This window comes from Ranitomeya imitator, chromosome 8 (genome assembly GCF_032444005.1).
Source record: "Ranitomeya imitator isolate aRanImi1 chromosome 8, aRanImi1.pri, whole genome shotgun sequence".
Taxonomy (NCBI): domain Eukaryota; kingdom Metazoa; phylum Chordata; class Amphibia; order Anura; family Dendrobatidae; genus Ranitomeya; species Ranitomeya imitator.
This window is the reverse complement of record NC_091289.1, coordinates 165278358-165400943: the sequence shown is the minus strand read 5'-3', so window position 1 is coordinate 165400943 and position 122586 is coordinate 165278358. Positions and strand designations below refer to the sequence as shown.

At 44.5% G+C, this 122586-nt stretch overlaps 1 protein-coding gene across 1 annotated transcript; it reads right to left on the bottom strand.

Moving 5' to 3' along the window:
- Positions 1-23694: 23694 nt before the first annotated feature.
- LAMC1 (laminin subunit gamma 1) lies at positions 23695-120137 on the bottom strand. The gene is made up of 28 exons (XM_069737746.1): positions 119454-120137; positions 64402-64706; positions 63542-63672; positions 58684-58850; positions 56554-56742; positions 54510-54627; positions 54319-54417; positions 53686-53822; positions 53051-53173; positions 50134-50323; positions 47829-47941; positions 46773-46994; positions 45115-45303; positions 44349-44594; positions 44088-44241; positions 42280-42422; positions 41935-42113; positions 40902-41058; positions 40607-40812; positions 40377-40456; positions 39036-39173; positions 38802-38946; positions 37706-37855; positions 33537-33651; positions 33217-33416; positions 26167-26325; positions 25976-26075; positions 23695-24095 (listed from the first exon to the last, which is right to left on the bottom strand). Exons 1-28 carry the CDS (start codon positions 119815-119817, stop codon positions 23839-23841), a joined length of 4776 nt encoding a protein of 1591 aa, XP_069593847.1. The 5' UTR covers positions 119818-120137; the 3' UTR covers positions 23695-23838.
- Between the last annotated feature and the right edge of the window lie 2449 nt (positions 120138-122586).

Here is a 122586-nt window from a genome sequence, read left to right as displayed (position 1 = left end):
CAGTCCTTCTTTATATGCTCATTGGACAGGAGTTTTCATTAAATCATGTCTACTTTGGACAGTTAAATGCAGATTTTTGAAAGAAAAAAAAAAAAAAAAAAAAGTAAAACGAACCCCAATTAAACAAGAGAAACATAATATACATATCACGTGAGAACATGACGTTATAGTAGTGTGTATATATATACATATAAAATAAAAAAGAGAAAACTATATCAGTAATGGTAAGGAATCTGTGAGGATAGCCAAATTCGTTACAGAGACTAATTTGTATTTAAAGGGAACCTGTCCGCAGGATTGTGCTCAGTAAACTACAGACACTGTCAGGTTGGTGCCGTTATACTGATTACAATGATATCTGGTGATGAAATCCATCTTGTGGTTGTTGTTTAATCTTTATTTTCAGTTTTCAGTTACTGAGATGCTCGTGCTCCGGGGCGGCCTGTGGAGGTCTTCATGTGGTGCTCTGCTTACATATTCATCCTTATAGCTTATGACAGATCACTGATCCCACACTGACCTGCCCCCTATTTTACATACTGTATATCTTATTGTTTAGGGAAAAAAACTACATTCATCATGCAGGTGGTGCCAGGGGTGTAGAATGAGTCAGATCTATAACATTCATATATTTATTTTATTTAGTAATATAAATTTCTTGAGAAAACAAATATATCTTCCTCAAAATGGCGCCAGCGCAGTAGCATAATTCGAAACGCAATAGATGCTACTGCACAGGTACCACCGCCGGCGCCATTTTACTAGAGGAAAAAACAAATTGTCTCCACCAAGATGGTGCTTGCGCAGTAGTATCTATTGGCGTTCCAAATTATGCCGGAGCCATTTTGAGGGAGAAATTTTTTTTTCTCAACAAATTTATATAACTAAATAAAATTAATATATGGATGCTATAGATCGGATCATGCTACAGCGCCGAAACCTGCATGATGAATGTAATTTTTTTCTCCCCAAACAATCAGATATACAGTATGTAAAATAAGGGACAGGTCACTGAGGGATCAGTGATCTGTCATAAGCCATAAGGATGAATATGTAACTAGAGCACCACATAAAGCCCCGCCCCAGAGCACGAGAATCTTATTAATCTCATTAACTAAAAACTGCAAATAAAGATTGAACCACAAATAAAGATTGAACCACAACCACATGATTGTGGCTAAACAAAGAAGTAAGACAGGCAATTAACAGTAAAAAGAAAGCATTTGCACTACTAAAGCAGGATGGCACCATTGAAGCTCTAAAAAACTATAGGGAGAAAAATACTTTATCTAAAAAACTAATTAAAGCTGGCAAAAAGGAAACAGAGAAGCACATTGCTAAGGAGAGTAAAACTAATCCCAAACTGTTCTTCAACTATATCAATAGTAAAAGAATAAAAACTGAAAATGTAGGCCCCTTAAAAAATAGTGAGGAAAGAATGGTTGTAGATGACGAGGAAAAAGCTAACATATTAAACACCTTCTTCTCCACGGTATTCACGGTGGAAAATGAAATGCTAGGTGAAATCCCAAGAAACAATGAAAACCCTATATTAAGGGTCACCAATCTAACCCAAGAAGAGGTGCGGAACCGGCTAAATAGGATTAAAATAGATAAATCTCCGGGTCCGGATGGCATACACCCACGAGTACTAAGAGAACTAAGTAATGTAATAGATAAACCATTATTTCTTATTTTTAGGGACTCTATAGCGACAGGGTCTGTTCCGCAGGACTGGCGCATAGCAAATGTGGTGCCAATATTCAAAAAGGGCTCTAAAAGTGAACCTGGAAATTATAGGCCAGTAAGTCTAACCTCTATTGTTGGTAAAATATTTGAAGGGTTTCTGAAGGATGTTATTCTGGATTATCTCAATGAGAATAACTGTTTAACTCCATATCAGCATGGGTTTATGAGAAATCGCTCCTGTCAAACCAATCTAATCAGTTTTTATGAAGAGGTAAGCCATAGGCTGGACCACGGTGAGTCATTGGACGTGGTATATCTCGATTTTTCCAAAGCGTTTGATACCGTGCCGCACAAGAGGTTGGTACACAAAATGAGAATGCTTGGTCTGGGGGAAAATGTGTGTAAATGGGTTAGTAACTGGCTTAGTGATAGAAAGCAGAGGGTGGTTATAGATGGTATAGTCTCAAACTGGGTCGCTGTGACCAGTGGGGTACCGCAGGGGTCAGTATTGGGACCTGTTCTCTTCAACATATTCATTAATGATCTGGTAGAAGGTTTACACAGTAAAATATCGATATTTGCAGATGATACAAAACTATGTAAAGCAGTTAATACAAGAGAAGATAGTATTCTGCTACAGATGGATCTGGATAAGTTGGAAACGTGGGCTGAAAGGTGGCAGATGAGGTTTAACAATGATAAATGTAAGGTTATACACATGGGAAGAAGGAATCAATGTCACCATTACACACTGAACGGGAAACCACTGGGTAAATCTGACAGGGAGAAGGACTTGGGGATCCTAGTTAATGATAAACTTACCTGGAGCAGCCAGTGCCAGGCAGCAGCTGCCAAGGCAAACAGGATCATGGGGTGCATTAAAAGAGGTCTGGATACACATGATGAGAGCATTATACTGCCTCTGTACAAATCCCTAGTTAGACCGCACATGGAGTACTGTGTCCAGTTTTGGGCATCGGTGCTCAGGAAGGATATAATGGAACTAGAGAGAGTACAAAGGAGGGCAACAAAATTAATAAAGGGGATGGGAGAACTACAATACCTAGATAGATTAGCGAAATTAGGATTATTTAGTCTAGAAAAAAGACGACTGAGGGGCGATCTAATAACCATGTATAAGTATATAAGGGGACAATACAAATATCTCGATGAGGATCTGTTTATACCACGGAAGGTGACGGGCACAAGGGGGCATTCTTTGCGTCTGGAGGAGAGAAGGTTTTTCCACCAACATAGAAGAGGATTCTTTACTGTTAGGGCAGTGAGAATCTGGAATTGCTTGCCTGAGGAGGTGGTGATGGCGAACTCAGTCGGGGGGTTCAAGAGAGGCCTGGATGTCTTCCTGGAGCAGAACAATATTGTATCATACAATTAGGTTCTGTAGAAGGACGTAGATCTGGGGATTTATTATGATGGAATATAGGCTGAACTGGATGGACAAATGTCTTTTTTCGGCCTTACTAATTATGTTACTATGTTACTATGATGGATTTCGTCAACCAAGGCATCATTGTAATCAGTATAACGGCGCCAACCTGACACTGTCTGTAGGTTACTCAGCACAATCCTGCTGACAGGTTCACTTTAACCCCTCTCTGACCTTAGACGTACTATCCCGTCGAGGTGCCCTGGGCCTATCTGACCCTCAACGGGATAGTACGTCATAGCGATCGGCCGCGCTCACGGGGGAGCGCGGCCGATCGCGGCCAGGTGTCAGCTGCCTATCGCAGCTGACATCCGGCACAATGTGCCAGGAGCGGTCACGGACCGCCCCCGGCACATTAACTCCCGGCACACCGCGATCAAACATGATCGCGATGTGCCGGCGGTGCAGGGAAGCGTCGCGCAGGGAGGGTCTCCTTGCGGGCTTCCCTGAGCCCCCCGCAGCAACGCGATGTGATCGCGTTGCTGCGAGGGTCTCCTACCTCCTTCCTCACTGCAGGCCCCGGATCCAAGATGGCCGCGGCATCCGGGTCCTGCAGGGAGGGAGGTGGCTTCACAGAGCCTGCTCAGAGCAGGCGCTTGTGGTAAGCCTGCAGTGCTCTGAGACAGATCGGTGATCTGACAGAGCGCTGTGCAAACTGACAGATCACCGATCTGTGATGTTCTCCCCCCCCCCCCCCCCCCCCGGGACAAAGTAAAAAAGTAAAAAAAATTTTCCAAATGTGTAAAAAAAAAAAAAAAAAAAAAATACTAAATAATGAAAAAAAATATATATATATATTATTCCCATAAATACATTTCTTTATCTAAATAAAAAAAAACAAAACAATATAAGTACACATATTTAGTATCGCCGCGTCCATAACGACGCAACCTATAAAACTGGCCCACTAGTTAACCCCTTCAGTAAACACCGTAAGAAAAAAAAAAAACGAGGCAAAAAACAACGCTTTATTATCATACCGCCGAACAAAAAGTGGAATAACACGCGATCAAAAAGGCAGATATAAATAACCATGGTACCGCTGAAAACGTCATCTTGTCCCGCAAAAAGCGAGCTGCCATACAGCATGATCACCAAAAAAATAAAAAAGTTATAGTCCTCAGAATAAAGCGATGCCAAAATAATTATTTTTTCTATAAAATAGTTTTTATCGTATAAAAGCGCCAAAACATAAAAAAATAATATAAATGAGGTGTCGCTGTAATCGTACTGACCCGAAGAATAAAACTGCTTTATCCATTTTACCAAACGCGGAACGGTATAAACGCCTCCCCCAAAAGAAATTAATGAATAGCTGGTTTTTGGTCATTCTGCCTCACAAAAATCGGAATAAAACGCGATCAAAAAATGTCACGTGCCCGCAAATGTCACCAATAAAAACGTCAACTCGTCCCGCAAAAAACAAGACCTCACATGACTCTGTGGACTCAAATATGGAAAAATTATAGCTCTCAAAATGTGGTAACGCAAAAAATATTTTTTGCAATAAAAAGAGTCTTTCAGTGTGTGATGGCTGCCAATCATAAAAATCCGCTAAATAACCCGCTATAAAATTAAATCAAACCCCCCTTCATCACCCCCTTAGTTAGGGAAAAATTAAAAAAATGTATTTATTTCCATTTTCCCATTAGGGCTAGGGTTAGGGCTAGGTGTTGTGAATTCAGCTTTTGGGCTCCCTCCGGTGGTTGTAGAGGGTAATGCAGTTGTGCCTGGACTGCAGGAGTGGACATGTGTATCTACTAATTGCAAAACTGACTGGGGTATATAGCTTTGCAGGACTCTTTAGTCAGTGCCAGTTGTTCATTGTTTTTGCAGGATTCACTTCCCTGCTGGTCTCTCCAGTTTGCTATGCTTTTCTACAAAGATAAGTCCTGGCTTTGTTTTTGCTGTCCACTTGCTGTAGACCTTATAGTTCTGTGCATATTCATGTTTTTGTCTTGTCCAGTTTTGTCTGTGAAGGATTTTTGCAGCCTAGCTATTTCTCTGGAAATGCAGATATACCCCCCATGTCTTTAGTCAGATGTGGTGATTCGTATCTTCTGTGGTGGATATTTTCTAGTGTTTTTATACTGACCGCATAGTGCTCTGTTCTGTTCTTTCTTTTTTAGCTAATATGGCCTCCTATGCTAAAATCTGATTTCATATCTGCGTATGTTATTTCCCTCTCCTCTCACAGTCAATATTTGTGGGGGGCTATCTATTGTTTGGGGATTTTCTCGGAGGCAAGATAGGTTTCCTGTTTCTGTCTTTAGGGGTAGTTAGATCTTAGGCTGTGCCGAGGGGTCTAGGGAGTGTTAGGTACCCCCCACGGCTACTTCTAGTTGCGCTGCTAGTTTCAGGGTCTGCGGTCAGTACAGGGACCACCTTCTCCAGAGTCCGTTTCATGCTGCTCCTAGGCCACCAGATCATACAGTACTGGTGTATATGGGGTCACTTGTGGGGAGGTTTCTACTGTTTAGGTACATTAGGGGCTCTGCAAACGCAATGTGACGCCTGCAGACCAATCCATCTAAGTCTGCATTCCAAATGATGCTCCTTCCCTTCCGAGCCCTCCCATGCGCCCAAACGGTGGTTCCCCCCCACATATCGGGTATCAGCGTACTCAGGACAAATTGGACAACAACATTTAGGATCCAATTTCTCCTGTTACCATTGGAAAAATACAAAACTGGGGGCTAAAATATAATTTTTGTGGAAAAAAAATATTTTTTATTTTCACGGCTCTGCGTTATAAACTGTAGTGAAATACTTGGGGGTTTAAAGCTCTCACAACACATCTAGATGAGTTCCTTAAGGGGTCTACTTTCCAAAATGGTGTCACTTGTGGGGGGTTTCTACTGTTTAGGTACATTAGGGGTTCTGCAAACGCAATGTGACGCCTGCAGACCATTCCATCTAAGTCTGCATTCCAAATGGCGCTCCTTCCCTCCCATGCACCCAAACGGTGGTTCCCCCCCACATATGGGGTATCAGCGTACTCAGGACAAATTGGACAACAACTTTTGGTGTCCAATTTCTCCTGTTACCCTAGGGAAAATACAAAACTGGGGGCTAAAAAAGAATTTTTGTGGGAAAAATATTTTGTTTTATTTTTATGGCTCTGCATTATAAACTTCTGTGAAGCCCTTGGTGGGTCAAAGTGCTCACCACACATCCAGATAAGTTCCTTAGGGAGTCTACTTTCCAAAATGGTGTCACTTGTGGGGAGTTTCAATGTTTAGGCACATCAGTGGCTCTCCAAACGCAACATGGCATCCCATCTCAATTCCTGTCAATTTTGCATTGAAAAGTCAAACGGCGCTCCTTCCCTTCCGAGCTCTACCATGTGCCCAAACAGTGGTTTACCCCCACATATGGGGTATCAACGTACTCAGGACAAATTGTAAAACAACTTTTGGGGTCCAATTTCTTCTCTTACCCTTCGGAAAATAAAAAATTGAGGGCGAAAACATAATTTGTGAAAAAATATGATTTTTTATTTTTACAGTTCTGCATTATAAACTTCTGTGAAGCACTTGGGTCAAAGTGCTCACCACAACTCTAGATAAGTTCCTTAGGGGGTCCACTTTCCAAAATGGTGTCACTTGTGGGGGGTTTCAATATTTAGGCACATCAGTGGCTCTCCAAACGCAACATGGCGTCCCATCTCAATTCCTGTCAATTTTGCATTGAAAAGTCAAATTGCCCTCCTTTGCTTCCGAGCTCTGTCATGCGCCCAAACAGTGGTTTACCCCCACATATGGGGTATCGGCGTACTCAGGACAAATTGTACAACAACTTTTGGGATCCATTTTCTCCTGTTACCCTTGGTAAAATAAAACAAATTGGAGCTGAAGTAAATTTTTGTTTGAAAAAAATTTAAATGTTGATTTTTATTTAAACATTCCAAAAATTCCTGTGAAACACCTGAATGGTTAATAAACTTCTTGAATGTGGTTTGAGCACCTTGAGGGGTGCAGTTTTTAGAATGGTGTCACACTTGGGTATTTTCTATCATATAGACCCCTCAAAATGACTTCAAATGAGATGTGGTCCCTAAAAAAAATGGTGTTGTAAAAATGAGAAATTGCTGGTCAACTTTTAACCCTTATAACTCCCTAACAAAAAAAAATTTTGGTTACAAAATTGTGCTGATGTAAAGTAGACATGTGGGAAATGTTACTTATTAAGTATTTTGTGTGACATATCTCTGTGATTTAATTGCATAAAAATTCAAAGTTGGAAAATTGCAAAATTTTCAAAATTTTCGCCAATTTCCGTTTTTTTTTTTCACGAGAAAATGTCAGAATCACCAGCATCCGTTGAAGTGTTCCAGAGTTATAACCTCATAAAGGGACAGTGGTCAGAATTGTAAAAATTGGCCTGGTCATTGACGTGCAAACCACCCTTGGGGGTAAAGGGGTTAAACATCTGTAACGTTGGCCATAGACATAACATTAATGTCAACTGAACCTACCTGTTTTGGTGGGATCATCAGACTGACCGGTTAGTGTGTATGAGGTGTCTTGACTTCCTTTCCCCAACAACAGACATTGAGGAAAAGAAGAATTCAGCTATGGGATTCAACTTGTCCAATCCTTTTATTATTTGGGTCGATAAGTCCAGCAACTTATTCCCCTCTCTCCATACAGAATACATGCTTCCTCGGCCAAATGGAGTGTGCACGTGGATGTGGCAATTGGGAGGGTTAATAATAATAATAATAATAATAATAATAATAATGATTTTAGAAAATACTTATTGTTACACAAAATATTTTTAGTCTCCGTGTTATGGTAAAACCTATGAAATGTCCCAGAACATACAGTATAGTCCTCAAGAGCCACCAACAGGTGGTGTTTTCAGGATTTCCTTAGTATTGCCCAGGTGAGAATTCCATCATCTAGACAGGCAACAATTCCATCACCTGGGCCATACTAAGGAAATCCTGAAAACATGACCTGTTGGTGGCTCTATGGGACTGGAGTTGGGGAGTGCACTGTCGCACTGTGACCATTTAATAGACAGAATCAAATATAAAAACAGAATGAGCAAATACCCCGCAGTAAGTAAATAAATAGTAATAGTGCATGGAAATAATATAGGATTTAATTAACACTATTTTGATAATGGAAAAAAAAAGTGTAAAATCCATCCCACCGCGACAAGGTGTACGTGATCGGGAGGGACGCTAACTCTAGTAGTCACCTCGGTATGTGTCAGCAGACCTCAAAACAGACAGGGGCAGAGAAGGACCCAGACCTGACTGCTCATACACTTATAGTAAAGAGAAAGCCAGCTCACCTAGTACTTGAAGTCCAGCTTGCACGGAACCAGGTGGATCCACACCAAATAATATACTCAAGGAAAAAAAAAAAAGTTGTTGTTCCAGCTTCTGGTAAAATAGTTTTTTCTTTATCTTAAGTCCATTAAAAATTTGCAAAAATTACAATGGTTGCCTATACAGGGCAAGGGAGCAAGACGCGTTTCGAATGCTCACTTGCATTATCACAACTGTGATAAACAGCGCAAGTGAACGTTCGAAACGCGTCTTGCTCCCTTGTCCTGTCTAGGCAACCATTGTAATTTTTGCAAATTTTTAATGGACTTAAGATAAAGAAAAAACTATTTTACCAGAAGCTGGAACAACTTTTTTTTCCTTGCTCATACACCTGCCTCCGGTAATCTGAGCAAAATGCCGAGCCCAAAAATGGGGACACCTGTATGTACAAAGTACAAAAAACTACCGTAGAAATAAAAGTTTACCGAGTCCCCTATGTTATTTACATGTACTATTACTACTTTTTTTGTTTTTTTTATTGCGGGGTATGCTCATTAAGGTTCTATCCATGCTATGGAAGTTAATAGAGCTGGAGAACGGACCATAATTAACCAGGATCAGTGTACGTCTCACATCAGCGGAGTGCAGGCTGCTGTTTATGCCAACCTGCAATCTGTCATTGGACTGAGCCCCCTGGCGGGGCCGCTTTAGGATATTCCCATCTATCCATGCATTATGGAAATATGATGGCCGGTCATACAATAATCCGGGGCATCACCATGTGATACTGAACGACCTCCACTATATGAGGTGGAGATCTGTGGGCTGCAGACAGGAAGCAGTGAGTGAATCAGACACTTAGGTAATGATTGCTGCAGCGGTCAGAGCAATGACACCCAGCTGAGAACAAGCCTGCAGGGAAGGCAGACAAGGCTGCGGTGAGGCGCTCCCTCTGCACAGACTACATGCCCTGCGGATACACAAAGTAAACAGCAAAATGGGAGGGAAACTTCCGAAAGTATTCTCCTGTCGCCAGCAGACACTACGAATAATACGGGCAACAATGTATCACTGCACGACAGATTAGGAAAGCATAGGGCCAATGCACCCGGCCATATTATAAGGCCTCCATCACATGTCCCTGTTTCAGGTACGTGGGGCATCTGCTTATTTATTATGCTTTGCTTATACAGCGCCATCATATTCCGCAGCACTTTACAGACATTATCACTGTCCCCGATGGGGCTCACAATCTAAATTTCCTATCAGTATGTCTTTGGAATGTGGGAAGAAACCGGAGAACCCGGAGGAAACCCACGCAAACACAGGGAGACCAAACTCCTTGCAGATATTGTCCTTGGTGGGATTTGAACCCTGGACCCCAGTGCCAACAGCTGAGCCACCGTACAGTGCTAACCACTGAGCTGCCCGGATATCACACGTATCCATTATAATCTATGGTGCTACACAAGTCAAAGTTTTTATGGATGACAAGAACAATACAAGTCTACAGGTCCTTGCAATACAAATGGATGGCATCTGTCTGTGTTGTACGCGTCCAACATTGCATGGTATAAAAGAAGCTTTGGAATTGATTTTTTCTTAAGCCATACGAGATAAACACGGACGACACACTGATCCAAAACACTGATGACGTCAGTACCATTTTTTGCCAGTGCCGTTATTATATGGAAGTGTGAAGGGGGCCTAATCTGTTTTGTATAAATCCATAAAGCCCCCCACAGATCTCTACAGACCATATTATTGTTCCTTCCATTATATGCACTTCATGCTGAATTACGTAGTATTGCTACAGAGGAAGAATACAGCATCATTTATAGGGGACCTAGATCTATGGTGAAAACACTAAGGAGACGATTCATCAGGTCTGGAGTAGTGAATGCCCGTTCTTTGCCCGCCATGCTGGAGTACAAGCCACCAAATTGGTAACGAGACGCGTGCCATTTAATGAATTTGTTGCATTTTTCTGAGTGGTGGGCGCCTTGGCCTACCGGACCAGAAACGTTCAGTCCAGTAATCAATGAGGTTGTCACGCTCGAGTTGGAAGACCTGCCGCCAACCAGTCTGTGCATCGCGGTCCGATTGATCCAACCACCTGACCGCACCTTAACTTCACTCGTCTATTTAAAACAAATCAGTAGCAGCGGCTTCATTATTGAGATCATTAGAGAGGCTGTCACACTTTTCTTATTTGATCAGTTCTTTAATTCTTAGTAATACTGTTTTTGATCAAAAATAGCATAAAAGCCATCCCACAGACAGCAAGGTGACCCTTATCGGGACCATCCTATGTGGCACCCCAGGAATTCAGGTACCACAGTAATGCTGCCTTCCTCTCAGGGAGAGTAGTGCTATGCCTGGAGACAAGTGAGATTCCCTTTGGCAGGTTATCACACACAACACCTTCCAAATCCAGGCCAGGAGGGGGAGCTCAAAACCCTGTTTTTGGGCAGCTTCCCTGGATAAAGATCCTGGTTTGGAGGAGGAGTCAGGTTAGTCTGTATAGACAGTCTGTGAGTGAGGACAGAGAGGAAGGGAGCAGAGAGGAGATACAGGACTCCAGGAGGCCACGAGTAGGCCTCCAGGGAGTCAGTGCGCAGAAACCAGGTACCGGGAGCCCGAGGCCTTTGTGGAACTATAAGACAAAGCAGAACTGGAGGGCAGAGGATTACATGGACTTTGCCCATATTCACCTGTGGTACAGCAGCACCTTGGAGCCTGGAGTTGCTGTGAAAAGACCCCAGTAAGCACGGCTCAAGCTACCTGCCATACAGGTACCTGTCCCTGGACAGGAGAACGAATTAGGACTTTGCTGGGAACACTTAGTGGCAGCAGGGACCTCAGTTACAGCAAGCGCAGAGCGGAAGGCTCCTACCTGACCTGCCAAGGGGATTCCATTTGTCTCTGGACTCCTAATTCACCTGTTGCCAGTGCCCTGGACTGTCACCCATAGTAAACCAGGTAAAGACTTACAGATTGTCTCCTCCATTTATTTACCGGCTATACCATCCACGCCCTACATCATAGGATCCCTGGGGACCCCGCTTCACCTGTGGGAAGTGTAACATCTGTGCTGCCGCAACATTCCCCAGGGGACCCCTTCAATTCATCGTCGGTCCTACTACTGACCGAACTCCACAGGTGGCGACACGACAAACATTGAACATTTTCCCCTTTAACGTTGAGCCCCAGGCTGGACTGGGTCGCAGCTACCGTGACATCCCCTTGCGACCGGACCAGTACCGAGTACCCCACTGCCCCGTTGGCGACTCACCTACATGGTCTAATATTAAAAACAGACAAAGGACCTGAGCTGGAAATTATATTTAAAGACTTCCCCAGACTGGTGTCCACAGGTCGGGACCCAGTCCTTTTGTCTGCCCTTATTCACACACTGAGGTCAACTCTGACACATGGTTAGGTTTTTAGTATTAGACAGTGTAGGACCGTCCCCGATCAGGGTCACCTTGTCGTGGTGGGATGGCTTTTATGCCATTTTTGATCAAAACAGTATTACTGGGGGCGCATGCGCGGGATTTGGCCGGGTCGGACATGACCGGCTGAGCTCCGCAACCCAACAAGCCAAGCTAACCCCTTTAAGCACCGGGACCGCGGCGAAAATTACAGCCGCAGCGAGGACTCACCACCGGGCGCCGCTGGAGCGACTATGCCGAAGAAAGGGAGCGCAGGTCAGTCGGCAAGCCGCACAATAGAAGAGCTCCTCATGAGCAGCAGCGTGGGCAAGATGGTCGCCGCAGCAGCTCCTTCTCCAGCCTCCCTCACAGCGGTAAGCAGCGACGCTGACAGAGAGGAGCCCAGCACAGCAGGGGAGACAGTGGTTCCCACAGCAGCACTAATTAAAACACTGCAAGAGACATTCCGCTCAGAGCTGAAATCAGCTATGAGTAATGTTACCTCACAGATCCAAGAGATCATGCAGCGCACCTCCAACCTGGAGGATAAGATGGAGGCGGCAGTGGGGGCTCTGGAGGAGGATCAGGAGATTATCAAGGTCCACACAGAGCGTATTCTGGAAATGGAGCTAAAATGTGAGGACTTTGAGAACAGATCCCGTAGAGGAAATATACGTATCAGAGGCCTCCCAGAGTCAGTGATAGCTCTTAAAGATACGGCTGCAGCGCTGTTTAAAGCACTACTCCCAGAAGTAGATCCCTCATTGCTGCACATTACTAGAATCCACAGAGCCTTGGGCAGACCGAGAACATCAGATCTCCCTAGGGATGTTGTGCTTAAAATGCACTATGAGGAGTCGAGAGACCAAATTCTGTCAGCAGCAAGAGACATGCCGTCCCTACCTGGGCTGCCAAACCCAGTGCGTCTTTTTGCTGATATATCACCCTCCACACTTGCGAGGAGAAGGTCACTGAAACCAGTTACAGCAGCCCTCCAGGCAGTAAATATCAAGTACCGATGGGGGTTTCCGTTTGCGCTAATATTTGCTCATGGAGGAGAATCGTTTATTAGTCGGTCCTTGGAGGAAGGCATAAAAGCACTTGAAAGAGCGGGAATACCAATTTTGGAAGCCTTGCCTCCTCAAGCAAGACGAAAATCGAGACCACAAAGAGAATGGACACAGACCCCCAGAACCAGGAGCCAGAATGCTAGGGTCACTTGATTTTCTCCTGAGACCACATGGTGAACTCTGACATGAACGGAGCAATTGTGATATAGCTCCGGTGCCTTAGCTCCATAATAGGCCCCCTTGGGCAGTTGATAACTGAGCTGAGCTGTTGTGGCTGAAAGTTAAAACTACTGTTGGTTGCCTCAATAAGTTGTAACTCATGTTTAAAATATAACTCATCCCTTTTTTCATCTTAATTTGCAAGGGTTAGGCTGTTGGGCCAAAGTACATGCTGTCTGACTAGGTTGACTTCTGGGAACACCTTTGCTATGGGTCCCCGGAATAAGGCCTCAAATGGGTATTTTACCCAAACGTTAATTCATTATTTGTCTAATGTCTTTGTCTCCCCTTGTGTTGTCTTCTCCCTTTTGTTTCTCTACAGAAGTGAACAAATTCCACTGTTATATCTCACAATGATGCAACTCCTTGGTGAGTCAATGAGAACGGACAGTAGTCATTGGTAGATCGTCAGCGGTAACAAATATCGCATTTATGTGTAAAGTATTGTCACATAATGTTCATGGGTTTAACTCGCCCCTGAAGCGTAAAAAGGCATTTCTAGACTATCACAAACACAAACCAGATGTCATATGCTTACAGGAAACCCACTTCTCTAAAAATTCTAGCCCTAAATACTTTGACTCCAATTATTCCCGCTTCTATTTGGCGGCATGGGAGCGCAAGACTAGGGGCGTAGCCATACTATTCAAAAATAGTTTGCCATTCCAGATAGAGAACACTATTGAGGACCCGGAGGGCAGATTTATCATCATACATGGTAATTTACAAGGACAGAATATCTGCATAATAAACAGCTACATGCCCACTGCAACCCAGACGTTAGTGTTTAAATCAATACTATCTAAAGTATCGGCGCTCTCCTATCAGCATTTGATTTGGTGCGGCGACTTTAATTTTACTTTGAACCCCGCTCTTGACTGCACTGCAGCAAAGAGATCAGATATATCTAAGAGGGACAGACGAAAAATAATTAAGTTAATGGGCGATTATGGACTAGTCGATGTATGGAGAGAGACTAATGGTCCCATAAAAGGATATACCTTTTTATCCAAGGTACACAAAACCTACTCAAGGATAGACTTGCACATAACAACAGCAAACACCTTGCCTGGGGTTCTGTTCTCTCGCCATGTCCCATCCTCCTGGTCGGATCACGACGCGGTACTCTCAGAGTTTACGTTTAATGTAAGCGCATCTAAACTGTTCAGGTGGCGGTTAAATAGCTCTCTATTGACAGACCCAGAAATAGCGGCAACTATTAACAATGACCTTAAACTATATTTTCAAACGAACGTTAGTGAAGAGTCATCCCCGGGTAACATATGGATGGCACATAAGAAATTTATCACAGGAACCATCATTAAACTGGCATCAACCAGGAAAAAAAACAGATCGGAATTACAAACCAAACTAGAAAATAAACTATTTAACTTAGAACAAGCCAACCAACAATCATCCTCACGGTACCTAATCAAACAGATACGAGACGTTAAACACCAATTGAATACTGTCCTCACACATAAAACAGAACGTGCCCTAACATGGACAAAGGCCTCCTTTTACAGGCTGGCAAACAAGCCTAGCAAACTATTAGCACGGCAACTGCGCCAAAAAGAGTTATTGAACACCATCCACTCAATTAAAAAAAGTAACGGCCATGTCACAGCCCACCCTGAAGAAATTTACAAAGAATTCCATAGCTTTTACCAAAATCTATATTCTCCACCTAAGGCCCCCCCTTCGCATTCACTTCAAAACTTTTTACAACATCTATCGCTCCCTAAACTTAATGAATCATCCTCCCAAATAATGCAGGCTGAAATAACAAACGAAGATGTACAATTAACAATCCAAAAACTGAAAACTGATAAAGCCCCCGGACCCGATGGTCTTTCAGCGCCATATTATAAAAAGTTTAAAGAAATTCTCACGCCACACATTACAAAAATCTGCAATGCACTTCTAAACGGCAACCAAATGCCCCCCGAATTTTATATTGCCCACGTTGCAGTAATTCCCAAACCCAAAAAAGATCATCAGTTAACGAAAAATTACCGGCCTATCTCACTACTTAATGTAGACTTAAAAATATTCACATCCATTATTACAGAAAGAATCAACAGAGTGCTCCCCTCTCTGGTACATAGGGATCAAGTGGGATTTATACCGCGGAGACAAGGACCGGACAATATAAGACACAATCTAGATATAATAAACCCAGCAAACAATTCACAAAGACCTACTATGCTCTTAGCCTTAGACATTGAGAAGGCATTCGACTCAGTGTCATGGCCATATCTCTTCAAAGTACTATCCTTGTTTGGACTACCCCACAAATTAATCAACTGCTTAACACTATTATATGATAACCCAACAGCATACCTCAAACTCCCAACATTGCAACCTACCCCGATAAACATAAAGAGAGGTACTAGACAGGGATGCCCACTTTCGCCAGCGCTGTTTGCCTTGGCAATGGAGCCGCTAGCCGAAGCCATAAGGACAAACCCTGACATCTTGGGACCCCCCGATCTAGGGGAGCAATATAAAGTAAGTCTGTTTGCTGACGACCTGCTCCTGACCCTCTCTAACCCACATACCACTCTTCCAAATTTATTCTCGCTATTACATGACTTTGAGTTAGTATCAGGACTTAAAATAAATATAGACAAGTCGGAGGCCCTCTTCTTGAATACGCCTGAAAGAGATCAAGCACATCTAGTGTCGCATTTTGGTTTTGAAAAAAAAGAGCACTACCTAACTTATCTAGGGATTAACCTTACGTCTAACCGATCTAATCTATATAAATGGAACTACATCCCCCTTATAAAAAATTTCCAACGGGATCTGACTAAATGGTCGTCGCTGACTCTTTCATGGCTAGGTAGAATAAACGCTATAAAAATGGTCTCTCTCCCTAGGTTTTTATACCTTTTCCGCTCCCTTCCCATTCCGGTCCCCCTGAGAGTAATACGAGAAATACACACAATGGTCTCCAAATTTATATGGCTAGGGAAAAAAGCTAGAATAAAACAGACAATGTTTATCCACCGGAAAAAAGGAGGATTCTCCTTACCTAATTTTATAAACTATTATAAAGCGGCCCAAATTGCCCAACTAACTAGAATATGCACAACTGTAGACAAACCTAGATGGGTCCAACTGGAGTCATTTTTGTTAAAACCCTATTCCCTGATAGGTCTGCTGTGGACAGAGGCTAAACTCCCTAAACACGTCGCTGACATCTCACCTCTCGCGGCCCAGTCACTGCTCCTCTGGAGGAAAGAGAGGTTTAAGATTGAGCTGCAGACTAGAAATACGCCATTAAACTCGCTATTTGGTAACCCAATATTTCCCCCGGGTCTCAATTCTCAATCCTTCTCATGGTGGATCCTGAGAGGAATAACCACTATAAAACATCTCTGCTCCCCGTTTAACATAATCCTTTCTAAACAGGAGTTTATTCAAAAATACGAACCGCCAGTCCGAGAGGCATTTCGTATTAATCAAGTCTTTGATTTAGCAAGAAAGAGTGCAACGAATGGGAGGTCTTTCCGAGTAACTGGGTTCGAGCAGAAGTGCTTAACCGACCCACTGGGAGGAGGGGTCATTTCTTATTTATACTCATCCTTCACCAATACAAAGGAGGAAAAGAAACATAGATTTATGCAACAATGGGAGGAGGACCTGGGGTTTAATATCTCACTGGAAGAATGGCAAAACTGTTGTGGTGCTTTATCGAGAGGGTCCCACCAGGTATCCCTGGTTGAGACTTCCCTCAAGGTCTTACATAGAACATACTTGGTCCCTACGAAACTGCATACCATATATGCTCAGGTTTCTGATAAATGTTTTAGAGGCTGTGATGCACCAGGAGATATGGGTCATATATGGTGGTCCTGCCCAGCGGCGACCGATCTGTGGGGAGAGGTAAAGCTTCTGGTAGAAAGGATGCATGGAAAAGAGATATCAATGAGCCCAATGACTTTCCTGCTGGGCTTAAAACCAAAGGGACTGCCCAAAAACCTATATAAACTGGTGGTCATGCTGGGAATGGCGACCAAAATACACATTGCGTCAAGGTGGAAGTCTCCTTTGCTCTCGATCTCTCAGGTTAAAGATAGGATGAACACCATCATGATTTACGAGCGCATTCAAGCGACAAGGACAGATAACTGGAACTCCTTTTTCCAAATTTGGTCACCATGGCTGGAACTATACCCGGATGATCAAGTGAGGAGGGCTCTCACCCTATCTCCATGACGAGTTGCCTCTTTTCGAACTTTGTGGCGGTATGGGGGCACCAGGGGGGCCGGTGCTGGGGCTGGACCAACATTTGTTGTCACAGGGAAAAAAACAAAACAAAACAAAACTCTTTTCTCATCTTCAATTTTGTAAAATTGTGGAACAGTTTTATATCACTCATGATTCTGTACCTAATCCCCCTTGTTTCTGTCTTGTCTTTGTCTTGTCTTAAACGTATCAACATTTATAACTCCCTCACATAATATTAAGGTGCTGTTGATATTTTTGTATTTACTGTAAAACCAGAACTCCCATGTTGGGAGAACTTTGTGTTATTTTTCAAATAATAAAAACTTATTGAAACAAAAAAAAACAGTATTACTAAGAATCCTGTGTTATTTAAATGCACTTTTGCTTTTTACTTATTTAGCTACAGCAGGTTTTTTGGCTTTATGGCCAATGTGAACATGCGTTTATGTGCTGCATGTATACCAACTTAATCCAAGCTCATTATTTTATTTTTTTGTGATTTGGAAAACTGCAGCATATCACTTCTTTCTGTGTTTTTTTTCACCCATAGAAAGTAATGGTTAAGTGCAAAAAGCAGGAAAAAATGCATTTATCAGGTCTTGCTGTGTTCTGGTGCAAAAGCCTTAAGCTGCGTTTTGATTTTTTTTTTTCACTAATGCAGATGCATTTCTAAGTGCTGAATCCCAATATTTCTGCATTATGAAATAACTTCATTATAATCTGCTCAAAAAATAGCTAAAAACAAAAAGCAAAAAATACAGAATGCCATTATTTTCCAAAAAAGTAGCAGCGTTTTTGTACTTGGGAACATGACCTTTAGTGACTCAAAAGAACAGTCCACAATTCTAGGAGTTGTCTGAACCCGATATGTTACACAGCCCCGTGTACAAGAGCACATTCATTACTCAACATCATTGTGGCCAAGATGAGCTCACAGTCTAACAACCTCTATCAAAGGAAGAGGGACTCATCAATATAAAAAAAAAAGCCAAAAAAATAAGCAAATATTCTGATCTGAGTGACGATGATTTAACATCAGTCATATAATGTACAGTTAATCGGGAAACACCCTGCTCCTATGCCAGGCGAGATGTGTCTTAACCTGCTTGCCATTACTACGTAAAGAACGCTGGATCTGCCTCCAGTTCTTCCCCTCGGGCAGATTTTTAAAATAGGACCCACACCCATTAATCCTTGCCGAAATATATGAAAATATACTGTACTTGGGACATGTTCAGCTTTGCACCCCGAGCATAGGAGAGGTAGATTGCACAAAGTGTCCCATTATGAAATTATTTATAAATGTGGAGTCCCCTGAACTCTCATCTTTTATAAAGAGGGGCTATTAGGAGGGGGTCTCCTGGAGTTCATGGCCCTTCGTGGCATCATATGAAAAGCATATTGAGTTTACCTAAATCTCTCCAAGCTAAATGTAAAAATCAAAACTAATCTGTCACCAGATTTCACAATATAAAACAGTATACCTTATTACATTAATCTATGAGACCTGAACTGACTGGTGTACTTACCTTGAAAATACACATCAGAATGGCTGTATAATCCGTTTTGAAAGTTTATACTTAATTTACATCCAACCTAGTCTCGTTGACGACTCCTCAGTGTACCTCCTCCCTGCTGAGATCTCACACTGCTCAGTACAAGCTGCAGCTATCAAATCAGGCTGGGTGGGAGAAGACTGAATACATTTGGACCCTCTTGAGGACTCACTCTAGATACATTCTTCTCTCCAACAAAGAAAACCAGAATATCGCTGACGTTGTGACCGAGGGCTCATTTATGTTCCTCAGAAAAGTTATACATCACTCATAGCAATTAATGGGCTGAAACTGGGCCAATGCTAAACCCTAGAGAAAGATCATATTCTTTAACATTATTATGGTGCATGTGTGCGCCTTCTCTGAAGGCTTTACTGGATGGTAGGTAACACTATACAGTCATGGCCAAAAGTAAATAGCACCATTGAAGTTGTTCCAAAAAAATGAAGTATTTCTCCCCAAAAATTATTATAATTAAACGTGTTTGTAACAAAACAAGTGTATTTCTTTTGTGCTTATTGGAATAAAGCATGGAAAAAATTGCAAATTGGACAGGATTTCACACAAAACCCCCAAAACGGGTCGGACAAAATTGTGGGTAAACAACTTTGTTTAAAGCATGTGATGCTCGTTCAAACTTACCTGTGGCAAATGACCAGTGTGGGCAACATGAAAATCACACTTGAAACTGGATACAAAAGGGAAGACGTTAACTCAATATGTATTGTTGGGTGTGGAGCATGGAGAACAGAAAGAGAAGAGAACTGTATGAGGACTTGAGAACCAAAATTGTTGAGAGACTAAATCTCAAGGTTACAAGTCCATCTCCACAGATCTTGATGTTCCTTTGTCCACGGTGTGCAACAGAATCAAGACATTTACAACCCATGGCACTGTAGATAAATCTCCCTGGATGTGGATGACAGAGGAAAAATTGATGAAAAGTTGCAACAAAGGATAGTCTCAATAGTGAATAAGCAGCCCCAATAAAGTTCCAAAGAAATTCAAGCGGTCCTGCAGGCTCAGGGTGCATCAGTGTTAACTGTCGACATGTGAATGAAACACTATGGCAGGAGACCCAGGAGGACCCAACTGCTGACAGCAAAACATAACAAAAGCTAGACTGTAATCTGCCAAAATGTACATGAGTAAGCCAAAATCCTTCTGGGAAAGTGTCATGTAGACACATGAGACCAAGATAGAGCTTTTTGGTAAAGCACATCATTCTGTTTACCAAAAAAGGAATGAGGACTACATCTCAAGTGCCAGCTAGTCAGGCTAAACTGTGTAACCCCGCCCCCAACCACTGATTGGCTGCATGCTGACAATTCAGTGTACACAGGGGTGGGGCCGGGTTATACACAGCCCAGAAGTCTTCGCTCTGCTACATCTACATCAGTCAAAACAGGGTTTCTATCAAAACTATATTAAGCAGCCCTGTAAGTGATACATCTCTGGAATCAGACTCGCTCTCTCTCTCCACAATATGCTGCTATCAGATTACACAAAAAAAAAACCTGCTGACAAATTCCCTTTAACCAGAGGCCATAAACGTTATGTGAGCAGACCCTTAAAAAAATCCTAATACTGGAACAGAATGAGGAAAGAATGCACAACTTGAGTATGATAAGGGGTTACAAATATTCAATTTATTATAAATAAGAAATACTGTTTTATACATAAAAAATGCGTTGTGTTCTGTTGAACCCCTTTCTTCCCTGGACAAAAAAAAAAAAAAAAAGTTGACCACAGATGACCCAGTCTCCCCTTCTGAACAGTCTGTAGTACGTTATGTGTCTATGGACACATCTAACGGAGAGAGCAAACCGGGCACAAAGCTTTGTGGCCAGAGGAGCGGGCGTAACAGTGAAATGGTTGTTTCTCTTTTCGGGAAGGGTCCTTTGATGAAGGATGACACACGAGGAGGTAAAAACAGAAGAAACACTGACACGAGTTCGGGTCTACGAGGAGTTTCAGTGAGGAGTAAAATTTAGCTTTGTGCTGTAACCCTACACAAGTGTCTGTGCTTCTATGGGGGGAGCGATACATAATGTTTCAGAGAGACTTGTCGGGTGGAGAACATGGAGAACAGGAGGAGAGGGAGAAGGGATCGGGGGGCACACCTTAGCTACGAATGACCACCACCTTCCTCTCCTCCTAACGCCATCTCCTTCCAGCCAGAAACATATTTACAGAAATAAAAGATTAAAAACTGGAACAAATAGACATTCAACTTGAGTTATAATCTGGATACAAAAAAATAAAAACACTCACAGGAATCAAGCAAAGTCAAAAATCATTTATAGCACCAGTGTAATTTAAAATAAAAAAAGAAAAAGGGGTTACCCTCCGAGAGAGCCCCCCAATACATAGCTGGGGAGCAGGGATGGAGAGCGTCCTTCAGATGAGTGATTGCTGTATAGAAAGACCAGGTGTAACAGATGTATGGTTCTCAGAACTGTAAAGCTAATGTCGGACAGAAGCCGTTACTTTTGCAGTCATTCGGAACTTTATAGGGCGAGTATGTAGTTCGTTCCGATATACATATGTGTAAAGATCATGGAATCCTACACTAAAGTCAGCACCAAAATTTACGTGGATATCCTCACGCAATGGGTCGTGGCATTGGTTTAGCGCTAGGTTTTAAGTTTTTCCTGCACAGAGGCAATCCTGACCACACAACTGTGCAGGGAGTCCGCAGCCGGGTACATTTAGGGCTTGGTAAAACTCCGGTCCGAGCATGGACTGTTCGACAGCCTCACGGTCCTACAGGAAGCGGTCAAGCTTGGTCAGGATACCCGGAGACAGTCCGTGCTCCGACTGATTTTTATCGATGCCTACATCGGTCCTTAATTGAAAGGAGTGGCGCTACATTTCCCCATATACACAAGATCAGCGGTGCTTTCAGAGGTAGGACGCCCACCAATCATTAAAGGGATACATAGGAATCACCCCTTTATGTCAGGTTCTACTTTTAAACACCAAGGCTGACAAATGACATGGGTACCAGCCTTCCATTACCGGGGTATGCTCAACCAAAGCCAGTGCAATACAACTAATGTTACCTAGAAGGGACAGATATTGTGTGACATTAGCCGGAGGGACATTAGTTACAAATATATGTTAAATATTGTTCATTTGTTCTCACAATCTCTTGGCAACTTATTATCAAAGGGGAAAAATAAATTAATAATAAAAATGCCCCAAAAGTTACAAGTGGAAATTTAAGATCATGAAAATCACAATCGTGTTTGATGAGATGCTTGAAATCACTGATTTTTTTTTTTGCACATTATTCCCTCTGAAAATTTATTTTTTCATTTTTAATACAAACAGGATATTTTAGTAGAATTTTATAAAATAACTCAGAGGGGAAACAGATCTATACTTCTATATTTATACAGAAGTGCGGAGTCTAAATTAAAAAATGGGTTCCCCGATTTGGAAAATGAGGGTCTTTTTTCCAGAAAGCGCACCATTTCTGTGAATGGGCTGCACCTGATATTACGGTTCAGTCCCATTCACTTCACTGGGGCGGTGCTGCAATACCAAACACAGGCCAATGACCGTTATACAGATATTTTTGGAAAGCCGACCCCTTTTTCTATTCCCCATTATCCCCTCGGAGTTGTGTGCATGCCGGCTGGTGTATCCCTGTAGTGGCTGTTGTGGAATTTTTCACATATGTGACTAGTAAGATTCCTTCCTTTGTTCTGAACAGCAAGTGGCCATATAATAATAATAATAATAAAATAATAATAATATTCTACTATACTACAGAGTGCAGAAATCTCAAATATATAGCTATGGACTGGATATAAACACCTCCTCTGATACTGCCAACATATAAACTATAGTAAAGGTATATACAAAGTATGGCATCTAAATAACAAGATTCCAGTGGATTGTTTTTTTTCCTTTTCAAAATGGGAGGAAGAAAAATGTTTTAGGCCGTTTGCTACTGGAAATAATGACTTAATTCTAAATTATGGCTAGATGTAGATCAAAGCTTTAGTGTGCACGTGACATATGTGGCCTCTGCGCCATTTGCTGGCTGGTTTGGGGGAGTAGATCTCTCGGTGCACAGTTCGGAGATGCCAGGACAATCATCCACACCGTTACGTGATCCGTATACCTTCTGCTAGCCCCACATTTGCCACAACGCTCTAGTCGGGTACATATGACAGACTAGCTGAATGACGAGGAGGGAAAGCTTTTATATTTTCCCCAGGACCCTTCTATACAGCAAAAGATTATATTTCTGCGCCGTCAGGGATAATACTGGCTGTGTGGCTACATGACAGGGCAGGAGGCCAGGCAGTAGGTTAGTCTAAGGCAGAACAAAAGGTAGAATTGAGTGTAGACGAGGAACGTGTGTACGTCCTAAAGGATACGCGGGTGCAACAGGCCCAAGTTTTCTAGAAGGCTGAGAGTATAGCTTTTGTAACCACTTCTGGTGCTGCAAAGCGATTGAGGACCGCAGCCATCACTGAAGAGGTTAACCCCTGCAAGAAACAGTCCCTTTGCTAATTACTGCACAGGCCACTCAATGGCACCGCGGCGTTACTAAGCCGCACGGAGAGGCCTGAGCATCTGTGTTTCTCTCACCATTACAGCAAACCTCTCTCTCTCTCTGTAGTAGCAAGAAAAAAAAAAACTGAAATAGATGAGTCTTGCAAACAGAGTAGGGTGGTACAGTTCACGTGAAATAATACAGTTTCAAATACTGTCCCCCCTTTAAAAAGTTCAATATGTGGAGGGTATGGAGTGATCATTGTGTAGGGCAGACAGTCTGGGGTGGGTGAGTAATAAGGCACTTCACAGCCAAACATGGAGGTTGGTGAGGAAGGAAGTGTGGCTGAAGTCCTTCCTTGCTGCATTTTTTTTTTTTTTTTTGGCCAAGCATTTAGGGCTTCTCGATAATGGGGGTGTTGTAGCAGCCAGGAGGCAGAGTGTTTTTAATGTCTTCTAGATTATCAATGTCTTTAAGGATCTGGTCAATTTCCCGTTGATATGAGAGGAGGGCTTCATCCTGCTGTTTGGCCGATAACTCCAGCCCTGCCACCTTCTTGTCCAGATCGCTTTCGTTCAGCTGGGTCTTTGCATTGTCTAGTGTCCTTTCAAGCTCGTTGAGTTTACCTACATCTACAGAATCCAGTTTACCTGTTGCAGAAAGAAAAGACAACGATTAGTTTGCAGTTCCATCATTTACTTTCTATAGAGACTTACAAACAGGTTTTACACACCCAATTGCCTGAACGATGTAATCTACCAGAAAATTGTTTAGCATGTTAAAGCCCCCCAGGGATCCATGACAGCAACTTGTGGTGGAAAACATTCAGAACATTATACAAGTATTGGCAAAACACAAGACTAATGCATTTGGACGAAAATGAACATAATCTGGTGTTCATGGTTCGTAAACATGCGATATATATTCTCACCGGACACTTCACAGCCTCTGGACATGTATGTGATCTAAGGGGTTTGTAAGAGATTTCTACAGCTAGGATTACATGGCTTCAGATTTAATGCCCCCAGACACATTAGATAAAAGTTGCGGGATCCGCCAACCATTTAATGTGTAAAGGAGCCTCCTGAATCTGCACAGACAGATTGTGTTGGGGAAAGGAAAGATCCGGCATGCCCAATCCTTCTGTCCTCCAGTAGATAAGAGTGGTCTGTCAGTGGCAAGGCTGTGGAGTCAGAGTCGGAGTCGTGGAGTCAGAGCTCATTTTCGTGGAGTCTGAGTCGGTGTCATGGAAATTGAGGAGTTGGAGATTTGGCTTACTGACTCCACAGCCCTGGTCAGTGGCGCTCTCATATAGAGCACATGGGAGTCTCCTGTACATGGGGGCTAGTACACAGAGAAAGCTGTCGACACAACAATTGTTTGCTGGACGCTATCAAATATTTATGTGTATGGCCAGAATTTTAACGGAACCAAAATCATCAATGTTCACAGAGTAAGGGTACCGTCACACTAACGATGTCGATCGCTGCAGCGTCGCTGTTTGGTCGCTGGAGAGCTTTCACACAGGACTTCAGATTACGATGACGTATCGTAATCTATCACCTGGACACGTTGAAGCACAAGTCGTGCGAAACAGCCGTCGTCCACACTCCATCCCCGCACCCTCCTGAAGTCCTGATGTCTATATGGATGTATTAATTTTTGTTCAATAAAGAGCACGATTACACAGCTACGACAAGGGTGAGTGCCGCATTTATGCTTTTTCCTCTGCTACGCTGACAATACAGCTATATGCTTCTTATGCAGAGCACCAGACCCAGAGCTTTCGTGACATCTGCGATTCGGTTGCTCATTAGTGAGCTTCAGTCCAGTGGAGCTTGTTCTGCTCTAGTGCCGTCCTCTACTCTCATTTTTGTTGGAGCTTTCACACAGACAGCTCTCCAGCGACCAACGATGCCGGTAACCAGGGCAAACATCGTGTTACTAAGCGCAGGGCCGCGCTTAGAAACCCGATGTTTGCCCTGGTTACCAGCGTAAAAGTAAAAAAAAACAACCACTACATACTTACATTCCGCTGTCTGTCCCCCGGCGTTCTGCTTTCCTGCACTGTGTAAGCACAGCGGCCGGAAAGCAGAGCGGTGACGTCACCGCTGTGCTCTGCTTTCCAGCTGGCCGGCGCTCACAGTGCAGAGAAGCACAGCGGGGGACAGACAGCTGAATGTAAGTATGTAGTGGTTGTTTTTTTTTTACTTTTACGCTGGTAACCAGGGTAAACATCGGGTTACTAAGCGCGGCCCTGTGCTTAGTAACCCGATGTTTACCCTGGTTACCAGTGAAGACATCGCTGAATCGGCGTCACACACGCCGATTCAGCGATGTCTGCAGGGAGTCCAGCGACGAAACAAAGTGCTGGACTTTCTGCAGCGACCAACGACATCACAGCAGGATCCTGATCGCTGCTGCCTGTCAAACTGAATGATATCGCTAGCCAGGACGCTGCAACGTCACGGATCGCTAGCGATATCGTTCAGTGTGACGGTACCTTTATAAACCTCAATACATTTCTTACCAAGCTGTCCTAGCAACTCATTAATAATTGCAAGGACATTATTGACGGAGTTCTTTGCCTTTTTGGCATTATCTTCTGCTTCTTGTGCTGCTTGTGTGGCCTGGGGGAAGAAAAAAAGTGGGTTCTAAATTCCTGTAGACGCCCAGCATGGGACACACACACACTTCCTATCGGTGGCTCCTTTTACATACCATGCTTGCCATCATCATGTCTTGGTCTGCTTCCGACTGCTTCTTAGTCAACTGGTTCTCTGCATCTTGCAGCTGGCGCAACATATCTTGTAATTCTCCATCTAAAGCTGTAACGTCCTTGAAAGTCTGGTCAGCGTCCACTTTGGCTGCGGCAGCATTCTGGACGGAAAGAGAAAGAGAGAAATGTATCAATACTAAAACTTAAATGGTTCCTAAAAAAAGGACTGTAGTCAAAAACAAAAAAACCCAAAGACAGAACAAAACTTTTGCATAGGACTTTTAATACCCAGCAGTCTGAATTTTCATTGCACCCATCTTACTGCGTCAATACCATAGAGGCAGTATGCATGCTCTACCATCGGTCCATTAAACACGGATCAGTCGGACCACAGCGATCAGCAAGTTATTACCCATCTCGTATATATAGGTGATAGCTTACAATACTGATAAAACCTCTATGAATAAAATGAATGTCTAATATTGTAGAATATGCATCTGACGGAATCGGTCATTCTTTTCTCAAATGACCAGATACGTTCCATGTAATTTAGGATCCTGATACAAGTAACCATTACGGTCTTCTGCTGTATCTGTGTAATTTTGTTTGCAATTAGGCAAATTATGTTTTTAGCTCTTGCCAAGCAGACATCTCTCCTAAGCGGATAATTACAAAATTGCATGAAGAAGAATGCGTGTAGTGAAAAAAAACAAAACAAAAAAAAAAAACAGAGCAAGCGGCATCATTAAAAGGTTCTCCTAAAATTGCAAATAATCCTTGTCCATTGAATATGGGATAACTTCGTACCAATCTACAGTCTCCAGAAAGGACCTCTATACAGCTCAGTCTTCAGTGGGGCAGAGATGCGCAAGTTCCATTCATTGTCTATGGTAATCAATAATGTCCAATTGATAATGCATTATAAAGCACAGCACTTCCACAGAACATGGAAACACTAAATACTGTGATAAGAATATGATCATAGAGAACTGAAGAGAACTGTTACAATCTTTTTTTTTTTTTTTATTTAAATAGATTTTTATTAACAATATAAAAAAAAGAGAACAACAGAATGCCATTTACATTGCATTATATCAGATACACATTTTCTTACTTTAATAAACCCCAACCTTACCCCAACTACCCCCCTCCCCCATAAGACAGCTCAGTCTCAATCTCCACCCCACCGAGGCATTATCTGCCTCTTGTAATTTATCCTCTTCCAGGTCTTAGGAAACACGACGCCTATACTCCTCAATCCAAATCAAGCCAAGGAGACCATATTTTATTAAAGAGTTCTATTTTCCCCCTTTTACTGTACACCCCCTTTTCCAATTTTAGACCATGTTGAACATATTGGAGAAATTCCCTTCTCACAGGTGGTTCCGCGTTTATCCAGTTTCGTGCTATTACTTTCCTGGCCATGTAGAGTAGCCTAGCGATTGCAATCTTCCAAGTATTGTCAACTCCAATTTCTTCCACATATCCCAGCACACATACTATCGGGTCTCTAACAACTCTGCACTTATATGCTGCTTCAACCCGGCTCAAAACCACCACCCAAAAGGCAGCCAGTCTCGGACACGTCCACATCATGTGATATATTCCTGCCTTCTCACTCGCACACCTCGGACACTCAGAATTGGCACGCAATCCCGCTTTGTATAGCACTTCCGGAGATTTATATACCCTATGCAGAATGTATAGCTGCGAGAGCCTATATGGTTCACTCAAGGATAGTCGCGGAACCCACTCCATCACCGATTCCCAGGTTTCATTTTCCATCGGCCCCACTTCTCTCTCCCACTTAGCTCTCGCCTTTATAGGGAAATCTAGCAGAAATGTGTGCATAAGGTCCTTATACAGAGTGGAAATAACTCCCCTTGTAGTACCCTCACCACACACATACTCCAACACTATATCATCTTGAACCCTGATATCAGCCTTCTTATTCTGAGCTCTAAAGGCATGTCTCATCTGCGCATACTGATATTCCCCTGTGGATCGCAAACCAAATTCTTCCTGCAATTGGGAAAAGGACTTCAGCTCCTGCTGCTGGATTATCTGGTGAACAAAGCAAATTCCCTTATTCTGCCATTCCATCAATCCTCCCAGGGCCTCAAAATCCTTTAAGTTGTGGTTAGACCATATCGGTGTGAATTTAGTCAACCCTGTAACCCCACGAATCTGCCTTAGTCTATTCCATAATTTACGAATCAGGAACAGGGTTGGGTATATTTTCCCCAGCGCGCCCAATGAGCCATCCTCCAAACACCTGGCCATCGGTCGTCGGTCCGTCACCTCTTCCAATAGCTGTTGTACTGCGCTGGATGACGCCCCTCGCGCCCAGCCCTTCAAATGCTGGCTCTGGGCCGCAAGGAAGTATATTTCCGGGTTGGGCAAAGCCAAACCACCATCTTCCTTGGGTCGTTGAAGCGTCTCCAAGCTAATACGTGGATATTGTCTACCCCATATCAAACTTCTAAAGAGGGCATTAATCTGCCTGAACTTCCCCCGAGGGATCCAAATTGGTGCGTTATGCATAACATAAAGAATTTTAGGCATAAGGACCATTTTAATAAGGTTTACCCTACCGACGACCGATAGATGTAGCTTATTCCAGGCGTCTACCTTTGCCTTGAGTACCCCCATAACAGGAGTCAAATTTCTTTGCAGAAACTCCGCCACCGGCACCGAGATCCATATTCCAAGATATTTAAATTGGGAAACCACCTTCAGCCTCTCATCCCCAACATCCTCACTCACATTCTCTCCTACGTCATCCACTCTAAAAAGAACCGTCTTATCCCAATTAATTGTTAGTCCCGACACAGTACCAAATCTCTCAACAATTTCAACGGCCCCTCTTAGTGAATTGTCTGGATCCTCCAGGAACAGCAAAACATCATCCGCATATAACGCTATTTTTTCCTCTACTTTGCCATACCTAAACCCAGGGACCCCATCCGACTGCCGAATCTTAGCAGCAAGAGGTTCTACAGCCAACGCGAACAGGAGGGGTGACAGCGGGCATCCCTGCCTAGTACCCCTAGCCAGCCCTATAGGACGAGATAGCTCCCCATTTACTCTAATTCTGGCGGATGGTAATGAGTACAACAGCTGTATCCAGGCCACAAACTGCGGGCCAAACCCCATACATTCCAGCACCTGCCAGAGGTACCCCCATTCGACGCTGTCAAACGCCTTGTGTGCATCTAGCGATACAATCACTCTTCGACCACAGTTATCAGACTCTACCTGCAAATTTACATATAACCTCCGCAAATTGATCGCCGTTGATCTATCCGGCATAAAGCCAGATTGGTCCGAATGCACCAGACTCGCAATAACACTAGAGAGGCGGAGAGCCAACACCTTGGCCAGAAGCTTGACATCAATTGTTAGTAAAGAAATTGGGCGGTACGACTCCGGTTTCCCCAAGTCCTTATCCTCCTTTGGAATGACCACTATTATGGCCTCTCTCATAGAGGCTGGCAAGCGCCCACAAGACCTAGCTTCCTCCAATACCATTTTTAATCTAGGAATCAACACTTCTGCCAACCCTTTATAGATCTCAGCGGGTAACCCATCGACCCCAGGCGCCTTCCCATTGGCCATAGACATCAATGCCCGACTCAATTCCTCCTCAGTGATAGGGGCCTCAAGGCTCTCCCTATCTGCCTCACTCAGTCTCGGCAAATCCAGACCTTCCAAGAAAGTCAGTGCATCCTCGACCGATTCACCAACCCGAGAGGAATACAAATCTGCATAGAAGTCCGCAAAGGCTCTCAAAATTTCAGGTGTTTCCGTTATTTTACCTCCACTAGCAGATTCCAAAGAGTGTATATATGAAGAACCTCTCTGAGCAGCAGCCACTACCGACAGCATATGTCCCACTGTTTCTCCCTCCTGATAGAACAATACCCTTTGGAAATCTCGTTTCCTCTCAGCTTTGCCTAGCAGAATTTTTTCCAAATGATTTTGTGCGTTTTTCATTCTTCTCTCTGCCTCAGGGGTTCCCAGTGTGGCCATCCCATCCTCTGCTTCCTTCAACTCCTCAACTGCCGCTTTTTCTACTTCTCTCGTCCTCCGCTTACACCTACTAATGTCCCTAAACAGTAGTCCCCTCAGGTACGCCTTCATTGCATCCCAAATTGTAAGAGCGTCGGCGCTTCCATCATTTAAGAGAAAGAATTCCGCCACCTCCCGTCCTATACTTTCCAACTCAATACTCTGTAACCAATTAGGATGAATCTTCCATTCTCTCCCACTTAGCGAGCGAGCCCCCTCCAATCTAACCTCTACTTCAATTGGACTATGGTCCGACAAGGCCCTTGGCAGATATCTCACCTCCCCAACCAGTGTGTCCAAAATCCTGTTACCCAGAGCCATATCAATTCTAGAGAGTGTGGCATGTGCCGGTGAATAACATGAGTACCCTCTCTCCCCCACATGTCTAACCCTCCACAGATCAATCAAACCTATCTCCTGTATATAGGTGCCAAATGTTGTTATGTGTCCCTCCGACCTATTCTGAGTATTTTTATCCCAATATTCATCACAGATGTTATTTAGATCTCCGATAATTATTAACGGTGTCGGTCCCCATTTTTCCACTCGCTCCATTACTTCTCTAATCTTCCTGCTAGAGTAGGGAGGCGGAATATACATCACGGCAACACACAGCATCACTCCATACAGTATACACCGTAATAGTACATACTGTCCCTCCACGTCCACATATACCTTCACCTCCTCATACTGAACTCCCGCTGGAACCAAGATTGAGACTCCTCTTGCATACGTGGAGAAGGTAGAATGATATCCCTTCTGGATCCATCGTCTATTCAAAACATCCACTTTTTCCCTTACCAAATGCGTCTCCAGCAAGCATATCATTGAGGCCCTTTGGTCTCTTGCATATTGCAAACACGCAGCACGTCTAGATTTCTCCCCTAGGCCTCTCACATTCCAGCACAAAATCTTAAAACGGGTCCCCATCACTTGGCTCATCTTCACTATAAGTATCGTCAATTTTGAGCTCAGGCTGTCTAACTACCCTCCCCCCCTCCCCCCTCCCAACTCCCCCTCCCACCCTTCCCCCCTCACATCTAACCATTCCACCTCTTTCCAAGAGTGGGGCATCATCGCCCATAGCGAACACTCCGTTTGGCATTACCATCCCAACCCTCCTCCCACCACTGTACATAACAGGATTTCAGACATTTTGAAAAATAACGTTCTCAAAACATTTTAACTTAGAATTATTTGCACACGCAAGAAGCCTGCATACACTTAAAATATGTCGCAAACCCTTCCTCCCCCTTTCCCAGCAACCATTACATCATCCCTTTAACTTTAACTGGATATAATCCAGCTCCCTTCTTCCCCCCCCATACCCCTTGGCTTGTCAATCACATGACTCTTTTCCAACTGACAGATAAGTAAACAACTTCAGACTCTTCCCACAGTTTCAGTCTCCTTTTCCTTTAAGCTTTTTAGCATTAATATCGATCCACTGGGTAGCGTCCTCCGGCTTCTGGAAAAAATGAATTTTATCAAACGCCACCACCCTCAGTCTTGCTGGGAACATCATGGAATACTGCACACCCAATTCCCTCAGCCGTCTCTTGATACCCGTGAACATCATCCGTTGTTTCTGCACCAGAGTAGAATAGTCTGGGTATATAGCAATCTTTTGACCTTCAACTGTCAGATCCGTCATGTCTCTGGCCTTCCTCAGGATAATGTCTCTGTCTCTATATCTGTTACAATCTTTAAAAGATTTTATTAATACATTTAAAAAAATATACAAATAACAAAACAAGGTATACCTCAAACTGAGGGACACTTAAAATACCTAGACTAGATACAAAGTGAATGCAAGACCTGAAGCATAACTATGAAGGCTAGAGGTATGATACAAGGTCAGTGTCAATAGATCAGAAAAATCATAGTGGTTTATAAAATGTCAATATGGGCATCCACAGAAGAAGTGCGGCAAAACGCGCGTTGGGGTGGAGAGACACGGAGCCTGACATTCTCTATAGCAGTGACTTCACTACTAAAGGGATTGACATTTTACAGATCACTACATTTTTTCTGAAGTCACTGCGATAGAGGACACGTGAGGCTCAGTGTCCCTCCATCCCAACACGCGTTTCGCCTTGCTTCTTCTGGGGGTGTGCGTATTGACATTTTATACATCACGACGGTTTAAAGTTTTGCTAGGCTGCTTGAGGTTACAAAAAGCATACAAGTACATAGGCATATACATATTGTGGATAGGGAGTTTTTCAGATCTATTGGCACTGACATTGCATCATATCCCCATTGTTGATAGTTAGGCATCAGTTCTTACATTTACTTTGTATCTAGTCCAGGTATTTTAAGTGTCCCTTAATTTAAGGTATTCCCCATTTTGTTACCTGTATGATTGTTAACATGTATTAATAAATAATATATTTTACAGATTACATTATAGTTCTATCACCATACTTGTATCACAGTATTTGGTGATTTCATCGTCTGTGGTAATTCTGTAAACAGCGGAGCGCTGTACTTTGCCCTCTGGCAGTCCCATAGATGAATCGTGCATGCGCACCTTAACTCCGTCCAAGACCGGGCTCTACCTCGCCCCCATCCTGGGGAGTCCCGGGGGTGAATTATTCTCTATGGACAGCAAACAACTTGCTATTTTATGGAACCTGCTTTACCTTGCCTGTTCATTATGTGCACGTTTTTAATGAAGTTGTTGAATACCAGTCTGTCTTGAGCGGGGGACTTGAGAAATGCAAGACTGGTTTGCTAAAAATTTCCCTTGATGATCAGATTTCTAGTAAGATGACGGAAGGCATGGCACTGTGCTAATAGCGGAGATGGGGAAACCAGTGCGGCAACAGGTAAGCCATCGTATTCCCTTACTGCACGCCTGACCCATATTTCCCTCAATCTCTGCAGTCAGCGGGGACCCCATACACACTAGATTGGTGGCAGATATAGTTAATGTATATAGCTATATAACTATAGCCTGATGACGCTGATGTGCGCACCTTTTGGACAGTATTGGCAATTTTCTCCGCTTCCTCCGCTTTGCTCTTTGCTCCTCTGGCATCAGCATTGGCATTGCCCAGGGCACTTTCAGCTTGGCGAGTCTTGTTATTGGCTTCAGCAATAATCTGGGTGATGGAGGGGATTCGCCTTAAAGCGGCTTCTGCTGCGGTTTTATTGTCGTTAACTCGTTTGTCAAAATCTGCAATGGATATGAGAAAGGTCACAGCCTATTAAGACCCCGTGTTTTTCCATTTTCTTTATTGGTGAATGCGGAGACGATCACATTCATCAATTCTGCGGTATGTGAAGGCTTACTAACCTCTCAAATTGGTCAATATGTCGTTGGCCTCTTCTAGGGTAGCACGACCCTTCTTGGCAGCCTCTTCGGCTTGTGCCTTTGCTGCATCGGCCCGGGCCAGCAACTGGTCAGCAGTCTAAAGAGACATCGTAACGTTAGGAAGAGGTAAAATACATGGACAAATTAAAAGAAAAAAACAACATGTCAACCTCGCATTTCGATTTAACAAGACTTTCACGCACAACCCCCCCAGACATTCCTTATTATGATATGAGCGATCCGTGACACGCAGAATTTCGTAGGTGGAAAGGCCTTCAGGAAATGTCATTTGTGAAGGGTGGAGAACAGGCTGAGAGCGCTGTGATATCAATACTCACTACCTCGGCACGCAGCAATTACAAGGATAAATATTTTGCAAGATGAAAAATGTAGAATCCAGTTTGGCGATCTTTCACTAATACAGCTTCTGTATACAGAAATATTACTGTACGGCTGACTATGGACAAGCCAGGCACATAGAGATAAAAGAGAATCAAAATGTTGCTTTACTCACCCTCCTCTGTTCCGGCGCTGAGTCTCCACCGCTGCTCTGGGTGTCTTATTGTCTGCACCGCCGATGATCTCAAACTGACAGCGCTGCAGCCAATCAGTGAGCTCAGCAGCTTGCGCCGTCAACTTGGGCACAGCCAATGAGTTGCTCTGATGACGCAACGTTAGCATTGCAGACATATAAGACATTTGGAGCAATAGGAGTGACGCAGAGTTGGACCTGGGGAGGGTGAGTGAGGAACAACTTATCTAGAACAGCCAGAATACTGACATTGTGAAACCAGAAGAAAAATGCTTTAAGGTTTATTTTTTCCTGTAATCCCAACTTTTTGCTACAGGGAATAAATGTATGATCACTGAGAGTCCTACCACTTGAACCCTCACAGATAACGGGGATCCTGCATCCCCAAGTATGATGCACTCATACAATCGACCTATTCAGTGTCTATGGGACTAAAGGAGATAGTCGAGTAAATCTCTTGGATATCTCTAGACATAGCTTTTGCCTGGAGTGTGCGTGAGCGACCATTGCGCCATTCGAAAGAGACATGAGACCCCTTACTCTTGTAATTATTAGGGGTCAGTATGCCATCACCCATCCTTCAGATACATCCAATCACTGGCTCGCTTTTCTTATCTGCATCTCAAAAACATTTCTAGAATTTGCACTTTTCTTACTTTTGACTCTGCAAAAACTCTCACTGTTTCACTCATTCATTCTCGTCTGGACTATTGTAACTCTCTCAATCAGCCTCTCTCAAACTCTCCCCGCTCCAATCTGTCCTGAATGCTGCTGCCAGGATCATATTCCTCACCCACCGTTACACCGATGCCTCTACCCTGTGCCAGTCATTACACTGGTTACCCATCCACTCCAGAATCCAGTACAAAACTACTACCCTCATCCACAAAGCTCTCCATGGCTCAGCACCACCCTATATCTCCTCCCTGGTCTCAGCCTACCACCCTACCCGTGCCCTCCTTTCTGCTAATGACCTAAGGTTAACGTCCTCAATAATCAGAACCTCCCACTCATGTCTCCAAGACTTTTCACATGCTTCGCCAATTCTTTTGAATGCACTACCCAGGTTAATACAATTAATTCTCAATCCCCACAGTTTTAAGCGTACCCTAAAAACACATTTGTTCAGATTGGCCTACCGCCTCAACGCATTAACCTAACTATCCCTGTGTGGCCCATTCAAAAAACTTAAACCATAATCAGGTTCCTCGCATCATGTTCTCATACATTTCATGCAGTTAATAGCCCTCTGTGTCTGTACTGTTACATACTTAGGCTGATAACTGGTTCATGCAGCTTTACATGAACACCTGAGCCTTACACTATGGCCGGTCCGAACAACGAAAGCAATTGTTACCATCCACCTCTCGTGTCTCCCTTTTTCCTCATAGTTTATAAGCTTGCGAGCAGGGCCCTCACTCCTCTTGGTATCTGTTTTGAATGGATTTTTGTTATGCTGTAATGTCTATTGTCTGTACAAATCCCCTCTATAATTTGTAAAGCGCTGTGGAATATGTTGGCGCTAAATAAATTATTAAATTATTGTTTATGCCCAACCCTTTTACTATGGCCATATACAGTACAGACCAAAAGTTTGGACATATCTTCTCATTTAAAGATTTTTCTGTATTTTCATGACTATGTAAATTGTACATTCATCAAACCTATGAATTAACACATGTGGAATTGTATACTTCCAAAAAAAGTGTGAAACAACTGAAATTATGTCTTATATTCTAGGTTCTTCAAAGTAGCCACCTTTTGCTTTGATGACTGATTTGCACACTCTTGGCATTCTCTTGATGAGCTTCAAGAGGTAGTCATAAGGAATGGTTTTCACTTCACAGGTGTGCCCTGTCAGGTTTAATAAGTGTGATTTCTTGCCTTATAAATGGGGTTGGGACCATCAGTTGTGTTGTGTAGAAGTCTGGTGGATACACAGCTGATAGTCATACTGAATAGCCTGTTAGAATTTGTATTATGGCAAGAAAAAAGCAGTTAAGTAAAGAAAAACAAGTTGCCATCATTACTTTAAGAAATGAAGGTCAGTCAGTCCAAAAAATTGGGAAAACTTTGAAAGTGTCCCCAAGTGCAGTGGCAAAAACCATCAAGCGCTACAAAGAAACTGGCTCACATGAGGACCGCCCTAGAAAAGGAAGACCAAGAGTCTCCTCTGCTTCTGAGGATAAGTTTATCCGAGTCACCAGCCTCAGAAATCGCAGGTTAACAGCAGCTCAGATTAGAGACGAGGGCAATGCCACACAGAGTTCTAGCAGCAGACACATCTCTACAACAACTGTTAAGAGGAGACTTTGTGCAGCAGGCCTTCATGGTAAAATAGCTGCTAGGAAACCACTGCTAAGGACAGGCAACAAGCAGAAGAGACTTGTTTGGGCTAAAGAACACAAGGAATGGACATTAGACCAGTGGAAATCTGTGCTTTGGTCTGATGAGTCCAAATTTGAGATCTTTGGTTCCAACCACCGTGTCTTTGTGCAACACAGAAAAGGTGAACGGATGGACTCTACATGCCTGGTTCCCACCGTGAAGCATGGAGAAGGAGGTGTGATGGTGTGGGGGTGCTTTGCTGGTGACACTGTTGGGGATTTATTCAAAATTGAAGGCATACTGAACTAGCATGGCTACCACTGCATCTTGCAGAGGCATGCTATTCCACCTGGTTTGCGTTTAGTTAGACCATCATTTATTTTTCAACAGGACAATGACCCCAAACACACCTCCAGGCTGTGTAAGGGCTATTTGACCAAGAAGGAGAGTGATAAGGTGCTACGCCAGATGACCTGAACCCAATCGAGATGGTTTGGGGTGAACTGGACCGCAGAGTGAAGGCAAAAGGGCCAACAAGTGCTAAGCATCTCTGGGAACTGCTTCAAGATTGTTGGAAGACCATTCCCTGTGACTACCTGTTGAAGCGCATCAAGAGAATGCCAAGAGTGTGCAAAGCAGTCATCAAAGCAAAAGGTGGCTACTTTGAAGAACCTAGAATATAAGACATAATTTCAGTTGTTTCACACTTTTTTGTTAAGTATATAATTCCACATGTGTTAATTCATAGTTTTGATGCCTTCAGTGTGAATTTACATAGTCATGAAAATACAGAAAAATCTTTAAATGATAAGGTGTGTCCAAACTTTTGGTCTGTACTGTATCTTCAAACGCTATCTGCATTCCTCATGACCTGGCCCATACATATGTACGCTCAGTTCTACCGAGTGTACATGTGCTCACAGTGGAATGAGGGCAATAAGGAGATTTGTAGAATTTGGTGAGAGGCCTGTTAAATAATATCTAGAAAGCCTGAATATTCAGATACACACAGGACACCCCGGAACATGCATTTCTGGCTACGTTAGGATGTAAGACATTACAAAGTTTAGGAAAATCAATTTGCAGGACCCTGATGCAGCGGCGACATCGATACTCCATGATTGTCATGATGTCGCGGGAACCTGCTGATCAGAAGCGGTGCCCGGGACGTTGCAGTAGTAGGGAGTTCACACGTCTCTGGTCCGAATCCCATGGAGTGCCGGAGTGGCCTCTGGGCGAGGGTTTTGTTAACCATTTTGCTCATCTCTACAAAACACAAGTATACACTCACCTGTTGTTCGCTTTTGCCTTTGTCAAGCAGACGTTTAACCTCCATCTCCCGATTTCTCATGTCTTCACGTAGATCCTCATAATCTTTCAGCTTTTGGTCAATCAGAAGATCTAGGTCTTGTGCCTCTTTCTGGATCTTTCCAGCCTCGTTCTGGACAATAAAAAAAAATAAAGTTTACTAGTCACACTAGCATCAGTTTATGACAAATTAATAATTATCCCGCACCCATTTTCAAATGGACCCTAGTAAATTGGACTAATGATGAGCGAACGTGTTCGGATAAGGTGTTATCTGAGCATGCTCAGGTGCCAACCGAGTGTCTTCGACGTGCTCAAAAAATATGTTTGAGTCCCTGTGGCTGCATGTCTCGCGGCTGTTCGACAGCCACAACACATGCAGGGATTACCCAACAAGCAGGCAATCCATGATTTTGTTGCGGCTGTCATACAGCCGCGCAATATGCAGCTGCGGGGACTCAAACATATTTTTGAGCACGCCGAAGACACTCGGTTAGCACCCGAGCATGATCACATGATCACAATATCCACGCACATTCGCTCATCACTATTAAATACTAAGACAGTCTCTCAATCTGCAAAACATTGCACAAGCTGTGAAATCTTAAAGGGATCTGTCAAACTACGTCTCTCGTTTCCCCTTGATTCTTGTGCCAAAAACTGAATACTGCAGTGAAATCGTTCAGATTTCGCCAGCAGGTTTATAAATGCACTGGAGGGAATTGCTGTACACAAAAGGGGGAAGGAGAAAATGATGGCTGTAATGAAAATAATAAATGTAACTGGTCGTATCTGTATTACACATCTGCACTTTTTGTGCACGTAAATCTTGCATTTCAAAGGCTGGCGGCCTTTATCAATCAAATCCTGCGTCTGGAGAACATCTGTGCAGCGGCACGCGTTACTCACTGGACTTAAAGGTTTTCTAGCATAAAGGAGTATTTTTTTTCCAGATGTGTAATCAGAATCTGATAACTGGTCTATATAAAGCTTCTCAAGATGAAATGGCATCAAAAAGGACGCCCTGTGCACAGATTCCCAAGGCTCGGGGAGGAATACTTCTTATTTCCAGATCTTACCTGTAAAGCGGTCGTGTCGATGGGTGGGATGCTGGTGAGGTTGGCATAGATCTGCAGGGCCCGGTTTCCTGCCTCCTCGGCCTCTGCGTGCACCTTGCTTGCCTGTTTCTCCAGCTCCCGCGAGAGATCCTTAGCTTGGTTATATCTGATGGACAAAGCAAAACACAAATTAGTTCTCTTTAGCTAAGGTATAAAGCCGTGAACAGCTGCCCATATACAAGGTGGATTTCTTACTTCTTATTCAGTTCCTCAATATCGGACGCAGTCTGGTTTTCAGCTGCAAGAGTCTTCAGCAGCAGGCGGTAGGCTTCATTTGCCGTGTCGTTGGCCTCCTTAGCCATTTTCTCAATCTCACGAGCTTCCTGGGTATGCCTGAATGCAACATTTATGTAGTGAATGTGTGCAGGAAAGTAGCAGTAAAATATAAGATACGTGTCGCCACAGTAAAAAACAGCAGGCATGTAAAATAAAAAAATAAAATAAAATTCCAGTCTCCATCACATTTGGCACTCCATTGAAATTGAGACCAGCCACATTTGGATCCATTCAAAATAAATAAAAAAAAAAAAAATGTATGAAGCAACTTTGCACTATTAAGTATTTTAAGTAAAAGGATGGAAAGGAGCAGAACAGCTGGGTCAGACTACACAAGGTTTGTTGTAGTCTGTTACCAAGGAGACACATAACTTTGCACAAGAGCTGAATATTTTGGAGACAATCTGCAAAGCAGCCACGTTTACCTTTCTAAATAATTATGGTACATTTGAGCCAAACACAAATGGTTGAAGAAATGGACAAAGCCATTTTATGTTCTTTAAAGTTCTACATTTAACCATGGGCTTAAGGAGAAATTCACGGTTTCTCAACCAGTCTTTCAACACCCCATAGTCAAGACAGAATACAGGATGCTGTAGAATATACATTTTGCTCCATCTTAATGCTGTTCAGCATGGATCCAAGACGTGCCTAGTAAGGTGGGCTTGCTCGGTGACTCCCATTTCCTGCTGCGTTGTGGACTGACTGTATCACAGCATCACTACTGTTTCAACTTCTTGCCTTTACAATCTCATCTCCTTCCTTTATCTGGCTTCTCTAGGAAAGTATTAATATGGGAAAACACCAAGTCTATCTGAAGTGACGTGTATACAGTAACTAACTGTGGTCTAGTTGGTGCGAATAGTTCTGCACGTTCCAGTCCATTGGCCTCTACGGTGGTCTGCGGCTGCAGGATGAGAGCCTCTTTTCTTTAGCGCAATGTTACATGGGCCACGATGATTATGTCGTGCTAGGCCAGCTAATAGACATAATTGCCGTGGAAGGCATCAGGTAAGAGGCGGCTCTCGAGCTCCAGTCCTGCAGACACAGACTACTGTCGTTGCTGATGGACTGGGACATGCGAATCGATTCGCACCAACTCTACTGTAGAATGTTCTTTAGGAACAGATTTCAACAGATCAGATTGTTATATATTCTATTCTCTGGAAGCCCCTCCATCGTGCACCTGTTGGCAAAGACTGCAATTAACCACGTGTATTGTCTATGATGGGGTCTGTGATTGGCCACAAGTGCACTCACCTTTCAGCTAGTTTCCTTGCCTCTTCTGCCAGCAATGTCATATTGTTAGGATCTCCGGCAGTCTCGGGTGGGGTGATTGACTGCAAAACAAAGGGACACATAATAGCGCTATTGCAATGAAGACTTTTTTGCTTTAATTTACTGTAGCTGGACTGAATCTGCAGATCTCCAGATGGTTATTATGCTTTGCATGATCCGTCCATCCTTCATCGTGCCGCATCAGTGCTTACCACATTAGCGATGGCCACTTTGGCTCTCTCCAGTTGCGCTCTTGCAGACTCAATGATCAGTTCTGTGCTTTCCACACGGTCCCGAGCGTCCTGTGCCTGTTTGTCGGTGTCTCGGACCATATTCCGGATGTTCTGCAGACGCTGCAGTTGAGAACTTAGCGTGGCATTTATCTCCCCAAGGCGATCCAGCATCCCCTGATCTATATCTGAGAGCAACAAGCCACATGATCAGTGACCAGTGATAAAACCATTTTTTTCAGCTTTCATACAAGGCAAAAGCTGTAAGTTACTGCACCTTTGCTGCCCTGGGCATCCAGTAGGAGGTCACTGACCGCCTTCTCGGCATCTCGCAGCCGCTCTTCAAAGTCCTGGTCGGTTATAGCGTCATCGCCTGTTCCCAGGTTCTTCAGGAGCTCTTCCAGTTCCTGCAGTTTCTCTCTTTGCTCAATTACCTAAAAACGGTAAAAAAGAATTACTGGATATGTTATATCAGTATCTATAATAGTTCAGAGGGATTGATCATAGCACCATTCACAGTCTCACACCCAGGGGGGTGCAAAAGGGTTTAGCAAGTACTGGTTGTCTCAGTGCTACCCCTGTAAATCAGTACTTTACAGTACGGCTACTAACATCCATAAGATGTGCAGAGTCAGGAAGTCTGTGATTAAATCACATGAAAGAATTGTATTAATGCAATCTGTGCAACTGCTAAAATCCCAGCATGGTCTCAAACATAGACCACCCACAGATCCACGGTCAGACATCGGCACATGTGCGAAGCAGTGGTGTCTTCCTATAAATTATTATATTATCATATTATTATCCTATAAATTACTGCAAGAAGCCCGGTGTCATATGGATCCCAGAATAAACACCGTTATCTGCAGCTTCATTTACCAGAATATTGGGCTTCCTAATCTTACAAATCGACAATCACTTCTGTGCAGTATTAAAGGGGTTGTCCTAAGATGGCTTCTCAGTATTAGATCGATGGTGGTCCGACACCTGACAGCCCCACTGATCAGCAGGTCCGTGAAGTACAGAGGTCATTGTATAGTGGTTGTTCTCGTGTACTGCAGATTGGCTCCTTTTGAAGTGAATAGGAACAGCATAACCGATCAGCTGTTACCAGATCCTATGTACTTACACGGACCATGGGATCTGCTCACAGCTGATCACTGGAGTGCCAAATACCTGAGGATGACCTTTCCTAAGGACAACCCCTTTAAGTAAGTTAGTACAAGTGCCATCTGCTGGTAAGATTTAGAGAAAAAAAAAAAAAGATCATAAAATGCTTCAATATATAAACTGCACCGAAGCCGACTCACCTTATCCTTTACCAGTCTGTAGCAGGCCGGACACTCTTGGCAGCCGGGTCCTGAGCGGTTATAGAAGTAGTTCTCCTCGCACTGGTCACAGCGGTTTCCCACAAAGCCATCTTTACACTCACAGCGTCCATCTTCCTTGCACTGTAACCTGAGGGAGCCCTCGGGATCACAGTCACAGGCTGCAAGACACAAGAAATGAACAGTCTCTTGGTAAACAATGAAGGCAAAAAATATATTACATTTCTGATATTTCCATTCCTTAGTTGCAGCTTTTCTCATGGTGGAGCTTTAGCATTATATTTTGCCGAATATAATGGTGAAATACTGGTGCATTCAGCCACTTACGTTTACAGCCTTCAGGCCCAAAGCCAAAGTGGTTGGGCTCACATTGCTGACAGCGGAGACCACTGATCCCTGGCTGGCATTCACACTGCCCAGTGCGAATATCACACTGACCATTGGTAGATCCCAAGGGATGACACTCACATCTATTAAAGGAAAATATATACATATGTTTTGTTTTATTATTTAAAGGCTAGATAACGCTTTAAGAAATGAAAAAAAAAAAAATGACAGATGCGTTAACCCCTTACCGGCATCGGACGTACTATACCGTCCGATGCCGGCTCCCCTGCTTTGATGCAGGGTTCCGCGGTGAGCCCGCACCAAAGCCGGGACATGTCAGCTGTTTTGAACAGCTGACATGTGCCCGTAATAGGCGCGGGCAGAATCGCGATCTGCCCGCACCTATTAACTAGTTAAATGCCGCTGTCAAACGCAGACAGCGGCATTTAACTACCGCTTCCGGCCGTGCGGCCGGAAATGACGTCATCGCCGACCCCCGTCACATGATCGGGGGTCGGCGATGCTTGTGAATGGTAACCATAGAGGTCCTTGAGACCTCTATGGTTACTGATTGCCCGTCGCTGTGAGCGCCACCCTGTGGTCGGCGCTCACAGCACACGTGCAATTCTGCTACATAGCAGCGATCAGCAGATCGCTGCTATGTAGCAGAGCCGATCGGGTTGTGCCTGCTTCTAGCCTCTCATGGAGGCTATTGAAGCATGGCAAAAGTTAAAAAAAAAAGTTTAAAAAAATGTGAAAAAAATAAAAAAAACATAAAAGTTTAAATCACCCCCCTTTCGCCCCAATCAAAATAAATCAATAAAAAAAAATATCAAATCTACGCATATTTGGTATCGCCGCGCTCAGAATCGCCCGATCTATCAATTAAAAAAAAGTATTAACCTGATCGCTAAACAGCGTAGCGGGAAAAAAACTCGAAACGCCAGAATTACGTTTTTTTGGTCGCCGCGACATTGCATTAAAATGCAATAACGGGCGATCAAAAGAACGTATCTGCACCGAAATGCTATCATTAAAAACGTCATCTCGGCACGCAAAAAATAAGCCCTCAACCGACCCCAATGGAAAATGGCGCAATTTTTTTTTTTTTAGCAAAGTTTGGAATTTTTTTCACCACTTAGATAAAAAATAACCTAGTCATGTTTGGTGTCTATGAACTCGTAATGACCTGGAGAATCATAATGGCAGGTCAGTTTTAGCATTTAGTGAACCTAGCAAAAAAGCCAAACAAAAAACCAATGTGGGATTGCACTTTTTTTGCAATTTCACCGCACTTGGAATTTTTTTCCCGTTTTCTAGTACACGACATGCTAAAACCAATGATGTCGTTCAAAAGTACAACTCGTCCCGCAAAAAATAAGCCCTCACATGGCCAAATTGACGGAAAAATAAAAAAGTTATGGCTCTGGGAAGGAGGGGAGCGAAAAACGAACACGGAAAAACGAAAAATCCCCCGGTCATGCCATTAGTCAATAAATTTGCACAAAGCAACAGTCTGCAATATTAATTTTTGATCCAAGTTTCAGACATGTCTTGTAGGCTGGATGTGAATCTACAGTGCTGCTTTCTTAACCGCTCATATCCGCACAGCTTCTATCATGCTATTATTTCCTTTCCTTGTCTATAGCCAGATATCTCTGCCCTCCCTGACACAGAATGCTTTCCTTCTTTCCACAGATTTCCCAAGAATACAGACAGGAATCAATATTGCCAGCACACGAGATTTCTACTGAAAATATGTTTTCCACAATAACTTGTATGAGAGAAGTAAATTGGAAGATCCTTACCGCTCGCATCCTTTACCACTCAGTAGGTTGAAGAATCCAGGCTCGCAGGCGGAGCAGTCCCTCTCGGTAACATGTGGCAGACACTCGCATTGGCCAGTCACCTGATTACAATTGCTCTGACTTTTTACGGTCCCATACGAGTTGCAACCGCAGGCTGAAAAGGGACAATTCCAAGGTCACATCCATAGTCACCGATTGTAGACAAAGGCGCTCAAACATTCTTGCATTAAACACTTGCAATTGAGATAAAGCATAGGGTACCTTTGCATTTTTGGTCCGGTGTAGCCCCCAGAGGGTTTCCGTAGAAGCCATCTCGGCAGCGGTCGCAGTAAAATCCAGCCGTGTTATAGATGCACTTCAGACACTCGCCGGTCAGGCGATCGCAGTTCCCCACAGCGTTGGGATCGATATTGCTGTTACACTCGCAGGAGCGACAGGGGCGGGGGGCACCATTCTGACCAAGTGGGTCCCCAAAATATCCATCGTCACAAAGCTCGCATCTTTTTCCTATTGTTATAATAAATTCAGAAAACAAAATTGAAACTCAAAATGACATGAAACGCCGATTTGCCAAATTCTAATTTTGCAGGATCAAATCAAACACGGGCGGGAAGTTTGATCTGCATCAAATTTATTTAATGCAAATCGAACATGCTCCATTTGCTGTTCAAAAAGCAGTTTAGTATGAGCGGAGTCTCTTGGACCCCCCAGCGCATAATACAGAATTCATTTTGTTGGATTTGTGCAAATTATTTGCAGAAAGGTAGAGTTCAATTAATTTAGAACAATTTGCTCATTCTTATTTAAACCAATAAGGTTCGTTAGACAATCCCTGCATGTGTTGCGGCTGTCAAACTGCCAAGAGACATGCAATCGCGGGGACTCGAACAGAGTATTGCAGCATCCGAAGACACTCAGTTAGCACCCGAGCATGCTCAGATAACAACTTATCCCAGCACTTTCACTCATCACTAGTAAAAACCAATAGAAAATTATTCGGAAAGACAAACCAGTGGATCCTTCTCACCTGTGGTCCCGAGTGGACAGTTGGTACACACCACTTCCTTAGTGCGAGGTACAACAGCACAGCTGGAGCCTCCAGGGCATGGGCACGGCTGGCAGTCTGAGTTGGTACCTGCAGTGCTGTCACCATAGAAGCCCTCGCTGCACCGCTCACAGTGGGGGCCCGCAGTATTGTGCTGGCAGTTACATACTCCTACAGAATAGGGGAAAACAGGTTGTCAAAGCAGTCGCTCATCTACAGGTCATATAGACATAATGCACCAGCAACCATCATAGTTACGGTTTAATAAAACTGTTGACATGTCATAAACCTTAATCTGTGAGGATCTGGGGGCAGAAAACTCATCATTCGCGAAAAGAAAAGAATAAATGTTCAACTGAGGGCTGTGCCCTTTGGGCTTTAATCAGCTTTGCATGTAGTTTATGGACTCATTCTTACTATAGATCTGTCCACAGGACAATTGACAATAGAAATTAGCAAAGCTGAAGGTGCGCCTGACCCCACCAAGCACGGCCGAAGGGACACGCGGCACCGCCGAAGGGGCGCCTGACCCCGCCGAGCACGGCCTAATGGACGCCAAGCACTAATGCCCCTTTAGTGATAGGTGTATATCTTAGCACCCGGATCAAAATGTTTGATATTTCCTTATGACAATGTTGAGGCAGTAACCCCAGTTACAGCTGTTTGTTCTCCCCAGAAAGCGCACAGAGGCCATGAGGGGATGTTATAGTCACAGGTGTAGTTGTGATTACAATTGTTAAAAGCCCTGTAGTATAGAGAGGTTTGAGAGTTGAGTCTGAAGAGTCTCAGGTGTGTCAGGGCCAGAGTGAGGCATGACAACCCAACAGCATACACAGTGCAGCTGCTGTCCATGACTGGTCATGGATGTGGACAGATCTTATGCCCGGAGGTAGACTGTCCTGTGCTCGAAGGAAGGACTAGCTGTTTCACAGCTGCAGACAGGACGTCATGGTCTGTGTACAGCTGTGAGTTGAGACTGTGATACAGCGGTGCAGGAAACCCATGGAACTAGTCACAGAAGGACTAGCCTGTGTAGTGACTGCAATCTAAAGGATGCTGTTATAAACTGGTGTGAATTGAACACTGATAATATGCAATGAAGTTATGTGCTTGGAACCTTTTCTGTGTGAAGATAACGCATTAAAGAGACTTCTGTTTGAACTTTGTGGGTCACTTCCTCTTCACTGCTACCGTGCACTACACATGTCAAAGGATTTATGAAATGTGAAGCTTTTAAAAGTGAAGCAAAGAAATGTCAGTGTCTTAATGAAACATCAGTGTATCAATTGGTATGACCCCGGCCCAGCAGTCAGGTCAGCAGACATCGCCAGCTCCTCTTTTAAGTAGCCATCCTAGCGCAATGTTATAGTTGCGGCAGTGTGCACACAAGACAATGCACCAGGTCGGCTAATCAGAAGTGGATCCATGGGTGCATAGAGGTAGTAAGCACTTTCCAGGGCTCCCAACCCGGCTGCTGTACTATGGTCCTGAAAATGTATTGGCTCAACTCTATCCCTAATATATAATAATATACACTATATTACAGCTGCCTCGTCTATATGTTTAACTCCTAAGTAACAAGGGGGAAGGCTTCATTTCTTAGCATGTTCAATACAAAGCAGCCGCCGACCGGAACTCACCCGTCTCAGGGTCGCAAGACTCACTGTGACCATTACAAGTGCACAGCACACACGGGCTGTAGGGTCCTAGGCTGGGGTTCTCTCTGCGGTATCCAGGGGCACAGCTTTCACAGTACTGCCCAATATACCCTACAGGACAGCTGCACACCTCTACCCACGGGGCAGGATTGCCAACTCCAACTTGGGCGGTCACTAAAGTAACCTCTTCCAGAAAGCCAGCACCTGGAAAGAAAAGACCTGGGATTACACATCAAATTACATTTCACTGCTAAATACAAAATACTGAAGTACGAGAGAAAACAAAAAAAAAAAATATAGAAACCAAAGTAGAAAAGTGAAGATAACGCTCATCTCCCACAATAGCTGGAGACCTGGCGGCCGCTCGCCTCTGTATTAGTGTCCTTGAAATCCATTTTGGACGGCTGTCCATTCCAGTAAGGGATGCACCGGCCACATAATAAAGTGCATGAAAGGGGATTTAAGCCACTTTCTGAAAAATGCTTTACCACATATGATGGGGACAGGGAAGAGGGAAAAAAAAAAAAAAAAAAGGATCATTGCATGAAGACAGCAACCCAACATTGATGCATCAACTCTTCACTAACACCTCGGGTGTCGGTGAAACCAAGAGGGCTGTGATTTTATTATTAGGTACCTTGAAATGTTGCAGAGACAATATATTAATCCTGAATCCCCTCCCAACACTGCTAAAATCTCACCGGGACGTCAGATCCTGACCCCAGACCATAAGGTCTGGCCATATTCTGTATAATGGGCTATATAACGGTGGTACAATACAGCACTGTATATGGACGACCATTATAATGCACCTTTACAGTCGCTCTCATTATAATGGCACACACATAATGAAATAGTGCTGAGAAGCCAGAACTTCATCAAAAGCCGCATCTATAGCAACCGCAGCCCCGACATGGGAATGGCGAGGATCATTCAGCGGCAGCGCTCCGTGGCGGCCCATGGTTATTAGGTGAGGATTACATACACTACGATGGTGGTGGGAACGGCACAGTGACGGGCTGCAGCCGCACAACTCACTTCTTTCGCTGTATGTGCCTCGGATTTTGATTGCAGTGAGATTTTGGAGCATTTTCTGGAATTCAAAGGGCGATACTGACGGCCTCCATGGATAATCAGTAGCCTCGTGCAGCCTGCAGGAACAGAGAACATCATTTACATCTCCAGGGGAACAGATTTGCTCTATTCTGTCGTTAAAATGGGACCTGGATTGGGTTATCATAAAGTCAAAAGACACATGCTAGATTTATTAGTACAGTATATGCCATCAGTTAAAAGGTGCTTTTCTCAACAATTAACATTTGCAATTTACTGGTTATTAAAAATCCCCTCTGTTCTGAAGAATGGAGTTTGTTTGTTTACTGGCTACCTCTGCAGTTCATCAGCGGTGGTCGGTCTCCTAGGCAAGGAGCTCAGCACTCACAAGCTTTACTGGAAAGAGCTTGTAAGTCCTGTTTCTGACGTTCGCTGGATCGGTCCAACCTCAGCGAAGTTGAACTCCTCCGTCAATCAGTCACGCAATGTTCAGACAACCGGCTCAATGGTGCCGCTAGTCAGAACTGTCAATCATCAGACTAATGACCCTAAAGGTTAATAATCACAACAATCCTTTAATAATTGTTGGTGGTCTAAGCTCTGGGACCCCACACCAGGCTAGAAAATAAAGTGCAGCGAAGCCTCGCCTTCAGAGCAGCGCTCCTGGTCACTGACTTTTTTGAGAACTGTAGCCGACCCCATTCACTTCTAGGCCCTTTATTTTCTGAGCCCCACCAGAGCGATTACGGATTAATGGCATATCCTACCGATACTGACACCCCTTTAAAAGAAGAGAAGTTCAGATTTGTAAAAATTTCCCACAAACGCACAAACTGTCTTGAAACTCAGCCGTCTCTTGTGCAACATCTGGAAATCTTCCATTACATAAACAAGGAGGAAGATTTTAAATGTGATTATATGTCTAAAAATCATCTGCAGCCGCCCTTTCCCCCCCTTTAAAACAAAAGCAGATGTCTACTAAACAAATAATGCAGAACATCAGTGAAGATGAAAAGAAGCAGAAGTAAGGCGCAGCTCAATCCTCTGTATGGATCGTACACACTGGTATAAGGCCTAAAACAAAATCTACTGCAAAATACATATAGAAAATCAACGTTAGATGTGGACGGCACTACAGATCAAACATGAAGCATCAATAGAAACATGCAGTCTGAGAGAAATATGGTGGTGGTCTCAGGTGCCCACTAGCGATGTGTGAACGTACTCGGAAAAGGTGTTATCTGAGCATGCTCGGGTGCTAATGGAGTGTATTCGGCGTGCTCGAATAAGATGCTTGAATAAGAAGTCCGAGTCTATTTGACAGCCACAACACACGCAGGGGATTTGCCTGTCTAACAGCCAGAACACATGGTGCGGGGATTTAACCACATTATTCGAGCATGCCAAAGACACTCCATTAGCACTCGAGCATGCTCAGTTAACACATTATCTCAGCACGTCCGCTCATCACTATTTCCCACTACTCTGGAGAATGAAGGTGCTCCTCACCTGAATGGAGCACATTACATAGGGCTCCATAGAACATTAAAGGGCTTTTACAGTGAAAACAAGTTAGCACCTACCCAGAAGGGTCATGACGTATACACTGGTGGGGGTCCAACTGCTGGGTGCCACAATGATTGACAGAAAGGGCACTTACCTCCCTGTTAGAATGGATCATCAGTGCGACCGCTGCTCCATTCATTCCTTATGGAGCTACACTTGGATTTTTCAGGCAGTCTCAAAATTAATCAAGCTGTGGTCGGACGAATGGGGAAAAAAAGTGCCCTGTTCCCACAATCAGTGTGGGTGGCAGCGGTCGGATCCCACCGATCAAGTGTTCTCACCTATCCTTAATCCCCTTTAAGGTTGTGCAATTGACGAAAGGAAACATAAAATTAATGTCTTTGGTGATATATTTAGTGGTAACCCTTTCCTTCCCTCGGATCGGCCTGTCTCCACTTGCATGCAGGAGGTATGCAGCAAATTCCTGACATTTTGCTTGACTGACAAAAGCCCGATCCATCCTAGAGACTGGCAGAGGACTAACACGTGTCCCTCGGCTTTACAACCATGCATCTGCACACATTGCTCATCTTATCGGCTGCTGGCCACATGTGCATTACTCAACCTGCTGGCCCCAGACCCCTAGAAAGGAATGTGTTAATATCCCTCCTGTCACTGGAATATAAACAGGCTCCTGCTATAGATCAGAGGAGCTAAGTGCTCCATTCATCTCCGGGCCCAGGGCCATGCACCGAGCGCCATCCACCGAGCACACATCACTTACCTGAATACATATTGCAAAGAGGATTCACTGGGGTAGGAATTTCCCTGCGCGATCAGAGGCACCGACACCCGAAGCCCGGCCCCTTCCAAGACTAGATCTTCTGCAGAAAGACGAGTATCCCGCCGCTCCACCCGGAAACTGAAGGTCAAATTCTGTCCATAGCTTAGACCCTGATTACCAAGGAACTTGGCTGCAAGAAAGGAGAGAAAAAAAATCATAAGGAGGGTTCTAGGGTCTTATAAGGGAGTTATGACGTCTCATCTGAAAGGAGAGGGTTGTGTATGTGTGACCACCACTCAATTCAGCCGTATGGGTTTGATGATGTACATCTGTGACCACCTTCCCCCATAAACCGTGAATGGAGGAGCAGTCATGCATGTACGCTACAGACAGTGAATGGAGGAGCAGTCATGCATGCACGCTACAGACAGTGAATGGAGGAGCAGTCATGCATGCACACTACAGACAGTGAATGGAGGAGCAGTCATGCATGTACGCTACAGACAGTGAACGGAGGAGCAGTCATGCATGCATGCTATAGACAATAAATGGAGGAGCAGTCATGTATGCACACTACAGACAGTGAATGGAGGAGCAGTCATGCATGCTACAGACAATAAATGGAGGAGCAGTCATGTATGCATGCTACAGAGAGTGAATGGAGGAGCTTGTCATGCACGCACGCTATAAGACAGGGAATGGAGGAGTAGTCATGCATGCACGCTACAGACAGTGAATGGAGGAGCAGTCATGTATGCATGCTATAGACAATAAATGGAGGAGCAGTCATGTATGCATGCTATAGACAATAAATGGAGGAGCAGTCATGTATGCATGCTACAGAGAGTGAATGGAGGAGCTTGTCATGCACGCATGCTACAGACAGTGAATGGAGGAGCAGTCATGATTGCACACTACGGCTCCCCTTAGGGTACCGTCACACTAAAACGACGCTGCAGCGATACGACAGACAGCTCTCCAGCGACCAACGATCCTGAAGTCCCCTGGTAACCAGGGTAAACATCAGGTTACTAAGCGCAGGGCCGCGCTTAGTAACCCGATGTTTACCCTGGTTACCAGCGTAAACGTAAAAAAACCAAACACTACATACTTACATTCCTGTCGCGTCCCTCGGTGCTGTGCTTCTCTGCACTGACAGTGAGCGCCAGACAGCCGGAAAGCACAGCGGTGACGTCACCGCTGTACTTTACGGCTGGCCGGCGCTCACCAGTCAGTGCGGGAAGCTGAAGGCGAGGGACATGACCAGACACCGGGAATGTAAGTATGTAGTGTTTTTTTTTTTTTTTTTTTACATTTACACTGGTAACCAGGGTAAATATCGGGTTACTAAGCGCGGCCCTGCGCTTAGTAACCCGATGTTTACCCTGGTTACCAGTGAAGACATCGCTGAATCGGTGTCACACACGCCGATTCAGCGAGGTCAGCGGGAGATCAGCGACCAAAATAAAGTTTCAAACGATCTGCTACGACGTACGATTCTCAGCGGGGTCCCTGATCGCAGTAGCGTGTCAGACACAGCGAGATCGTAAGGATATCGCTGGAACGTCACGGATCGTGCCGTCCTAGCGATCAAAGTGCCACTGTGTGACGGTACCCTTAGCCCTTATAGTCCGAGAAGACCACCATAGATTGTACACTTATCTATCTTGTGGACAGGAGATAATTGTTGGTGGGATAAACCTTTTAATTAATAAGCCAATAATCCCCATTAGCTGTAGCGCTGCAGTGGAGCCACTAGATGTCAGAGCAGATAGGGAGCGGGTCTGAGCGGTGACATTGAGGGTCTGACCTCCCGCAGACCGCATTTCTAAATTAAACCACATCCTGGGCCACAGACGGCCTTTCCCGTCGCTTAATATAACATTTTGTCTGCCAGCTACAAAGAACATGTCACTAGAGTGCAGAAGATGACGGCTGCGATAAGAGAGTTCATCACTTATTAATTTCCGCAGAAAATCTTCTGTAAGCCTTCACACACAGCAGGAACTGGATGTCCCAAAATTATAATATAGAGCAAATACTCGCTGGGAAACGAGGCTCTGGAAATAATGGGAAACACAAAGCTCGTATTGTTCACAAAAATAACGACTGAGCCACATATGACGACCAACAGGACCCAGCTGAATGCCAGGCAAGTGTTCGATGCCTAGCAGATATTGTGCAGAGGAGTTTTCCACCAACTCTCCGGCGCTGCTGCTCCTGGCGTCTGCTATTGTCTGCAGCGCGGGCAGCACGTTCACAGTGCTGCAAACAATCAGTAAGATCAGCGTAAACTCGGCCAGATCCTCTTATCTCCGTTATCAAAGTGATTTCAGCACTGCAGACACTGAACGTAGCAATGGAGACTCAGCGCGGGACGTGGGGAAGGAGTGTAAAGTGCAGGCATTTTTTTTAATTAAAAAATAAAAATAATAAATAAAACTGCATCCAGACTAAAGGTGTTTCCCTAAAACCACTTTAGCCATCCATGAACATGTGCACGATATTCGCCGGGTAAGAAACGATTGCATGGGCAACCACAACCCTCATCTCACATCTTGGCGCAGCAGTTTTTTTTCTCATGTCCAATAACAAATTGGGCAAAGCATAACCCCTTTAAGAATCATGTTTTATTTTTCCATCGTTTCTGGAACATAACTGCTTGCATGGTATTGTTCGATTGAAGACAAGACCCCGATGTAGAGCAGAATACAAAGATGGTGCCGCGTCCGCTACGCCACAGTGTACGATGGGGCTGCTCTGTTCGGTCTAATGAGACTAAGATTTAATACCAGGATACAGATGAGGCCCAGTGACTGTGTAACCAATTAAAGGGATGTGACGATTGCACATATGTGCGTATAATTATTAATTGTGTAGGAGCTAGTAGGCAAGGATCTCTCTTTTATAGACTTACCTGGTGCAATGAAGTAGATGGGGAAGTAGCTCTCAGAGGTGACCGATAACGAGCTGCTTTCAGAAACCCACGTTAAGGGGTATTCTCCGCCATCCCTCTGCTGTGCCAACCAATCATCCGTACCTAAAAGACACAGAACAGGCATCTAAATGCACATTACAGTGGCGAGAATCCATCATGCTTCTCCTTCCTTTGTATAAGTAAAGAAAAAATACAAAAACAGACCTTTACACAGCGAACAACCTACCCCGGGGAACAACCTACCCCTGTGCCAGCAGGACGAAACTGGAAAAGTCATGCAGCAAAATATCATAATGTGAGCACTTAAACCCACTCACAAAAGGGGGTCGCGCAATTGTTCTTCAAAAGATGACGTCCTCATTAACGTCCATTCTGTTTGTGCGCCATTCATGTCAAATGAACTTGTCACCCGTAACATCATCAGTGTGCAAATATCTAATGGCATCATATCTCATGCCAACCAACAACTAATCAGCCAGTAATAACATGTTAGGATGTGGCCGGTATTAATGTGAAACAGCAGCCGCTGCAGTTCCAAGAGGGTTATTAACTTTTTTCCTATTTTAAGACACAGCGGAGGGTGACAAAAATTCCCAACCCTAGAAGATAATTACCGATCTCAAATGTGGAGACGATCTTTGACAGGGTGAAGCCTTCAGCACTACTGCACACTGAGGAATGGCCGTAACAGAAGCAGGGGGTGCAGCCACGAGGATTAGCCACATCCATGTGAAAGAAACCAGGTTTACATCTAAAAAACAAAAAGGGAGGGAGAGGAGCGACATGGCTTTTATCACAGCATACAAATGGATTAACGGATGAGGGCTGGAAGGTCATATTCCTTTCCATTTGCAAATTCCATTCCATTCTTGCAAAAAATGGAGATGGCAAACAAAACCCATCTTGGAAATGTGTTTCTGTCCTCATTATACCTGTTTGGATCTTTGTGTAGAGAAAGTCAGCCAGAGAGCAACGGCTTCATCTATTGTTTACACAGGCGGGCGAACAATGACAGAGACAGAGTGAATGTTCATACGATCGTTCTGTCCCCATACAGCATCACGTTATCGGCAGCACATCCTGCTTGGACTGGATGATGTGCTGCTGATAACCATAATTTTTATGCCATCATAAATTATCCAATCACTCGACGCACAAGCATTTTTGCCTGTTCTTCGGATTATTTCCAACCCGGGCCGAATCGTTAATGAATGCTCACGCTGGTTTCCATATTGCACGCATCTTACCTTTCACAGTTGAATCCTTCTACGTTATCTTTACAGCTACAGCGACCGGTCTCCATGTTGCAGTCATCTGTACTACCGGCGGCGTTGCATGCGCAGGGCCTAAAAAATAAAATAGTTTAATTGCTATTGAATACAATATTCATCGATATAAGAGGAATGGCCCTGGAATAAATCTGTAATTAGGGAGTTACCTGCAGCCAGCCTCAGTAAGTGAATGGAAGCCCGGCTGGCATCGGTCACACTTCTCTCCCATAACCCCGGGTTTACAGCTGCAGCGGCCATAGTTATCGCACTGGGTGCTAAGAGAACCTGCGAGGTATCAGAATAGTAATAGAAGATTAAGACAAGTCAGGATTTAAAGAGGACTTACTGTACAAGATTTCCCAACATCAGTGCAACATATTTTCTTGGAACTAAGGTGTTCTGATGTTTCTACGTTACTCCTCCTGGAAATTGATTATTTCATTCTTTGGGAGAAAAAGGCGCCGCCATAGGAGTCTGGCAGCAGCTTTCTCATAGGGAACCCAGCACTCCTGTGTATTGGGGGGGGGGGGGGGGGGAACGTTCTATTAGGAAGTTTCAGCAGATTATGTACAAAACAGTAATAAAAACAAAATCGACCTCTGTCAATCGCACAGTGTATGAACAGCTGGAAATTGTTAAGTAAAAAATAATAAAGATGGAAAAACAAAGAATGAGACTCTGGATCCATTTTTCTGGATAACAGTTCTTTATAGATCTCGGCTTATTTTAAGATCTGAGGATGTATAATTCACAGATAAAAGAATATATCCAGAGTTATCTGGTACTTCTATTCCTCCAGTATGGAGCCGGCGTACGATCTCCGGTCCGGCGGGGGCCTGGAATGCAGGGCCAGAGCTCAGATAATCAGTGTGAGGTCTCCTTTGTTTGGAGGACAGCGTGATGCTTATTTACACTGGACGCAATGCTGGACACCGTCAGCTCCAGGCCCATGTGTTTAGAGAACCATTTGTTGTTTGTTTCAGACCCAGGAGAGATTTTCCAGCAAAGGATGTGAAGATAAGCATCCCCGAACTGAGGCAGACATCCAAGATGGTAGATGGCAGAAAATGTATGTTCTGTGCACTACATAAAAGAGGATGACCCCCAAAGTGACCTCTTCAGTATCAATGTATACAGTGAAGCCCACCCCATAAGGACCAGATTTTACGGTAAAAGATTTATGGCCACTGTGCACATTAGGTGGGATTAGCCAACGTTAATCTGTTTTGGCGGGACTGATGGACGGACCATCTTAGAGCCTCCTGTCCATCAAGTGCATGGGTGGAAAGAGACCGCCATTAGCATGCATCAGTCTGACTACTATCTAGCAGTGCACATGCCCGACCACCGCTCCATTTCTGAGTGCCAAGTGCTGCATTCGGCATTTTGCAGCAAACAGAATGACTAGAGCAGCGGCTAGGCGACCATTCTGCACCTGATGATCAGAGCAGCTCCAAACATTTGGAACCCCACCGATCAGAAACTTATCACCAATGCCTTGGATTTCAAGTCTACTTGGTCCAACTTGAACCCCCCCTCCCGCCCAATTTAACAGGGATTTTTTCTAGGACCCCCTTTATAAAGAAAGCGTGTCATGTGGTTATGTGTTTGAACCCTTTTTCTGCTGCTTTGTCCCCTTGAGATTACATTCAGCATGGCAAGCAGCGGATAGGAGGGAGCTGCCCAGTTTTCGATCTCTTCCCTTGTGTTGGCAGGTCAAGAAGTAACATGAAGCTGACGTGTCATTAATTGAGACTCTCTAACAGGGCCCCCAACTATCATGGGTGATTAAGTAGTAGTGGTCCTCTGACTGGGGCCAAATTGACTTTTTCATGTCCCCTATGCTCTGTGGCCCTAGTCGGACTGCAACCCCTGCCCTCACTGTAGTTACGCTCCTGAGTGCAGGAGAGCAATGTGCCTCTGACTGCAGGGAAGGAGGAACCTGCAAGAGCCCAGCATTCTGCTACATGTAATCGAAGCTCTCAACGCTTTTTGTGCAGTTTTTGGAATTTTTTTCCAAAGCAGTTTTAATGCATAAAAAAATCATCATTAAGATTATAAAGAAAAAAAATTAGGGAACAAGGCCACCAAATGCTGCATACGTGCGAGTTGTCCCAAAACTTTTCTGCGCTTCTGCATAGCAAATCTACTCCATAGAAATTAATCAAGAAGCTTCTATGGAGGATCTAATGAGTAGATAGAAATACGTACCAACAGGGTTACAATTGCAAGCCAAGCAAGGTTCGTCATCGTTCTGCCGATAGTAGTTTTCTTTACAACGCTCGCAGTTTGGGCCGTCTGTATTGCCTGAACACCCCGTACAATGGCCGCCGTGACCAGTAGACCGATACAGCTCTGGATCAAAGTAACACTCCTGAGAGCGGCCATTACAACTGCAGGCTGGAAAAAGGAAGTAAAAAAAAAAAATATGAAAAAAAATAAGCAAAACAAAACGCAAAGACCCATAATGTACAACATCTGTAAATGATTAGCGATCACAATGCAGGCTCAATTCAGAACGGCCATCATTTGTTGCAGCAGTTATGGCCGGCAGCATCATGATGGCTGCAATAGCAAAGCAGAGTCTAATGGCACATCACGCCTAAAGAGACGACACTAATGCCCCCCATATACAATCAGATTAAAAAGGATTATACACCAGCAAAAGGGATGGGGATGCTGGTTCTTCAATTTTGCCAATATATATACAGTGGGGCAAAAAAGTATTTAGTCAGTCAGCAATAGTGCAAGTTCCACCACTTAAAAAGATGAGAGGCGTCTGTAATTTACATCATAGGTAGGCCTCAACTATGGGAGACAAACTGAGAAAAAAAAATCCAGAAAATCACATTGTCTGTTTTTTTAACAATTTATTTGCATATTATGGTGGAAAATAAGTATTTGGTCAGAAACAAACAATCAAGATTTCTGGCTCTCACAGACCTATAACTTCTTCTTTAAGAGTCTCCTCTTTCCTCCACTCATTACCTGTAGTAATGGCACCTGTTTAAACTTGTTATCAGTATAAAAAGACACCTGTGCACACCCTCAAACAGTCTGACTCCAAACTCCACTATGGTGAAGACCAAAGAGCTGTCAAAGGACACCAGAAACAAAATTGTAGCCCTGCACCAGGCTGGGAAGACTGAATCTGCAATAGCCAAGCAGCTTGGAGTGAAGAAATCAACAGTGGGAGCAATAATTAGAAAATGGAAGACATACAAGACCACTGATAATCTCCCTCGATCTGGGGCTCCACGCAAAATCCCACCCCATGGGGTCAGAATGATCACAAGAACGGTGAGCAAAAATCCCAGAACCACGCGGGGGGACCTAGTGAATGGATTGCAGAGAGCTGGGACCAATGTAACAAGGCCTACTATAAGTAACACACTACGCCACCATGGACTCAGATCCTGCAGTACCAGACGTGTCCCACTGCTTAAGCCAGTACATGTCCGGGCCCGTCTGAAGTTTGCTAGAGAGCATTTGGATGATCCAGAGGAGTTTTGGGAGAATGTCCTATGGTCTGATGAAACCAAACTGGAACAGTTTGGTAGAAACACAACTTGTCGTGTTTGGAGGAAAAAGAATACTGAGTTGCATCCATCAAACACCATACCTACTGTAAAGCATGGTGGTGGAAACATCATGCTTTGGGGCTGTTTCTCTGCAAAGGGGCCAGGACGACTGATCCGGGTACATGAAAGAATGAATGGGGCCATGTATCGTGAGATTTTGAGTGCAAACCTCCTTCCATCAGCAAGGGCATTGAAGATGAAACGTGGCTGGGTCTTTCAACATGACAATGATCCAAAGCACACCGCCAGGGCAACGAAGGAGTGGCTTCGTAAGAAGCATTTCAAGGTCCTGGAGTGGCCTAGCCAGTCTCCAGATCTCAACCCTATAGAAAACCTTTGGAGGGAGTTGAAAGTCCGTGTTCCCAAGCGAAAAGCCAAAAACATCACTGCTCTAGAGGAGATCTGCATGGAGGAATGGGCCAACATACCAACAACAGTGTGTGGCAACCTTGTGAAGACTTACAGAAAACGTTTGACCTCTGTCATTGCCAACAAAGGATATATTACAAAGTATTGAGATGAAATTTTGTTTCTGACCAAATACTTATTTTCCACCATAATATGCAAATAAAATGTTAAAAAAACAGACAATGTGATTTTCTGGATTTTTTTTTCTCAGTTTGTCTCCCATAGTTGAGGTCTACCTATGATGTAAATTACAGACGCCTCTCATCTTTTTAAGTGGTGGAACTTGCACTATTGCTGACTAAATACTTTTTTGCCCCACTGTATATATATTTAAAAAAAAAAAAAGACTCACGCAAACACTCGTTGGCGCTCTCTGATGTCGCCCTTCTCCAGGGCCGATCGTTGAAGAAGGGTAAGCATTTCTCGCAGTCCACACCGAACGTGTTGTGCTTGCAGTTACACACCAGCTTGCTGTACTCGTCGTGCACACATTCGCTGGCGTGGCCGTTACATTTGCACCTGAAAACGAGAGATAGATTCTGGATGATATAAGCAAATTATACTCAAAGAAGCAGAAAAGAAACTACACCCTACAAATCTTGGCTCGTCGGCCAGTGTCCTAACACTAATAACAAGGCTGCGCTCACAATTTACTATCCAGAAGGTGGATGTACAATAGAATGAAGCTGGAACAAGCGCGGTAACTCCGCGCACATGTCAGGAGGCTCGAGCGTACGAACGGACATTAGTTAATGGATCATAGAATAATAAGAAAATCGTAAGAAAATTGAGGCCTCCGCAATAGAAGATATTCTGAGGCCAGACACCATTGCCTGTATACTGGATGAATTCATGCATCCCAGGGTCATTTTAGTGTGACGAGTTTAATCTGGTGCAGGAGAACAGCCGCATATGACACAGCCCGACCCCATACAGCCGCAGATTACACGGCCCGACCCCATACAGCCGCAGATAACACGGCCCGACCCCATACAGCTGCAAATAATACGGCCCGACCCCATACAGCCACAGATCACACGACACAGCCCGACCCCATACAGCTGCAGATCACACGGCCCAACCCCATACAGCCGCAGATAATACGGCCCCACCCCATACAGCCGCAGACAATACGGCCCCACCCCATACAACCGCAGACAATACGGCCCCACCCCATACAACCGCAGATCACACGGCCCCACCCCATACAGCCGCAGATCACACGGCCCCACCCCATACAGCCGCAGATCACACGGCCCCACCCCATACAGCCGCAGATAATACGGCCCCACCCCATACAGCCGCAGACAATACGGCCCCACCCCATACAACCGCAGATCACACGGCCCCACCCCATACAGCCGCAGATCACACGGCCCCACCCCATACAGCCGCAGATCACACGGCCCCACCCCATACAGCCGCAGATAATACGGCCCCACCCCATACAGCCGCAGATCACACGGCCCCACCCCATACAGCCGCAGATCACACGGCCTGACCCCATACAGCCGCAGATGACACAGCCGGACCCCATACAGCCGCAGATCACACAGCCCCACCCCATACAGCCGCAGATAATACGGCCCCACCCCATACAGCCGCAGATAATACGGCCCCACCCCATACAGCCGCAGATCACACGGCCCGACTCATACAACCACAGATAACACGGCCCAACCCCATACAGCCGCAGATAATACGGCCCGACCCCATACAGCCGCAGATCACACGGCCCGACCCATACAGCCACAGATCACACGGCCCGACCCCATACAGCCGCAGATAATACGGCCCGACCCCATACAGCCGCAGATCACACGGCCCGACCCATACAGCCACATATCACACGGCCCGACCCCATACAGCCGCAGATAACACGGCCCAACCCCATACAGCCGCAGATCACACAGCCCCACCCCATACAGCCGCAGATAATACGGCCCCACCCCATACAGCCGCAGATCACACGACACAGCCCGACCCCATACAGCCGCAGATCACACGGCCCGACCCATACAGCCACAGATCACACGGCCCGACCCCATACAGCCGCAGATAACACGGCCCAACCCCATACAGCCGCAGATAATACGGCCCGACCCCATACAGCCGCAGATCACACAGCCCCACCCCATACAGCCGCAGATCACACGGCCCAACCCCATACAGCCGCAGATCACATGGCCCGACCCCATACAGCTGCAGATCACACGACACAGCCCGACACCATACAGCCGCAGATCACACGGCCCGACCCCATACAGCCACAGATCACACGGCCCGACCCCATACAGCCACAGATCACACGGCCCGACCCCATACAGCCGCAGATCACACAGCCCCACCCCATACAGCCGCAGATAATACGGCCCCACCCCATACAGCCGCAGATAATACGGCCCCACCCCATACAGCCGCAGATCACACGACACAGCCCGACCCCATACAGCCGCAGATAATACGGCCCGACCCCATACAGCCGCAGATCACACGGCCCGACCCATACAGCCACAGATCACACGGCCCGACCCCATACAGCCGCAGATAACACGGCCCAACCCCATACAGCCGCAGATCACACAGCCCCACCCCATACAGCCGCAGATAATATGGCCCCACCCCATACAGCCGCAGATCACACGATACAGCCCGACCCCATACAGCCGCAGATCACACGGCCCGACCCCATACAGCCACAGATCACACGGCCTGACCCCATACAGCCGCAGATGACACAGCCCGACCCCATACAGCCGCAGATCACACGGCCCGACCCCATACAGCCGCAGATAACACGGCCCAACCCCATACAGCCGCAGATAATACGGCCCGACCCCATACAGCCGCGGATCACACGACCCCACCCCATACAGCCGCAGATCACACGGCCCGACCCCATACAGCCGCAGATAATACGGCCCGACCCCATACAGCCGCAGATCACACGGCCCCACCCCATACAGCCACAGATCACACGGCCCCACCCCATACAGCCGCAGATCACACGGCCCAACCCCATACAGCCGCAGATCACACGGCCCCACCCCATACAGCCGCAGATAATATGGCCCCACCCCATACAGCCGCAGATCACACGACACAGCCCGACCCCATACAGCCGCAGATCACACGGCCCGACCCATACAGCCACAGATCACACGGCCCCACCCCATACAGCCGCAGATAATACGGCCCGACCCTATACAGCCGCAGATCACACAGCCCCACCCCATACAGCCGCAGATCACACGGCCCAACCCCATACAGCCGCAGATCACATGGCCCGACCCCATACAGCTGCAGATCACACGACACAGCCCGACACCATACAGCCGCAGATCACACGACACAGCCCGACACCATACAGCCGCAGATCACACGGCCCGACCCCATACAGCCACAGATCACACGGCCCGACCCCATACAGCCACAGATAATACGGCCCGACCCCATACAGCCGCAGATCACACGACACAGCCTGACCCCATACAGCCGCAGATCACACGGCCCGACCCCATACAGCCACAGATCACACGGCCTGACCCCATACAGCCGCAGATGACACAGCCCGACCCCATACAGCCGCAGATCACACGGCCCGACCCCATACAGCCGCAGATAACACGGCCCAACCCCATACAGCCGCAGATAATACGGCCCGACCCCATACAGCCGCGGATCACACGACCCCACCCCATACAGCCGCAGATCACACGGCCCGACCCCATACAGCCGCAGATAATACGGCCCCACCCCATACAGCCGCAGATCACACGACCCCACCCCATACAGCCGCAGATCACACGGCCCCACCCCATACAGCCACAGATCACACGGCCCCACCCCATACAGCCGCAGATCACACGGCCCGACCCCATACAGCCGCAGATCACACGGCCCGACCCCATAAAGCCGCAGATCACACGGCCCGACCCCATACAGCCGCAGATAATACGGCCCGACCCCATACAGCCGCAGATCACACGGCCCCACCCCATACAGCCACAGATCACACGGCCCCACCCCATACAGCCGCACATCTCATACATCCAGGGTCTGATAAACGGCCTAAAGAAGACCACAAGCAATCAAGATGGTGTAAACGTTATAAAAAATAAAACAATGTAATTTTTTTTTTTTTTTTTTTTTTTTTAAATCACTATTTTGCCATTCCTCTGTAATTCCTCCTGGAAAATCGTCACTATGGTGTGTCTGCACAGTAGAACACTGATGGCATTGGATGGATTGTGCAGGGCCCGCCCCATTGACAACTTAATAGTAACATCTAATTGTCAATTTAAGCCTATATTTAACCAAAAACTGGGCCAAGGCGGACGTCAAAGTGATGGCAATCCAGAATTTCTATTTTACAAGCACTAAAGGGAATCGGTCAGAAGTTTTTTTTGCTATGTAATCTGACAGCAGCATGATGTAGTGATAGAGAACCCGATTTCCGCGATGTATCACTTAGTTTACTGTGTACAGCAGTTGTGATAGGATCTCACTTTCCTCTGCTGCAGATCTTGCAAAGCTCGGAATACTGAGCCCTGTATAACCCTGCCCACACCACTGATTGGCAGATTTCTGTGCAAAATGTATATTCATGGAAATCTGCCAATCAGTGGTGGGGGCGTGGTTGGACCAGGAGGCATGAGACACAGTACTCTAGTGATAATCTCCTGCTGACAAAACATTGCCAAGTAGGTGACATCGCTGCAATCAGGGTCTCTGTCCCTGGTGGTGCTCTCATATTACATAGCAAAATCCTCCTGCCAGGTTAATAAATAATAATGTCAGTGGAGTAGGTGGCTCATTTTAAGGTTGCCTTTTCACTAGTGATGAGCGAGTATACTCGTTGCTCGGGTGGTCTCCGAGTATTTGTGACTGCTCGGAGATTTAGTTTTTGTTGACACAGCTGTATGATTTACAGCTACTAGCCAGCCTGAGTACATGTGAGGGTTGCCTAGTTGCTAGTGAATCTCCACATGTAATCAAGCAGACTAGTAGAAGCAAATCATCTAGCTGGGGCAAGGAAAACGATCTCTGAGCAGTCACAAATACTTGGACATCACCCAAACAACGAGTACACTCGCTCATCACCACTTTTCACCAATATGTCTCACTCTTACTGTATGTAATCCATAATCATTTCAGCAGAATATCAGGTGACTAAAGCATAAATTCACGAACAGTGAATGGAAACTCACCTGCCTCCTACTGCAAAATCAGAAATAGCATAGTAATAGGACTTCAGCACCTTTGGGTCACTGAACACCTCGTCCCCAAAAGTATTCAGTCTGTTCAGTGTCACGCGGATATCTGTGGCCGTCACCCAATCCTGCGGGAAAAGAGGAGTCAACGACAGTGAGGAGTCATCACCATGCACGCTTAGTCCTCACTACTATATGTAGACAGTTTTCCAGGTTATGATAACACATCTCATGCTCGTCTACGGCAAATCCAAGAGGACGCGCTGCAGAAATCCCATGCAGATTCCCTTTCTACCGTAGACGTGCAGTTTGATAGATCCCAGTCCCATCGGATGAAGGTATTTAAAGCATCACAAAAATAAATATGCGCATACATTTTCTGCTTTGTTTGAACGGGTTTGTGAAAACTATCCACCACCACTGCAGGATCCAAGTTCGATAATCGATCAATGGGAAATGTAAATTTAAATGGTGGCCATACAAATAGATGACCATCTGTCTAAAGGCAATCCTACAGATCAGACGGCTGTCGGACGCACTACCATTAGGCTGACACATATCTCAGTCTATTCTCCCACACACAGGAGAGCTCCTGTTGCCGGCTGACACGTAGGCGGGCGGCTCATCTCCGGGAGAACAATGCAATCGAAGGTCCGAAATCGGACGTGCTGATCTACATCTCTCCCAATCAGGATGCTGGCACCCCCATACATATAACATGGCTACCGGTGGGTTCGGCGGACAATCTAATGTGTATGGGGGGAGACTTCAGACATGGGCACCCTGAGCAGCCATATCGAGAGAACACTAGTGCTTGCATGTACGCCCGGAGGACGCCAGCGGTCTGGCTCATGTACCTGCAAAACGGGACTGTTGTCAAAGTTGTAAGCGCTCGGTCTGCCCTCGAGAGTAGAGAAAGCGACATTGCCGCCCGTCAACGGCGAGATATCGCTGAATTCATCGGTGCACTGAGCCTGCTGCTCGTCTTCTCCGGTGCGGATGAAGCCTCGGTTGATTTTATGGTACGTGTTCTCACAGGAGCCGCTGTAGTACTGGTAGGGGATCCACGGACCGTCTTCTTGCGTCCGCTTGTATAGCGCAAAGCTCTCTGGGCGGCTGGTATGAAACTTTAATCGCACGTAAGTGATATCAAAGGCCTTCCCTATAAGAAAAAGGAGAGATAACGATGATTGGTGATGGGTGGGGAGGGAAGGAAAGTGGTCAGATAGGTAAAATTCCAACAATGCAAATCATATATCAATTATATAATCCAGCGGATGACATAATAAAAGGTGCTACAAAACGCAAGACATGGCGGATACTGAAGAGCAGCCCCGAGAGGATCAAGGATGCGAACGACAGATAGGACAGAAGTCAGGAAAATGAGTAAAGGAAGAAGAATGCATCTGAAGGACGCATGAAATAAAAGAAGCGAGGGGAACAAATGAAAGATGAGCGATGCAGACAGAGTGTCAGTGAGAAAAGCAGCCGTCCCCCACGCAATTATTTCACAGAACATCTGGAACAACTGTCCGGCACGAAGGTTCCCAGGGTGAGGAGCACAGCTGCAAACCAGCTGCTCCATTGTTAGTTTACGGGAGGCACAGAGCGCGCGTCAGGGTCTCCTGCCAATCACACTTACCAGGCACGGCCTTGGTTGGTCACCTTTGGGGACAACTTTTTTTTTATTTTACTGAAATGCATGAACTTTTGTCTATATAAAAGAAAATAAAAACCTTCTGTAATCTGGCTTCATTAAAAATGTTGCGCCGTTTGCCTTCTGTAGCCTCTGTGTTGCGCTGTCTACTGCTGGCTGCAGAATGAGCTAAATGAGAATCTGTCAGTGAGTTAGTTTGTAACTCCTTTAGCCTTTATTTTTAGCCCCTCTCAGCTGATTTAGGACCTACAGACCACATCAAAGTTGAATGTGGAGTGTAAAAAAAAAGTCTGTAAAAGCCAAATTGTGCACTTTTATTGTGCAATAAGGCAATTTTAGCCCCAAATTCATGCATTTAAGCAAAATAAATAGTCTCCAGAAGTGGACAACCTGATAAAACCTACAAAGTATATGTAATAAAAAACAAAACACACGTTGAACAATATACAAATGGACACCAATCATGGTTCTTGTTGTTTTATAGTTGTGTCCGCTTTGTAATGGTGTCTGTCGTGTTTTAATTTACTGCTAAATGCAACTAAATCTGCGTTATTTTTTTTTTCACATTAGATTATGCCTAGAAAAAGTAGCACAGAACCTGATGGCTTTGATGAATTTGGGTAAAGAAAAAAAAACAAAAACCTGCCATGCATTTTTAAAGCATTTTGATATGGTCCCTTGACTTTTTTTTTGCAGTTGGACACTCGCTCCCCGCAGGTATGGTGCCGCATCTCCTGGCGCCTCCGACAGACACAGATGCTTGCAGGAAACCATCTCTCCGCTCCAGGATGTGTGTGAGATCTAAACAAAATTCCATACACTCCACTGAGCGAGGGGGAGAGAAGGAATGAAACAGGTGCAGAAAGGCTGAGAAAGTGGCAGGGATGGAAGGGCGGACTGTGGGAAAATCTATACCGTGAAGTGCTCACCGCAAGGGAATAAATAGGATGCAACTGCTTAAAAAAAAAAAAAAAAAATTTCTCAATGTCCGTACGCCTCCATGATTCTTCTATCTGCATGGAAACCAAGTGGTTCTATATACACAAGGCACCGAATACGCGGAGCTGGTAGGGTCTTGGATTTTACCATTTTCAGATCAGGACTGGAGACATAACTGCATCCTGGCAGCACAGTAGCAGAGATTTTAATAAATCTTATGCACAGGTGAAAGAGTAATTGTTCACCGACACTGCTCCGCCAGGCAGGTAGAAAAGGAAAACCGGGCAGTGGCGCTCAGCTCTTAGTGACAACTAGCTCGTCATCCAGGTAAGAAAAAAAATAGCCGCACTCAAAAACAAATAAAGCTCTGACATTTGATTTAAGCATAAAATTGCTGAGCCGGGCAGATGACAGCTCAGTCGGCCAACATCGTTTCGCATGAACACACGCTTTCTCAAGGGCTCCTAGAAAATTTTCTTAAGCGCTTTCACAAGTTCTCCAGGCCGATTTGGGTGTTCTTATGCTCTGCTGTGCTATTATATGCGACTGTGCCACTCAGTCAAAATAACGTGAATGGTGCCGGGCCCAAAATACGCACAGGGATGTATAAAGCGCTTAGAGAACAGCCCACCATGTGTCCTGGTCAAGGGTAAAGGTCACAAGGGCTGGACCCAATCCCGATCACATCCACATTACCTGTCCATAAGCCATGATTAGGTTTCCCTGAAAAGTATTTTCCACAACGTGTGAAAAGTGATCTCATCAATATCAAATGAGTTAGGCAATTTTCTCCCGAAATAATTAAAGTTTAAAAGGTTTTACTCCTTCAGAGATTTAAAAAAAAAAAAAAAAAATTACCGTATTTTCTTACTAAAATGTAAAAAAGGTAAGGAACTTTCTAAACAGTTTTCATTAAAAAAAAATTTTTTTGCATTTTGCTGCAGTACAGTGTCTGCAAGTCCTTTATCTAGCAGAATGATATACAAAAAAAGATGTTATAAATTCATCTGCTACTGGATCTGATGGCTCTCTGCTCCCCCCATCCCTTCTCTATGTTAAAAGAGTAGCAGGAAGGTGGTAGGGGATTTTCACAATGAGTACAGGGAGGAAAGTACGGTATGTCACGGAGGGAAGAAAAAAAAACAACAGGTTGTAGACAGGGAGGAAATAATACATAGAAAGGAAATAAGTGCAGGATAGAAGCTGTGCTGATATGTGAGCAGTGAAAACAGCAGGCAGTACTCTGAATACGCACAGATGTCACATCCAACCTGTATTACTGGGAGAGAAATCTGAAACTTGGGTCAGGCTGCAAATAGCATATCAACGGGGGGTGGGAGAACTTAATGAAGATCTAAACATTGCAGACAGAAAATTCATGGTTTCCCAAGTTAAAAAAAATAAAAAATGAAATTGCATTAGTACGCAGAAAAAATATTTTTCTCCCATACGACTATAGCCTTTACAGCTGCTCAGATTTTAGGGATTGTACACACTGTATGGCAATAAACGCTTCTGGTAGGCATACTATGCCCCTTTATAACATGGACACAATCGTCCTCCTGTCCACGTGATGTATTTTACTTTGGACCATTTATTTCCATCCAACTACATTACCCTAATTAGCCGCTTTCCGTACAATATAAAATAAATAAGTCTCCGGGGACTATTCACGATGCTCAACTGCAAAGCGCAAGACAGGAACAGTCTATAGCTTTCATGTATGTTCCTTCTAAAAGGAGTATTGCTGTTCCAGGAGATGAAGAGATGACCCACAATTATCTGCCTTCAGTAATGTGAATGTCAGATCGAGCGGCGGTCTGCAGGGCACTGCACATAATATGGCAGGAATCTCAGGAAGGAGGTGGTCAGTCCGGTCACATTGCGCAGGTTGTCTGGGCTGGACGCTGTGTGTAGACATAGCCAGCACCTCATTAGGAGACACTCGTCTCAGAATGTGCTATTTGCAGGATCTGACAACAGCCGGCTCCTCACATCTACATCATGGCCCATATGCCCCAAAGCAGTCTATTTTCTGAAGCTCGCGGCTTGTAAAGTCCTGAGCCACAGAAGAAACAGCCCTACGGAAGATATCCTGCTGCCATATGGCTCAAAGTATAGAGAAGTGCCCAAGTAATATTAGTCCCAAGCACCGGAATCCATACATTAGATGAAATAAGAATCCGCTGTGCTCATACCATATTCACGACAAACAGGATATATTTGCACCGTATGACCATGTTCACACATTACAGAAGATCATTTTCTGAGCTGTTCTGTCGATGGGCTGCGACTGCTGGTGTCATGCTGATTGACAGCCGACTCCTAACTGTGGGTCAGTCAGTCAATCAGCATGATGTCGGCAGTCACGCTCCATTAACAGAGCAGAGCGGAGCAGAAGAGAAGCCGCTTCTATGTCGATTGACGTCAGAGGAAGCAGCAGAATCTCAGGCAGGAGCGCCCAACTCCAGCATGCCCCCTCATCAAACCCAGTGTGACTATCGCCAGTCCTGATAAATCAGGATCTTAGATTAGACCAAAGCATGTCAAACTATGGCCCACGGGCCAAAATATGACCCACAGGGTGGGTATATTTGTCACTCAACGCCAGGCGGGTCCCCAGAGTATAATTGTCCGACGGCCCCGGGCGTGTCCTAGGCAGGTCTCCAGCCTGACATCTCACTTTCAGCATCCTGAATGAGATACAGTTGAAAGCCATGATGGAGGTAGCGTCAGCTCGCTCCCTCTCCCCTCATTCCCCTTGTGCGTCTGATGTCTCAGTGCAGCAAGCATGATGATGTAACTACAATGCACCTGCTGTACCGAGATGTGCAAAGGATCTGAAGACACTGAGGAGATCGGATCAGCAGGGGAACGGGCAGAGATGAGATTTATTTATTTTTAATATGGGGCTCATTACACTGTATGGAGCAGCTCCAAGTGGGGGCCCATTACACTGTATGGAGCAGCACCATGCGGGAGCTCATTACACTGTATGGAGCAGCACCATGTGGGGGCCCATTACACTGTATGGAGCAGCTCCATGTGGGGGCCCAGTACACTGTATGGAGCAGCTCCATGTGGGGGCCCATTACACTGTATGGAGCAGCTCCATGTGGGGGCCCATTACACTGTATGGATCAGCTCCATGTGGGAGCCCATGACACTGTATGGAGCAGCTCCATGTGGGGGCCCATTACACTGTATGGAGCAGCTCCATGTGGGGGCCCATTACACTGCATGGAGCAGCTCCATGTGGGGGCCCATTACACTGCATGGAGCAGGACCATGTGGGGGCCCATTACACTGTATGGAGCAGCTCCATGTGGGGGCCCATTACACTGTATGGAGCAGCTCCATGTGGGGGCCCATTACACTGTATGGAGCAGCTCCATGTGGGGGCCCATTACACTGTATGGAGCAGCTCCATGTGGGGGCCCATTACACTGTATGGATCAGCTCCATGTGGGAGCCCATGACACTGTATGGAGCAGCTCCATGTGGGGGCCCATTACACTGTATGGAGCAGCTCCATGTGGGGGCCCATTACACTGCATGGAGCAGCTCCATGTGGGGGCCCATTACACTGCATGGAGCAGGACCATGTGGGGGCCCATTACACTGTATGGAGCAGCTCCATGTGGGGGCCCATTACACTGTATGGAGCAGCTCCATGTGGGGGCCCATTACACTGTATGGAGCAGCTCCATGTGGGGGCCCATTACACTGTATGGAGCAGCACCATGTGGGGGCCCATTACACTGTATGGAGCAGCTCCATGTGGGGGCTCATTACACTGTATGGAGCAGCTCCATGTGGGGGCCCATTACACTGTATTGAGCAGCACCATGTGGGGGCCCATTACACTGTATGGAGCAGCACTATGTTGGGCCTCATTATACTTTATGGTGCAACTTTTTTGTGGCCATTGCCCTGTATGGAGGGCTGTGTGGGGAGTACAGTTGGAGAATTACACTGTGATGGGGGTCACCAAACTGTGCGTGTGGAGGGTATTAAATAAATTCACTGTGGGGTGAATTCACTGTGTTTGGGGAGCACCTTTGTTGACATCATTCTTTATTATTTGTATTATTCAAGTTTTTTGTCCTTTGTTATTTAAACAAGGCCATTGGACCTATCTATCTAAGATCTATTACGGTAATTAAAATGTACTGTGGGACAACAACTTTAACTTTGTTTCCATATCAAAAGTTTACCATTATATTTGATGCGGAAAAACTTCCTCAATTGTAATTTTTTTTTTAAAAGAAATATCCCAGTTGGTCCGTGACTTTGCCAAAGATTTTAAGTTTAGCCCTCTGTGTATTGGAGTTTGACATACCTGGAGTTGACTGTTTGAAATTAGATTTATCAGACAGCATGATCCACAATGATAAGTTTGGCGCATTTTTATTAGTCTACTCGAAGTTTGCTCAGTCTAAGAATTAGACGATGTTGATAAATTTGCCCCATTATAACCACAATCAATTTTGCAAACGCTTGCTACGGTTTTGTGATGCTGTAATTGGCTGCATTTTTTTGTGTGTGAAACATTACTTCTTCATGTTTCACTTGTAAAAATTAGGCATCCAATAAGTGCACTACAAAAATCACGTGAGCTTTTCACACGCGGGCATCAGTGGAATGCAGATTATTAGTAAGTGCAACCTGCACTATCTGAACATTTAGGGTATGTGCACATGTTGCGGATTCTCTGCGGATCCGCAGCGCTTTTTGAGGCGCAGAAACGCTGCAGATCCGCAACTGATTTACAGTACAATGTAAATCAATGAGAAAAAAAAAATGCTGTGCACACTTTGTGGAAAATCCGCAAAAAAGAAGCAGCATGTCACTTCTTTTTTGTGAATCTGCAGCATTTTTGTACCCATTCCATTATAGAAAACCGCAGGGGTAAAAAACCACAGCAAATCCGCAAGAAAACCGCAGAAAAAACGCACAAAAAACGTGACAAATCCGCAGGTGCGTTTTCTGCCAGAAGAGGCAGAATCCGCACCAGAAATTCCTAAGCCTAATCCGCAACGTGTGCACATAGCCTTAGGGTTAAAGAAATCTGTAGTTCCAAACTTGTCATCATCTATCTCCGCCCTCCTCTGCCTCCAGAGCTGTCAATCAAGGAAGAGAGGTGGAGATAGATGGAAAACGGGTAGGTGTGAATGTGGTCTGAACTGTCTGGCCACCCAAGGGTGCACAGAGAGATTGTGCTTGGTTTGATCAGGCATTTTGTGCTGACGGACTCCAGCGCACACCGCTCGCTGTCACATCCGGCTCACTACTGAAATATTCACCTATTTAAACAGGGATTTAGGCACAAAAGAATAACGTTTGGCTTTCATCACCAGGCATAAAGCGCGCTGCTCGGGTATCTAAACAGTCCAATTCATGCGAGGCTTCATCATTATCATCTTCTTTGATCTCTAAGACATTTTGAACAGCAACATATGGAGACTAGCCTTGTATACATAAATATATATATACTAGATTGTGGCCCGATTCTAGCGCATCGGGTATTCTAGAATATGCATGTCCCCGTAGTATATGGACAATGATGATTCCAGAATTTGCGGCAGACTGTGCCCATCGCTGATTGGTCGAGGCAACCTTTATGACATCATCATCGCCATGGCAACCATTATGACATCTACAGCGATACTGTGCCCGTCGCTGAATCAGAAACGTGGGATTTCTACGTCCTTTATGACATCATCGTCGCTGTGCCCGTTGCTGATTGGTCGAGGTCGCCAGGCCTCGACCAGAGACGTGGGATTTCTACATCATCGTCGCCATGGCAACCATTATGACATCTATGTCGATACTGGGCCCGTCGCTGATTGGTCGAGGCGAATTCGCGGCAGACTGTGCCCGTCGCTGATTGGTCGAGGCAACCTTTATGACATCATTGTCACCATGCTGTGCCAGTCGCTGATTGATTGGTCGGGGCCTGGCAGCCTTGACCAATCAGACGCGGGATTTCCAGGACAGACAGACAGACGGAAAAACCCTTAGACAATTATATATATAGCTAGATTGTGGCCCGATTCTAGCGCATCGAGTATTCTAGAATATGCATGTCCCCGTAGTATATGGACAATGATGATTCCAGAATTCGCGGCAGACTGTGCCCGTCGCTGATTGGTCGAGGCAACCTTTATGACATCATCGTCGCCATGGCAACCATTATGACATCTACATCGATACTGTGCCCGTCGCTGCTTGGTCGAGGCCTAGCGGCCTCGACCAATCAGAGACGCGGGATGTCTATGTCCTTTATGACATCATCGTCGCTGTGCCAGTCGCTGATTGGTCGAGGCCGCCAGGCCTCGACCAATCAGAGACGCGGGATTTCCAGGACAGAGACAGATGGAAAAACCCTTAGGCAAATTATATATATATATATATATATATATATATATATATATATATATATATATATATATATATATATATATATATATATATATATAGTAGATTTTAGTATCTGAAGTTAGTAAATTGCAATTGTCTCTTAACACTATATGGGTATCCATAATCGCGCTTGCTCTACTTGCACGACATTTTTTTTTTATTATTATGCTTAATCAGCCACTGTGGTAGGTCATTGGCTCAATCACTGGTGTGATTGATCAACTGACATCTGATCTAGGTGATCATCATCTTATGTGTATAGATAGACCTAAAGAGAAGCTGTCAGGAAGATTTCCACACCCCAAACAATTTGGCAGGTCCGTTCCTCCATTACTGAGAAATTAGCGTTTGAATGGATATGCAAAATGAGGCTAAAGAGTCATTTGAAGATCTCAAATCTTGGTCACTCCAGCTCTATTACCCACCCAGTGCCGCCTCCTCCTAGAGCTGGAGAGACAGAGGTTTAAGGCTATGTGCACACGTTGCAGATTTGACTGTGGAATTTTCTGTGCAGATTCTGCATTTCTTGGCAGAAAACGCAGGTCAGAATCTGCGCCTTTTTTTGGTATGTGCACACGTTGCAGATTTGTGCTGATTTCTTCCTTTTTTTTTTTTACCCCTGCAGATTTCTATTATGGAATGGGTGCAGAAACGCAGCAGATCTGCACAGAGTTGACACGGTCCTTTTTTAATCTGCTGCGTTTTCCGTGCAGATTTTTCTGCACCATTAGCACAGCATTTTTTTGTGCCATTGATTTACATTGTACTGTAAATTGCTTGCAGATCTGCAGCGTTTCTGCGCGGAAAAACTGAAGGACTGTGGTAGATCTGATGGGCATAACAGTACAAATGGTGATTTCTCAGTAAGGCCATGTGAACACGTTGCGGATTGGGGTGCAGAATTTTCCGACCGGATTTTGTGCGGTTTTTACCCCTGCGGATTTCTATTATGGAAGGGGTCAGAAACGCTGCAGTTCCGCACAAAAGTAGCAGCATGCTGCTACTTTTGTTCCGCAGCAGTTTTCGTGTGGATTTTTCCACAACATTAGCATAGCTTTTTTTTTTTCCAATTGATTTACATTGTACTATAAATCACTGTGCGGAACTGCAGTGTTTCTGCGCGGAAAAACCCGCTGCGGATCCGCACTAATTCCGTGTGCGCACACAGCCTAAAGGAAGCATGGACTGGCCATGTAAATGTATTGCTGGACTTTTGTAAGAGCTACAAGAACATAGTTTGTGGGGTGAAATCTTGCTCACAAATTCTCTTAAAATTATCAAAAGCCAGTCGTAGCATATTTTTTAATCCCGCAACCCCCTTAATATTCAGGGTTTTATTAGTGTTTTAGCAATCCATCATACAGTTCTAGAGATATTCATTATTTATTCTTTTTTTAGTACTCATATTATGCAGATTTTAAAAAGGTCTTCACAAGGGGGTGTTTCTTGCAGAATTTTCTTGTCTTTAGACTGCTCATAATCACCCTGCGAGCAATGCACCATTGGGAAAGGCCATAAAAACGTGCATATTGGGGGAAAAAAAAAAAAACTGGAACCATAGAGCAGATGAAAAACAAAAAGAAAAAAAATCAAAATACTAAGGGGGAACAGCAAAAAAAATAAATTAAAGTAAGAGCAAAAACTATCCACTTTTGACCCCCGATCTTCGTTAATTGATGCGCTTTGGAATTACCATGAAAGTGCTTGTCATCGTTGTTCACGATTCTGAACACCGTTAATAACTCATAATACAAGAAATCACCGATGTCGCTTACGGCTCTTGTATGTGTGAGCCGGATATTTAGTAACAAGGACAAGAGATTTGGAAGTCTGATGTCTCGGGACGGACTCAGATGAAGCACTAAATTTACCATGGGCATGAGCTCTTAGGCCCAGAACTACAGCAGTTGCACTTCCTTCACTTCCCAACATCACAAGAACTAATGCAGGTAAACCGTGCCGTAGACTGCTATTATACTGAGAAAAACCCTATTATTAGTAACTGGTTTATAGAAAATGCCATATTTCCAGTGTAAACCAGCTGTTTCCTCCTCCCCGGGGGGCAGAGGCTCGTCATTCTCTGCATTCAGCGCGGTTCCGATATTACTTTAAATGGAATGAATTCCTCTAAGCCAACTCCGTGGGTGATGAATAAGAACTGCTGACCACTTCAGCCAGAAACCCCTTACATATATTTCCCTCCTTGAGGCTATGTTTTTTCCTCTATTGTAATGTAACTTGCCGCAGAGGGACACAGTATATACTCGACACTTCCGGGAATTTGGAATTGTTATGTTTAAAAAGGATGAAATTCCGTGCCAAAAGCTTTTGCAAACAGCCGTAATCTCTGAAAACAAACAATGAGCAAAGTGGTAAAAGGAGGAATTTTAGGTAAGAGCCTTTTTTATTTGCTGAAAATTCCATCACACCTTATAAAAGAGCAGCTCTTAGATATACAGAACGACATTAGATTAACCCCACGAGAGGTGGAGGCCTCAAGTGCAGAAAATGGGAAATTAGTATAAAAAAAATTAAAAAAAATACACCATGAACCAGTACATCCAAAATGAGGGAAATCCAGAAAATATGAGGTCAGTTTCATACATGCGTGTTTCATGGTGAAAGTACGGACTACGATGTATGGAGCGGGCGTGGGTCTCTTGACCTGAACTTGACTCATGTTTCAGTGACCTGTCCATCAGGGACAGGATGCAGGTGGAAAATGGGGCGCGGAGGAGGAGAGCTGTGAGTGCAGCGCCAGCTCACTGCACTTGCAACTCATCATACAATTTCATCTATAGATTTCTCTAAAACAGCAAAACAAGATTTGTACGAGAAAGGTAAGGATAAATCAGCATTAAATCAGCATATATACATGCCATTAGTTTGGGATATTAGCCAATTTTGAGTAAAGGGCAGATGGTTATTTAGCGCTGCTTTCATAGCTGCTTGCTGTTGCATTAATCAGGGCACTTTACCATTTGCATGTATAATCCAACAGGTTTATTATTCTGAACTAAAAATGCAGACTGAGATCAGACACGATTTAAACCTGCGAGATAAAACTGGCTTTTTTTTTGTGAATTTTGATGCCTTTTTCACAGACGAGAAATCCTAGACTTCCTACACAAGTCCGGACAAGTCCTACATGTTATCTGTGGGCGTTTTAGGTGTTGCTATCTTTAGATATCTTTTGCATAAGAACATTCAGGTTTTGATCAGACATATGTTTGAAGATACATAGCAATAAAATCTATATTTCTCAATCTCTCAAAATTTTTACCTGAAAATAACAATTAAAAGCTTCACACAGAACAGTGACATAAGTTAACACAGAGGTCGTTTTTAAGGGCCTTATTTCAAAATCCATGTTAAACAATTTTCATGCTTTTTAACTCTATTCAGTCGTCAGATTTGAAATATTTTTTTCAATCAGGAACTCCTGAAGAATTGACAAATTGCTTCTGTGTCCACATGGAAAGAAAACCGCACCACTTGCAATATAGGCGTGACTTGCCATTGAAATTAATAAGAAGCAAGGGTATTTGAAACAGTTTCTCATGTGGATTCCGAAACAGAATCTGCTCCAAAAGCCATGTGTAAAGGGAATCTGTCAGTAGGATTACCCCTCCGAAGCCTTCTATATAGGCATACAGGTCACAGACCGTTGAATAAGACGATACCTTGATATCTGCGATCCGATGTGTTATTACAGAGAATTCAATGTTTTTTCTTAATATCTAAATGAGCTGCTAAGATTCAATCGGCCGGACACAGATCTCCCCGAGAATCTGCCTCTTTTTATTTACAAATGAATTCTGGAGAGAGTTACCAGTGTGAGACATGTAGATCAGGGAAGCAGACTGTCAGTCATTACATGTCTCACACTGGTAATGCCCTTTTCAGTTAAAATAAGCTCTGAAGGCAGAATCTTGGGGAGATCTATGTCCGGCCCATAAATCTTAAACAGTTCATTCATATATATAAAAAAAATACAAAACGTGGATTTCTCTGGAATAAGACATCGGATCGCAGATATCAAGGTATAATATTATTCAGCTCCCTATTTACCCGTATAGACCGCTTAGAAGGGCTGATAGTCTCAACAGATTGCCTTTACTTAAAAAAAAAAAAAAAAAAAAAAAAAAAAAAAACACATCCCAAAGCCCTTCTATCATTATGGAGAACTCATGGCATTTCACAGATGTTTAATTTATCAGTAGCATAGGAAGTTATGACTTAGTCCTGAAGGTCAGGGTGCCCCAGTGGAGACACAGTGACCAGAGAACTTTAAATAACTGTAAAACGTAATATGTTTTTCTTTTTCCCCAATAGGGACATCCTTTATGAATCTACATGCCATGAGAAGTCATCATCGTTTTCATTCAGCACATAACCTAGCCAAGAGATTAGAACAGTAAAAAGTATTTTTAAGCCAGATGCATCTAGAACAAGAACGCCTTATCAATCGCTGAGAAAATGACCAGTAGCCTGTAAACTCTTGTTTACGGATTGGACGTTTTTGTAGACCAGCTCAAATAGGGCAGACCAGTGATTGCACGGCTTACAGAGAATCTGGTGTAGTCTGAGACACTCCCCCATTCCATCATTGGTTGAGGTTGCTACTCTCTCCTCCCCCTGCAGCTGCCCCTCTTCTGATTGGCTTGTGTGTATAAAAACAAGATCACTAAGAAGTCAGGGCACGGAGAGTCAATGAGAGAGTAATAAAAAGTACTAGAGAGGAATACCAGGTAATTGCGACTCATACTGAAGGACATGAGCCTGCAAAGTTGGTTGAAAACTTGGTGGCTAAAGCTGGCCATACACATTCGATGGTTATCGTCAGACCGATGCTTTGAGGATCACTCAGCAGACAGTGATCTCAGCCGATTCTTTCATACACAGGAGCGCTCGCTCAGTCTAGTGCTTCTATCTTATCTAAGAGAATACATATATGCTAGCTAGACTGGGGTGGAAAGAGATGATTTGCATAGCTCCGCCTGCTGCAAAGGATTCTGGGTAAACCTGCTATTCTTTGTATTATGCTACTTAAAAGTACTTTCCGTTTCAGGAAAGCATCCACTAAGAGAATACAGACGGTTAACATGTTGGCTGGCGTCTTATCTCAGGGAGAACAATTCAATCGGTAGTCCAAAACTGGACGTATGCGATCGCCGTATCTCCTGACCATCAGCCCCATGCACATTGTCAATCTCTATCTGCGGTATAGGGGATACCTTCCTAGTAACTGGGGTCTGACTGCCGAGACCACCTCAGTTCCAGAGACTGGGGCTCTGAGCCCCATCTAAAGGAGCCAGAGGTCCATTCCACTATCTATAGGACTGCCGTAAACAGCAGAGCACAAGTTCTAAATTTTAGACAGGATTTGATTTCTTGTAGCGCCAGTGGTTACAAAATGACACCACAATCATCAGGTCACCGTGTTGCTCCCAGCCTACAAGGAGACTGGCACCACTGTCAGCCTATAAACAAAGACTGGCAAGGTAACCACTGGAACATCTGTATTGGACTGGTGGCAAAATAAAGAGGTGAGCAATCTGTTTTTGTTTTTTTACTTAAAATGTTGTACAGAAAAACAGGTAAACGGAATTACAACAACTAACACAAGTCGACTCAAAAGTTGTGTGAATGGTTGTCCCCAAAATGTACCGTAACTTAACTTCTACAACTTAAAAGCAGGAAGGATTGGAAAAAAAAATGTTGAAGTTGGAAGAAGTTTGCTAATGGTCCATTAAACAGAAACTATCCCTGGCTGCAGCTACTGGAGCTGAACATTAGGAATGTTTCCCACCAAAAATAGGTAGAAATAGAAATGACTCATTAACTAAAATACACACACCACAGTCATAGCTCATAAACTGCAAAATATACATGTGCGCAACATACAAGAGACTTATTAAAAGCTAAATGTTCCAGAATTGTGGTGCAATTTGCCAAAAAATTGTTTGGCAGCCGTTGTGGCTTCCGTCCTCTTGACAACAAAAATTGTGCCAAATTTTGAATGATTTGTGACGTCGAAATCTGAGGTTACCAATCCCGGAGCCTAGCCTAATGAACCTTTTACGTGGGCCAACTAAATGACAAGTGATTGGCACTTGAAAAAAATGCCCTTGTATCATTGGGTCGAATGATAAAATGATCAAATATTTTTTGGGCAGTATAAAAAGTGATGAGGTCAAGCCTTTACTCGATTGACTGCTGCCATGTTTTTCCGGGAACGAGTGTTCTTGGCTCAGTTGGACGATTTCCAGCCCGTGTAAGAGTCTTAATGTGGCACATTGAGGTCATATGTTTGGGTATGCAATGTACACATACATTCACCAAGACACACAAATACTGAGATGATTGCCAAAGTACATAGTAAAAAAATACAACGGCCAAACACGCAAACAGGAATGATACTGCAATGTGTAGACTTTGAATTTAATATACCTACGATGATCTTTCAGCAAGTATTCATGAAATAATTCCCTTATGACCACAAACAGAAGGCCCCTGGCAGTAATTATACTCCTTGTTGACATATCAAACAGTCCGGTAATTAAAGCCTTGACTTCCTCCACGAATAGGTAGTAAATAGTGATCTATCGCCATCCATTGCTAACCCTGAAAAATCCAAATTTGAAAATGAAAGAGGAGCCCCGTGGACACAGCTGTTTTTGTAAATAGACAGGAGAGGCCAGAGATCTGTGACCCTCATGTTGCTACTGTACAGCACAAATACTAAACAACCCGGCTAAGGTTCTGACCGAAGACCGCCTAAAAACTTCACAAAATACCCAACGGTACCTTAAACTATGCATTAAACTGCAGGGCATTAATCGAACCAGAAACGCGTCAGTGAGTGTTTTAATTTTCCCACCTTTCCTCATTTATAAATGGATAACTAATAAAACGACTATCGAGTTTTACATTACCGGTTGGACGTGCCGATTTCCTTAGTTTGTTCCAGTTATTGCTGTGCCCCACTAGCAGGATCTGGCTCCCAGCGGATCAAGTTTTTCCAGCTCCATCTCCCCCTTTTTTCCGGCATGGAATAAACTAGTGTACTATTACAAAGGCTAAGTTTATGCGGATACTGTATATATGTGGAATCCATTAACCCTTTAACATACATTTAGGCTAAAGTTACACTGATCATGCAACACGAGATGTTAGATTGCAACATCTCATCTCCTAGTTGTCAATTTTGCACATTGCATTTTACGACCTACCACCCAATTTTGGGGGATTTTTGGTCACATGTTGCCCTCAACCTTGCCGTCAGACTTCAGCACAATTCACTTGTGACCGGTTCTTGATTTGGCTGTCGCGTGAAATCATGTTGCACAAAATGTTTTTGGTTGCACAACTTGTCTGAGACTTGCTCTCTCATGCTCCACGTCAAGTAACCAGCCCAAGGATATGCCGCAAATGTTTGGTAGTAGATGAAGGCAACACATCTGGATCCGGTGACCCATCTGGTGATGTAGCCACTCAAGGTGACAAAGAACGAAAGAATGAACAAATGAACGTGGAAAGTGGAAATCAAAGCATTTTGGTCCAATGCACGGCTTCTGAAAGTCATTCCATGGAAAAAATGTAGCAAGATCATCCTGGAAATGGTAATGTAAAAATTATTTTTATAAGTACGGTCATGCATAGCTTTCGAAATAGTTTTTTTTTTTTTTTTTGACAACTGCAGTGCGTTACCTTTTAGTTTGCCAAGTATTACAACATTTGCATACATTATACAAAAAAAAAAAAAGACCCTTTTATAAACGTGAGTGCCCAAACTGGGAAGAAGAAAAAACACCTCATCTGTGACATCAATCTCTGTGATAATTTGTTGGCAAAGCATCCACCATCACATAATCCTCCAGTACCTAGGAAGTGGATTGCTATGGATTACTATACGGCCTGGAATTTCCCATTGAACTGTTTTTTTTTTCTTTTTAAAGAGGATCAAGTTTAAAAAGTCAAAATTGAAGGGGAAAAAAAAAGTCCGAAATCTTCATTCACAAACCGTAAATTCCAGAGATAAAGCACGGGTGTAAAACAGTCAGTGGAGCAGAACACCTCACTATATGCTCTCAGCTTATGAGCCATTTTACTTAGATTTGCTATTTCAAGAATGTCGTGAATATTGTAAAGTTGCGTTATTTTAAAAAAACACTATTCGGATGAACAGATATGTTGCTTTAATAATGGGTGTGAAATAAGCGCTACCGCAAAACTTGCTGAAAATCCAGAGTGTTACAAGTAAAGATGAATGAAACAGAGTGCTGATCTAAGAACACAGACTTCTCCAAGATTGGTTGGGTACCAGAACCCGAACTTCCACGGGTCAACTCATCCCAAGCTAAAAGGCAAATGGTGACAATCTTTTGTTATCCCTAGTGATGGCCAACAAACTGCGAATGCGTGTTGGTAGAAATGCTTATTCACGACTATTGGCCAGTCTAAAAAAGGCCAGCAAACTAGCAAAACACTTGTTTGTTGGATGCGCCATCGGCAGCACATTGTCCAATGTCACAGTACATTCTGTGCATTGTCTTGCTAATTGCCTATCATTTATACCTCTTGTTCGTTCCAATTCCACAATAGTCCGAGAAATTGAATCAGAATCAGTCTTGCTTCATAACTGGACAGGTAAATTTCACAGAAGTGTGATTGACATGGAGTTACATTGTGTTGAAGTGCTTCCATTATTTTTTTGAGCAGTGCAGGTCTGATCCTTCACTTGCTAAACTCGTTTCCACTGGCCAATGATTGGGAATAATTGTTCCAACCAAGGATTGTCCAGGCAACCTTTGACCTGTCTAAAAGGCTCATTAGTCTATACCTTATACCGTATGCAACTGAGCAACATAGAAATACCAACAAGACACCACACAGTAGGGATGGAGAACGGTCAGTAGCCAGGTAGCCAATCCCTCTATATAGTGACTATTAGCACCAGATTAATTTGTTTGTTATACTCGTTGTCCAGTTTCAACCATAAATTCAAGAATGACTAAAATAAACAAAAAGAAAACTGAGCTCTTACTCACCCAACACTGTGGTGACATCACTTTGACACCGCTGCTGCCAATCACCAAGCTAAGAGGCTCGTGGCATCTACATTGGCGGCCTTGCTGAGTTCAGCAATCGACTTCAGCAATGTCAACTGGACGTCACGGCTGCAGAAGCAAAGGCAGCGCTGGACCCCAGAAGGGCAAGAGCTCAGTTTTTTGGGGGGGATCCTTGAGCCTATGAGGACATAATCTTTGAAATGGGAAAATCCCCTTTAAAGGTCAAACACTTGTAATAATAAATCTTATACTTAGACATACAGAGACAAATGCAAATATACAAGAGCAATCTCAATTGAAAGTTGAGATTTTTCTTCTTTAAAACATGGGTCTTGTACATTATGTCTAATGGGTGTTGTTTTTTGCTCCCGAGACGGCCAGTCTGCATGGAATCTCGTGTGTCGGGCAATGCTCCTTTGGGAACCTCACCTCCAGGATGCTTCCCTTATGTCATCTATCGAATGTAGCCACCCTATAAGTAAACGTCCAAAGACGAGGGGAAAGAGGTATTCATTTTGGAGGAGACTCTGGTTTGATAAAGGGTTGTACATTCGATAGGTCTCACTAAACAGTTTTCATCCTCTTGGTGGAAAGCTAATTTACATAATTGTCACTTGGGTAAGGATAGGAAAAGACCGATGTAAAAATTGAAGCGTGATGATGACCTTGTAAGAGGCAGTGACCTGTTCACATATGTAATTATTGGTGAAGATACAGCAAGGGGAGGAAAATGGAAAATCACATCCAGGGTATGGAAGCAGCTGGACAACCCATTATGTAATGAAGATTTACCCATTTAATGTCGAAAGAATGATATCAGACGAAAATATCTATATGAGAAAAAAAATCCAACTTGGTTTACTGAGACAATGCAAGAAAGCTATAAGACACGGATGAATGTCTTCATAGTTTGGTTCCTTAAACAATGAATGTAAAGAGGACCCTTTCAATAGCAAGGTATCAAAGGCATCTTTTGTACGTACAAACCCTCTATAAACGTGGAGTAATCGCCAAGTTCATCAGGAGTGCTTTATGTTTGGCAGGAAGCCGCACAGGAAACCCATTAAAAAAAAAACCTTTAACCATCCGACCGCAGACTAAGCCAACATCTTGTGTGCAGCTGCAGGACCCCAAGAGGTGGGGAACAATTAAACATTACACGACATTCAAGAGAAGGCCGCACATCATCATCATCGTGTCGCTGTCAGCTATGCGAACCACCCCACACGCAGTCTCCTAAGCTCCATACTCCATGGCTGGATACTACGAAAACAACAAATGGAGAGCAACAGACGGCAAGAAATTGGATTCCTTTAAAACTAAGGCACAATATGCCCATGTAATACTAAACTAGTAGAGCGGCATTAAGCAAGGTAACGTGGAGACGACCCTTTCACAATTCTGAAAATCACACAATTGCTCGAAGCTTTACATTTTCTTTGGCTGCAGCCTCTTTTTCCAAGGTTGCAGCTGTGAAAATGTCAAAAATGTCCACTGGCCAAGCGGAGAACATATATGCAGATTGGCCTGGGGTCCCTAACATCTGTCTGATTCGGTGATGCACACAGATAGGATCTGGACTCTCGGTGGGGACTTCATGTCCTGATGATGGAAAATGGGGATAGAGATAATAAGGGTGGGAAGAATGGCCAAGAGGAGGCTCCTGAAAGATCTCAGGACCTACTGCACCTTGAGAGATGGAGGAGTTGGGATTTACTGTAGAAGTGTTCCAATTCTCATTAAATTAACATACCTACAACGCATTTTATAAAAGGATTTTAAACACCTTGTTCACATGCGCCAGAAAAGAAACCAATCGTATTTTTGCCAACATTATCCAAAAAGGATAGAAAATCACCTGAACAGCTCCTCTAAATGGGGCAAATCCACCACACAACTGTACATCTGCAACAGAAATCCAAGGGTCAATCTCAAAACTTTGCTAGAGCTCAATCACACAGGAGGACTTTGGAGCAAACATGCAATTTTCACCGATTCCCAATATAATCGATCAGTTCCAGTTAGTTAATGGCTTCATCAGATGTTCGTGTAAAGCAGGAACAGACACGGTCCCCGCTGATCCTGCCGTAGTACGCGATCGTGCAGCATGTGTGGCCAGCAATAACCTTTACTACCCGGACAATAAAAAATAGATTCCATTAGGCGGATCTTATTTTATGTACACACTGTAAATGCTGCAGTGATTTTTATTCTCTGTACAATAAAAATAGATTAGATGACTAATAAAAACCTCACGGTGACCCCACAAGTTGAAGCCGGATGAGACAATAGGTTAGAAATGCAAACCTAAAAAAACAGAAAAAAAAAAAAAAGAGGAAAAAAAACGAGAAAAAAAAACACACCAAGTGTCAAAAACACAATTGGATAAATGTGATCAAATATCCCCAGCAAAGACAGAAATGAGAGGCAGATGTCTGTAGACAACAGGATGAGCCCAAAATCAAAAGCAGATGTTCCTAAATTGGCATCACTAATGAGAAATAACCCACTGATGACGATCGCCCTCACCGGAAAGATATAACTCCACACCAACACCGAGAACATGCTCCCCTTTTACTTGTTGTACCGCTAGTGGGCTGTCCATCAACAAGCAACGGCCTAGGGGTCTCGAGCCGATAGGATAGAAAAACAAAAGATGAAGCGCTATATGGCTAAAAGAAAAGCTTAAATCTTGTATCTAAAGAGATGGCTCCATGAACCACGATCACTCCAACTTCACCGAGTGTAGTTCTACCACCTCCTTCCTATTCGTATCTTTAAGATCCAACATTTCACAATGTTTAAAAGATCAGAACTAGTTCTTGGAAAGAGTCAAATGATTGAGGACTATCCTACTATAAAGTGGAAGAGCTACGTCTTCAGGTAACTTTTTATTTTATTTTATTTTTTTTAGTATCCGCCTGATATACTGGAATGTTGTGAATTTGGCACCTGAAGGACTGGGAAAAAAATACAATACTGCTAGATGTCACATTCAATACGAAATCCACTCGGACGCACCCTTTTACACGGCATACACCCGAGAAGGCACTGTTGAAGTCAGATGGGCTAGGGACTGCTAACTCCCGAGGATGGAAATGAGTAAAACGAACTGTCCTTATACTAATGATAATCTAAAATGTTATCCGCAAGTCACATGAAGGAAACCCCCTTGTCTCCTGCACCTATCCCTTTCTCTGAAACAAGATGAAATCAATAGATATAAATTACATTCTGCGACCCATAGAGAGAGACAGAGACAGACACAAAAAGAATCTGCTGAAGGCTCTAGTAGGAGATATGTCTCAGCCCAGTGATAGATTCACAGATACACTGCACAGTACTAATGTATAATGTCCTCCATGTTGCTACTTTAACGAGATAGGGCAGCAGGATCTCCTTTACGGTGATAGAAGACAACAAACATTTAGATTCTCTACCCAGTAGCTCAGAGACAACTGTTAGAGCCTGCAGAGGGGGAAATGATAATCGCAAAATACAATAGGATAACAAGAACTAATTATTTTTCTTGCATTGCTTACAGTCTGTGGGACCCGCTAATAAACAATTACAATAGGAATTCTGAAATTAGTGGTGGTCCGCTGTACAGTACAGCGATTGAAAGTGGGAAACCGATAATTACTGTAACTTCTACATCAGATCTAGCGGTGAAGGAAACTGTACCTGCCAAAAATATTACCGGAATAATAATAAAAAAATCCTAATACTCCTGGCTCCCAGTGAGAGTCCAGCTCTATGCTATACATGTTATAGGTGGGGATATAAATTATTTTATTAGGGATTTTCATGTACTCTCCTACTGAAGACCGGCTCTGGACAGCGTTTCCTTCCTCCCCGAGATTCCTCTCTCCTCCTCCCTTTCAAAGAGCAAACATACACACCTAGTGCCAGTCTCCATGAGAAAATGACACTTCCAAGAACAATGTTTGACTCCTGATTCAAGCTCGGTGATTTAAAGAGGCTGTAAGGTCAATTACCTTACAGATCCCGCCCTGCATTTACTATTGAACCAGAGGGGGGAAAAAATGTTTTGCAAAAAGCTAACACTAAAGAATGCCGCCATAAGGGAGTGGATGGTACAAATCCTACCGTAACGCGAGGAATGTAAGACCTACTAATGGCAGGCAATTACATCGCACGTCAGGTGCGAGATATCGGCTAAACGCGCCTTCTCATCATTATATATAAACTACTGCCCCCGCAGGTTTTAATGCGTTTATTATAGGCGGAGGGAACGTAAAGCAAATCAGAACCTACACTTTTCTAGGAGTTTAAAGAGGCAGCGACATCTGCCAACAAAATATATCTAAAGAGGCAGGAGAGATGAGATATTTTCCATGTATGCAATTGCAAATCGCTCCTTCCCATCATACTGAACTGGATTGGTGGTGGGTGGAAGTTCTGCTGTCGGAGACCAGTTATCCACCCCAGTAAAGGAAGCCTTCGTTCACAAATTAATATTTCCCAACAGTGGATGTACCCGACCATTGATTGAAATTGCAGACCATGCAACATCTGTTTACCTTATTACATAACGGTGGCCTCAAACATTTTTTTAAAGGGAGCCGTCAGCCGCTTGAGGCATATTTATTAAATGGGGCTTCTGCAATCAATGATCACTGCAGTCCGACCGCTGAGATCTACGCCTCACAGGAATGAAGGTAGATTATTGGTAGCTTCCCATTATACTTGCTTATATGGCGCCAGGGTATTGCCCAGCTCTTTACAGACATTATTAATTACTGCCCCGTTTCTATCGCGACCAGAAGCGCGTCGTTCATGGGAGAAAACCCACCAACATAACAGTATTTAAGCTATTTTGTAGGCAGGAATGGGCTAAAATTCCTCCGCGCTGCTGTGTAGGAAAAACCGTTTAGATGCAGTTATTGCTGCACACAAGGGGGGTCACACCAGAAACTTAAAGCTCACCTTCTTTTACCATTCACAAAAGTGATATTTAATCGTTTTACGCATTTAAAAAAATTGACAAAAGTAAAAAAAGGTTTTGTTTAAATTTACTTTTTTATCTACGTTTAGGTCAAATTTGTTCAACAAATATGAAAAATTCAGAAGGGTTCACAAACTTTCCAGCAGCACTGTACCTAACCTTTCATGCCAGTGTTACATGAGGATACGGTGGATTTTTGAGCACTTCTCCCTCGTACACACCCTCCACTCTCCATTCTACTGCCCTTCCCAATTCATTAAATCTTTGAACAATAGGAAAATAGGGGAAGGGACTTAAATACACACAGCTAGAGGGAGCGACATTTTTCATGCTAGAGGCAGAGGTGACAGCTCCATGCCGGAGGTCGCAGTATCAGCAGAAAAGAGGACGCGGAGGGCGGAAGTCAGGACACCTCCCTGGACCCACTAATGACCTCTTAACCACTTTATCATATGTAATAACACGTTTATGCCATTTATACCTGCAGGACTAGCAGCCCAAATAAAAGTGCGGTCCCATGGTCACCAGAGTCATAGGTTAAGTACCCACTAGTGTATGTGAAAGGAGATTGTCTAGGGTTCACTGAACAGAAAAAGCTGCAGTCTGAGCGACTCCATCAATGTGGTCGCCGGGGTAAAACATTCAGCACTAGAAGGGGTCCCCTGTGGGGCCTGAAGTTCGGTCTTAGAAAATAACTACCATATATAGGGCTAATTCAGAAGTCCGATTTTCACAGATAAAACTCACATAGACAGTATAATGAAGGGTTAATAGTTTTGCTGGTTTCTGAAAACTGTTCTCTGGATGTAGTTTATTAAAAAATAAAAATAAAAACCTGTGCTTTACTTCCTAGGTCCAACGCCAAGACCTGTCGTCAGCGCTGCAGTCAGTGAGCTCAGTAGCTCGTACAATCTACTCTTGTATTCACTGACTGGCTGCAGCGGTGTTAATGTGACGGCAGCGCTGCAGACAATAACGCCAAAAGCAGAAGAGACTCCGTGATGGACCCGGGGATGGTGAGTAAAACCAGTTGGATTTTGAGCTCAGTGTCTTTTCCAGAATACTCCTGAAAAAGGGTCCCAAAAAATGAAAGTTGTGCCCCGAAATGTAAAAACTACACTGCTGTGCACGTTTCGCCTTCTGTAACTTTTAACTACTTTGGAGGTTCAGAAACTTTACAGCTTTACCTGGGAAAACTAGACGGCTGAGCCAGCATCTAAAAGACGCAGTGTGCACATGGACTTTGTTTTTGTTTTTTTCTTTACAACAAACTGCAGCTGGGCGAAACCTCTTGTTTGCGAAGACAAAACTCAGATCAGATTTTTTGCATGTGAGAAATAAAGTGATGAAACACAGATGGTAAAACCAGACACACAGATCCCGGATTAAAAAAATCAATGCTTTTCTTTTTTTTTCGCTTTATGTAAGGGAAGAATTGCTGGACATCTGAATGAGGCCTTAATGGTTGGTTGTCTTTATCTTTGGTAGGTCACGTGAAGCGGAATAGTTTGAGGATAAATCCTGGATCGCGCTATTACGGGATTATTTTTTTTAGCCATTAAACAAGATACGGAGCAGGACTGTCCTGCTTATCATGTCATCAGGTGTAATCCTAGAAACGTCCACGGATGATGCCATCTATTTATGTGAACGGACTCATACGCCAGTTATAATTGGCCCACGCTGAGGAGCCGTTCCCAAAATTACACGCCGCTGATCACACTGGTCTCAAAAGGAAGATAAAAAAAAAATCACTCTAGAAGGTCATAAATCCTATGCACCTTATGATAGGTAAAGAGCTGTATGTACCAGGTGTATTAGTGTCTCAATGGCGGCTCCGCTCAGCCTCCCTTCCCCCCTCCAGGCTTATTTTCCTAGGGTGGTGAGCGGAGGATTGGCAAGTGATGACAGGACCTGCTATCTTCAGGTGATGTCATGGCAGGTGAGCACATAGGGAGATCCCACACAGAGCGCATTTCGCCTGTCTTCTGAGCTCAGGACAGGGCCCTCCACTAATCAGTAAAATTAAAGATGAAATACATGCGATAGGAAGGGACTACATGTGTAGAGAAGACTCCTGAGAGAGCAACAATCCATCTACATTCATGGCGGCACAAAACACAAACATGAAAGGACTCCAAGGATGACTGGGACCATGATAGTTGGAGGTATGAAACCTGGCTGAAGCGCACGCCAAGAGGTCTACAGCAGCCATGAGGTCTACAGCAGCCATGAGGTCTACAGCAGCCATGAGGTCTACAGCAGCCATGAGGTCTACAGCAGCCATGAGGTCTACAGCAGCCATGAGGTCTACAGCAGCCATGAGGTCTACAGCAGCCATGATGTCTACAGCAGCCATGATGTCTACAGCAGCCATGATGTCTACAGCAGCCATAGATCTCCTGACCCCCAACTCCACAGCCTCTCAGGCACATTTCAGGTCAGGTTGGGAGACTTGAGGCCGAACCAGACATCACGGTCCGAAATAGGTCAATCAAAGTCGGAAGTTTGAAACCAGTCTAAAAGAGACAAAGGTTTATTTGCAAAAACTCTAAGGAAGCATGGAAATTACAGGGGGGGGGGGGGGGGGGGATTAGAAATCCAGCATTTCAGAGAAAATATAATTAAAAGTTTCCCAGACCTGCTCCAGGTCATTGATGGGGCTCTCCCATACAAAAGACCTGTTAATCACCTAAGACTGATGCAGGGAGAAGCAGGCCAGGGGCGACACCGGACTAGTCTCGTCTCTGAATTCCGGCCAGATCTTCTAAGTATATTTTTTCTAAAATGCCAGAGCATGCAGCCAGGCTCCGATGCATGCATAAATCACGTCACAGGTTCTCTTTAGAGCAGTTTGCTGTCTGCAGCCACCACTTTCAGGAGCTCCTTTAATAGAGTCATTATTGAGCACAATGCACACACTGTATGCAGTCTGCTCGCAAGCACCCTCTAGTGGTGGTTACAGGTAACTAGAATATTCTGTCCGATCATTGCATTTTCACTTTTTTCTTACAATTTTAGCGTTTTTCACAGATTTTTTCCATTTGCACCTTTTTTTTTTAAAGTCTGTCTTATGTATTTGCCCATTTGTTTTATTTTTGTTAAATCACTGAGTGGGGTTTGTTGTTTTTCAGCCGACTCATCAGTTGTGCACATAATGCGGATTTGCTGCGGATCCGCAGCAGATTTTTCCGCGCAGAAACGCTGAAGATCCGCACTGTGATGTACAGTACAATGTAAATCAATGGGGTAAAAAAAATAGCTATGCAGATGGTGCGGAAAAATCAGTGCGGAATTGCTGCGGATTTCAAAGAAGTGCATGTCACTTTTGTGCGGATCTGCAGCGTTTCTGCACCCCTCCATGTTAAAATTCCGCAGTGGCAAAAACCGCACAAAATCCACATCAATTCCGCATAAAAACCCGCGGCTGCGGATTTTGTGCAGAAAATTCTGCACCTCTTTTCTTACGTGTGCACATAGCCTAAAGAAAATTAAAAGTTGCAAAATGTTTGTGCAGATGCACTCCAGTTCCCCCTAACCCTCCATGGAATGATTTTTGTGTATATTTGAAATCTTTGTACAAGTTTAGTGAAATTTTAAGGGCTCATTCAACTTTTCATATAAACAATAACAAAAAAAAAAAAAAAGCTAAGGACAACAAGAAAGAGCATTTTTAAAGAATTTGGCACAACTATTGATAAACGCGCCTGTGATGGACAGGTATCGTACCTTGGTCGTATTGAGGCTGGTATTATTGATGGTGACATCGGGCTACTCACCTCCTGATGCAGAAGTGGAGCCGGAATAACCCTTTAAAAGAAGTTAATCCATAGGCAACAATGAGAAATGTGTTCAAGGGGGAGCGCATTATTTAATTCAATATATAACACATGCTGCTGAAATACAAATTTGGGCTCCATGACTTCCTGATATCACATTTTCTGCATTCCCTACCTAAATACCAACCAATGCCGGGGCATGTTGCCATGTATTTTTATTTAACCCCCTCTATAAATACGCAGTGCTGACTGCACCCTAATGCCGTCCGTCCCAGGATCTCATTAATGTAGCACACAGTGACCATTATACTGCTGGTGTCATACAGAACAGTCTTAAATATTATTGAATTTCCTGTGGGAAACTGAACTGCAATCATCATGTTGCCAAAAAAAATCCAACGTATAAGAGCTCTTTCCCCGAAGATGGAGGGAAAACACTGAGAACTGCAACGTAAAAAGCAGCCAAAAACTTCAGCTGTATATAAAACGTTTTAGTGATTGTATCATTATATCTCCAAGAAATGAACATGACCGACTAGAGGAAATGATCCTCTGCAAAGAAAGGCCACGGCTTACTGCAAGCGACATTTCCAGCTTTTATATCTTACACCAGCAGAGTATTGTCAGAATTCCTAATCCCCCCTAAAAGCTTACATTTACATAAAAGGGAAGATGTGGTCATATCTCCAGAACACGCAGACAAAAAATAAATACAACAGGTAAAACAAATACAAATTTATGCCAAGAGACAAGTTCTCTTTCAGGAAATCTGAGTCAATAATGTGGGTCCCCTTTTGTAAGATCCCCATTTTGTGGGAAACTCGTGGGTGGTGTTAACAGAGTGTCCGCCCCTCGAATGGGCTCTGTGCAATGCTTGATCCTCTCCGTGATGGCACTGCACAGAAAACCAATACTTAATGAGGACGTATCACCAGTCTGGGGTTGTACTTTTAATTCCAAAAGAGTGGGCACTCCCAGACTGGTGATTTTTCTAAATATCTCTTGTTAACAAAAGTGGTTAGAAGTGCCCCTAATGCTACCACGAAAGGGTCCAACTTTCTAGGAAAGGTCGGGTATAAATTTCTGGGTTGTGGGATACCGGCATGCAGAACTGGCGATAGGTCCTCTTTAAAAGGGCAACAAGATGGGCCATTTTGAACCCATTAAAGAGCTATATTGACTATCTATAAACTATAGGACCTTTGTAACAGAGCTCCAAGATAACACTGGCTTGCAAGTCAAACCTTGAAACTTTCGTTCCCATAAGTCCTAGATGACCCCATGCTGCTATAAAGCCAGACCCAAAATGTTTCAGAGAGGATTTAGACTAAAACTGCATTGGTGTCGCAACGGAAAGCAGAACTGTTCATACTATGTGAAGCTCAAATCAGAACTCACAACCTTTGTCCTAAAAGAAGGTCATGGCACTTACAATTCAGAGGGCACTTATTTTTCTAGTTTCCATTTAGGTTTCTTCCATTGTTTAAAAGAGACTGCTCGCATGTTTTGGGTTCACAAGAACTCAGCTGTCATGGTGACGTAAATAAGAATAAACTACTGTAAGAGGATCTGTGGACTGGAGCACGTGAGGGTCCGGCTGTACATAAACGGACATATTCCAGCTGGGGGAAAATAAATGATCCCAAAAGTAGTTGCATTTCACGAATGACTGCATTTCTGCTTTCTAAGCAGGTCTGGATCACGATCACACACTTACATTTCACCGCACGAAAGCACACGTTTAACCCATTGTTCACAATGACAATCCAGCAAAGACTGAACCTTCTAAATTATGCCTAAATTCAGAACTCCCTTAAAGTGGGTCATTTAAATTGTAATCCTAAACCTGGCCATACACATTAAATTTGGCCGACGTAAAACTTAACGAGCTCGGTAGTGCAGGCCAATCATCAACGGGTGCCTGTGTCCTCAAATCTGGTTGTAAGAACATCTTCAGACTCAAGATTTAGTTAATAATCCAAATATCTCCACCGATATTTGGTCATAAGTGGTAGCATCATATGATGGCATGGTCTAGCTCTATAAACCATTTAGATAGTGGTGGTAGCCAAAGTCTGCTAGACGGATCACTGCCCAAGCAGCCCAGGAGCTGAACGCAGTAGGTTTCCGTTCAAGGGCGCACTATTTTGAGAATCATTCCTAAATGCTACCTTCAAAATTGTTCGGCCATTGGCCAATTCGTGTGGGCATAGTATCGGCTACATCAGTGCGGGAACCCGGTGTCATTGCTCCTTGAATTAATGTTCCGTAATCAGTAATAACAGCAAATATGTGAAAAACCTTATCTCCTGAGGTTCCTTCAGAAATACACAAATACACAATGTACATCCAACTAAGAGCTGTGAACTGAAGCTGTAGTTCTGGCACTGGTCACGAAGATGTCTGGCACTAGTCACTGAGCTCTCATCGATTGCAACATCCACTCACATACTTAAGAGGACAAAACAATTCGAGTGCTTCCAGGCAAAAAATTTCCAATGCGCAAGATTGTTAGTTGAAAATAAGCAAGCGAGACTCGTGAATTTTTATGATTAAAGTCAAGCTGTTCCAGGAGGCCTTATTAAATGGCAGCCACAGACGTAGCAATATTTGTTGGCGGTAATTGCAATTGTTGCTTGAAGTGATTAGTCAGTGTTCCCAAACTCATCCTATCCTAATCTACCCACTCACCGCAGCGAAAAATTTCATACTTCCAGAATATTAAATGGAAGCAGTCACCGCATTTTCTGATCCTAAGTTCCCACCATGGTGTTAAATACTTCTAGATACAATGCCTTGCGAAAGTATTCGGCTCCCTGGAATTTTTTCAACCTTTTCCCACATATCATGCTTCAAACAAAGATACCAAATGTAAATTTTTGGTGAAGAATCAACAGCAAGTGGAATACAATTGTGAACTTGAACGGAATTTATTGGTTATTTTAAATTTTTGTGGAAAATCAAAAACTGTATACCCATCTAAACTCTTCCTTCTAGGATCAAGAGCCACATCCAGTTATTAAGTCGTGAACGCAGTATGTTAAACTGTAAAAGTCATGTAGGTGGTCCCCGGTCTCCTGAGGAGTCACACAGTCTTGACTTGATTGACTTCTCACAGGCCAAGATGTGTCATTATAAGCCGGCTCTGTCAGCATCTAGTTTATGCGGTGATCGCACACTAATTTGTGAAGATTCATGTAGGCGGTTGCCAGTCATTTCGAGAACACAGCATGTCCTTACATTGCAGAAACAACGCAAGGAAAACGCAGGTGACCTGGCAGTGACCTCAGGTGCAGATTTGGTCAGGATTTTACCTGCATAAAATCCTGACCAAATCCTGAACGTGGACACATACCCTTAAGGTACCGTCACACTAAGCGACGCTGCAGCGATACCGACAACGATCTGGATCGCTGCAGATTCGCTGTTTGGTCGCTGGAGAGCTGTCACACAGACCGCTCTCCAGCGACCAACGATCCCAAGGTCCCCGGTAACCAGGGTAAACATCGGGTTACTAAGCGCAGGGCCGCGCTTAGTAACCCGATGTTTACCCTGGTTACCATCCTAAAAAGTAAAAAAACAAACGCTACATACTTACCTACCGCTGTCTGTCCTCGGCGCTCTGCTTCTCTGGTCTGGCTGTGAGCGCCGGGCAGCCGGAAAGCAGAGCGGTGACGTCACCGCTCTGCTTTCTGGCCGCTGTGCTCACAGCCAGACCAGAGAAGCAGAGCGCCGGGGACAGACAGCGGTAGGTAAGTATGTAGCGGTTGTTTTTTTTACTTTAACGATGGTAACCAGGGTAAACATCGGGTTACTAAGCGCGGCCCTGCGCTTAGTTACCTGATGTTTACCCTGGTTACCAGCGAAGACATCGCTGAATCGGTGTCACACACGCCGATTCAGCGATGTCAGCGGGAGATCCAGCGACAAAATAAAGTTCTGGACTTTCTTCCCCGACCAGCGACAGCACAGCAGGGGCCTGATCGCTGCTGCCTGTCACACTGGACAATATCGCTAGCGAGGACGCTGCAACGTCACGGATCGCTAGCGATATCGTCTAGTGTGACGGTACCTTTAGGGTATGTGTCCACGTTCAGGATTGCATCAGGATTTGGTCAGGATTTTTCATCAGTATTTGTAAGCCAAAGCCAGGAGTGGAACAATTAGAGGAAAAGTATAATAGAAACATATGCTCCACTTTTGCATTTATCACCGACTCCTGGTTTTGGCTTATAAATACTGATGAAAAATCCTGACCAAATCCTGATGCAATCCTGAACGTGGACACATACCCTTAGGGTACAGTCGGACAAACGTATAAATCGTAACGAGATCGGAACACAGTACACAGACTGTCCGGCAGTTCTCTTTGGACCAAGAGTGACAGCTTCATGAATTTCTATGCAGCGGTCACATTCAAGGTTGGGGAGTCGCCAGCCAGTCTGTGCACTGCAGTCCGATCCCGTTCTGATTTTTACGTCCTTCTGGCTGTGCCGTTACCTTCATTGACTGATCACAAACAGAGGCCTACACATCTAATTTCACTGCACATCTACCAGACGCTACTGTATCTGGCTTGCAAGGTCTTATCTAGTTAGGACCATATGACCTCCTCGGGAGACCGGGACTGCCCTCGGGACTCTTCAAAAGGTAATTAAAATGTAGCATGAGCCACCTTATAAATTAGCTGTAGAATTTATGTTGCAAGGGACAGTTTAGAAAGGTTCTGCTTAGTTTAAGGCCACTATGGCAGAAAATGTAAAAAATAAATAAAAAAAAGGTACCTCTTAAAATTTTCCATTAAACTGGAATATTTTAAAGGGCGGCTGTTGTTCACAGACTATATCGTCAATGAAGCAGAACTGCAATGCCAAGCAAAAACTAAAGGCAAGACTGTTGCCGTTTCTGGTCATTTTAGTCTGTAGAGACCAGAATACATAATATTATTCCGTTGTGTATTTTTACGTCACCGACTTCTGTGTATCTTACTGGCCATAATCCACAATAATGATAATTTCCATTTCATTGCATTGGAGTAATGTATGGACCTAGAACAAAGACGCTATTCTGACTTCTAAACAATCAGTTATGGAGCGGTCACAACTTCTTATGTTCTGAAACATCTTCGGTATTCTACAAAAATGTCAATGGATTAAAAGAAAAGTGGGTTACTGTATAATATAGACAATAATAAATTTAATGGGTGCATGCTTGGGGAATCTCACTAGTTGTAGACACAGGGGACTCATTTACCCGATAAATGAAGTCTACAAAAGACGTATTGTCTTGAATGAATCTTTGAAGAGAAGATCAGAACGGACTGATGGGTCTAAATATCTTCCCACCCACAGCCGAGTGCGCTGGTTAACCACAATATCCCCCACCTCACCAGCTTCCTAATGTGTTAAAACGGATCTTCAAGTTGAGACACAAGGCGACCTTCCTCCCTTGATCCCATGCCACTTAGATACACCTACTTAAGTTAGAAACACAAAAGAAAGCAGTCAACTGTGTGCCATTTCCGGTGGGTTTCCGTTAGTTCGGATTATGTCAGGTTGAAGGTCAAGTATTGTTGGCAATAGAAGAAAACAAAAGTCATGGAAAGATGACATCTCCATTGTTCTTCTCCAGGATTAACGTGGAAGTTTTCAAGACGACATAAGGGCCATCATGAAATATATTGTTCATGGGGGTGGGAATGAGAAAATGACTGATGAACGGTCCGACACCCCATACTCAGAGCAAACTAGAGATCTTCAACAATAAAGGTAGCCCCCTATGCATTAGAAAAATGTTGGCCGACCCCCAAGATTTCTTCAGTTACTGGTCGAACATTCTACACCTAGAGACATATGATGGGGGGAGTGAATTGGGCATCTTGAATTCAAAACATACCTGGTTCTTTGATCTCAAGTGATATAGACCACTCCAACAGTGTATGGCAGCGACTTGCTCCACTTTCCACTAATGCGATCACTTGCACTCTTGACCGAGCCTAAAGTTCATGTATATTGGAAGGCTGGGAGGTACAACAATGGGTCCAACATCTAATCAACTGTGCCACACTTTAAATTAGAGTAAGTGATAGAATTGGACAATGAAAACATCCGTCACACAGACTTTAGCTATGAGGATGAAGGCCAAGACCCTTCATAGACTCTACATTGTCATCGTCTACACGAAACTTAATGGTGGTCATATAACAAATAGTTTTTCATATTGAGCCATAGACAATTTCTCCATTTGTCGGTACAATAAAGTACGAGACAACAAAAAATTCTATGGGATAAGAAAAACAAAAAAACAAACATGATTTGTCAGCAAGCACTGCTATAAAGTAGGCCCATACAGAAGGAGTTTGTAAGAATGCTTATTCCTGATCATTGGCCTGTTTTATTACGGCATAGGTCAGTAAAAAAAAAAAAAAAAATTCAACATCAAATTGGATCCACACATATGATCTGTGATTGAGACCCCATACGGTCTGCATCGGTCCATGTAAAAGGGGCCGTAAATGAGCGTTGATTGATGTTATTGCGAATCGTTACGGGCAGCATTTTGGCATTGTCTACCTGACTCTACTTGTTCCCTATAGTCCAGCGGCTAAATATCAGACATGATGACCCACTGATGTTGTTACAGATACAATCATGCCAATATGCCGCTGATGCCAGCAGCTTTTTGCCACTACGCTACACTAATGACTTCTACCTATACACGACAGAAGAAAGACCCGCCTCGTCTTTTGTTTGACAGAGAAACAAGCGAGTATAATTAATTATTCTACAATGTAAATCAATTTGATCGGCTTAGCAGAGGCTGCAGGGCACGGATTCAAAGGTAGCCAGGCCGCGCTCCAGGAAATCTTACTCAGCAGGGCTTTCCCTCTGGGCAGGAGGGATTTAGCATCAAAAGAACTCTCAATGAGTGACCCCCAGCAACAAGAGATAAGCCGACTAGAAAAGGACAAAGATGACATTTCCTGAAGAGGGGGAAAAAGGGCGGAGGTGGCCATTATCTATGGGGAGAGGATGGTCCTTATACTCACACACCTGGAAGTCAATTAGGAGGAGGAATGAAAATACTCTAATGAATAGAACACAGGTCACATCTACAAAGAAGGGCCACCATCTAAACTCAGCTGAACATCAAAGCCGAGTGCTAGACACAAAACGCACGTCAGCAGGTAAAAATGCTGGGCCGCCAAACTAATAACAGCTCCTACCGGGAGTCAGAGGGGAGATGGCAGGAGGACCACCGGCCCGTTACAACAGTCAGAAGGTTGGTCCCATGCATCTGACCAGGTCTTGGCAAAACCCATGTGCCTACCACAAAAAAAGACCACTTAGATGCACAGAAGAGATTTTTAGCTGCAGGAAAGTGTGGCATATTGTGGGGAAAAAGGATTGGGCTTCTTGAATTTCAACAGCCCTGGAATATCAGTGTTCAACAGAACGTTTCTATGTGAATATATATACGTGCACACAATGGTTAAAATAATATTTTTACAATGTTACTGGTTAACATCAATTAGTGATTTTGGACTTTGTTTCAGTCTGCAATCTACATACCTTCATTAATTTTCAGCCCCGTCCTGATACGTAGTTTTCTGCCTGATACAAGGTTCAGATGTTTCTCTTGTAGGAGTGTCTCTCCCAGTAATATAGGCTGGATGTGAACTCTGTGTTTATCCAGAATGCTGCCGTTCTTCATTTGCTTTCTTCTATAAGCACGGCTCCCATGCTGCACTTAATTCCTCTTCATAAACTTTTGTCCTCACCTATAACCCGTTTTCTACCCTCCCCGCTACTTTACATTCTTTTTCCGGTGTCACTGTGGAAATCTGTGTATTGTCCATCATCTCCCTCCTGCTTACTCTAACACTGAAGGAAGGGAGAGCAGACCCAGAAAGAGCTGTCAGTAGCAACTCTGACATTTGTCACATTTTTGAAGGTCACTGAGCTAGATAAACGAGGAATAAGCACATTACCCTTTAAAAGGGGTATTCACAGCTCCAGGATCCTATCCCAATATGTAGTAGATGTAATATTAGTACATAGGTCCAATTAGAAATGTAGTATGGATCTTTTGGTTCACCATGTCCCTTACCAAATGTACAGGCCATTGCATTAGCTTAGGTATCCATAGTTAAGACCACTCATATAGTGACAGTAATAGTCAGTTAGTTAGTGGTCGTAACCATGGACATCAGATTCTCTAATTGGAGATATTGGCTAAACATATTGTGATAGGATCTTGCATATTTATTGGCAAACCCCCTTTAGCACCTTTCCAGATCTCAGGCAATAAACGTATAAACTTGAGGAAAAGACCTTGGAAAGTTAGCCCGTAACAAAATGGCAGCGGAGCATGCATGTAGCTGCTCCATTCAGACAGGTGACTTTGAGATCCCAGCCATCATGTATTTAATCTCCGCTCTTGTGGACAGGTGATAAATGTACAAAGTAGGACATCACCTTTAATGGTAACCAACTGGAAGTTATGGTGCCAATACACCTTTACAAAACTCCTATTCACCAACATTAGCAGATGCTCAAAGTCTGGTGTGAAAATGGACAAAAAAAGAAACCAGAGATCCAATGTTCATCTTACACTATGGAATGATTCTTGGAATTTATCCTAAGTTATATTGTAAGACTCGTTAAAAGGGTTGACTGTGACTTGTAGGATCGCTACTTCCAACAGGTGGCCCTACAGAGTTCAAGTCCTCTCTTTCTCTCTGAAGAGGCAATTTGCATATGGAATATATAAAACAGTCAAAAAAAGCCTATAAAACTAATCTTAAAATATTTTCTACATGAAATACAGTTCTAAAACAAACAAAAACGTAGTCACACTTGCCCTAAACCGCGGTGTAGTTTATAGTACATGCAAGGTCAAGGATTACAGTTTTAACGATTTACCAGGGGTAAGCAATAACTAACGAGTGGAAACTACTCATGTGGAACCACGTGACTAAAAAAAATACAAGCGCAAGTAAAATATTAACGCAGTTCCCATCCAACAAGCACCATGCCAAAATACCACCAAGATATCTTAAGTAAACAGTAAAGCATTTGCGCCCATATAAACTTGGCAGTACAACAATTCTCGTATTAATGCCAGGACCGAAATCTTTCCCCATGGATGTCTGTGCGGCCATACTGGGGGAGCATTTAAACTCCGAATCATTGTGTGTCTACAAGGTGACAGAGATTCAACTATGGACTCTTAAGGTGTACAGTACTGCCTCTCCTTGGGAGACTTACAGGCCACCGTGCATTCTGGGAAGAGGGTATGCAAATGATCTCTCCGCCCTAGCTGCCGCTCTCCTGGAGGAGAGCCAATTTGAATATGTATTAATACGTTATTTCTGAAGCAATAGGCTTAAAGGTGTACTTTAACAAAACATGATAGGGAATAATTTCCCAATCACTGGGACCCCAACAATCTTGAGTACCGGGGTACTGAAAAGCCCCGTATGAATGGAGGTGAGGATGATCACGCAGATACTTGCTCCATTCATTCTTATGGGAGCACCGAACACCAGCTGAGCGCAGCGTTGGGCCATCTCCGGCTATCCCATTAAGAGTGTCACGTCTCTTCCCCTGTGTGTTACCATCTGCAGTGGGGAGGCTAGGGTCCTTGCCATCCAGTGCACTATCCATGGTCAATAGAGGGGACAGTCAGAGTAGGCACGTGACAGCGGCGGGGAAGGACCCACATTGGGCGTTAGGGAAGATCAGGGACAGGCATAGGTTGGTGCACCATCCCTCACTCCCTACCTTTTAGGGCCTTCCTCTCCCTTATCCATCCTGTCGTATTTATAAGCCGTGTTGTCTCCCAGACTTATCAGTGTCCAAGTGTGACAAAGTGAACAGAACAGCAGTCCGCATAAATCGACCACCACTTTAAGAGCCCCAGTTCTCAGGATTGGTAGGGTGTCAAGAGGTAGGGAAGTCATACTCTATTCCATGCACAGAGTATAACTTCCAATCTTTGGAATACCGAGTTGTCAATTAATTTGTACAATTCCTAAGAGGAATAACAGAGGAACCCAAACAGTGTCACATCCTAAGAAAAGATGTTTGGGGTTTCATAAGGAATAGTGATGGGAGAACGTGCTCAGATAAGGCGTTCTCAGCATGCTCGGGTGATAACCGAGTGTCTTTTGCGTGTTCGCAAAATATGCTCGAGTCCCCGCGGCTGCATGTCTCACCGCTGTTCGACAGCTGCAACACATGAATGGATTGCCTGAAAAAAGAAACTATCCCTGCATGTGTTGCGGCTGTCGAACAGCCGAGAGACATGCGGCGGTGACTTGAACACATTCTTTGCGCACGCTGAAGACACTTGGTCAGTACACAAGCATGCTCAGATAACACCTTATCCCAGCACGTTCGCTCAACACTAATAAGGAATCATTTACTGAGAACAGATACATGTCAGTCGTGGGGGCTGGTCCTTTTTAATTCTTCCAAAATGCTCACGTTACCTTACTTTCATTCATTACAAAGATCAGTCAATAATGCAGGTATTATGTGCATAGCGACACAACGGCTATGTAAGCAACTTATCGTATTACAAGCACGAAGCCATGAAATTACCAACAACCACGCTAACAAAATGGTCATTTATGTGTGGAGGGCCTGGAAAATGCAAAGGAAAACTACATTCACAGAGCATGAAGGCTATAACCATGAATGACATTCATCTACTCCTTACTTGTCCCGGTGCTGAATGTAATGTATTCACACCAATCTTAAGTCCAAATTCAGATGTTCATTTTTCTCGTATACGAGGAAAAAAAAATAAAAAAAATAAAAAATGAAAACCTGTTTTTCATTAGCTGGATCAATGTGGCACCACCCCCTCCCCCATCCTGAAAAAAAAATATAATAATAATAATAATAATAATAATAATAATAATAAAAAGGTGGAAATGACGTCCATGTGTCGCCCATTTTTTTTTCCACAGACCCATGAACCTGCATTGGCAAGTTAAAAATCCAGGACTCGAAGCAAGGACTGACCTGTCTACATTTTTTGGAGGGGGGATATTTTTGAAGTGCCCAAAAGTGGAAAAAAAAAACCAAACTATTGTGGACTTTTGCTACCCACAAAGCCATTGTCAGGAATAGCAGGGATTAGCTGGGTATTCCTGCTCCGATCCTGCAAAGCTGTAGACAGTTATTCGGGCAGTTGTTCCCTGTAAATCCAGGCTAAGTTGAGCCGCAAAGATCCTTTAAATACGGGCGGACATCACACGCTTCTCAAACAAGATTAATAACGAGACCATTTACTAAGGAGATTTGTGAACTGCAGATGAAGTAAAAGGCCCAGCGTGGAGCGAAGGCATGCTCAGCGGCGCCATCACCAGGCGCACAGTGCTAATATGTAATATATAATGCACCATTGTGATTGAAGAGGGTCAAGTCCCCTCCACATGAAAGAAGTTCGCAGGTGAGTGCAGGATGCGGTCTCAGAAGTGTGTGCCGGTGGCGTCAGGCCAGTCATCGCCGGCACCCCTAGCCGCCCCCCCGCCCCAATCCCAACACTACACTTCAGCCTTTCTGCAAATAGCTGCAGCATGCCATAAAGCGCTAACTCTGGCAGGGCCTTAAAATAAGCACGAGACCATGGATAAGCTTCGAGGCTGCAGTCTGAGGAGGGGAAGGCAGGATGGGCCTGCACAAAGGAAGGAGGACAAGTGCGATTTAAAAAAAAAAAAAAATGTAAAGGTTATATATAACATTTTTAGAGAGGAGCGGGAAGGATGCCCCTTAAAAAGTGTGTTGTAACCTGTTCCGAGTTCAGACATGCATGCATGTAAATGCAGGTCTTTTGTCAAAATGCAGCAGCGAGACCCCCTAAGGGGGGCAGACGAATTCCAAGGGTGGAGCCCTGACTAATTCTCGGACACTTCAGCACTTGACAGGTTAGGGTGCATGTATTACGAGTGACCCCCCCAAATCAGACAGACCTCTCAATAAGGAATCATCATCTATGCCGCCTCTCTATTGTCTGACCGGATGATTAAAGGCGCCCATTGCTGCATGCGGAAAGCCGCTATTATAGAGTGATATATAAGTTTGGGAGAAAAAAAGTTAGAGAGAGAAAATCAGATCCTGTAATCCACATGTGGTGGGTCATCGCTGGACATAGCAAGCATTGGGGGACGCAGACGCCAACGAGCTTACTGCCTTCCGTCTATTTCAGGCCAATGTAAACAGAGAAAGCGAAGAGAGTGAACTTTAATAGATTTCCCAACAATGGCCGTACATTTATCCAGCGAGGTCTCCTACATTGGGCATGTGAACATTTCACTGCTACATGAGATCTTGTAAAATGCAGGTAAATGGGAGACGTCTCAAACTTCTACAGGTACAATGAAAAATGGACGCATAATACAGCTGGTTCTAGAAAGGCATTTAAGCACCAGGATTACAAAAATAAAAAACCTCACCTAGCCTCCCACCTCTTCGCAAAAATAAAAAAAACACAACTCAAGGTCATGTGACATGTCATAAAATAAAAAAAATCCCAAAGATTACACAAAAAAAATAAAAAAAAAAAACACAGAGAATGTCAAAGCTTTACGGTGGCTCAGTGGTTAGCACTGTACAGTGGCTCAGTGGTTAGCACTGTTGCTTTGCAGCACTGGGGTCCTGGATTCAAATCCCACCAAGTACAACCTCTGCAAGGAGTTTGTATGTTCTTCCCGTGTTTGCGTGTGTTTCCCCTGGGTTCTCCAGTTTCCTCCCACATTCCAAAGACATACTGATAGATTGTGAGTGCCAATGGGGACAATTATAAAGTGCTGTTGAAAATGACGGTGCTGTAGAATTATGCAAAAATTAATGTAAAAAAATCTGATTTTCATCACAGTTTGGGCATGGTCAGTTTTTACCATCAGAATTTTATCAGTGTTACGCATATGCAAAAAAATACACACATCCGTTTGCACATCGTTGGCTCGACGGATCCGTCACAGACTGTGAAAAACTGATGCGATGGATCCGTTTTCCTGCCAGATGAGAGGGAGAGAGAGAGGAAATCGTGCTCAAACGTTTAAAAAAAAAAAAAAAAATTTCCGGGCATGCTCAGTTTAAAAAAAACGGAATCCATAGCCGGATTGCTGCATTTGACGGATCCGGCGCCATAGGCTTCCATTATAGGAAAAGCCGGAAAGCGCCGGATCAGGTTTTTCACCGGACACAAAAAACGTTCCTCTGCCGGTTTTGTCCGGCCGCCGGACCTGCCATCTGGTGCAATCTGGAACGAATACAAGTCTATGGGAAAAAAACGGATTCGGCGGCATCATTCGCTGGATCCGTTTTTCTTCAAAATTTGCCGGATTGCGCCTGACGGCGAAAAACGGATGTGTGAAAGGAACCTTATAGAGGTTTCTCAAGCTTTTCCTACCAAACAGCACACAGATGGCATTCAGTTGTTGTCCGACTTTCACAGAGCCCTAGATTTGCATTGGCGAGCTTGGTCTGCGAGTCGGATAAAAATGGGACAGGTCTCTGTGTATTTGTGCACGTAAAACTACATGGAAATGTGAACAGCACCATAGACCATAGCAGGTACAAGTCAGGAGCGGACACAGAAGAGGGCCCGTGTGCAAGAACAATATATGGGCCCTTTGCAGCCCAATATCTAATGATAATGCGCAATTCCACCTGCTTTGGAGGTAGATGTGGCCCCTTTACACCTCTTTGGCCCCTTTACACCTACACACGTTGCACCAATGTTATGTCTGCCCCTGGTACGGGTCCTATCTGTGTAGAACACCGATAGAACTTGTACGTGAAAAACTGCTGTCTAAATGAGCCCTTACAAAAACAAGCTCTCAATTTTTTATTTTTTTTGAGGGGGAAACATCCGATATTCCCATATCATTTTCTTCAGAAAATTCTGAAAAGCAGGCAATCTGTTATTCTTCCTGTTGAAAAAAAAAAAAAAAAAATGATAAATTCCCTGCCTCGAATGTTATTTAAAGTGTGGGTGGAAATATGATAGCAGGAAAACGGAGCACTGTAAGATTATCTATGGAGAGGAATGAAGACCGATAATAGAAAAATCTTCACCCTTGGGGAGGAACCAAAGTGACCGAAGCCAGGACTGAAGATCGCAGCATCACTTCCTGAGGATAGTAAGCCAATTATGCTGGCCAACAGTTGCAATATGGATTACTCTCGTGTGTACACAAGGTCCAGACTCCTCTCAAAGTAATCTCCAGTCAAACATTTTCCCTCGAGAGCTCCTGACAAACCTCAGGACTGAAGACCAAATGCCAAACGCTAGTGCACACCTTTTGAGAAAAGCTCATGGATCCTTAGTGACGTGACCATGGGGGATTTTTGGAATTCCTGTTGTATGATCGCCTCAGAGCAGAGGTGGGTCTGCAGAGAAGAATCCATGGTGGATGAAGTAGGCAGAGTCCATGACCCGCATAGTTCTTATTTGCAGAGAGACATTCATTTTCCATTCCCTCCTCCCCTGAAGGCACTCCGCAACCTCGTCTGAAAGCAGTGCCTTTAAAACAAGGGCTAAACAAAACCCTTGTACACAAATTAATTCCCAATCCGATTTAGACACTAACGTGTCAAGATAAAACCATCTCTGTCCCCGGCATTCAGATGACCATTCCTTTGTATGGCGACAAACATACCCCACAGAGCAAACCTTGCTACTCCTATAGAAGAAGTGGATGCCATAAACAAAGGGCGGCTTCTCCGTGCATCGCATGCCAAGCGCTGAATTCAGGCTCGCATCTTATATCTAAATAAAAGTGGCATGGAAGCCTAGGCGCCAGCACGGTCTGGGTTAACATCAGGTCGTGGGAGCAATGCTCAAAAAAAAAGCCCAAAGGCAAGAATAAAATTAAAAAAAAAAAAAAAAAAATAAACTGAAGAAGAAACTTGCAAAAATACAGATGTTAACTTTTATTCTCCCTGGAGACTTTGTCCACTGCCCCCTCCTAGCACTCGGAAATTGGAAAATTAATCTCCGTGAAGAGGACAAGGACACACGCAACGACTGTCCCAAACATTTCTGACCGAGTGCGACCAACAGCGCTCTCTTTGTTTCTTCTGTCGCCCCGGACCCTGGAATGGGCCTGCATTTTAACTCCACTGAAAAATAAAAAAGGGCTTACTGAAGCTGGAATGCTACAAAAAAGGAAGTTTAGCCTGTGGTCTGGAAAATCCCTAACCATCCCCCGCTCAATGAGAGGTGGCCACAACCAGAATATCCATGAGCATTCCCAAACCTCCTCTCTACCAACACACACAGTATTCCCCTTCCCCTGACCCCAGCCCTCTGCCTCTCCAATGTGTCCCAACTAGCACCAGGCAGGAAACACGCCTCGTTTCCCAAGATTGATCCACAACAGAAACCAAGAGACAAGTTTGCAAAATACTCGCTCAAATGTCCTTCTCCCTGCGTGACGACGGACATGCAGTCTGGCTACTGGGTGGGAACAGGTGGCACTTGTTGATGCAAGATGCAAAAAAAAAAAAAAAAGGAAGAGGGATCAAGGACCAGTCTGATGAGACTTGGTTATAACGGGAAGAAAAGGAAAATTAAAACAAAACCCTGAAGTTAATAAGACGCTTCCTCAGAGGTAACGAGCGTGAAGAAACATCTCCGGCCTTCACTCACAGATAACTGCACCAGAACAGAACGTGAAAAGACTCCGCACCCGGAAGAGAAGATACGTCAAAACTCGTTTTCTTAAATTTGATCAGCGCAAAATACGGCTCTTATGGATTTGTTTACAAATCACGGTTAGCACAGCAGCTTTGCAGCGCTGGAGTCCTGGGTTCTAATCCCGCCCAGGACAACATCTGCAAAGAGTTTGTATGTTCTCTCCGTGTTTGCGTGGGTTTCCTCCGGGCACTCCGGTTTCCTCCCACATTCCAAAGACATACTGATAGGGATTCTAGATTGTGAGCCCCATCGGGGACAGTGATGATAATGTGTGTAAAACTGTAAAGCGCTGCGGAATATGTTAGCGCTATATAAAAATAAAGATTATTATTAACATTACTTTTAAGTACAAATACAGATTTTTAGGTCATTTCTCCAATATTGTTTTGCAATAGGCACGATGGATGATTGTAGATCAAGAACTTATGTGTCATCATTAAGTGTAATGTGATCAAAAAGTGACAATTTCCATAACATTGTTTCCAAATGACTCAATGCCAACATTTCTCAAAGCCATAAAAAGCAGAATCTAATCTTTGTGGCCAATGTGTGCCCAAGATGCTGTTGTAAAACTCATCGGCATGCCCATCAGTCCAGCTTTCAGATTGAGTGCAAGTAAAGGCATCTATGCACATTGGATACACGTTGGCTGCAGCCGCCGATATCAGTTGGATTGGCCAACCAGCTAATATGTATGGGGGCCTTCTGACTTTTCCCCCCTTGACAAATGACATAAGGGAAGAGCAGGATCCCGCCTGTTCAATTTCATTATTTCAATACTAAGCATGGAGACAAGCTGTGGCCAGAGGGCACCATAGGGGTGGAGCCGCATATTCATGACTGTAATGGGTGGCACCACGTGACCGCTCACACAGGAGAAGGTGCGGCGAGGACAGGACGCTGCGAGGGAGCCGGGTATTTTATTAACAGCGGGCAGGCCGCACAGGGGGGGGGGTAAGGTTGGGGTCAGGGATCTTAATTTTAAACACGGAAAAAAAAAATAGGATTTCTCATATCTTCTTTCCAGCGAACGCTGCTGGAGAGAAGATATGAATGGCAGCTTCAGCACCAGATGCAGGGGACAGCGCTTATCTCTAGCGCTGTCTCCTGCACGCTCCGTGTAATACCCAGTCTGCACACGTGTGCCGCACGTGTGCCACACTGATGTGCCACATAAACGCATGGACACACGGACACGGATAATTCCGTTACCGATTTTTCTGGTACCGGAATTATCTGGACGTGTGAGACTGGCCTAATGTGTATGGCCAGCTTAATAGCCATGTAGTTAAGCAGAAAAATGGCATTGTGACTATTAATCACCAAACTGCCGATCAGCGTGTCAACAAAAACTGTGCAACTTCCCGGCGCTCCAAGTAGCGGAGTAGCTGCAATGTGAGAACACGGCCACGGTTTATTTCGGTACATGCATTTCCATCTGTCTTAAAAAAAACATTAGCGACTTCACTTACAAAAGTAAAGTATGGCACTTGGATTTTTTTTCTTCTTTTCTTTAAAAACGTACTTTGCGATGTGCCCAATTCAGCGCAAACTGCGCCTGAACCCAAATGAATGGGCCACTGCTATATCACACAAAAAAAGTCACGGTTCTGATCAGTGGAAGTGCAGATGTGAAGCATCACACCGATCACTGGAAGGAAGGGCAGGGCACTCCATCGGGCAGCGTGGACCTTCAGCTTCCACATCGGAGAGCCTAATATTGCCAATATACTGTTCATATTATATATTCCGCTCTCCAAGGGAAGCCGATGAATGGGACACCCCACAGAATTGTGCGTCTACATATAAAATATGAGACATAGGAAGGCGATGGGCGAAAGAGCTGTTCAACATGGGATACATAATTTGGACATTTGCATGAGCCCAAATTGAAAAAAAAAAAAAAAAACTGAACACAAAAACCACAATTACCTACAACCTACAAAACTGATACGTCAGCATCAAACGCCATATTTCCGCCATAAGTTCTATAGATGGAAAAACACTTTTTTTTTTTTTTTTAAAGACAAATAGGAAAAAGTCCAGAGGCTGACATGAGCACATCCCCGGGTCATCCCATTCATCTACAAGGGACGCTTGTCCTTTTCATAGGTCACTTACTAATAGCTTCCTGATTACTATGCACTGACGGGTTAGGAAGCGCTGATGTAAATAATGCCGCCACTTTTCCCGTTTGGCTACAAGGAAGAAATGTGTCTAGTTTACCTTAAGTAGCGTTGTCTGTACCATTATAGAAAAGTACATTTACATGTATGTGTTTTTTTCAGACAGATTCCAAAATTGAATCGACCTAAAAAAGCAAAAAGATGAACGTAATGCACAGAAATGTAAAGAGGACGTTACAGTGCATATGTTAAGCTTTTTGTTACTTGTTTTGACCAAACCATAAAGCAGTTAAAGGGAATCCGTCAGCAGGTTTTTGTTACCTCATCTGAGAGCAGCATGATATAGGCAAAGAGACCCTGATTCCAGCAATGTATCACTTAGATTACTGGGTGCAGCGGTTCTAACATAATCAGAATTCTTAGATGCAGTGTGAAGCAGAGCTCAGAAAGCTAACATAAGACTATAGACAATAAGCTGCTTATCACAGGAGGGGGCAGAGTTGGACTAGCAGTTGCCTGCACATCAGAGATGGCAATAATAATCTCCTAGTGATAAAACCTTCAGTGTATGTAAACAATAGCATACAGCCTGATGAGTGACACATGGTTGAAATCTGTGTTTTATTCCCATCCTCATTTTGTCCTCCAATCACATAGCAGCCACTTCAAGAAAAGACTGTCGACTTTTCCCTAAAGCAGCATCGTGTGCACGTACCCTAAAGATGGTCTCACTTTATTTTTGGGAGTTTTTTAAAAGGAGACAATGGTATGTCGTTCAGGGTCAGAAGCAAGTTGGAGAAAGCAAACTTTAAAAGGACTGGTAGTGATGAGCGAATGTGCTCAGATGATGTGCTGAGCGAGCATGCTCGGGTGCGCCCGAATAATATGCTCGAGTCCCTGAAGCTGCATGTTTCGTGGCTGTTAGGTAATCCCCACGTGTTGCGGTTGTCTAACAAACTGGTAATCCTTGCATTTGTTGCGGCTGTCTAACAGCCACGAGACATGCAGCCGCTGGAACTTGAACATATTTTTCGAGCACGCTGAAGACACTTAGCACCCAAGCATGCTCAGATAACACCTTATCCGAGCACGTTCGCTCATCACTAATGACTGGTAAGACACTAGCATGGAATATTAAGGCCCTAGTATGTCTAGATGTTTCTTTGAGAGAGCGCACGTACTATATCTGGCAGAAATACAGTAGAAAATGTCCTTTTCCTTAGGTCCTGCCCATGTAACATCACATTCCTCCATCTGTGGTGTTTAAGGGGAGAACAGCCTCCTTTAAAACACATTCCTAACCAGCCGGCTGACTTCATAATGCTGCCTTGTTTTCTGAAACACAATTCTCTTTATTTTCCCAAAATTCCAGGAGGAGTAGGCGGAGGATTATGTAATTTCATCATTTGTACTGTTCCAGATCTATGGGAAAACTCTGGAATCGGGATCCAAAATCCCAATTTTATAGAGATGAAGATATGCGGAAAATGTAGTTCAGGGGGATACAAATCAACAAGTCTAACTAGGGAACACTGGAAAACAACGAAAAAAAAAAACGATTTATACAACATTTTATACCCAGAATAAATTAATCGAATGCATAATGAACTGCACATGATGGGTAATCAAAGGTATAAATCTGTGGGAGGCTGACTGCTGGGAGCGCCACCGATCCCAGTGGTAGCGTGCAATGGTGGTCCTGTATGCGTTCACACAGAGGACATTGAATCGCCATTCTCATGATTGGTGACTGATCCAGCAGCCGGACCCTCACTTATCATGCAATTCGATTCACATTGCCCTGGGGTAGTTCTGGCCTTTGTGACAGCCAGTCTTCATTTACGTGCCCGGCGTCCTCGCTGCTTGCCAGGACCCACAATGTCATGACTTTGCGGCACAATGTAAGTGATGACATCAGAGGGCGGCAGACAGTTTGTCACAGAGTACTGGAATGGGCGTGAAAATTAAAATCTCCATTAATCCCAGGCGAGGTTGATAAACATTGGTGGGAGAACCCCTTTAATATGGCCACACACCTTTAATAGCTCAAATCAGCCGTCCGCTATTCCCGTGGACCGCACCATAACCGGCTACGAAGATCTTCAATCATAGAAAACTCCCAGGTGAAGCAGATTGGAGCAATGTACTATTCTACCACAGTCCCTGGTTCGTAGCGTCCAGAACCAATAATCGCACGTATGAGGTGCGTACAACCTTTACGGAGCGCCTCTCCATCATTCCATAGCAAACAGTCAGGTGAAGCGGACCCTCTAAGCCAGTGGCTCTGGTGGGCACAAGGACCTCAAGCGTCGATACAGCAGCAAAAGGCACGAGAACTTTCCACACACAGGAATCTCAGAAGCAGGATGGATGTAGTGGAAACCAGAAGGGATGAACGCCAGTACAAACACAAAAACCACAGATTGGACATGGGACTGGAGTCCCAATGCCAAGACAAAAGGTCGGTGTCTAAATGGGCCTTAAATAGAGAGAGGATATCATTGATCCACTCTGGGCAACTAGCAAAGCCCAACGTGGAGCGCAACAGGGGGCAGAAGACTCAGGGGAAGGAAGTGGAGCCAGAGATAAGTGTGTAACACCTACATTTACATTAAAAAAAACTGTCCGGATGTCCTAGTAGAGCATAGGGATCTAACATCCCCATGCTCTGACCTCTCTATATTAAATATAACACAAAGTCCCTATGTAAGTAACTGCACATCCGATGAGACAAAAATCAGCCGATTCCTGGGGGTGATAGTTGCAAGATACACGGCAAACATCCGATCGCAACACTACGACGGCAAACCTGCAAGAAGGTTTCACATCATTGTTAACATTCACCATGTCCTAGTCACAGTTCGCAATCCCTTATTGTTCCATTGAGGTCTATGACCGATTTCACATAGTATACAATCTTTCTCTAGTCATACAATGAAAAGTAAATGTGTAATCCGAGATTCCCCATTGAGATTGACAAAACATGGAATAAAGTCCAAAACTTCTATAACAAAGTGTAAACACATTGGGTTGATTTCCTTTATAGACTAACGTATGTCATCACAGAATAGGCAACGTGGGTGAGGTTTTTCCAGGCTCCGGCGTGTGCCAAATGAATGAGGTTAGACTAAATAAAGTGTATATTTTCCCAAGGTCCCCCCCCCCCCCCCTTGCTGAACACAATTGCTCTCATGTCACACGAATGACAAACACAGAGAAGGCGAGGATTAAAGTGGAGCTTCCAAACGGGATCCAAGGTACTACAGGCTAAACTAGAATAAAAAAAATAAAATCAGATATTCATGTGAGAAAAAAAATCTGCAAGAATTATGAAAAATACATAGTATGTCTGCAGAATATTCATTAAAAGAAAATATGTTACCAGGTTCCTGCTTCCAAATTTGAGAACAGCATGATGTAGGGACAGACCCCCTGATTCCAGTGATGCATTATTGTACGGAAGGCTGCAGGTTTGATAAAATCTGTTTAGGCATAGCCTCGCTCACACCCGATTGGCAGCTTCCCATATACACTGTGCGTAGGCAGAAAACTGCCAATCAGTGATGGGGGGGCAGGGGAAGTACTACATGGCAGTATTACTAGTCCTCTAGTGTTTATCAATACTACAGCAAGCAGCCCAGTAAGTGATATCGCTTGAATCAGGGTCTGTGCACAGAAATCCCTGTCAAATTGAAGACCCCCCCCCCCCATGCCTGTAAGTGAGGTTTCCGCAACCCTGTTTATATGAAGTCAATAAAAGTTGAGCAGATTGTTGACAATGTCTTATGGGGGTAGGGGTGGTAACGAGATCTGGGGCAAGAACAGAAGGGAGTTTGTGTTGACTATCAATTACTAAAAGCAAAATCAAAGGGGTGAAAGTTACAATGGGTATTAAAAACAGGTTTTCCCACTAAAAGTATACCGGGAGGCGGGTGGTCTGACTGCCCAGACCGTCACAACAACAGCTCCATATTGAACACATCAGTGTACATGTTGGGAGATCTTCCCTGGCTACTGCTAACATTTCCAAACATTCCCAGGAAAGAAAAAAATTAATCTAGAAGTGGATGTGAGCGCAGCGGCTGAGCGAGGCACCACCTGCAACTGACAGCTCAGTCCATAAACGCCCGGCAATAAGGGACAGGGTCCGATCACAACTGCTCAGTTCAAAGCCACAAGAAGGAGATGATTTACCCTCTTGGTAATTCGTGCACAATTAACCAATACAAAACAAAATATGAGACCGACAAAGTATTTGCCTCGGAGCCAGTAGACCAGAAGGAAATCTGCTTCTAATCCTCACAATCTGTTATTAACTACATGTTCCTGAGCTTCCAAGAATCGTGGTCCTACCTAGAAGACGACTTCATCATGTACAGTTATTCCGATTTATGTTCAGTTTCCCCAAAACATTGACGCTATTTTTTTTTTTATGTATGTGGATATATCTCCGATTAGGAAGTCGTAAAGTAAAACCAGGAAAAGGTGAAGTTATTCAATCTTCTTTCTGGAGTGACCGAGGCAAGGATCAGGTGTACGAAAGCGATTTACAGGCTGCACATTCAGGACATCTATTCAGAGGTGACATTTGCTGTGCAGAATAAAATGCAATACAAATGGGTGAGTAATAACAAAAAAAAAAAAAAAAAAGTATGTTCATTCTTGAGCTGAAAACTATTGGATCTCACCACTTGTAACTAGGCTTTAGCAACAGAGTCTTTTTGTAGAGTTTTCGGAAACTGAAAAATATCCAAGGTTTTGAGGAGTATTGCTCATAGAGATGAGAAAATTGATTTACAGGACACCATCAGATGAATAATTCATGGCTGCCTTACAGAAGCTGGGTGACCTGCCTCCTACCTGACGGCATCCATGGCTCAACTCTTGATTAGTTGGCCCGGCGCGACGTCTTTAGGCTACGTTCACACTAGCGTTCGGCTAGTGTGCGTCGCGCTAGCGTCGGGCGACGCACGCGTCATGCGCCCCTATGTTTAACATGGGGGACGCATGCGTTTTTGCTTGTTGCGTTTTCCGACACGTGCGTCTTTTTTGACGCTAGCGTCGGACCAAGAAAACGCAACAAGTTGCATTTTTCTTGCGTCCGATTTTCTTCAAAAAACGACGCACGCGTCGAAAAACGCAGCGTTTTTGCGTGCGTTTGCACGCATTTTTCGGTGCGTTGCCGACGCAGCGGTGCACAACACTAGTGTGAACGTAGCCTTACTGCAGCACGGCGCACATACGACATCACGCCCGGATAATCAAAAGAGGAGCCGAGGACGCCATCAAGATATAGGCGCTTCACAGGGCTCCCGTCCGTGCGGACCTGGCCGCTGTGAATTTATTCACTCATCTCTACCTGCAATACAAAGGATGAAATCCACAGCAAAATCAGCAAGTAAACGCAGATTTTTGCAGGAAGAACAGCAAAAAATTATCCATCACGTCTGGGGTCAAGAAGGACGGGGGGAGAAAAAAAAAAAAAAAAATCGAACTCTTGTTCCCAATCATTGGCCCATGTTCACATTATCAATATTGTGCAACACGTCCCCGTGTAGCCTAAGGCAGCGATCATATTAATATTCAGATTGGCATTGGCTCACGTGAAAGGACCTTTGAATGATCAACTAGTTATATAATATAAAAAAAAAAAAAAAAAAAAAAAAAGACTCAGACCCGTGAACAGCCCCATAGGCTATAATGGGTACATGTTCTACCGGCAACAATACAAGGCGCATCTAGAATGAGGCCTAACAGAGCTCAGTAGCGGGTCTAAGAACAGATCCGTAAGAAGAAGCCTGAATGAGGTTTCCGTACCCCTGGGTGCCTCCTTACAGGGAGAAATGACAACACCGGCCAATATTTAGTCAGCATACATACTTGTGGTTGTAAATTACAAATACTAATATTGGAAAACTATTTTCTTGTATAAGCAGATGCCACCCAGAAGTAAGGAAAACATCAACTGTACAGAGGATGAACCTTAAAAAGGGACTCGGCACATCACGGACTGACTGTTCAAACCAAGCACAGGCACTCGCTGCACCCTTGGCGTGGCCAAACATTTTAGTGCCCCTTCCCACCTACGGTACTTGTTTTCCCAACTATTTCCGCCCTTCTTTGGCTCTATAAAGCAAGGGGGTTGGAGACAGATGGAAAACAAGCAGATGGTAAAGTGCACGTAATAGTTTGGCCACGCCATGGTGCACCGAACAGTCATTTTGTGTGGACAGATTCAATTTAAAGCACCCTGCAGGGACACAAGAAGCACAGCAGAAAAAAAAAGCAGATGTACAAGGTCTACCGAGTCCTCCTGACAATTCAAGACACATCCTAAGGAGCAAATATTATTGTTCCTGGTATTAGAATTCAGTAATAACAGTTGTATATGTAGAGAAGGCCACACCGGATTGCAAAAAGCACTGAACCGTAACCAATTCCACAGTCAAAAACGCCTATGTCTGTCCCTAATACTTAATAATGCAGCTCTGTGTATTAATAAAAGTGAACCCCAGGATAACGAGCGCCAATTTTCTATTTTAAATTTGATACATGGATCAGAACCAGTGGCGAGAATAGTAAGATAATATCAGGCAAATTAGGAAGAAACATAAAAATAGTGATATATTGTATGTACGGGATCAATATTCTACAGATTTTTTTTTATTTTTAAATATTTTATAAATATCTGTAAAAAAAAGCAAAAAAAGAAAAAAAGAACAATACCAATCACCGCCTTCATCGGTCAGATCAGATTTAATTTTGCTGCTTCCGGATGTATTTGCTTAAGGATATTTATTGAGAGGAGTTCAGAAAAAGTTCAGCGGGTGCACACAAGGGTCCAGCAGGAAAAAGCATGGAGGGCAGACAAAATAACATGATTTCTGAGCATTAAGGGCAGGATGATGGCTTTGATGATGTGACTATTCTTATAGAGCATTTACAAAATTGTTTTTTCCATTCCAACAATGGCAGAAAATAAACTCATCTTTCAAAAAGTCCCCAAAAATATCACAGACGTTAACAATCCTGTCCCCAAAATATCATGTACGCGCAGCGTTCACGTCCGGACTAGTAGCACACCTCGTACTTATGGTTCATTCACCTTTAGTGGCAGGCAGGGCGAGTAGAGAGCGAGGCCCGGCAGATGGTGCGCTCACTCAGGGCCCGAGGTGCTATTTTCTGCACCAGCCATTCAACGGCTTCTTCGGTAAAAGGAAAAAAAAAAAAAAAAATTAAAAAGGGTCTAATTACCCAAAGGTATAATCAGGACCTCCTTCATTATGGACGGCGTCTCGGAGCCCTATTGGTATGTCTGCCGCCTACTTTTGTCTTTTTGCAAGAACAGAAGTCTACATGTGTCGCCCGACACTAACAACACATCTAAAACTTTCCGGTGGTGTCGAATTGCGATTTACCGAGACTGTGGCAGTCGTAGACCGTTTACAAATATATCCGATCTTCTGCCGCTGGTCGCATGTGATTCACTCACCGCAGACTTCAATGCGGCTGCGACTTGAGGGCCACTTAAGTTGCGCAAATATTTTTGGGAGCAGAAATGTTAGCGCCCGACACATAGATTAAGCCTATGTGTGCGCCCTGTGTGCGGTCCTTTGCACACAGGGGAGAATGTGCTAGTGCACAAAGACAATTTTTCACAAATTTTTTTCCCCCAAAGTCTGAGTGGGAAAAAAACAAAAATCATAGAATGCGCTAGTCTGGTTCGATTTATGGAAAAGAGCACACGTTGCTGCGGATGTGACTGCTCCAAGAAGTTCAGCGCTCGTCTGACTAGGCTTAGCCTGGGTCATAAGTCAGAATGTATTGTGCTGATGAACCGACCCTAAAATCCGCAGAGAAATCAGCCTGTGTTATATATGGAGTAGGTGGTGGATTTAGCCACAGATTTCACTATGAATGGAACCAAGGATGAAAACTCGCTGCATTTCCACGGAAAGTGAATGGGGCTTGCTAGATCCCGTATGCCTAGACAGTACTGGACATTGATGCCGATTTTCAGCGCACCCGAAATTCTGCACCAAATACACGATGTGGGAAGCACAGCACGCTCACAGTAGTCTAAGGCTATGTGCACACGTTGCGGATTTCTGTGCGGATTTTTCCGCACAGTGGATGGGATTTCAAGAAATCCCATTTCAACCACTATACGTGCTGAGACGCCTGCGGATCTTGCCGTTACGCGAGTCTCTGCAAGATAAATCTCACCCATACAATGTATTGGACTCTGATTCCGCACGGTTCAATGAACACATGCGGAATCACCTGCGTTCAAAAGCCGGCGGCGCTTTGGACGGAGCAGACCTGTGCGGCATTCAAAGTGCTGCTGGATCCTGACCGAGGGCACATACCCTTAGGCCTTCACACAGGTTGTACATCAGGTGAAAGTTTTTCTTGTTTTCCTAATTGGGACGGAAAATCTGCCAATTGCTGATTAAGGCCATGTGCACACTTTGCGGATTAGGCTTAGGAATTTTTGGTGCAAATTCTGCATCTCTTGGCAGAAAACGCAGGTGCGGATTTGACACGGTTTTTGTGCGGATTTGCTGCAGATTTTGTGCGGATTAAGGGTATGTGCACACGCTGCGGATTTTGGTGAGGATCCGCAGCGTTTCCGCAGCTGCGGGTCCGCAGCAGTTTCCCATGAGTTTACATTACAATGTAAACCTATGGGAAACAGAACACTGTGCACATGCTGCGGGAAAAAACGCGCGGAAACGCAGCGGTTTACATTCCGCAGCATGTCACTTCTTTCTGCGAATTCGCAGCGGTTTTACACCTGTTCCTAATAGAAAACCGCAAGTTCTAAAACCACAGTGAAATCCGCAAATAAAATGCGGTAAATCCGTGATAAATCTGCAGCAAAAACACAGCGTTTTTGCCCTGCAGATTTATCAAATCCACTGCGGAAAAACTTGCAGTGGACCATTCTACGTGTGCACATACCCTTACTGAGTTTATTTTACCCCTGTGGATTTCTGTAATGGAATGGGTAAAAAAAAACGCTGCAGATCCGCAAAACAGAAGTGACATGCTACCTCTTTTAATCTGCAGCGTTTCCGCACAGATTGTTCCTCACCATTAGCGCAGCATTTTTTTTCCTATTGATTTACATTGTACTATAAATCACTTGCGGATCTGCAGCGTTTCTGCACTGTAAAAAATGCTGCTGATCCGCAGGAAATCCACAACTTGTGCACATACCCTAAGAGCTTGTTCACACATTCAAGCGAATGGGGGAAAAAAAAATATGCATTTTACGCAGCATTTTTTCTGGAAGTGTGCACATTGTCTATTGTAAGAATGAAGAAACACATGTAAAACCGTAATTGTGCTGTAAAGTGTAGAATCATTGTAAGTTTTTTCACATTGTAATAATAAAACTACATTTTGCAACACAATGACAACTCGGATAAAGACAGAGTATTGTGCTAAGGCGACATTCACATAAGGAGCACATGCTGAGCCGTGGCTATAGGAGCCATCAGCCGAGGTGTCAGTTCTGCCAGAGCAGAACTCTATACTGGGTATTAATGGGTTTACAATCATGCCGAAACTTACAAGGGTACAACAGGTAGTCAGGGAGGAGGTGGTGACTCACAGGAGGGTTGTCAGCTGCATGATGCCAAGGACAGGGTGAAAGCAACAGAGTCAAATACACCGAAGAAAAAGAACACAAGACTTGGACATGACATGTAGTGGATAAAAACAACTGGGGTACAGAACACAGGGCAGCAGTGAGGAGCTGGGGAAGTGCGGAGGGCTGCGACAGACCACAGGGCTCCATGGCACCGACAGACTACAGCACTGTGTATTGTGGTGTCCACAACAGAGGTTGTGTATTACATGGCCCCAGGGTGTGGAGAGAGCAGCTCACATGCAATTATCAAGTGTGGAAGGAAACCAGAGAGAATGCGACACCCGGGGCAAGTGCCAGTGACACGGAAGGGAGGAGCCGGCGGTACTATGCATCTAAGGGAACCTGTCAGCACATTGTTATAGGTGCCTATACCCTCTTTTTATATAGATATATGTGTGAACCGTGAGAAATCTTGTATAAAAATCATATGCATATTAGACTGGAAGTGCACCGGGGGCGTGACAATGCACTTGGGAGACGCATGCACTCTGCAGCGACACGCCCCTGTGCACTTCCAGTCTGATTTGCATAGGACTTCTATGCTAGATTTCTCATGACTGTCATATCAGATCCCTACAAACAAGGTGTCATATTTAATGAGGGACAAGTACCCTTACATCCAGACCACCACGGCCTGAGTGAGAACCTGCTGACACGTGAACAATCCCAACAGCTGCGGACTAGCAACATGGAAACTGTGCACTGGTTCATGTCTGGCAGAAAGAAGACTTTAAAAACTTGCAGAGGGCACGAGACCTTAGGACATGACAGTAAGATCAGAGCTAGGGGTACGAGCAAGACGACAGCCCCCCATTCGCCAGCTGAGACGACGACAGCCCCCCCCCCATTCGCCAGCTGAGACGACGACAGCCCCCCCCCCATTCGCCAGCTGAGACGACGACAGCCCCCCATTCCCCAGCTGAGATGACGACAGACCCCCCATTCCCCAGCTGAGACGACGACAGCCCCCCCATTCCCCAGCTGAGACGAGGACAGCCCCCCATTCCCCAGCTCTGGCGTTGTGACTCCAGCCTTGGTGAACACTGTGCCGGGGTAAACCGGATCCGGGGCATCTTATCTGCCATGCGCCCGCACCAGCCACGTACCGGTTGGAATTTACGCTATTTCTTGCGGTAAATTGCACTGCATCTGTCGCACACGCTCGGCCACAGCCCCTATCCACTGCTTTTCATAAAATTAGGCGCCGCTGACCTATACTCGTGCCAGAACTCTCAAACATTTCTACGCAACTAACAAATGTGCGACATTTCGGGGAGTTTCATGGCGGAAAAATGGGTATGAACTGCTTAATGCAGACTCATCCGATTTCGCCCACACGGCAGACTGGTTGGAGGAGAAGGTAAAGCGCGAGTTGAAAGCAACAAATTCGGCAGGTTTGGATTTACCGGTGACAACAGACAGAAGACTGCGGCCACACGACATCGCGCCCGACAGGTTGCTGTCACGTGACCGAGGTCAAACTCATGAGTCGCGACTTAAAAGTCCACCAGTGAGGTCACGGACCCTGGCAGATGTGCAGCCCACCCCGTCACTAGACGCCACTCACCCAGGTGCAGGGTCAGGTTGATGGAGTGCGGGTACTGGATGCCGGCCAGCATGGTCTGGCTCTGCCACCAGGTGGTGTCGGCCTGGTTGTTGTAGTCGGTGAGGTAGTCGGCGCCGTGCTGCAGGGAGGGCTGGCCGCTGTCGCACAGGTGGCAGGACTTGGTGACGCCGGTGACCCCGGTCTGGACGCAGTACTCCTCGGGCGGGGAGCCGCAGGTGTTGGTGGCCACCACGGTCACGTTGAAAGCCGCGTTTACGAACTCGGGCATGCAGCGCTGCGGCCGGCCGCCCTCCGTACACTCATCCATGGCGGCCCGGGCTGCATCCAGCAGGAGAAGCAGGGCGAGGAGCACGGGAGGCCGCATCCTCCGGGGACAGGGATGGCTCGACGCTGCACGCAGGGGCTGCTTGCCGGGAAGGGTCGCAGTCAGCCGGGAAGGGTCGCAGTCAGCCGGGAGGGACGGTGCTGGGAGCCTGCGCTCATAGGTGGCGGCGCTGCCCGGACCTGCTGCGACTTCCCAGGAAAGTTTCCCCGCTGCTCAGAGAGAAGGTGAGCGGCCGGCGGGCACGGGGAGAGGGCGGGTGGTGCAGGGTCCGGCGGGCACGGGGAGAGGAGCGCGGGTGGTGCAGGGTCCGGCTCCCGGGCGGGGGATACTCTGCGCTGCGGCGCTCTCCTCTATGGGGCAGGAGAGAGGGGCCGGACGAGGACACGGGGTGGGGGCTCTGGGAACGCGGTGCAGCCTGGGAAGCAATGGAAAGGAGTTCCAACGGGATCCCGGCCACTTCGGAACTTTCCGGAAAACTTCGCTCTGCGGGAGACGAACTTCACGGGGGTCTGATGACCGGACTGTCCCATGGAGGTTCCCAGAGAGGCACCAGCACCTCCCCTCATCCGCAGTGGAACATTCCACTAGGTGGCCGGCACATGGAGTACTTACTTGTCACCTGCACTCCTTGCCCACATTTACCATTTGCGATTGTTTTTAAAGTACTTTGTGCAAAACATTTTTTTTGTAACTTTTGCCCCCAAAGAATAATCATGTGCGCCATATTGAAAACTTGTTATTAATGGCAGCATCATGAGAACACTGCAGCCAGTCAGTGGCCATTGATTGGCTGCAGTGCTCACATAACACCCCCACATGTTGATCCGGTGGGGGACACAGTGCCGATTCCCATGGAGGCAATATTTTTCTATCTATTGGCTAACAAGGTACAAATATATTTATCTTTTCTGTATCATAGACGTTAGTGTCAAGTAATAAAGGGTTGTCAAGTAGTGAACAACCCCTTTAACGCTGTGTACAGCCAGGCGGTACATGAAAGCTTTCTGTGCTGTAGACAATCTCCGTTTTTCTCTGCACCAAGAGGTGGTAAATCGGTTGCAAATGGTTTCAAGCAGTAGCGTAGCTACCGGAGGGGCAGAGGGGGCGGTCGCCCAGGCCCCTGTGCTCTGAGGGGGCCCACCCAGAGCTACAATACAGTCATCGATCTCCCTGCTCTGATGCACGGCCGCTATGGGGCTCCTGAGCAGGCAGAGGGCCCCCCCATTGCCAGCAGAGGGCCCCCTGCCCATCATTGTAAGGTCAGCTGTACCGGCATTTAGCCGATACAGCTGATCGCATTGATTTGAGGAGCGCTACGCTCCTCCCATCACCCCCCTGTCAGCGCCTGACATCACCGACGCTCACACGGACAGCGGGCGCGATGACATCACAAGCCGGAGCCCGCTGTCAAGAGATGAGCGGCGCTCAGATCTGCGGAGGAACCAGGAAGAAGAGAGGTATTTATTTTTTATGGGGGCTGCTTTATACTACAGGGTCTGCCTATAGGGGTGCTGCCTTATACTACAGGGTCTGCGTATAGGGGTGCTGCCTAATACTACAGGGTCTGCCTATGGAGGTGCTGCCTTATACTACAGGGTCTGCTTATGGGGGTGCTGCCTTATACTACAGGGTCTGCTTAAGGGGGGCTGCCTTATACTACAGGGTCTGCCTATGGGGGTGCTGCCTTATACTACAGGGTCTGCCTATGGGGGTGCTGCCTTATACTACAGGGTCTGCTTATGGGGGTGCTGCCTTATACTACAGGGTCTGCCTATGGAGGTGCTGCCTTATACTACAGGGTCTGCTTATGGGGGTGCTGCCTTATACTACAGGGTCTGCTTATGGGGGTGCTGCCTTATACTACAGGGTCTGCCTATAGGGTGCTGCCTTATACTACAGAGTCTGCCTATGGGACTTCTAGGCGTCAAGTCAAATATTTGCTCCCTGTAGTGACTTTATTGTGACATTCAGGATCATGAGGGCAACCTCTAAATGACCATGGGAGCTACTGGGGCATATAGAAAGGTTTTGTTTAAGATATTGGGAACTTTATGGCTGTATTCACACACAACAGCAATGTCAGCGGTGCAGACTCGGCACAGAACCCAGGGAGGGTAAGCAAAGAACTTCTTTTTTTTTTTTTTTTTACATCTAACAAAGTTTATGGGAAAAGTTTTCTGAAAAGTGTCAACCCCTTATAATTGATTTTTCGGCAAGCTGTTCAACCACAATGGCCCAGGGCAGGGGCACTACAATTTTTGCCTGCAATAATGTCGGCTATGTGTGAACGCAGCCTTAAACACTTTGTTATTCATGACATATCTAAATGACAGGCCTTGTTGCGGGGTCTCACTGGTGGTGCATTCAATTATTGGTCACATGAGGCAGTATTGCAATCCGCAGATTTTACTAAATCTCATCTAGACAATGCATAAATAACGTGAAAATGTATTTTATGCGCAGATTTTACTGCGTGTCAATGTTTTGCCATGGATTTCACACCTTTCAGTGAATGCATAAAATACATAGCAAAATTGGTGACATATTTTATCTCACCACAGACCTCTCAGCGAATCGGTAAGAGAATTTTTCTGCTGCAGTTACATCCCGTGTGGATGTTTCCTAAGGGCTAAACTACAAATGTGCAATATTCTTGTACCTGTCATGGAGCCTAATTGGAATGTGTTATCAAGACCTTTCTATTGAGCCTCCTTGTCTGTGGAGAACAGCTGAGCTTTCCTCCTTATTTGCTGTAGCAGTCAGTCTCTGCACCCGTACCCCCACTGTTCAAAACTTCAGACATGCCTC

What these genes read in the sequence shown, in the direction of transcription:
- LAMC1 (XM_069737746.1), bottom strand. Translation starts at nt 119,817, where the DNA reads ATGCGGCCTCCCGTGCTCCTCGCCCTGCTTCTCCTGCTGGATGCAGCC. An exon ending in GATTTTGCAGTAGGAGGCAG is followed by an intron (nt 58,851 to 63,541) that starts GTGAGTTTCCAT and finishes TCTCGTTTTCAG; the next exon opens with GTGCAAATGTAACGGCCACG. An exon ending in CATATTGACCAATTTGAGAG is followed by an intron (nt 33,417 to 33,536) that starts GTTAGTAAGCCT and finishes TATCCATTGCAG; the next exon opens with ATTTTGACAAACGAGTTAAC.